Source organism: Salvelinus fontinalis, chromosome 8 (assembly GCF_029448725.1).
Source record: "Salvelinus fontinalis isolate EN_2023a chromosome 8, ASM2944872v1, whole genome shotgun sequence".
NCBI classification, from domain to species: domain Eukaryota; kingdom Metazoa; phylum Chordata; class Actinopteri; order Salmoniformes; family Salmonidae; genus Salvelinus; species Salvelinus fontinalis.
In genome coordinates, this window is record NC_074672.1 from 18834329 (window position 1) to 18956224 (window position 121896).

Below are 121896 nucleotides of genomic sequence, written 5' to 3' on the forward strand. Positions count from 1 at the left end.
TGGTCTTATTAGTATTGAGGACCAAGTGTGATTCGTCCCACCGCTCTACAAAGTAATTTAGGACCGGGCCATGGTGTTCCTCGTCATCATGCAACAGGCTGATCAAGGCAGTGTCATCAGCGAACTTAACGAGGTGTCTGTCAGGATGGGAACTAGTACAACTATTAGTGTACAAGATGTACAGGATTGGGGACAAAACACATCACTGAGGAGAGCCTGTGTTGGTGGTGCGTATGTCCGACACGTGGGGATTACAACAACACATTTACAGGACTTTGAGAATAATATTAATTGAAAGAGAAGATGTGAGAGGCTACACCGACACAGGTTTCACAACCGCAAAATTATAGAGACCTTCACCAACCAGGAATAGCCAGTGAACTAGGCTATCAGTTAGCATCCAAATGTAGACAATGCCGGAACACTATTGACCATGGGCTGGTAGATTAGACTTGCCGTCTTACAATTACTCAATGACTTCCATCACGTTACACACACAACACCACTTTCATAGGATTTGAATAATGTATCAGGGAAAATTACTTGTATGTTGTTGTTGCCTCAGTGGGATTCCGTTAGAATGGGATGAGTGGTTGGAGGATGGTTGTCCCAGTATCTTTTGTCAGTGGAGCTGAGGACAGCGGGCAAGAGTAGTTCACAGCCGAAGGAGCGATACCCACTTCTTCTCTCTCTCTATCCTTAGTAAAGTCTATTAGTTGCTTCCGTGCAATGAATCCTTCCTCTGATTTCAGATAGATAGATTGCGAACTCAGTTGGTCTTGAAGGCAATAAAGTTGGAAAAGTTGATCGGTGTTCGGTTGCCAAGCAGATGGGATCACTCAGTTCAACTTGGTGTGGCCGCACCGCAAAGAAACTTTATCTAATATCTGGCCGTACAGGGCATCACGGAACCCTGTTGGATCTAAGAATTCACCACATTTAGGTTCAGTGAGATAAATCTGAGATTTCACCGTAAGTGTTTACAGAATGTTCCTTCTGTACAAAACTTGTATAACAGTCCCGACGATGTAATATGAGCCTGTAGGTGCCAAACATAATTTTGGTAAAATCCATACATTTGATGTTACAGCAAAATACCATTATACCCATTTTAATGACATAGAAAAGTAGAAGGAAAATATCACTGTGTGATTCAAGTTTATATCAACATGTCATGAGTCCTACATTGTCTGGAAAACATGTTTAATGTCCTTTGCGCTATTGGTGACATTTTCTCTTTGTTATAAAGAGCAGGGGAAAAAAGTTCCTGACTTCTCTCCTCTTGGGATACACATCCCAAGTACTCAAAAACCTGGCTGGTCGTTTACTCAGTACCACATGCAGATCACAAGATGGTCTGCTGACTTGCCGAAGGTGTCTGTTTTCTGTTTGCTGACCCCCCTCAGGGTCATCTCAGAGTCGTAATAGGCGAAAGGAAGAGCAGTTTGTTTGTTCTCGTGATGGCTTGTAAAGGGTGACGCCATCACTAACAGAACTGTAAGTCTTGGCCTGGAATGTGGACTCACCCACAACCAAGGGTGCATGGTTACTTCCTGGGCTCTCGTTACAACATGATGCAACTTCATGGTCGCACCAAAAGAAACTAAGCACACTGTCATCTTGTGTCATTGCCTGACCTAAACTATGAATGGAGAGACACAAGTGACTGCAACCTATGACAGATAGGACATTTAGCTTTCAAATATCATTTAGACACAGTTTGGCACCTACAAGCAAATCATTGACACTTGAAATAGATCCAATGTTCATGAATCTCCCATGAACTACAAAGGACATCCTTTCAGTTATGTCATTCAGGGGGAAACTCTATCTTAAAAGCTTTAAAAGAGAGTGAATCCCTTAAGATAGCAAATATTATACTACAAGACCTACAGCAGATAGAGACAGAGTAGTTACCATACTGTAGACTGGGCATCAAATAACAAAAGGCTAGTTAGGTCTATTACTGCAAATTTTCAACTTTCATTTCTGAAGCTTGTTAAACAATGTTGTTTTGTTAGACTTCTTTGCGGCTTTTGACATTATCGATCATAGTCTACTGCTAGAAAAAACATGTGTTATGGCTTTACACCCCCTGCTATATTGTGGATAGTGAGTTACCTGTCTAACATAACACAGAGGGTGTTCTTTAATGAAAACCTCTCCAACATAATCTAGGTAGAATCAGGAATTCCCCAGGGCAGCTGTCTAGGCTCCTTACTTTTTTCAATCTTTACAAACGACATGCCACTGGCTTTGAGTAAATCCAGTGTGTCTATGTATGCAGATGACTCAACACTATACACATCAGCTAACATTTAACAAAGAGCTGCAGCTCGTTTCAGAATGGGTGGCAAGGAATAAGTGAGTCCTAAATATTTCAAAAACTAAAAGCATTGTATATGGGACAAATCATTCACTAAATCTCAACTAAATCTTGTATTAAATAATGTGGAAATTGAGCAAGTTGAGGTGACTAAACTGCTTGGAGTAACCCTGAATTGTAAACTATCATCGTGAAAACATATTGATACAACAGCAGCTAAGATGGGGAGAAGTCTGTCCATAATAAAGCACTTCTCTACCTTCTTAACAGCACTATCAACAAGGTAGATCCTACAGGCCCTAGTTTTGTCGCACCTGGACTATTGTTCAGTCGTGTGGTCAGGTGCCAAAAAAATAGCAATTGGCTCAATAAAGAGAAGCATGGCTGGCCATTGGATGTACACAGAGAGCTAACATTAATAATATTTATATTTTTCTATTTTATTTCACCTTTATTTAACCAGGTAGGCAAGTTGAGAACAAGTTGTCATTTACAATTGCGACCTGGCCAAGATAAAGCAAAGCAGTTCGACACATACAACAACACAGTTACACATGGAGTAAAACAAACATACAGTCAATAATACAGTAGAAAAATAGGTCTATATACAATGTGAGCAAATGAGGTGAGATAAGGGAGGTAAAGGCAAAAAAAAGGGCCATAGTGGCAAAGTAAATACAATATAGCAAGTAAAACACTGGAATGGTTGATTTGCAGTGGAAGAATGTGCAAAGTAGAAATAGAAATAATGGGGTGCAAAGGAGCAAAATAAATAAATACAGTAGGGGAAGAGGTAGTTGTTTGGGCTAAATTATAGATGGGCTATGTACAGGTGTAGTAATCTGTGAGCTGCTCTGAGATTAAAACTAGTGTGGGAGATAAGTGTTTCCAGTTTCAGAGATTTTTGTAGTTCATTCCAGTCATTGGCAGCAGAGAACTGGAAGCATGCATGTCAATCTCTCCTGGCTCAAAATGGAGGAGAAATTGACTTCATCACTACTTGTATTTGTGAGAGGTATTGATATATTGAATGCACCGAGCTGTCTGTTTGAACTACTGGCACACAGCTCGGACACCCATGCATACCCCACAAGACATGCCACCAGGGGTCTCTTCACAGCCCCCAAGTCCAGAACAGACTGATGCAGGCAGTAACATTTGATTTAAAAAACAGATAAAAATAGACCTTATGGACCAGCGGGGACTTTGAAGCAACACAAACATAGGCACAGACACATGCATACACACATACACGTACACATGGATTTTGTGTTGTAGATATGTGGTAGTGGATTAGGGGCCTGAGGGCACACACTTACTGTGTTGTGAAATCTGTTGTGAATGTATTGTAATAATTTTGCTGGACCCCAGGAACAGTTGCCTGCTGCCTGGCAGCACCTACTGAGGATCCATAATACATACAAATACAATCATGTTTTTAAAAGAGAGAATTCAAATTCAATTTTTAAAAGGAACTTACACCACACCTGTACATACTGGAGTGTGTTCTTCAGTTTTGGACTCTGTATAGCCTTCCTGGGACCCACCATGTTGTACTTGCAATGTCAAACCCAGTCTACACTGAGTCTACACTCCCAGCAGCTCTGCCTGATCATCGGCAGCTCTATCGGAGGGGTCTTCAAGAAAACGTGAGTGACTATTCAAACAGTTCTCTTATCCCTGTGTGAAGCATTTTATGGAGATCCAGCCCAGTGAATACATCTTAGATTATACAAGAGCCTATTTCTGCTCACACAGTAGTCATCTTGACAAGGATTTGAGCACAACTGTGCTAGTTGAATTCTCACAAGGAAATATTACTGTTATTTGAGATTGAAGCTCAGGGAATGCATCAGAAAATTTGGGAATTACCTCTGTAGCCTATTGTATTCATGGTGAGGCCCTAGTCAGCATACTTTGCATAATTCAATCATAGTGTTGGCTAATCGTGTTCAATGTTTGACCCATTCAAACCTTTAGTATGTGTGTGTATGTTATCTCTAGTAAGATAATACCGCCCCCCCCCCCCCCCCCCCCCCCCCCTCACAAAGGTTGTTTGTTCAGTGCCCTAGCTGCCCTGTTTTTGTCCTTGCTACTTATCTCTGTAATATTTTCCATCATCCCCCTTCTGCCATAATATGCTGCTGTTGGATATCGCCATGGCTGTGTCCGGTCTGGCTATGTGCATCATTGACACCAATGCCAAAATCCAGGTTGTCGCCATCTATCAGACGGACTCAGCTGTCTTTCGCCAGGTTAAAGAGGTAACTATGCCCAGTTCAGTTGAGTATTTTGAGTAAATGTTTTCCCCGTACATCACAATTTCTTGTTTTTGCAGGCCCTACACTTCTTCATTGGGTTTGGGGCGCTGGTGAGCCCTCTGATTGTGGATCCCTTCCTGTCCAGGACAGGCTGCAGGATGGGGAACATGACAGAGAATGTGATAGAGATCACGGACCACTTTAGGAACATACTGAATGGTCCTGTTCATGACCGATTGCCTTGTTCTGTTAAAACTATACAGCCTGCTCCATATTAGTGTATGTATAAAGCAATGGATTAATCTGTGGACTTCCACGTTCTATTCCCAGGGTGCATATGCAGGCTTTGTGTACACATACGCAGTGTCTCCGGTCCCCCATGTCTCTACCAAAGAAGACCGCGGGATACCTGGCTAGTACAAGCATTTCGCTACACCTGCAATAACATCTGCTAAACATGTGTATGTGACCAATAACATTAGATTTGATTTAGTATCTCATGGGCAGCCATCATTGCAGGATGTCTGGTGTCCATCCCTCTCACTGTGCGCTTCCAGCCCATTTGACTGCTCATGATCAATCTGGTAATGCAAATGATATATAGAACACTTTATTGATCACCAAGGGAAATGTATTAACATTAATTGAGGGATGTAATTAGAACTTCATTATATTTTCATTACAATACATTTTAATAATGGAACACGAGTCACTTTAATAATGTTTACATACTGCTTTACTAATCTCATATGTACAGTATATACTGTATTCTATTCTACTGTATTTTAGTCAATGCCACTTTGACATTGCTCAACCTAATATTTATATATTTCTTAATTCCATAGTTTTACTTTTAGATGTGTGTATTGTTGTGAATTGTTTTTTGATACTACTGCACTGTTGGAGCTATAAACACAAGCATTTTGCTACACCCGCAATAACATCTGTTAAATATGTGACCAATACATTTGATTTGACAATTTTTGCTACATACTTTATACTTTACATACTCTATTATTAAGAAAAGTATATATTTTTTTAATTAAAGGGAAACCTCGGGATTTGTCTCTACTTCCCTGTGACATACAAATTGGATACCCTTTTTATGTCTCTGCATCCAGTATGAAGGAAGTTAGAGGTAGTTTCGCAAACCAATGCTAACTAGCATTGGCACAATTACTGGAAGTCTATGGTATCTAGTAGCATGCTAGCAGTTACCATAGACTTCCAGTCATAAGGCTAGTTAGCTACCTCCTTCAAACTGCATGCAGAGACATAAAATTGTATTTACAAGTTAATCGGACTCTGGGGAATAAAGGGCATCATTGCCAAAATCCTGAAGTATCACTTTAAGTGTTAATATTTGTATTTATTATATCCCAGAGTTACCATCCACTACATCATCAAAATAGCACGTCTAATAAAGTGTCACTTGCCCACTAAAGCTCTGATTATAGTAGAGTTGTGGGGTTAAGATTGCTGACTTTCAACACTTGATGGTACACATATGTTGTGTTCCCTCAACATGAAATTACATTTACTGCTCAGTAATTGTATCCAATCAAATGAAATGCCAATTATGTCAATATCAACATCAAGATGGCCCTTCTTAATTCAATTGGGGACCGAATGTAGAAATGAAATAATATTATGACACAGCACGATTTATTTAGACATAGTATATTTTCTGTAAATAGATTTGGCTAAAAGAAAATATGCTGATTAATCCTGCAAATCAGATGTCTCTAATACTGAACGTTTATCAGATTAACACTTTTACACTCTAAATAGCAGTCAAAGTCTCTGTCACGTATCTTGATCCATACATTATTGATCAGATTAAATGAAAAACTGTACTGGCAGACAGTTTTTCATTTTCTCTCAGGATTAATGCCCATGAGTCAACCTCTAATTTATTTTCTCTCCGTCACCTCTCTTTTGTCTCGGTCTGTCGCATTGGCACACACCCCCCTCCTTGAAGCCTGCTGACATTTGGTATGCTGGCCACATCAACGTCAAAGTTACTGTAGCCGGCATAAACTACAGATAAATGTCTCAGGCCTCCTCTCCCTCCCCTCTCCTGAATAATGATATATAATGATGAGTGAGAATGTTACAGACGCACAAATATCATACCCCCAAGACATGCTAACTTCTCTCCATTACAATAACTGAGGAGGTTAGCATTTTTGGGGGAGTATGATATTTGTGCATCTGTAACTTTTTCACTCATCATTATTCACGATTCATTCAGGACTAATCGGTAATCATGGTAGCATCCACATTAATGTAGAAGTGTTAAGAAATATATTATTCTTATTTACAATAAAAGTGACTCCAAAATGACAAAACACATGATTTACCATTAATTTCTATTGGGCATAAAATAATCTGAAACGCAATCAAAACAAACAGCAAATGTATCCAACAAGTGTGTAGAGTCACAAGCTTAATGTAATCATTGCATGCTAGGAATATGGGACCAGAATACTACACTTTTGACTACTTTAAAATACATAAGTACATTTGTCCCAATACTTTTGGTCCCCTACAATGGGGGGACTATTTACAAAAAGTGCTGTAATTTCTAAAAGGTTAACCTGATATGGATGAAAATACCCTCAAATTAAAGATGACAGTCTGCACATTAACATCATAGTCATTGTATAATTTCAAATCCAAAGTGCTGGAGTACAGAGCCAAAACAACAACAAAAATGTGTCACTGTCCCAAAACTTTTGGAGCTCACTGCATCATCATACCAAGATCCTCTTTAAGACATACTGTTTGTTGATTTTTTTTGAAGAGCCATAATATTACAATTGTTCTTGACAAAGCTCACTTTTATATCAAAGGTATTTTTCAATAGTTCATATCTAGTGAACTCTAGTTTTAGTGGGATTCCATTTTGAAAGGGCTACACAATCTAAAGCTCTCCTCCTTACACTGATAAAACAAAATGGTGGAAGAGAAAAAAGTAAGGGTGACACATAACAGAGGATTAGTTTATGTGGAAGGGGAGATTTTGCAAAATGGATGTAAAACTAAACTAGATTGATGTGTCAAGTATTTACGCATATCATGCACAAAAGGCCTAAGCGTTTTAACAATGTCCATGCATGAACATATACATCTGTAATGTGCAGTAGCAGTGGAGATTCAATCCAAACAGCAGAAAACTCCATTAGCTGGCTGCATTTGTTGCCAGACACAGGGATAATAGGGGTGGTGCTGATTAGGATAAAACTAGCATTGTTGTTTACCTGGAAACTGTATATGTGGTCACACAACAGAAAAACAAACCAACATATGAGGCATCACAAACTACAGTCTAGGAAGTGTTTTTTACAGACATCTGGACAGAGATAAGTATATTGTGATTTATTCTCCTCTATTACAACATTTCTCTCCCTCTCTACCTCCACCCTTCCCTCTCCTGCCCTGCACTCAGCCATAGTGAGTAGAGCAGTGAAGCGCGTCTCAGTGAGACCTGGTGAACAGTAATGAACTGAGCCTATGCATCTATTTGAGGGAAAGCGAGAAGGAGAGAGAGAGTAGAGTGGGGGCCTGGAAGGTGGCGGCGGGGAGACTGAGTGAGGGCTTTTCTAGAAGCACTGATGCAGTACAAGCTGTGCAGGATGCAGGCAGACAGGGGGAGTAGAGGGGGGATGCAGAGCGAGGGGAAGTAGTTTCATTACTCCCCTCTAACCATTCTCCAACCTACTCTATTTTACTTGTTTTTTTCTCATCAGAATATCTACAGCGATGAACAAGTTGTCATGACATCATGTCCTAAACCTTTTTACTCATTAAATCTTTAACAATTCACTTTTATTCTCCCTCTGGTTTCTTCCACTTTATTTCTCTCTTGTTCTTACTTATAGAGTAGCTAATTTTCTATCCCCCTTCCCTTTACCCAGTTTTTTAAAAGCAGAGGGGAATGTGTTAACAGGGGAAGTGGATGGAGGGAGGAGGAGAAAGGAGAGATAGAGAGAGAATGTGGCTAAGAGCGGGGCACAGCGCCTGCCGTCTTCATCCCTGCACCGCAAGCGGCATTCTCCCTCTGCCAGTGATGAGGACTCTTAAAGAGGACAAAGAAGGAAGAAAGAAGGCCTGAACAATGAATAGTGAAAAAGCTCTCTGAGGAATGAGGATACCAGGATTTTCTGCATTGATTTGAGTCCCACTGCTTCTCTCAGACATGTTTCATTTGCCTGCTCTTTTCTTCCATGTCAATCCAGTACTTTTCTGTGCTGGGAGAAGATATCAAAGTTAATGTCAATGCCGGCAGTTACAATGTAACAGATGAAACAAAATGTACAACAAAAAAAAACTTCCAACCCAGAGGTTGATAAACAATGAATCTTTGGGAAGATTCAGCAGCCATCCGCCACCTGCAAAGATCAACTGGAGTGCCAGGGTTGAAAGGAAGGGGACTCACACAATAGATGCCCCCCTACAACCCTCTCTTTTATCCTCACCATCCAACACACATGGGCACACTGCCAACTCGGAATCTTAAGAACTCTCATTCAAAGAACCCCCCTTAAGAAGGGGATTTGTTAAAAGCCAGGACCCATTCTCTCTCCCAGTCCTTGTATTTGTCCCCTTTAATATCCCCATGAGACGAGCAATTTTTGCTTGATTATTCTCCGACACTGCAACTGGGATTTCTAAAATTGCCACTCCAGCAGCGTTTTGTCAGATTTATGAATTTGTAAGTATTGTCAGCCATTGATCCTGCAAAGCTCTCCCTCTTTCAGTTTTCATTCTGCTTTACTCCCTCTACCACTTTCTCCTCCAGCTCACACATTAACTCCTCCCCCCACTACCCATTGTCTCTCTATACAGTATCAGTGAAGGGATGCCATTCTCGCTCCAGCGTGGACACAGCCAGAGGAGGAGGAAATGGAGGTAAGTGAGAGATTTATTACATAGAATACATCTGTCCATCAGTAAACTGTAGGCTATGCCATTATTTTGTATTTTAACTGTACGTATAAACTAATTCTACATTCATTGGTAATTGTTTTCTGAATGAAATGCAGTTTCAAACAAGAGGATCTTACAGTTATTCTGCTGCTTACAAAATGCAGTGTTTGCCTGTGATAGTGACTGTGTAGGCTGACAGTAGTAGGTGCATGTGTATTGAATGAATAGTGGGTTGTAATGTGACTGGCTGGACATTTGGGTGCTGTCCTTTATTCCTGTGTAATGGGGGAAACAAGTAAATACCTCTGTGAGATGGTTTCGGTTTAAATCACAGAGTTTAAAACGCAACTGCAAATGGTGGAATGTATCATATCCTGAATTGTAATAGTGAAGGGCCCCATTAAATGCAACCCAGAACCTCTGCACTTAGAATGTCACTTTTTCTATGTTCTATTTTGTTTAGTCCATTACTCTATAGACAGATACACACCTGGTATGTGATTACAAGCACACAGACATACACATCTGGTGTGTGAGACAGTGTGACAATTACTCCAATTGGCTCCCAGTAGAGATTAAACGTTGTAGGATGTTTGGGATTAGTGCTAATCCTCCTCCCTGAGATTCACCTTATCTTCTGGCCAGTGTCTGACACACACAGCAAAACAGAGCAGAGGCCTTGCTAATTTATGCCAGGACATGCATCAGTAGGCTCCCTGGAGTTAAGGGATCTGGAGGACGGAGGGGGCCAGAGGGGCCTGTCAACTCAGGGTTTGAATTGGGTGTCTGGGGAAAGCAGACATTAGGGGTGTGAGAGCTCACTGACTTCCAATAAAGTGAGCAGGGAATATTCTCACCAATAATAGCCATCTAATGTCTGTGGGCCAAATTAAATGTTCACCCAGGCTGGCTGGGAGACTATTAGAACAGAATGATAATGAGATGGGACAGTGAGACAATGGCAGGCAAGATGGTAAGCTACTTGGCCAGAAGAACATTGTTATAGAATGTTAGGTGCTGTAGGGCCTTCATATCTAAATAATTAAATCCAGGAACATATGACAAGGAAAATCAAGCTCTGAATGTACTGTAGCCTTAGCTCTGTTGCATATTGGCCTGTACTCTGTACACTTCCTGTCTTAAGAGGGCCTGGCTGTTTTGCAACTATAATACAGCCATATACAACCCCCATATGGTTAAAGAACAAAACCGCTTGGCAGTCTATAATCGTCATACCTTTTTTGTGTTTTGTCTGAATAACTTGAGACTGGCTAACACATAAGCCCTACTCTGCAGTGGACAGTCACAGCCCTACAGGAAGCTTTGAGTTCAGAGAAGAAGAAAAAAAACTGTTTGCCTCAATGGGTCTTTTGTTATTTGAGTTGGAGACACAGCAAGCACCAGAAACCCTGAACACTGACTGACAAATACCTGGCCTCCCTGTGCCTCAAATGCCACTCGATACAATGTCAACAAATAATGCCTCTGTCCTCCTCAGTTGCCCATTTTCTTCTCTGAGCTAGACTAGATCATCCAGGATTTTTATGTTTTGTACTTTTTCCTCAGCAGAGATGGCCAGCTTGATTAACCCCCCAAAAAAGTGTACGGGGGAAAGTTTCTGACTGGTACAGACCAATAGAAACATGGGGAGAAGGGGAGAGTTAACAGTGATTTACGTATGCGTTTCAGTCAGAAGAGCTGCACAGAAGACATCGCACTAATGGTAAGTATAGTTGGCCCCTTTGTTAAATAATATGTTCGGATGTCTATCTCTATGTATTTTGGGTGTGTGGTATAGGGAATTGGTTTGTAAATGGAGAAAAATCCTTTCTATTGCATTGTTTTTTTTATTATTTTGGGTGCAAATATTTTCTCGTTGAATGGGGATATTGTTGTATTGGACGTATCCTGGAAGACCCAGTTAGGCTACCAGCTTTGATTGAACAAGACCAAGAGTCTCTGAAAATAGCATACAGTGCCTTACATACAGTGCACATTTTGTTTTGTTACAAGGTGGGATTAAAAAGGATTTCATTGTAATTTTTTTATCAATAATATACACAAAATACTCTGTAATGTCAGTGGAAGACAAATTATAACATTTGCAAAAGATATATAAAAAAAAATGTATTAAAAAAAAAAGTATTCAACCCCCTGAGTCAATACAAACTAAAATCACCTATGGCAGCGATTACAGCTGTGCGTCTTTCTGGGTAAGTATCAAAGAGCTTTGCACACCTGGAGTGTACAATATTTGCACATTCTTTTTTAAATTCTTCAAGCTCTGTCAAGTTGGTTGTTGATCATTGCTAAACAGCCATTTCCAATTCTTGCCATCTAAGTAGGCGACTCAGGAACATTCAATGTCATCTTGGTAAGCAACTCTTGTGTATATTTGGTCTTGTATTTTAGGTTATTGTCCTGCTGAAAGGTGAATTAGCTCTATTGCGTTTATTTTTATCCCCAAAATCTCCCTAGACTTTGCTGATGACAAGCATACCCATAACATGATGCAGCATGATGCATGCTCAAAAATATGAAGAGTGGTACTCAGTGATATGTTGTATTGGATTTGCCCCAAACATAATGCTTTGTATTCAGAACATAAAGTTAATTTATTTGCCACATTTTTTTCAGTTTGACTTTAGTGTCTTATTGTAAACAGGATGCATGTTTTGGAATATTTTTATTCTGTACAGGCTTCCTACTTTTCACTCTGTCATTTAGGTTAGTTTTGTGGAGTAACAACAATGTTGTTGATCCATCCTCAGTTTCCTCCTATCACAGCCATTAAACTCTGCAACTGTTTTAAAGTCACAATTGGCCTCATGGTGAAATCCCTGAGCGGTTTCCTTCCTCTATAGCAACTGAGGTAAGAAGGACACCTGTATCTTTGTAGTGACTGGGTGTATCGATACACCATCCAAGTGTACTTAATAACCACCATGCTCAAAGGAATATTGAATGTCTGCTTTTTTACTTTATTTACCCATCTACCAATAGGTGTTCTTAATTGCGAGGCATTGGAAAACCTCCCCTGGTCTTTGTGGTTGAATCTGGGTTTGAAATTCACTGCTCGACTGGGGGACCTTACAGATAATTGTATGTGTGGAGTACATGAGGTAGTAATTAAAAATCATGTTAAACACTATTATTGCACACCATTTTTACTCCTGAACTTATTTAGGCTTGCCATAACAAAGGGGTTGAATACTTATTGACTCATGACATTTCAGCTTTTCATTTTTTTATTAATTTGTAAAATTGTCTGAAAACATTATGGGATATTGTGTGTAGGCCAAAGACACAAAATCTCAATTTAATCCATGTTAAATTCAGTCTGTAACAACAAAATGCAGAAAAAGTCAAGGGGTGTGAATACTTTCTGAAGGCACTGTAACTGAAATGGGCAGAATTATGTTCATGCAACTAAAGCTTATCGTCCTGTTCCCAATCCCAAATACTGCCTCTATCTGTTTAAACAAAGATTTAGTTAATTTCCCAAATCTGCTTAGTTCTCTGTGTCTCAGTCATGAATGAATCAATGCTGAGGTCATTTTCTAATCCTTTGTCAGTGGTTCCAAAAGTCAGGAAGAGGCCTGACACTGAACAGAAAGGACTGTTTACGTAAACCTTCTTGTATTCACTGGTTCCCTTTAAACCACAAACCCCCTTTTGATTAACGTTGTACCCTTTCCCTTCAGACATTGACTGAAAGCAGTGTTTTTTTCCCATCAAAGATGTAATTACCCTTGGGAATTAAATGTTTTGGAGATAAGAGGATATTTTAGACTAAAGCATTGAACAGGGATCACTCCGTCAAAATCACAATTCTCATTTGTTCACTGAGGGATCAGTTGAAAAAGAAAACCATAATAAGACACTATCATTTAATTCCTCCGAGGCCCCAGTTGAATACTACCAGTTCAGTTCCTTTGGTTAATTATTCATGGGGATGTGAGTTTTAAATCCTGAGCACTGCCTCCCTGCAACCTGCCCTGATTATTCCTCTTATTTAGCTTCTGATATCAAAATCATAAGTGCCATACGGCATTGAACATATTGCTGCATATCATTTGGGAAGCTAATAAACAAAATAAGCACATTGGGACTATTTAGTAGTTTGATGTTTTCTATGATCCTTTAGCCACACCTGTGTTCTATGGCTTTCTATTCCTATGTGATTTCTCTCTGGTATGTCATGTAGGGTTTAAAGCCATTGGGTACAGAGTGGAAATGCAACAAGGGTACTGACTGTATCCTAAACATAGACCATGATGAAGGAATATCACTTTTCCCCGATCACTTGCAGATATTCATAGCCCCGTTTATTATTGTACTTTATTTATATCACAAAATAGTGTCTCAAAATCAACAACAGGCTCATCATCAATTAACTGAAAAGTGTAAATGTTTTGTCTGAAAATGAAACTAATCAGCTGTCCATCATTCAGGAACATACAGTGCTGTGAAAAAGTATTTGCCCCCTTCCTGATGTCTTATGTTTTTGCACATTTGTCACACTTTTAGTATTCGAACACAGCTATAGATTGCCACCTGTGCTAGTTATTTATCTAGCGTGCAGGGTTGGGTAGGTTACTTTCTAAATGTAATCCTTTACTAGTTACCTGTCAAATTTTCAGCAGTAACGTTTGGATCACTCAAACTCAGTAACGCAATCTGATTACTTTCAGTTACTTTTTGATTACTTTCCTGTTAAGTGGTTGCCATGAATTTCATATTAACTTACAAGCAGCCCGATGGCAAGTAAAATTCTGTATTTCATATTACAGTATAGTTCCTGTAATATAAATATGGTATCAAAGCAAGTACTGTGTAATGAGAAACAGTAGACCTACAGTACTGTGTTATACTGTAAAAAGTAAATGCTACCATAATCGGCATGAATTAATGACATTTATTGAGGAGAGGGTTTTGTATTTTACTGTAATTACAAGGGATTGGTGGAAGCAGGTTGGCTGCTTGGTAAAGTGTTTATAAATTACAGCATATTAATAAATATTTGGTGTTTTTATATCACTTGCACTTATAGAGGTCTCAACAAAGGCTTCCAAACTGGCAGCGACTACAGGGCAAAACAGACCAAAAGGACATGGCAAAATACTCAACCATTTAAGGTTTAAGACTTTCTGCCACTCCAATCTTTCCCCTAAACATTTTTAATTGATGGGGCACTATAACCACATAGGAGTTAAATTGGTACAGCATTCTCACTCACAGGTGCAACAAATGTAGCCTCTTACAACGCACACCTCAATATGTTAATGAGACAGAGACAACAATACCATGCACCCACTAGTGGGTACTAGAGGTCGACCGATTATGATTTTTCAATGCCGATACCGATTATTGGAGGACAAAAAAAGCCGATACCGATTAATCGGCCGATTTATTAAAAAAATAAAGTATATACACTGCTCAAAAAAATAAAGGGAACACTTAAACAACACAATGTAACTCCAAGTCAATCACACTTCTGTGAAATCAAACTGTCCATTTAGGAAGCAACACTGATTGACAATAAATTTCACATGCTGTTGTGCAAATGGAATAGACAAAAGGTGGAAATTATAGGCAATTAGCAAGACACCCCTAATAAAGGAGTGATTCTGCAGGTGGTGACCACAGACCACTTCTCAGTTCCTATGCTTCCTGGCTGATGTTTTGGTCACTTTTGAATGCTGGCGGTGCTCTCACTCTAGTGGTAGCATGAGACGAAGTCTACAACCCACACAAGTGGCTCAGGTAGTGCAGCTCATCCAGGATGGCACATCAATGCGAGCTGTGGCAAGAAGGTTTGCTCTGTCTGTCAGCGTAGTGTTCAGAGCATGGAGGCGCTACCAGGAGACAGGCCAGTACATCAGGAGACGTGGAGGAGGCCGTAGGAGGGCAACAACCCAGCAGCAGGACCGCTACCTCCGCCTTTGTGCAAGGAGGAGCACTACCAGAGCCCTGCAAAATGACCTCCAGCAGGCCACAAATGTGCATGTGTCAGCATATGGTCTCACAAGGGCTCTGAGGATCTCATCTCGGTACCTAATGGCAGTCAGGCTACCTCTGGCGAGCACATGGAGGCCTGTGCGGCCCCACAAAGAAGTGCCACCCCACACCATGACTGACCCACCGCCAAACCGGTCATGCTGGAGGATGTTGCAGGCAGCAGAACATTCTCCACGGCGTCTCCAGACTCTGTCACATGTGCTCAGTGTGAACCTGCTTTCATCTGTGAAGAGCACAGGGCGCCAGTGGCGAATTTGCCAATCTTGGTGTTCTCTGACAAATGCCAAACGTCCTGCACGGTGTTGGGCTGTAAGCACAACCCCCACCTGTGGACGTCGGGCCCTCACACCACCCTCATGGAGTCTGTTTCTGACCGTTTGAGCAGACACATGCACATTTGTGGCCTGCTGGAGGTCATTTTGCAGGGCTCTGGCAGTGCTCCTCCTGATCCTCCTTGCACAAAGGCGGAGGTAGCGGTCCTGCTGCTGGGTTGTTGCCCTCCTACGGCCTCCTCCACGTCTCCTGATGTACTGGCCTGTCTCCTGGTAGCGCCTCCATGCTCTGGACACTACGCTGACAGACACAGCAAACCTTCTTGCCACAGCTCGCATTGATGTGCCATCCTGGATGAGCTGCACTACTTGATCCACTTGTGTGGGTTGTAGACTCCGTCTCATGCTACCACTAGAGTGAAAGCACCGCCAGAATTCAAAAGTGACCAAAACATCAGCCAGGAAGCATAGGAACTGAGAAGTGGTCTGTGGTCACCACCTGCAGAACCACTCCTTTATTGGGGGTGTCTTGCTAATTGCCTATAATTTCCACCTGTTGTCTATTCCATTTGCACAACAGCATTTGAAATTTATTGTCAATCAGTGTTGCTTCCTAAATGGACAGTTTGATTTCACAGAAGCGTGATTGACTTGAAGTTACACTGTGTTGTTTAAGTGTTCCCTTTATTTTTTTGAGCAGTGTATATATATCATACACACATTTTTGTAATAATGACAATTGCAACAATACTGAATGAACAATGAACACTTTTATTTTAACTTAATATAATACAAAAATACACACACAGCTCTGAAGTGACAATGATACTGAAGTCTGCTTAGGAGACAAATACTCTCAACTGTTTGAATAAAAATAGAGTTTAAGATACCTGTGATGAATGTTGAAAACAAAAACTTTAATTTCTATATGCAGGAAATCCTATTTTAATAATGGGCATGGTAAGAATTGACAACCAAAGTGCGAGTCATAATTCCCATGACACCTAGCAAAATCTGAAAAGCGGTTCCTTCATTTATTCCATAGGATATTTTTTAGATTCACTTAAAATAAGGTCTGTGTTTCGTGTAGGCTTACATCACCGTGCCAATTTTATAACTGTGTAGATATCCATAGAACAAGGCAACTCTGATCAATATTGGCTAAATATAAGCGAAGATAAAAAAAAATGTGCTAGCAACTTACCTTAGCTTAATGCATTCCCTAACAGGCAGGCTCCTCGTGGAGTGCATTGTAATCAATGCAAGATTGGATCCCCCGAGCTGACAAGGTTAAAATTCTGTCGTTCCTAGGCCGTAATTGAAAATAAGAATGTGTTCTTAACTGACTTGCCTAGTTAAATAAAGATTAAATAAAGGTGTAAAAAAAAATATATATATATATATATATATATATATATATATATATATATATATATATATATATATATATATATAAAAATAATCGGTGCCCAAAAATACTGATTTCCGATTGTTATGAAAACTTGAAATCGCCCCAATTAAATCGGCCATTCCGATTAATCGGTCGACCTCTAGTGGGTACGGTACTGTATTCTGTGGGATGGAATTACAGCATCATTTAAAATGCAGCATTTTTCCCACAAAGCACAATTTACAGTATGCTACAGTTAAACTTTTCAGATTTAATTTATATATTCTTTTTTACTGTTGATAATACCTAAAATTACCGTGTAATTTACTGTTTTCCGTTAGTGAGGCATTAGAAGAACACAAAAAGGATCCAAGAAACACTTGTGCCTTTCAATGCTGAATTGAATGCCATTGAGAAAACAAAGGTGTCATGATTTATTTAATTTTGTTGCAAACATCCTTTCTTAATTTAGATGTAATCCAATAATTAATCATTTCGTTTTTAAATTTTTATTCTATAATCTGAATATAATATATTTGCTAGCAACGTAATTTTTTTTGGTAATCAGATTACATGTAACTGATTACATGTAGTCAGTCACTCCCCAGCCCTGCTAGTGTGCCAAAGAACACCTGCGTGTAAGCTAACTGGGCTGGAAGTGTAGTTCATCAACTGGAGGCACACACAGTGTATGGATCTGTGCGAAACTGCTACAGTATCTTTAATTATTTGAAAGATTATTTCTCGCTGACATGAATGATAAAGGGCATATCAGCATATGTTTCGAAAACCATTTTAGAAAGCGATGACTATTGACGTTTCTAAACGTTAAAACCCAGGGTCAGAATTGTAGTTTACACTGAGCCAAATGTGGGCGACTGTAATGGCTGAAGCCCCTAGTGTTTGACAGCTACAGAGTCATTTGCTCACCAAAGCATGTTCAAATGGTTTAAGCTTAGCTACTACTATACTTTACTGTACTATACTAAAATGTTGTATGTAGTGTTTAAATAATGGTTTCATTGTGTATGGGGCAGATCTTCTGGTAAATTAACTTAAACATTATTGATACTGTCCTGGGGTGACTGCCTAAAGTGAAGGGAGCACACAGGTGGCATGCAGCTGTTGTAGCCCCATATCAACTGATACCCTGAACTCTGCAAGGTCAACCCTGAACTCTGCAAGGTCAGCTATATAGTTGGCCTAGCTGACTGGACTGCAGGGAGGGGCCCATGGAGGGGGTGAGGTGCTGTCTTCCAGAACTGGGTTGCCAATGCCATGCCATCATTCAGTGTGGTTTCAGACTTTGCTCTAGCTTAATGTTTTACTGCACTACCCACTGACTAGACGGTTGTATTTCTATATTTACATTTGAGAATGTATTGCAGAGAAGGAGTGCCCACAGGCACATTAGAGTCATGCTGATCTCTTCTTCCCACACCTGTTTAAATACACTCACTGATCAGTTTTAGGTAGCCCACACAACTAGTACCTGGTCAGACCTCCCTTTGCCTGCAGAACAGCCTGAATTCTTCAGGGCATTTTACAAGGTGTCGGGAAACGTTCCACAGGGATGTTGGTCCATGCTGACACGATGCTTCACGCAGTTGCTGCAGATTGGACGGCGGTACATTCATGCTGTGAACAGCCCATTCTATCTCATCCCAAAGATGCTCTATTGGGTTGAGGTCTGGGGACTGACCAGGCCACTCAAGTAAACTGAACATGTCATGTTCCAGGCCATGGTTTTCCACTTCTCAATTGTCCAGTGTTGGTTGATCGCGTGTCAATTGGAGTTACTGCTTCTTGTTTTTAGCTGATCGGAGTGAAAGCCGGTGTAGTCGTCAGCTGCAATAGCCCATCCGTGACAAGGATCAACGAGTTGTGTGTTCCGAGGTGCCATTCTACACACCACTGTTGTACTATGCCGTTATTTGTCCGTTAGCTTGCACGATTCGTGCCATTCTCCTTCAATCTCTCTCATCAACGAGCTGTTTTCGCTCACAGGACTGCCGCTGACTGGATGTGTTTTGTTTGTGGCACCATTCTCGGTAGCCCTAGACACTGTCGTGCGTGAAAAGCCCAGGAGGGTGGCTATTTCTGAAATACTGGATTTGGTGCGCCTGGCACCGACGATGATACCACACTCAGTCGCTTAGGTCACTCGTTTTGCCCATCCTAACTAATTGAACAGTAACGGAATTCCTCGATGCCCGTCTGCCTACTTTATATAGCAACGGCCACGTGACTCACTGTAGGAGCGATCAATTTTTGTCAACGGGGTGGTGTACCTAATATACTGTGAGTGTATATGGGCTCTATTCTGCTCAAACACATACTTGATGCTTTCAAAGGCTGGACCTGATTTGTCTTTTTTTGCAACTTACAATACGCCAGCTAGCCTGTCAATGAATGTATATGAACACTGAATTATTTCCTGAATAAGGGCTAGCACCAAGCCTTATGTATAAGTCGGATTGTAGACAAAACAGATTGTCTTCTATAGGAGATGGAATTTGAAATGCTGTAAAACCAGCACTTTGTGCAACTTGTTCTTATATTGATTATTCATGTTTTGCTGTAGCAGCTAGCTTATTATCTTGATGTTTTGATCAGTATTCAATTGTCCTTATTTTCAGTACAGTAGTCATGATTGTGTCTAGCATTATAATCAACATAACTGTTTCCCTTTTCAGTTAGTCCTGCTCAGTGGTCTGAAATACATTTTTAAAAGATACTTCTCAGTTATGGTAAAAGTTGTGTCAAGGGATTTCCGTGAGTTTCATCATACCTGCTCATTTCCTGTCCCCACAGGAAGAATAAAATAAGGAAGATCCAGAGATGACTGACCCTTGTTGGTTTACGGAAGATGAACTTAAGGCCACACTGCTCAAATATGGAGTCAAAGCTGGAGCCATTGTAGGTGAGACTACTAAATACTACACATTAAAGCGGCAATCAGCAGTTGAAACAAAAAATCTAAAAAGCTGAGTGATGGGGCTGGAGAAATGTTATCACTCTCAAATTCATAGAGCGAGTTATGGATGCAAGGACTGACCATCCATAGTTTTAACCATGTGTTGATGCTATGCAATGTTTGTTTACATTTGCTTTGTTTACAAACATTGGAGTAAAACAAGCTTATTTTGGGTTCTGATGGGGTACGACAGTTTAACTAAAGTCATGAGGAATTTATAAGTTACATTCTTCAAGAATCAATGGGTATATATCATTAATTTATAAGTCCAAAAATGGATGTAGCTACTGATAATTGCCCCTTTTAATCTATGTATTTGATCTGTCTGTAATTGCTAATACAACCTATCCATATGGTACTTTGTACAATGTCTTTAGTTTGAAATGGATCTATGTGTGTGATAAATAGACCTGGTGGTGACTGTGAGAGGAAGCTACAAAGGCTACTAGAACCTGCCAAGACAGAACGGTGGCACAGGAGATGCAGACCAGTACTCTGATAGTGAAGAATAATCATTAAGATTTGTTACTGTTACAGACACAGATGTGGATTCTGTATGATAAAATGGATGACAAAACGGTGTCCTCAAACAAGGATGTGTTTACCTCCTATTCTGTTGGTCTTCCTTGTTCTGAAGAGAAGGAATATCAGCATGGTAATGAACAGGTGAGTGCGTTCATACTAGGATCTTATTTTGAGACCCTGATCAAAGAATAGTAAATATCCTATGCAGCCATGTCATTCTCCTCAACTAAGGAAAAAATGTTGCCTGCAGTGCCACCTTGTGACAGTAGTTAGGTATTTCTGTGCCTGGGTTCTAATGCAAACTGTGTCTCAATGTCAAAATAAGTTATATTTTAGGAGTGGTTCTCAGCTCGGTTACTCCTTACTTTTAACTTTTTATTTATGAATTATTCACAAATTCAACATTTAAAATGGGTGATGGAATTATTTCTGGAGTGTGATGCTTTTGTGTAATGGGATAATAATGATGCTACCCTGGCAGCGGGTTTGGAGAGCTCCGGGGCGCTATGAACTCAATCCCAAGAGGAATGCAGGGAATCATGGGAATGTGGCTGAGTCTTCCACAACAGCAGAGGGGGGGCACCCGGGGCATTTGCCCCCATCGCCTGTTACACCTGGGCATGGAGCTGGGCTGAGCAGAACATTCTCTCTGCTAGGACATACCATCTTGAAACGGCATATTATGCACTCTTCTCACACTCCAAAGCTGGTGAATATTTAGGGTTTTAAGGGACAACTTAAGGGATCAAGCAAGCTGTTGGAGCATATTTTTGGATGTCCTGTTATTGGGCTGTGGCTCTGAACAACTTGTAACTTTTAACCCATGCAGGTGCAGCCTCCGTCTGTATCTCTGGGAGGCGGTCGTGATGATTCCTCCTATTCCTCTTCTCAGAGCTTCAGCATTACTGAGATGGTAGAGGGAAGTTTGTTTTGATCTGTCAAGATTAGATTAAAACCAATCACATCAACCTAAATATCTAATCCCCACTAAAGTGATGACCAATGAGTGATATGCTGTATTTACGTTTCCTCTGGAATCACAGATTGAGAGTCAAAGCCCTCTCTCCAGTAGTAGAACACAGAAGGACAATGGGAGTAATATTCTGGGACCTTGGCCAAGGGCTCACCGGGTCAGTAGTACTCACAAACATTTCAGTAATCTTATCTGTGACAAGCTGTTGTTGGTGGTTACAGGGTGGATGTTGTTAGGTTCTAAATAAAGAAGAGTAAAAACTCACGGACAACTATGAAAAGCTCAAACCAAGTTTTCACCCAATGGGTCAGACAGCTGAACAGACAAAGACATATTCACACAAGCACTGGTATTTAAACCTTCCCCCTATACTGAGTCTCCTCCTTATACATATGGACAGCCAATACATCTCTGTTGCTAGACAGGACTTTAGTGATTCCTGTTCTTTCTCACTTCATCTGATCTGACCTCGGCCCAAATTCCTCACTCCTCCCCAACTCACGGCTGTCCTGTTGACTTGTACCAGATTGTGGCCTTTCTCCTTTCCATAGGATACCTGATGTCTAACAGTAACATGTTCTGACAATGTAAACGTTCTGCATTTCCCCTCTCTCTCCCTCAGTAACATAAACAAGGATATTTCATATTTCAACTTTAGAATTCAGAATCCATCATTGTGATTCACTGGGCTGTGGTTAACAGAGTGAGTAGAGGGAATGTGGAATATACTTTGAATTTGTTTTTTTTCTCACTTTTAGCAGGACATGGGGATGGTGGACAAGTATACCATGACTAACCGATCACCTTGTGTCACCCCAAAGACCTCCTTTTTCAAACAGCATAGCAAGGCACTTACATTAGCTTGTTTAGTTGTCTTTCAGATTCATTCCCATCTTTTCACTCTTTCAACAGTTCATACACTAGAGCTATGGTTTATATGCAGGTCTACACTGTATACTTTATTATCCTGTTAATGGTTTTACCATCACTGTGACTTTGATTGGGTTGTTCATGTATATAACCAAGCTAGTGCATTAATCAAAGTGTTCATTCATACCTAAAATAATGTTTTACTAAGAAAAGGTTTGGGGGAAATGTCTTGGTTCACTGTACTTTTACTTCAGGACTTTGAACCTTTTGCACAATAACCCCAAGTGGCTTTATGACTTTCCCCTAACCTTTTATCTCTTTGCCATTCCACCTGATCTGATTTAAGATGGTGAGGGACACTGGTAGTGTGGATGTTTCTCTTTCCTCTCGTCTGTTTGGGTCAGACGGTCTGATTTGTTTCTCTTCTTCAGGAGCCGGTCACAGATGTCCTGATGGAGATGTTCCTAGAGACAGAACCTATACGCACTGGCATTGTGTAAGTCCAGTTTCCATAAAACAACACTACACATACAGAAGCCACGACAATTAGGGAATAGTCACCATTTGTAAGGTAGCCATCTCTCAGGTTAAATAAGGCTATGTCCCAGAGACTTTTTGGTTACTGCTTACTGAGGCTACCATGATTCCATATTCTCATACTATTTGTCTACCTTTTTTATGTGGAAAATTGTACTCTTTCCTCCAGTGCCACCCGTCGGAGGCCTATCAAGGGTGCAGCAGTGCGACCAGTCCAGTTTAAATACCCAGACCTGCCTGCCAGTCCCATGACCCTACAGAGACAGGCATTGGAGCGCCGCCTGGTGCCTCTGTGGGCCCAGATCCTGGTCTTCCTCATCTTGACTTGCCTTCTCTACCTCATCTACTCTGCCATGGAGCACAGCTCGGACCATCCCTTTGTGGCCTTCCTGGACAACCTCAGTATGGGGACGGAGACTGAGGGACTGTCGCTCCAGGATGACCCTTAGGACTCATCTGTACACCCGCTCTAGGGAGGAGTAACTCCGCTGCTCTAGGTCTGTGTACTGATTCTCCACCCTTCTCTTAAAGGGAGACATCCTTTTATGCATGGATTTAATAATGGATAAAACTTAATCCAGCCAATGCTTATACCAATCCTAAACTTTCAAATCCATGATGAGAAGTAGTGCACACTTCGGGAAAAGGAAGGATACTCCACAAATTGGTTTACAGTTGTTGTGAGGAACTTCATTTGGTCACTGTAATTCGCCTTTACACTTTGGATGATGTCACTCTTAACCAAGCAAGGTAGCCATTATAACCTTGTTGGTTGGAAAATGTTCAGGTGAAACTACTGTTCAAATATATACAGTGATTAGGCCTAATTTAGAGAAATAATACCATTTTGAGATTTGTAACTTAAATGGAAGATTTTTTGTATTTAATTAAAAGTATGTATCAATGAGAAATTAATGGAGTTACAGCTACAATTTCCACATAGGTTCGGTTGGGGTTATCAAAGTCCAGTCTGTGTTAGAGCTCATCAAAGATGTGGTCAGGGACAGTATTCTCTTGTTTTAAAGGTTTGTAAATGTATTTTTTATTCAGTACAGTTTTTAGGCACTGAAATGTCAAACTAAAAAGCAATATTAAAAAATATATTTTGTGAATACTCATTACCTTTTCGAACTTATCAGTAATTTTTCAGTTTCTATTTTGGGTGTGAAATAGCTACTTTTAACAAAAAATGTCAGGGAATTCAGTGTTTTTTTCAAGAGTTGCTTTTGTGTTGTCTGAGTTATTTTGAATAAAGAGATGATTTGTTTCATTTGGACCTCTTCCCAAATGAATAACAAATGCTGTATGACATTTTGATTGAAACTGCATGCATGTGCATATTTAGTTGAACAGTCAGTATGCTGATTATCTGGTGACATATTTCCAGGGTCAGTGCTATCTTGGATCCTTGTGATGACCATACCCGAACTTTAACTCTTTCCATTTCAAATGTTAACTTAAAGGGTGGGTACCCTATTTCAATCCCAGCAGATGGCGCTCTAACGATCATTCATATATAAAAACGTCACGAGCAGCTGCATTAACACGCTGTGTGTGCGCACTGTCAAATAGTAAAAATGACTGAGCGCAGTGGAAAACTTAACATTATGAAGTTAGTCAAAATTGTGTCTTTCAGCTTATTATTAGTTGTTTTAGTATGTTTCGTTGCAGCCACTTTAAGGACTCTGACGTTTGACGTCAATTCAGGACTTCAACTTGCACACTGGGAGAAGACGAACAACATTGCGTCTGACATAAACCAGCACCAGCGAAAGGAGCTTCTTGCGAATTTCAGAGGTGAGATCCGGCCTAACTTCACCATCAAACCGAGCAGACTTGACAGCCTATGTTGTGTGAATAATCGCTATAACATGCATACTAAATTGGGTCAACGCCACCGGCTTTTTTTGTATGCAGAGGCAATCCAGATTCCCACGGTGTCAACAGCGAAGACGCAGCTCAACATCACCGCACTGGGCGAGTTTGACAGCCTCCTGAGGAAAGGTAACGTTGTTTAGGTCCCGGGAGTATACGATGATCCATTCCATAGGCAGACGATTACTGTAGGAAACAAGTTTTCACTGAGCACACAGTTACCAATTAGCATTTCGACACTGCTTTATGATACTCAAACAGAAATGCACCAGTTTACTCCACTAGAAATTATATCACGTGAAAACTGGATGTTGCGCGAGAATTGTTTGGCGCTGGTGCTATATATTATTTTGATAAACTGTTAAATATTTTGACATTTTCCTTTATGTGAATAACGTGTGTCAATGTTGTCTGATTTAAACGTGTGAGCTTACCCTGAATCAGTGGACCAGAGCGGTTGACTCTTCTGACCCCTTTTCGCGCTCCTGAAAATACTGCTTTCACATTCGTCAATTAGGGGAAGTGTTGTCTTGTCCAATCATAAACGATGTGGGTTTCAACTCCAAGCATACATGCTGTCTGACGTCTGGAAGTAGTTTTGTGAAGAAAAAAGCGCAGAAACCGCCTCAGAAGGTAAGCAACATTTACGTATCACTACAAAGATAAGGTTAATGACAAAATGTTGCTATCAAGCTTTCATGCTGACTTGACGCGATTGTAGATTTACGGCGAGGAGTTGGCTAACAAGCTGTTTGGCTAGATAGCTACAGGACCTAGCTAGCTAACATGTGGCTTTGCTTACTGTAGGGGAGGGTGGGGCGTTCTGTTTGGCTGGCAATGGTTATAGGTTTTCTCCACTCGCACCGTGCTCCCTGTCTCGATTTGGTGAAACAAATACTTTAATACATTCAAACCTCAGATTCTTAGTAACAATTTTATATGCAGCAGGTGACAATTTCTGTTTTTAGCAAGTCTGCTAGCAAGCTATTAGTTAGAGAAGAACGTTGCTTGTCACCTGTCGAGGGAGAGGTGCCCTCAGCAAGGACTGCCAGTAAACTACATATTTGTATGAAATTAAAGATGCTCATTCTGTTTTGGTTTGTTTGATATTAATAGGCCGGTATTCGTCCCATATTTGACAGATATATTGCTTTTTAGCCTAGTCATTAATGGAACTAAACAGTTGATCTAAATACATTTGACCATTCATGCTTATTGGTCTATGGGGTAATTTGCCTAATTTTGTGGAATTTAATTGGCGCTGTCGGACAGACGGTTGTATGAATTTGGGATCTATTGTCCCCTTCCTGTCGCAGTCTTTTTTTGGCTATTTATTTCTCGACAAGCTGACCAATAGAATAGGTAAACCTTTCTACTTTGGTAGATAGTAGATTGACAGGTTCGTAGGTGGTGCGTCCATAAGGCTTAAGTAAATTTAATTAAATTGCCCAAATTATATAGCCTAATTAGCCTGCTCTTGTTTAAACAGAAATAAATAAAATAATTCAAAATAGGTTACTAAAGCATGATTTGGCCACATAGGAACATTTAGCTTCCCCAAGCCTTAAAAAAAACAAGTTGTGGATTGTTGGAAGCAAAGGCAGCGTTCGCAGCAAATACCGTAGATGATTATTGAGTTGCGACTGTCTGTGGAAAGTAGAGGGGGCCCAGAGCAGGCATATCACAATATTTATCTATTTAATTGCGTGAAAACGTAGTTTTGAAAGCAAATGGTATTGCTGTAAAGAGAAGACAAAGACTCAAATCAGTCTTTTTTAGTTATATAAATCCTCAATTTAATTAAGCGAACAACCGTAGGCCTATAGCTTATCTTATTGTATCATTGTTGAGTCAGTGCAACTTAAGTTTGCTTTTGGACAATTTTCTCCTCCAGTTTAGATGGGAGTCATATTCTATTTGTCTCCCCTTCTCATAGGCCTATTGTATGGACAACGTCGATACTCATCAATGCATCCTCGGCTTGTATTTTCTGCTAAGATTAATTACCATAATCTAAATGTGATTTATTTCATTCTCAGCACTGTGGATGAACTCATCAGGTTATGCACCCAATGAATATTGGTCCGCAAAATGTCTCAACCTGTCTAGCCCCGGGTTTCGCTAGCGGAACTCCTCCCACATTCCACTGAAAAGGCAGAGCGCGAAATTCCAAAAATATTTGAGAAGTATTTAACTTTCACACATTAACAAGTCGAATACAGCAAATGAAAGATAAACATCTTGTGAATCCAGTCAACATGTCAGATTTAAAAAAAAATGTTTTACAGCGAAAACACCACGTATATTTATGTTAGCTCACCACCAAATACAAAAAAGCACAGACATTTCTTTCACAGCACAGGTAGCTTGCACAAAACCAACCAAACTAACCAAGAAACAACTTCATCAGATGACAGTCTTATAACATGTTATACAATAAATCTATGTTTTGTTCGAAAAATTTGCATATTTGAGGTATAAATCATAGTTTTACATCGCAGCTACCATCACAAATAGCACAGATGCAGCCAGAGTAATTATAGAGACCAACATGAAATACCTAAATACTCATCATAAAACATGAATGAAAAATACATGGTGTACAGCAAATGAAAGACAAACATCTTGTGAATCCAGCCAATATTTCAGATTCTTTAAGTGTTTTACAGCGAAAACACAATATAGCATTATATTAGCTTACTACAATAGCCAACCACACAACAGCATTGATTCAAGGCAACAGTAGCGATAGTGACAAAACCAGCAAAATATATTATATCACTAACCTTTATAAACTTCATCAGATGACAGTCCTATAACATCATATTACACAATACATATATGGTTTGTTCGAAAATGTGCATATTTAGAGCTGAAATCTGTGGTTATACATTGTGAAAACATAGCAACTATTTTCCAGAATCTCCGGATATATTTCTGACACTCACCTATTCTGACCAATAACTAATCAAACTTTACTAAAAAATACATCTTGTACAGGAAATGAGATACACTAGTTCTTAATGAATCGCCGTGTTAGAATTCTAAAAATAACTTTAGTATGACATACAGCTTACGTTATAGCGAGAGAGCGCCCAAAATCTGGGCGGAAACGAATAGTAAACATTTGACAGAAATATGAAATAACATCATAAATGGGTCCTACTTTTGTTGAGCTTCCATCAAAATCTTGCACAAGGGGTCCTTTGTCCAGAACAATCGTTGTTTGGTTTTAGAATGTCCTTTTTCCCTCTCGAATTAGCAACCAAAACTTGCCAAGTGGCGCGAAGCTGTCCATCGTCACCAAACGCAGAGAACGGAACACGCCAAAACTCCACAAAAAATTTCAATAATCTGATAAAACTATATTGAAAAAAACATACTTTACGATGATATTATCACATTCATCAAATAAAATCAAAGCCGGAGATATTAGCCGTCTATAAGGAAAGCTTTTCAGAAGCCAAAGCTGATGTCCTTCCCGCGTCTTCCTGAACAAAGGAAATTGGGGTCCTGTCATTCCAAGACCTCTCTTTTGACCATAGATATAGCTAGAATCCCCATTTCACCTCTCACTGCCTATTGACATCTAGTGGAAGGCGTATGAAGGGCATGTATAGTCATACATTTCAAGCAAATTGATAGGGAGGCCCTGGAACAGAGCCTCGATTTAAGATTTTTCACTTTCTGACAGGAAGTTTGCTGCAAAATGATTTCTGTTTTACTCAGATATAATTCAAACGGTTTTAGAAGCTTGAGAGTGTTTTCTATCCAATAGTAATAATAATATGCATATTGTACGAGCAAGAATAGAGTACGAGGCCGTTTAAATTGGGCACGATTTTTCCCCAAAGTGAAAATAGCGCCCTCTATCCTCAACAGGTTGGTCAAATGACCGGCCAAGGTAATGTGTGAGCCCATGATTATTATGCTCAGAGCTTAAACTCTTGACAGTCAACATTTTAACCATCAAATGTCATCTTTTTTTTTCTTTTTGTTAATAAAAAAAATAAATGTTCTGTTTGTCTTTTGTGCACACAGTTTATTGGTTGTCCTTTTTTTTTTGCATGTTCATTATGAACTAAGGAACTTAAGATATGCATCTAGTGTAATGACATCTGCCTGTATGGAATATTTTCTTTGCTGCTAATAAATGGGCCTAGAATCTGTTTGGAAAATGATTTGTTGTGCACACATTTAGAAACACTTACAATCTCACCTTTGCTAGAGTAGCTCAGGAAGGTTAGCTGCCACCACACACACACACACACTCCATGTAGTCTAGGGGAGGGGTAAAGGATTGGTGAGTCGAGCATAGGTGTGAGGAGTTTCTAATTGAAATTTCCCTGTTTGTAAGTCTATGGACTTTGGAATGCATTGAATTGTATGCATATATTGCTATGGTGTAGAAATAGTGTCAAATATTTTCTCAGGTAATCTAGTCTGAAGCACTCTGTTAGATCAGTGTCTCTAGCTCAGTTTTTAGAGCGGGGTGTGCAGAAGAAAAATTAGTGTCTAGTCGAATTACATAGGTGTTGCTGTTTTATAAGCACACTAAAACCCTAAAAGTATTACTTGTGGTTAGTTCAGTAGCATATGTGTGTGATTAATTGCATTAGTTGGTTAAAATAAATAACTCAGTTGGAAAAATGCTAATTTGTCAGATTTATTGTGAACATGAAATATGTGCATAAATTAACAGCTATTTTGGTGCAATTTTTGGCAAAGGCTTTGCCATTGACCTGTGCATTATCTCCTGTGACCTTTTTGACCCAAATTGGAATATCTCAGCAATGGTGAGGCTTTCAGTCATTAAAACCAAGTGCATTGTGCTTCTGGGATTATGTTGTATCATTTCAGTTCTAAAAGCAATGTTCATTTTACCCCCCTAACACTCAACACTAGGGGTTGCAAAAAGTAATTATATATACAGTACCAGTCAAAAGTTTGGGCACCTACTCATTTGAGGGCTTTTCTTTATTTTACTATTTTCTACATTGTAAAATAATAGTGAATACATCAAAACTATGAAATAACACATGGAATCATGTAGTAACCCAAGAATTGTTAAACAAATAAATGTATTTTATATTTGAGATTCTTAAAAGTAGGCACCCTTTGCCGTGACAGCTTTGCACACAAAGCTGTCAACCAGCTTCACATGGAATGCTTTTCCAACAGTCTTGAAGGAGTGCTGAGCACTTTTTTGGATGCTTTTCCTTCACTCTGCAGTCCAACTCATCCCAAACCATCTCAATTGGTTTGTCAGGTGATGGAGGCCAGGTCATCTGATGCAGCACTCCATCACTCTCCTTGGTCAAATAGCCCTTGCACAGCCTGGAGATGTGTTTGGGTCATTGTCCTGTTGAAAAACAAAGCGGAAACCAGATGGGATGGCGTATCGCTGCAGAATGCTGTGGGAGTCATGCTGGTTAAGTGTGCCTTGCTTTCTAAATAAAGCACCATCACACCACCTCCTCCATGCTTCACGGTGTCAACCACACATGCAGAGATAATCCATTCACCTACTCTGCGTCTCACAAAGACATGGCGGTTGGAATCCAAAATCTCAAATTTGGACTCCAGACCAAAGGACAGATTTCCACTGGTCTAATGAACATTGCACTTGTTTCTTGGCCCAAGCAAGTCTCTTCTTCTTATTGGAGTCCTTTTTAGTAGTGATTTCTTTGCAACAATTTGACCATGAAGGCCTGATTCACGCAGTCTCTTCTGAACAGTTGATGTCTTAAACTGTGTAGCATTTATTTGGGCTGCAATTTCTGAGGTTGGTATGAGAGCCAGTTTCATCATAGCGCTTGATGGTTTTTGTGACTGCACTTGAACTTTCAAAGTCTTTGACGTTTCCTGGATTGATTGACCTTCATGTCTTAAAGTAATGATGTACTGTCGTTTCTCTTTGCATTCTTGAGCTGTGCTTGCCATAATATGCACTTGGTCTTTTACCAAATAGTGTTATTTTCTGTATACCACCCCTACCTTGTCACAACACAACTGATTGGCTCAAATGCATTAAGGAGGAAAATAAATTCCACAAATGAACTTAACAAGGCACACCTGTTAATTGAAATGCATTCCAGGTGAAGCTGGTTGAGAGAATGCCAAGAGTGTGCAAAGCTGTCAAGGAAAGGGTGGCTACTTTGAAGAATCTAAAATATCAAAACTATGAAATGACACATGGAATCATATAGTAACCAAAAAAAGTGTTAAACAATAATACAAATTAAAATAATTTTTTAAAAAGCAAACCAGGTACAGCTTCTTTCTAGAGCTCCGACCTGAAGATCATTGACCTCGTTGTCTTGAAAGCACCATAAAACTCATGGTGCCCATCGCCAGCTCATAACTGTGTGAAGTTGGTTTCAGTGCTTTCGTCTGCATTAAAACCCAAATTTTGATCCAGGTTGAACATCATAGCCCCACACTAAAAGTAAGTGATGGTGAGTTGAGAAGACTGCCATAGCTCCAAATAAATAAAAAAATTAACATTGGCTGCTAATTACAGAATTTTTATTTTCCCATGGTTGGGGTCGTGGGCCAAAAAGGTTTGGGAACCACTGCCCTACACTAAACACATGTTTTCCCTCTTCCAGTTTTCCCTACAGTTTTCTCTTCCCACCTGGTCCAGCATGAGGTTGTGGCCAACTACAGCCACCTGTTCTGGGTGCCTGGCTCTGACCTGGCCCTGGTACCCTACATGCTGCTGGCCCACATAGATGTGGTGCCTGCTGATGAGAATGATGGATGGGAGGCCCCACCATTCTCTGCAAAGGAGATCGATGGATTCATCTATGGTAGAGGGACCATCGATAACAAGCAGTCTGTCATGGTGAGTTTTGACTGTAGGCAGAGGTTTATGGGACTTTGGTTTTCCAAGGACCAGAGTGTGGAGATTATTCTTTGATTTGTTTGCTATGATTTATGCCAGGGAAGGGCAGCTGGTGGCATGAAGGCGCTCTGGTCAATTTTGGGAACTCAGTTGGGGTCTCAATTTACTGTTGCGAGTTAGAAGTAGTAGAAAACACAAGGTGCAATTTTGAAATGTTGTGCATCAGCAGTTTCTCTTTTTATGTGAGTCACTGATAGTCAGTCAATTAGCCCATGTCAGCTACATTATTTTAGATAGCTGGCTGCAAAACTAACGTAGCAATCTAAACTTGTTATCATGGTCAGATTACCTGCTGGGGGGGGGGCCCTCCCATTTAATTTTGTTAGTCAGTCTCACCCAGATATATAAAAAACTGCAAACATTTCTCCACCCTACGGCAAAATGGGTAGAATTGCATGAAATGAGCTGTAAACAGAGAGAGAGAAATCCGCCCCATGGAAAAATTTGTAGAATTGCATGAAATTAGTTATAAAATTGCGAAATCTGTATTTGCAGCAAACTGCAACATTTTCTCTACACCCTGTGGCAAAATGTGTAGAATTCACTGAAATGAACTCTAAAATGTAAAAATTCTCTCTGCTGTCAAGTGGGGACACCCCCATCAAAGTTGACCATCCCCGATTTAGGCCAAGGGCCTGATTAACAATGTAGTTACTGTTTTTTCTCATCCAATAATACGATTTCACGTTGTCAGAATTTAAACAGCCTATTTTTTTCACTGTAGGGAATCCTCCAGGCACTGGAGTACCTGTTGATAAGAGGTTATTCTCCGCAAAGGGGATTCTTCATTGGTCTGGGTCATGATGAAGAGGTTTGTGAAGTTAGTAGAGGTATTTTATTTCAGAAACCGAAAGGGACAGAATTCAGAAGCATGATCTTCTCTTTGTACTGTAGGTGGGTGGCTTGCAGGGGGCCATGAACATAGTGAAGGTGCTGAAGAAGAAAGCGGTGCAGCTGGCGTTCATACTGGATGAGGGTCTGGCTGTGCTGGATGGAGTCATCAGTGGTCTGCAGGGGCCTGCTGCTCTGTAAGCATTCATTCATTAACTCTTCTCATATTTTAGGCTCTATAGCACTTTGTGACATCTGCTGATGTAAAAAGGCCTTTATAAAAATGCATTTTATTAAGTGCTACTTATAAGGTTTACGTCATAGATTGCACTCAGTTTATTAAAAGTGTGTGGGCCTGCCTGTGTGTATATGTGTCAGGATTGGGATCAGTGAGAAGGGACAAGCCACGGTGAGACTGAGTGTCTTCAAGGCCCCGGGTCACTCCTCCATGCCTCCCAGAGAGAGCAGCATCGGCATCCTGGCTGGAGCTGTCAAAAGGTGAGAGGCGATTTGGGAATCACACTCATCAGACTAGATGGGTCTTCTATGTATAGCCATTGCTTAACACCTACAGATACAGTTCAATGAAGGGGAATTCTACTTTTCTTGCTTGGTCAGCCATGAACATTATAGAGCCTGAGACAAATATTTTATAAGGCCCAAGGTTCAGGTTTTATTGTCACGCACATAAGTGTAGTGAAATGCCTTTCTTGCAAGCGCTATCCCAACAATGCAATAATCAATAGCCATAGTACTATAATGTAAAGTAGTACAAAAACGCACAAGAAATAGAAATAAGAACACGAGAAAGTAAGCTGTGTACACCTCTCAGTTGAGTATGAGTGAACTCCGTAAAGGGAGGTCATTTCTTAATCGGCTAGTTATACATTGTTTTAGGTCTGCATCATAGAGTATATTGTGTCATGTCATGTTGTGAACCTAAGCCCACATTCTCTAAGCACACGTGATCTGTTTTGTCAGGTTGGAGGACAACCCTATGCCCATATTGTTTGGTGAAGGCCCTGAGCGCAGGACCTTTGAACACTTAGCTCACAGGGTAATGCTGTGTTCCTAACCTCTGTCCTACATTGGCTTCAATTATCCTATGGGATATTCTGCGATATAGAGTGTAGTGTTTAATACTAGTCTTAACATAATTTTAAAATAAGTACATAGCTTTTTAAATTACTTTGAAATGTCTTTGTCTTACAGTTTGGACTCCCAATTAAGTTTGTCATGTCAAATATGTGGCTGTTCTCTCCACTTATTGGCAGGTAATTTCCCTCACCGAATTTCTCTGATTTGGTCCACCTTGATTATTTCAATTACATGCAGATTATACTTGATTGAGTTATAAAACCTAAATAACATTTGTTTATGTTAAAGAGTATTGGAAAGGAGTCCTGACACAAATGCTTTTTTGAGAACCACAACTGCAGTCACCATGTTCAACTCAGGTGTTAAGGTACAATATCTTGTCATAATAAATTATAGTGCATGAAGGTGTTTTGTTAAAGTGATGCTCCTGAGGTTTTCTATAGTTTCAGCAGTAGTTTGTCTTGAGAGCACTTTCAAAATGGGGTCCCTGAAATTGTCGTACTATGTCATACATTTCGTGTGATATGTTCTTTAAAAAATAAAAATAAATCTATCTTGTATATGTTCAGAATTTCAATTGTTTATGTTATATATTCCTGGACTGCATCTATTAAGCAAATACAATACTTGGATGTTTCTATTCTTCATAGGTGAATGTTCTTCCCTCCCTTGCTGAGGCCTATGTGAATCTGCGGATACATCCAGCACAGACCGTACAAGAGGTGGGGATTAGCATTTTACACATCTACATATATGGTTCAACTGCATGCTATATTCAAAATTCATGTTCTATTATACTGTAAAGCTAAAATCATAGGTCCATCTCACAAAACCGAGACACTGAATTTATAAACTATTTAGTCATCCTGGCAACTTTGAAGTACAGTTCAAGGAAACTGTCCCCAGTTTTCAAAATGTATAGTGTTTGTGTCTTCCTGTCAGGTTCTGGAGTTCATCCAATCCACAGTGGGAGATGAGAGAGTGAAGATGGAGCTGGTGAATGGCTTTGACCCACTGCCTGTCAGCTCGTATGATGAAACATCCTTTGGGTTCCAGACCATCAAGAAGACCCTGCTGGACCAGTTCCCACAAGTTACTGTTGCGCCTGGTAAGAAACGGAATAGAAGGGAGTGTGTGAAGAGGGAGTGGTATTTGTTTGATTTGCCCACTGTGATGTTGGGGAAAGGGGGGGATCCTGTTTTTGGTATGTGTTTTTCAGGTATCATGTTCACATTTTTATGACATAGTATTCAGCATACAAATCTATCATATTCCAACGTGCAGGTGTCTGCATCGGGAACACAGACAGCCGCCACTACACTGACCTGGCCAAGGACATCTATCGCTTTGCACCTACCTGGATCAGACCAGGGGACACCCAGAGGTATGACACATTGTAGCTGGAGCACTGGATATTCTGTAGAGAAGAGCTCTCTTTATCAGGTGTTGAACGTAGTCATAGTAACTGGATACGTACTGTACAACATACTGTATCTTTCAATGGCCTGTTGGGGTTAAAGAGATTGTTCCAACACTACCCTTTTGTTGACCGGGAGACTAAAACTCCAGTCTTATGATCTAGTCATGTGACACGATTGAACCATAAAATGTAAGTCAGCCCTACATGCACAGCGTCTTGACAAGAAAGGTTTAACAATGCCCTCTGTTTGCATTGAACAAACAAGATAAAGTCTCACCTTACTAACACTGTAGTTTGCTCGCTATCGTTCCACTGCTTATGCATTCTTTACATTTCCAGGTTCCATGGTATTAATGAGAGGATTTCTAAGAAGAACTACGAGGAACTGGTGGTCTTTTACTTCAATCTGATCCAGAACTGTGACATCAAGGAGCTCCCTTCTCCCCACAGTGCTGGCCATGAGCTCTAAAGCAGTAGGGTATTTGGGGGCCACTATTACATTCGTAATCTAGATAAATTAGTTTGTCAGATTCTATTTACCCCTTCAGGTTGGGTCCCTCCTTTATTTTGGATGAAGTACAGACATCTCTTGGTGATCCTAATATATATATATATAACAACAAACTACCAATGCTATAGTTTGAATGAAGACAGTCTGATTTGTATTATCAGTGAGTACATCAATTCAATGTTACTCAGACATCAAAAGGGGGCAAGCTCTCACGAGGAACTGACATGTAACATGGAGATTTTGATCTCTGTTGTAAAAAAAACTACTGGTGACGGTATTGCATTAGAGATGGAGTTTGATTTTTGTTATGGCCATAGAAACAGTTTAATGGGTATAAAAAGCTATGTAATCTGTTACTATTTTGTTATTGATCATTGACATGAAACATGAATTGGAGATCATTGTGATGGGTGAAGTGTATGCAGCGTGCATGTGAGAGCTGCTGGCCAAATTTCCTCCCTGTGGAATGGTTTCTAAACAAATATAAAGATATTATATAAATCATTTTCTTTTCAATGCACATTAATAGTATGAAACTTGAAATCGCTATATTTTGACTAAGCGGGATATCTTACTTTCTGATTTCTATGAGGTACTTGAGGGTTTTTTTGTGAATATTTAACACAGGTTAATAGAGGTGCAATACTTGATTTATCTGTTTGAGAACTGAAATTCTAAAAAATGTGTTGAAATACTGCTGGCCAATAAAGCTGAAGATATCGTAGATGTGGGCGAGTGGTGAACATAATGGTTAATAAACATGATTCACTGTGGTGATGGCCGTCTTTGTTTCCAGATGTGTCCAAATTGTTACAATGTACGGTCAGACATTATTTTAGAAGTGTTCAGACAGTCGGTCTAAATTCATTCCAAATCATTAACAAGGAGCCTTACAATATATATTTTTACCTATACCAAGGTTGTCAAACTCATTACATGGAGGGCCTAGTGTTTGATCCTTGGGTTTTTGTGTTTTCCTTTCAATTAAGACCTAGACAACCAGTTGAGGGCAGTGTTGCCAACTTAGTGACTTTGTTGCTATATTGAGTGTGTATTCAGACCCCTTTAGTTACACATTTAAAAATATCGACTAGCAACAAATCTAACAACTTTTTCTGGTGTTGGAGACTGACGTGAATGCACGTATCGTTCTTACTCTTCTTAACGAGCAGCGGGTGCTGCCTTGGCCCCACCCCTGTCCCAAAGCACTCACAGGCGGCCCAGTCCTCATGCAGCAGTACCTCCCAGCTGCAGACAGAGCAGGAGATGTTCACCTCTCCGCGAAGGAAGCCTTGTAACAGTTCCACCCAAAACAAGCTGCCATTTATGGTTAAAAAAATTGACTGCAAGAAAGGCTGAGGCCACCATGGCATTAGCTCTTGCTGAACACTGTTCCATGCTGGCATGTGATCACATTGGAAAAGCATGTTGAGCTGCTTTCTCAGACTCCACTGCTGCTACCCACTTCAAAATACGCAGGACAAAGTGCACAGTAATGATTAATGGTGTTCTAGCACCATACGTTCTGAAAAAGTTGGTTGCAGATGTGGGTGACTAGCGTTTCACCTTCCTCCTCGATGAGTCCACGGATGTAAATGTTTCTAAGTACCTGGGGGTTGTGATAAGGTACTTTAGTGACACCAAGCAGACAATTGTATCAACATTTCTGGTGCTTGTTGAGATGGAGCGAGATGCCAAACCTATAGCCCATGCTGTTGTGGCTTTCCTCGAGAAGTGTTGTCTTATAAAAGAGAAACTCCTGGGGATTAACAATGGGGTCCATAAAGTGCTGAAAGAGGAGTATGGCCTCAAATATCTGGTTCTTATTCGCTGTGTGTGCCACTCTGCAGCTTGCTGTAAGTCATGCTTCCAATGACACCATCTCCCATAGTGTGGAGTACTTGGTACGAGAGACTTATAACTGGTTTTCAGTGTCTCCAAAGCGCAGAGAGGCCTACAAGGCCATATATGAGACCATCAACTGTGGGGAGAAACCTTTACAGATAACCAAGGTGTGTGCCACACGTTGGCTCTCCATTGAACCTGCGGTTTCAGGCATTTTGGACCAGTGGGAGGAGCTTAGGCTGCATTCCGCAGTCACCAAGTCCAGTGAACACTGCTACATGGCTGAGGTTTTATACTCCATGTACAGTGATCCTCAAAACATATTGTATCTGACTTTTTTTAAGTCAGTGCTGGGTGGCCATCAAGGCTTTTGAGGGAGAGCAAGTAGATCCTCTTAAGCAACTTGACAGCTTGTTTAGCCTGATCAAGTCTGTGAGCAGCAGGGTGCTGAATCCACTGGCAAATGTTGATGTCCTCAAAGGGCCAATAGATGGATACATTAGTCCCAAACCGTACCTTGGTTACCTTTTTGAGTCAAAGGCAGCTGAGCTCCACCTTGCGCCTGACGATGAAAACAATGTCCGAAAGCGGTGTGTAGCCTTCACCATCTCCCTCACTAAGGAGTTGAGGGTGAGACTGCCGGACAACATCGAAGCATTGCAGTACATGTCAGTTTTCAATGTGGAGGAAACTCTAAAGCACAATAAGAGCCCTGGAGAAATAGAAAAAAAAGTCAAGCTCCTTGGCTACTCCCCTGCAGAGATAGACAAGATTGTCCAGCAACACTCGAATGCTGAAGTCGAGAGAGTATTCAGCCAGATGAGTGTGGTAAAAAGCAAACTTAGAAATCGGATGTCCTTGCAGACCCTTAACTCCATCCTGTACATTCGATATGGACTGAAGCTGTCTGGTGAGGCTTGCTATGAGCACCAGCTGCCTGATAATGTTTTGCAGCTTTTTGGCACATCAGCTGCTTACTCATTTAAGTCAGCTCCCTTAGTTGCTGAACCTGCCATAGAGAGCCTTGACCAAAATGAAGATGACCCACTCTTTCTGTGAGCTAGCACAGCCTGTGTGCGTGTGTGTGTGGAGGGGGGGTCTGGGGGGAAAAAACTATTAACCTGAATTAGGGCCAGACTAGCTACCATCATTTTCTCACATTGCCATTGACAGTTTTTCTATTGTCTCTTTTTGGTCCATTTAGATTGTTAATGTAGATTGTATACAAAAAAATGTATGGATAAAAATGTTCATGTTTTACTGTGACTTGTTGTAGGCTCCTAAGTGGGTCATAAGGTTAAAAACCAAACCAAATTAAGAAAAGAAAAAAAAAAAAGTAACTCTGCCAGTGTCTCTTTTGGGTCACTTTTGCCGGTCCCAAGCCCGGATAGAGGAGGAGGGTTGGAATTGTGACATAAAAAAAACAAGAATCGACAGAAGAAAGTTCATATGTAGTTCTAAACATATTTAGGGTGTTTTTTACTCACTTTTTGTCTCTCCCACGATGTTATTCCTCTCCTACAGCGTCAATTACATGTACATAGCCAATTATGCAAATTGGGCGACGACGTCATTTAGTGACTTCTAGCGACTTTTAGAACAGCCAATAGCTACTTTCCTTACTGAGGAGTTGGCAACACTGGGTGAGGGGAGTTCTTTACTAATTAGTGACCTTTTTCGCATAATTTCCGGTCACAACTTGTAGACTTGTTTACGTGCTGCTGTGCGGTTTGTTGCTAACCTTACTTTGCTACCTGCCAACTTTACGGTTGTAACTTTTTAATTACAGATTTTTATTTTTTCCCTCGCTCAACTTTTTTCATTAAACTTTTTCATCCCGGGCGCTTTATCTGGACGTGGTTTGTCAGGACCTCCACCAGCCGACTCAAAGTAGTAACATTAACATTATGCCTTATAATTGCAGTTGCTGTACTCATAATATACAGGAGAACGATCACCTTATGGCGAGGATAGCCGTGCTGCAAGCCCAGCTTTAGACAACATCATTAGGCAAGGGTAATTTCAGTGTAGGAAAGGATGAAACAGCGTCTGTGCCACCAATAAGTACAGTTAGTATAAATCCCCTCCCACGGTCCCCGGAGCCGGACAATTTTCTCATGGTTTCTGGAAAGAAATGCTGTAGGAATGCTCAACCGGTGTCGCTCATTCAACCGACAGAAACTTTCAACCGGTTCTCCCCATTAAGCAGAGAGTTAGAGTCCGTGTCTCTCCTCCCGTTACTGGGTCTGAGACGCTGAAGCCTCCCACCATTAGTTCTGACAAATTGAAAACCCTAGTCATTGGCGACTCCATTACCCGCAGTATTAGACTTAAAACAAATCATCCAGCAATCATACACTGTTTACCAGGGGGCAGGGCTACCAACGTTAAGGCTAATCTGAAGATGGGGCAGGCTAAGGCTGAAACTGGTGAGTGTAAAGTATAGGGATATTGTTATCCACGTCAGCACCAACAATGTTAGGATGAAACAGTCACCAAGCACAACATAGCTTCAGCGTGTAAATCAGCTAGAAAGATGTCGGCATTGAGTAATTATCTCTGGCCCCTCCCAGTTAGGGGGAGTGATGAGATCTACAGCAGTCTCACAACTCAATCGCTGGTCGCAAAAGATAGAATTTGTAGATAATTGGCCCTCTTTCTGGGACTCACCCACAAACAGGACCAAGCCTGGCCTGCTGAGGAGTCACGGACTCCATCCTAGCTGGAGGGGTGCTCTCATCTTATCTACAAACATAGACAGGACTCTAACTCCACAATGAGATAGGGTGAAGGCTGTTAGCCACCCTGCCAGTTTAGTGGAGTCTGCCACTATAACAGTCAGTGTAGTCAGCTCAGCTATCCCCATTGAGACCGTGTCTGTTCCTCGATCTAGGTTGGGCAAAACTAAACATGATGGTGTTCGCTTTAGCAATCTCACTGGAATAAACACCTCCATTCCTGTCATTATTGAAATAGATTGTGATATTTCAAAATAGGACTACTTAATGTTAGATCCCTCATTTCCAAGGCAGTTATAGTCAATGAACTAAGCACTGATCATAATCTTGATGTGATTGGCCTGACTGAAACATTGTTTAAACCTGATGAATTTACTGTGTTAAATGAGGCCTCTCCTCCTGGTTACATTAGTGACCATATCCTCCACTCATCCCGCAAAGGCGGAGGTGTTGCTAACATTTATGATAGCAAATTTCAATTTAAAGAAAAGAAAACGACTGCGTTTTCATCTTTTGAGCTTCTAGTCATGAAATCTATGCAGCCTACTCAATCACTTTTTATAGCTACTGTTTACAGGCCTCCTGGGCCTTATGCAGTGTTCCTCACTGAGTTCCCTGAATTCCTATCGGACCTTGTAGTCATGGCAGATAATATTCACATTTTTGGTGACTTTAATATTCACATGGAAAAGTCCACAGACCCATTCCAAAAGGCTTTCGGAGCCATTATCGACTCAGTGGGTTTTGTCCAACATGTCTCCGGACCTACTCACAGCCGCAGTCATACTCTGGACCTAGTTTTGTCCTGTTGAATAATGGACCACCATTTTATTACGTTTGCAATCGTACAAAAATCAGTTAACCAGCTAACCAAGGAACTCAATTCAACCTTGCATAATACCTTAGATGCAGTCACACCCCTAAAAACAAAACAAAAATGTAAAAAGAAACTAGCTCCCTGGTATACAGAAAATACCCGAGCCCTGAAGCAAGCTTCCAGAAAATTGGAACGAAAATGGCGCTACACCAAACTGTAAGTCTTCTGACTAGCTCTGACTAGCTTCTGACAGTACCGTGCAGTATCGAAGAGCCCTCACTGCTGCTCGATCATCCTATTTTTCCAACGTAATTGAGGAAAATAAGAAGAATCCAACATTTATTTTTGACACTCGCAAAGCTAACTAAAAAGCAGCATTTCCCAAGAGGATGGCTTTCACTTCAGCAGTGATAAATGCATGAACTTCTTTGAAGAAAAGATCATGATCATTAGAAAGCAAATTACGGACTCCTCTTTAAATCTGCGTATTTCTCCAAAGTTCAGTTGTCCTGAGTCTGCACAACACTGCAAGGACCTAGACTCGGTCGAGACCTTTAAGTCTTTATTGAAGACTCATCTCTTCAGTAGGTCCTATGATTGAGTGTAGTCTGGCCCAGGAGAGATACTCTGAATGATCCGCTATAAAAAGCAAACTGACATTTACTCCTAAGGTGCTGACCTGTTTCACCCTCTACAACCACTGTGATTATTATTATTTGACCCTGCTGGTCATCTATGAACATTTGAACATCTTGGCCATGTTCTGTTATAATCTTCAACTGGCACAGCCAGAAGAGGACTGGCCACCCCTCATAACCTGGTTCCTCTCTAGGTTTCTTCCTAGGTTCCGGCCTTTCTAGCAAGTTTTTCCTAGCCACGTGCTTCTACACCTGCATTGCTTGCTGTTTGGGGTTTTAGGCTGGGTTTCTGTACAGCACTTTGTGACATCAGCTGATGTAAGAAGGGCTATATAAATACATTTGATTGATTGAATTCATCAATCAAGTACAAGGGAGGAGCGAAAACCTGCAGACACCCTGTGGAATGAGTTTGACGCGTGACTTATACTAACTACATGGAAGTACTTTACAGTTGGGTTAACTGTGTAACAACAAACAAAAGTTTCAAACATTTCAAATGAAAGGAAGAGATTACAATCTCTTGGAATCGAGTCACAATAAGCAGCATCAATAACCTTTACATAAAAACATTACAAATACTTTATTTTTTTGTATTATTCCATTGTAATTGGAGTGGATATTTTATAATTTAAATCTAAACTAGCCTTGGTACCATGAAACTGAGGTAAACAGTATACAGTATATCAGTTACTCAGGCTAGAATGTGTACATTAACAGAAAACACCTATGCCGGGCTCATGTTATACAAATTCCAGTCACAGCACTTGCATTTCTCGTTGAAAACAAGGTTAGCGGCGCACTTCTGGAGGTAGGTGTGTCCACTGGCGCACTGGTAGAAGGCATTAAGATCTTCCTTGTTACAGTACAGGCCGTCAGCTTTCCCCCCACAGAAGCCACTGCCGGGCAGAGGAGTGGAGGTGGTGGAGGGTACACTGCTGGTGGTAGTTCCTGGCAGTGGTGGCGGACGTGTTGTGGAAGGAAGGGGTGGCGGACGTGTTGTGGAAGGAAGGGGTGGCAAATCTATAAAATACAGTTTGTTACTGACAAGCATGGAATGATACAATGTCATTGTTATACCAACCAAACCTCTTATGAGACATAAACCTCAGTGCTCTAGAAATGGCTGCGTACCTGAGGCCAGAAGATAACGCAGATGTCTGATCAGGGGATAGTTGCCTTGCCCACAGAACTGTCCAGCAAAGTCATCCAGATCCAGAGCCCAGATCATGGCCCCTCCAAACTTGTTGTCTTTTAGATAGCGTGCCTATAAAATGACCAAATATTTTATTTCCCAAAACCATATAGCCTTCTACCAATCACCATGTAATCAATAACAAAGATTTTATGGTTGAATTGAGCAATAGACATTCGATTGCTAGAATTTAGAGCAATCAACTGAAAGGAGATTCCTTTTGGCAGTGTATTAAGTAATATGATACCGTACCTTTATTTCAAAGCTTTCCCAGTTGTCATATCCCACCCACTCATTTCCTTTGGTGGCAAAGGGAACCATCTGATCCTCAATCAACTCAACAGTTGCTCCATTCAGGAAAGTACAGATCTGGTAGAAAAGAAAAATAAACATGTCATGAGTATGTTGGAAAACTGATCCTGACATAAAGAATACCTGTTGTTTTGAATTGGCCCTGAGTACAGTATACTGAAAGTGTGCATTGATGTATTGTGTTAATCAATTTTTTACATCCTAGTGTTTCACAATCTCCCGGGTTTCAAAAGATAGCATGTTAATGAACTCCACATTGGTAGAGTTGGGAGATCGCACCACCAGTGACAACTGTATTTGTAGTTTTGAACTTTGACCTCTCTCCCTGACCTCATAATAGGACCAGAAGCCGGCCTCGCGGGTATAGGGTCCAGCAGAGGCTGGTCCACTCGTTCTGGCTCCGACACCATTGTCTCCAGAGACAGTGCGGAATGTGCGCCCATAGGTGGCGAAACCCATCATCAGCTTCTCAACAGGGGTGCCCTGGTCCCTCCAGTACTTCATGGCAAAGTCCTTTGGAAAAGGAGAAAACATTCAACAACTATTTGACAAATAGTTCATGGTTTCTAAATGATTTATGGTTTCAAAAATAGTAAAATAAAAAAGATATTGTAAAGTTGTATTTTTTTAACTCACAACGTTGAAATACTTGTGCTCTCCTTCCTCTGCATCTGAAGCACCGCGGTAAAGGGGGCTGTTGTGGCGTGTGAATGGGTCCCAGGCTCCACCCATGTCATAGGACATCACATTGATTAAGTCCAAGTATCTGTTACACAGTCACACAAGGCAAAAGGTCACGAAATGTAACATGGAAAACACCAACTGGTAAATGATGAACCTTCACAATAATTATTACTATACCAATCACCTATGGTGAATGAAGGCCCTCTGTTTTAAACATTGAACTCACTTTGCAACCTCTGCAATTTCATAACCGTTATCAATGTTTCCCTTCCCAGCAGCCACTGCAGCTGTGACCAGCAGCCTTGGTCTGCTGGTGTCAGCGGCTTCCTTCTCAAATGCCTTGAGCAACTCCTGGACCCCAGAACCAAATGAGACAGTGTATTTTGTTAATGGTATGAAATAATAATATGACAACATTGTGCTGGATCAGTTAAAGTTGAACATAATTATTATGGTGCCCCATTAAATCTGTTACTCAGGATCCAAATATAATGCTTTCCAGATGTTTGATTATTACTACTGTGGCTGTGAATGTCAAACTGACCCTGCACAGCAGTGTAAACCTTTTCTTGTCCTCTGGAGGGCTCCCTCGTGCTCCAGGGTACTCCCAGTCCAGGTCCAGGCCATCAAAGCCGTACATTCTCAGGAAACTGATGGATGACTGGATGAACTTCTGGCGATTGGCAGGTGTTGATACCATGATGGTGAACCTGAAAGGTTATTCAGTGTCAGTAATCATAATACTTGTAATTGTTATTATTCATTGGAAAAGCATAATGACCAATAGATACTTAAGAACATGTTTATTTCTTTCAGTGAAATACATTGAAACATGTACAACTTAATCATGGCTATATGACAACAATACTCACTGGCTGGACCCAAAGTTCCATCCACCAACTGCCAACAGGGTCTTCAGTGCAGGATTTCTTTCCAAGACAAGAAAGATTCATCAACACCCAATTTCATTGCATTTAAAGAGATGTGAATATGTAATAATTTTTGTAAATGCACAAAGTGCTGATGGAGAACATAAGACATCATATAGCTCAGCAGCTAAACCTCACTGCTTCTTCAGCCCATTGAAGGACTGGTAGAGAACATCATCGTTCCACTCGTAGGTGACTAGCTCGTTGTTGTGGTTGATCATTGAGAAGGCATAGATCAGATGAGTGCAGAGGTTGGGGTCCACATTGGCCGGCAGATATTTCCCATTGCCTGGTCTGTACTGGGACCAGTTGGTGAAGTAGCACACCAGTTTGGTTGATGACACTGTTGAGGATTTAAAATACTAGCATCAGGCCCCCATCAGAATAAAGTGATAGACAGAGACGTTGACAGTGACTTTGTCTAGGATTGTATCAATTTCATATGCTATGTAGTGAGCAATGTTATTCAACAGTAAGTTATTTATTTTCTCCCTATGAATTTTACTTAACAATATCCTATTTTTGGTAGCTACAGTACAATGAAGTTGGGATAGATAGAGTAACGCTGTAAGAACTACAAAACTTACCCATTTGAAGACACATCAAAACAGACAGTCCTGAAACAAAAATTAAACATTTGTTCATTAGACTAATCAAACAAGCTTATTTGCTTCCAGTTAACAAAGTACCCTACACGACCAAAAGTATGTGGACACCTGCTTATCGAACATCTCATTCCAAAATCATGGGTGTTAATATGAAGTTGGTCCCCACTTTGCTGCTGTAACAGCCTCCACTCTTCTGAGCTTTCCACTAGATGTTGGAACATTGCTGCGTGGACTTGCTTCCATTCAGCCACAACAGCATTAGTGAGGTCCGGCAATAATGTTGGGCGATTAGGCCTGGCTCACAGTCGACTTTGCAATTCATCCCAAAGGTGTTCAATGGGGTGGTGGTCAGGGCTCTGTGCAGGCCAGTCAAGGTCTTCCACACCGATCTCAACAAACCATTTATGTATGGATCTCGCTTTGTGCACGGGGGCATTGTCATGCTGAAACAGGAAAGGACCTTCCCCTAACTGTTGCCACAAAGTTGGAAGCACAGAATCATCTAGAATGTAGTGTTAAAATGTCCCTACACTGGAACTAAAGGGCCTAGCCTGAACCATGAAATACAGCTCCAGACCTTTATTTCTCCTCCACCAAACTTTACAGTTGGCACTATACATTCGGGCAGGTAGCGTTCTCCTGGCAACCGCCAAACCCAGATTTGTCCGTCGGACTGCCAGATGGTGAAGCGTGATTCATCACTCCAGAGAACACATTTCCACTGCTCCAGAGTCCAATAGCTGTGAGCTTTACACCACTCCAGCCAATGCTTGGCATTGCGTATGGTGATCTTAAGCTTGTGTGCGGCTGCTCGGCCATGGAAGGCCATTTCATGAAGCTCCCGACAAACAGTTATTGTGCTGACGCTGCTTCCAGAGGCAGTTTTGAACCGAGAACAGACAGTTTTTACACGCTTCAGCACTCCGCGGTCCTGTTCTGTGAGCTTGTGTGGCCTACCATTTCGCGGCTGAGCCGTTGTTGCTCCTAGACATTTCCACTTCACAATAACAGCACTTACAGTTGACCGGGGCAGCTCTAGCTTTTCCTTGAGTAAAAGTAAAGATAACTTAATAGAAAATGACTCAAGTGAAAGTTACCCAGTAAAATCCTGCTTGAGTAAAAGTCAAAAAGTATTTGGTTTTAAATATACAGTACTTAAGTATCAAAACTAAAAGTATAAATAATTTCAAATTCCTTATTTTTTATTTATTTACGGATAGCCAGTGGCACGCTCCAACACTCAGACATAATTTACAAACAAAGCATTTGTGTTTAGTGAGTCCGTCAGATCAGAGGCAGTAGGTATGACCAGGGATTGTCTCTTTAGGTGCTTGAATTGGTCTATTTTCCTGTACTGCTAAGCATTCAAAATGTAACAAGTACTTTTTGGTGTCAGGGAAAATGTATGGAGTAGAAAGTACATTATATTCTTCAGGAATGTTGTGGAGTAAAAGTAAAAGTTGTCAAAAATATAAATAGTAAAGTATAACCCAAAAAATGACTTAAGTAGTGCTTTATCGTATTTTTACTTAAGTAATTTACACCACTGATAATGTATAACAATATTTCATTGCCAGAATTTGACTTACCAACGAGAAGTGTTAGTTGGGCCATGATGAGTTTGTAGTTACACGGCCTCTCCTTACAAAACCGAAGAGGCACCTGGAAAAGATAAGCATTTTCATTTTATAGAACAAACCATGATGGTTAGAATGTTGTGTGTGGCTAAGGTTGCCCAAGTACATCTGCACTGTCCAGCTTCAAGTTTAATGTGTTGCAATTATGTAACTGATGGTCGGGTGATAAAACTATAATGTAAAACTATAATGCAATAATAATGTTAGTAAAAACATATAGCACAAGTCCTACCTGGTCCTCAGTGAGACACTGGATCGGTGTCTGAAAGAGAATACATCTCACCTTTTATACCGTTCTGATACGCCTGGGCCAAAGGCTACATACCTGTATCAGGAAGTGGCAACCTGGGGGAGATTGTTTGCTCTTGATCTGGATTAATCAGTGTCATCGTTTATGTTAGTTTCATTTAAGGATATAACCTGTCTGAATTGTATGAGAGATATACCTATCTTTTTGGTCAGATAAACAACCATGGATGATTGATAATGAGGGTGAAATAAACCATCTCTATCCTCTGTATCAGCAACGTGGAATTGGAACATTCAGTCAGCAAATACATTTCAATATTCTTTAACTAGTTTAAGAGGTTTTAGTTTGAATATAAATATTCCACGCACTGGACCTATTGTAGTAGTTATCGTTCATTCAGTCACACATAATAGCTTTTGTTGGCCTTTCTCTTGGATATCTTTGATGTGAAGTTCATGCCATAAACAAAGAAAGAAAAAAAGTACAGAAAAGGCCCAAAATCTTAGTAGAACAAACATTATGCAAGCTCCAGGCCATTGCATGAGAGACACGACAAGATAAACTGTCATAAAAATGCTAGTATTGATTGGTTTTAAGATAAGATTACCTTTGCTTCTTTTGTTGAAACTGGGAAGGTTGGCCCTTGGTTTTACTAATTGAGATCACATAACACAGAACAATACAGCCAATGCAAAACATAGGGAGGGGGAGAATACTGTAAGTTCTGAGTAGTTTGTTAATGGGAGCAAGAGCTCAAGCTGCCCTGTGATTCAGGGCTGTAACAGAGGCCTTATCTCAGCCATAAAGAAGTGAGTTTTCACTGGGTTTTCATTCCCTTTAATATCCCGGGCACTTGTAAATTTCTCTAATCTTTATGTAACAATTTGTTTATTTAGTTCATAGAGGTCTGATTATGTTGTCACGGCATCATACGTGTTGCTACATGAATAAAGTGGTTGTAGTCTATTTAATATAGCCCAATCACTCCGGAGATTAGAAAAGGCCAGCAACATTGCTTACGTTTACATTTTATTTATTCAAATCTATACTGAACAAAAATATAAAACGCAACATGTAAAGTGTTGGTCCCATGCTTCCTGTGCTGAAATAAAAGATCCCAGAAAGTTTCCATATGCACAAAAAGCTTAGTTCTCTAAAATGTTGTGGGGGCCTGGCTCCCCAGTGGGTGGTCCTGGCTCCCCAGTGGGTGGGCCTGTGGGTGGGCCTGGCTCCCCAGTGGGTGGGCCTGGCGCCCCTGCCAAGTCATGTGAAATCCATAGATTAGGGCCTAATTAATTCATGTCAATTGACTGATTTCCTTATATGAACTGTTACTCAGTAAAATCATTGAAATTGTTGCATGTTGCATTTATATTTTTGTTCAGTATAGTAGCAAATTTGCCATACATGTTTGGCATGTCAACAACAAAAAATTGGCTAAAGCAGAAGCGGACTGACATCCAGGTTGATCATGTGTGAATGGTTGTAAGTGATCTTGAATGTCAGTCAGCTTCCTGTCTCTAAAGGTCAAGCAAACAGTCACACACAGTAGACTCCATACACAGAAGACTCCACAGACAGCAGACTCTCCAGACATGCTCATGTACTGACAACATTGCAACTCAATAATCCCTGACTGGGAGGTTTATTACAGTATGTTGTGTGCACCATTTAATTGAGAAAATTATGATACTGTACTGTACACACTTACTATGATGGAAATATGCTGCTGACTTAAGCATTACCTGTCTTTACAGTAACTTTCATGGTCGGAATATTATGATTATGACAGTGTGATATCATTATGGTACAACAATAAAAAAATCTTATGTTTGAAAATGTATTTTCTAATTAAGCTCCTAGGTGTAGTTAATTTGAAATGTTTAAATCCTGACAGCCTGATAACAGCACATTAGAACAGTGTTTTAATCCATTTGTGTATTCATTAGAGGACCATAAGTACAAAGTACATCTCTATCGGTTAATATTGTCAAAAATCACAAGGTACGTTAATGATTAGCAGAAAAGACAGAAATGACTGGATGCCATAAGAATGCACATTGTAGTTCTAGTAAGCAAAACATCATTCTTATTTTGTTTGTCATGCTAGTGTACAAAGTGCAAAAATTAGCCTTGTTCATAGCATTTAAAACCCATATTCTATAAACCATAGATCAACATAACAATTATACAATAAAGGTGCACAAGGGGAAATAAGGTAGGTACAGTATGGTCCCAGAGACATCAATTAGGGGTGTGTTTAGGTCTGTGTTTTAGACATTTTAAAAGCTAAAGATTAAATATGCCAATCTCTGAAGAATGTTGAAGCAGCCCACAGTCCTGAAAGGTATGTATACAATGCCAATGTGTCATCATACCAATTACATCAGCTAAGATTCACAGATCAATGTTGAGACAAAGCAACAGACAAACAAGTCAAGGGTACAGTGCCCTGAAGATGGTACTATGATTTACTGCCATCAGGTAGAGATAAAAAGATCAAATCTACTTATCAATCCTACCAGGCCTAAACCAGTGATTTAGCAAATAATCATTCATTAAGGTTTTTCTACCACTGTCATCATATAAATAGTTCCTCTACCAGGGGCCTGTTGCACAAAACTAGGATAAGGGATTAAGCCAGGATATCTTGGTGATCCTGGCTCAATTGATCCGTAATCCGGTTGCACTAAAGATGGATAGGGGGCAGGAGGATATGTTATGGTATAAATTACCATGGAGATTTATTCTGTGGAGCTAGCCTGCTCCAGACCAGGCTAAATTCCAGGATCTATTTAATCTCATCCCTAATATCAGTCAGCAGTCACCACAAATGGAAACCAATAGTTATTTCACTGCACTATACATTGTTATCACATATAACTAGACCCACTGTCATTATTTAAACGTTTGTGATCATTAATTTCAATGATTTAGGATAAAAAATAATTTTTAGATGATGTTGCTATCATTAGATAATTTACAGTTTCCCATAGACTATAAGGCTATATATAAAATGATAGAATATTAGGGCCACAGAGGGGAAAAAAACACAAGTAATAATATTGTAACCAGTTGTTTTAAAGGAGGACAGTTGTTAAAATGACAGATGTGGGGCATTTCGTGAAATTGTACTTCAGTATGGTTTCATAAACAAAGACATGCTGATGTGCCAGAATATTAAGTATCACATTGTCATAAGTATCAAAACAATATGTAGCTTTTCTGCAGAAAGAACCAGCCTCATAAATTTATGACTTTATCCTTTTTCTTCAGTGTGGCCCTAGTACTCTGTCATATAAACAAATACACATTCCATATGAATATAAAAACACAATGTGTAACATTATGTTCCTTTATTGAATAAGGACAAAACAAAGCAGGTAAACCATCAGCTCCTTTCGAAACTGAAGTCACAGTGACTCTACAAGATGGAAAGCACAGAATCCAAGCATATTATACAAAATGATACATACACATTCAAAGGTCTGTATATAACACACCCTGCATGTCTGCACACTAAAATAAATGCAGGACAAATCCATACACATCAACTGAACAGACAAATTAATGGATGCAGTAGCCTCCCTGCAGCCTTGTATTACACACAGTATACCGCACAAACATCATAAGAGGCCAAATTCGTAAAAAAAACGAACCCAAAAAAAAACAAATTCCTCTGCCACCGCAGGACATATTTAACCAAAATTGAAAGCACACATACTAACTAAAATAATTCAACACATATTGGTCCCTCAGCAGCCGACCACTGTCGTCATCAGGGAAGATTGCCGGATTGTCCCAGTCCATGGCTGGTGGCACTCTGGGGGCCCTCTCCTTCCTCAGGCAGGCCACATTGTGGAGGACAGCACAAGCCACAGTAATATCACATGCCCTAACAGGGCTGACCCTTAATTTGTGAAGGCAGTGAAAGCGTGCCTTCAGGAGGCCAAAGGTCATTTCAACTCTGGCCCTGGTCCTGGCATGGGCATGGTTGTAGGCCTGCTGTGCTTCCTGGGGGTCTGTGAAAGGTGTCAGGAGAAAAGGCTGGCAGCCATACCCCCTGTCTCCCAGCAACACACCAGAGAATTCACCTGTCAACACAAAATCTCATCATTACTACCTCATAAACACAGTGATATTCTTGACACAGCCATGATGGTTATAAATAGGGGTTGTGTGGCTTACCTTGTGATAGGCACTGATAGATTTCAGAGGCCCGAAAGATTCTGGAGTCATGGACTGAGCCAGGCCATTTTGCCACAACATTGCTGATCACACAGTCAGCATTGCAGACCATCTGAAATCATAAGATGAGGAATATTACACCAATCAATGCACATCACTGGCAATGCAGAGTGTTCGTCAATGGACAATATCAAAAAGTTATGTTCACCTGAACATTAATGCTGTGAAAGGATTTCCTATTCACAAAATCGGGCTCATGGGCACCTAAGGGGGCTTTTATCCTTATGTGTGTGCAGTCCACTGCACCAATGACATTGGGGAAACCTGTCACACAAAGTAATGAGTATCCTACTATGTGTTAACAGTTGTCCTGTAATTTGTAGATCCTCTTACCTGCAATCCTATAGAACTCCTCTTTGATGTCACAGAGTCTTCTGTGGCCAGGGAAGGAGATGAAGACATCTGCTAATGCTTTGATAGCCAGACACACACTCCTTATTGTGCTGCAAATTGTGGCCTTGTTCAGCTGTTCTGCATCCCCCACTGAGTACAGGAAGGCTCCACTAGCAAAAAAGCGCAAGGCCACACAAACCATTTGCTCCACACTCAGTGCATGGCTCCGTGCAGTGCGGTGCTTAATCCTGGGACCCAGTAGTCTGCATAGATACCTGATGCCATCTGCAGAAAACCTGTATCTTTCATATAGATGGTCATCAGGGAAGGCCAGTGGGTCCAACCGGTCCCTGAAGACCCTTTCTCGCCTGAAGGCTCTCCTCAGCACAAGTGCTTCTTCATCCACCACATCTCGCACGAATGGGCATGCCATTGTCAGAGCAGAAAGGAACACACAATTTTGGGCCTTCATATAGGCTAGTGGCCACACCTGGTGCTGGGGGGGTGGGCAAAAGAGGGCGATGCCTTATAACGATGACTTGGTTGTACTGATTGCTGGGAAAATAAAAAAAAACTTAGAAAGATGCCACCGTCCTGTGTGCTCACAATAAGAGCTCATATGTCATGGCTCACTTGACTTTACGAGAATATACCTAATTTTTATTTTGAGCTGTGTCATCTTCTTGGAGCTGGGGGAGGAAAGAAAAATAATGATTAATACATTTGTGTTACAGTTAGCATACAGTGTACATTGAAGGCATATCTCACCTCCCTCTCAAGTTTTTTTATTTCAAGGTCCAGTTTCCTAATTGTCCTCTTTTTTATTTCGGACTCCAGTGCAAGATTTTCCATCTTTTTCTTCTTGTACTGAATGTCTATGTCTGCCAGTTCTATTTGGCGCCGGAGGTGGTTGCCATACAACTTTCTGATAGCTTGTGAGCTCTGTGAACACAATACAATTAGCGCAGCTGGAATTTGGCAGGATGTGGTGTCCTTTTATTAATACGCACTATGTTGCCAGGCTGGTTTTCCCACTGTATAGCATCTGGGTCCTGTAAAAGAAATTAGATTTTTTGATTTTGATGAGGACTCCTCACCATTGTAGAGTAAATAGTACTTTCACAGTCTTAACATGATACCTCATGCCTTCTGGAATCCAGAGAGATGGTCTCCTCCTCATCATCGTCTCCATCATGTGCTGTTGCTGCTGCACTGGGGCCTTCACCCTATCACATTTAATCGGATTCATATTGAAGCTAGTAGACAAGACATGCCAGGCCTACAGTATGCCTTTGATGGAGTACTCACTGGATCAGCATCGTCTGGTGCTTGTGCTGGTGGCTCTAACAGGAACACAGTGCTGCCAGACACTGCAAGGCAATAGGTAAACCAAAGTCAGACAGTCCAAATTGATTCAATATGAATGTGGTTGTATCCCATGTAGAGATGGAAGGACATACCTTGAATGAAGCGGGTGGCATCTTGGGAGGAACCTATGCTCGTCTCTTTCCCCCCAGGGATCCCCTCTAAGACGGGCCTGCCTTTATTTAGCTCCAAGGCCATGTCCTCTGCTGGGGTAAGGTCAGCCTTTGGTGACCCACCACCCGTGCCTTGTCTGTGGGTATTCTTTTTCACTGCTAAAACAGTACAGACAATGTGTGAGCAGGCACCTTCTGGGTACAATATATGCTTGTGCTTTGTTAAATATTAGTCAGGGACCATACCATTCTGCAGAATGTTCTTGTATTTGATTTTGACCTGCTGCCATGTCCGTTTTGGCCCGTTCATGTTTAATCTACACACACACACACACACACACACACATTTAATGGAGTCACACTGCAAAAAATTACTTGGTATTTTTGTCTTGTTTTCAGTAAAAATATCAAAACATTTATCATAGCTTTATACAGTGTGATGGAGTTACTTTACACAATTTCACTCATATCTGCAGTGCATTTCAATTAAAAATTTAACCGTTTCATAATTACAGTACAACTGCATTTTTGGAGATGTGAATTAAATATTTGAATTGTAATTGTGATGTTTCAGCGGAGCGGTGACTGTGTAATTGTGCACTACTTACGCATTCAGGCGGTCTGCAATACTTTGCCACGCTTTTTCTCTTTGCTTTATCACTGTGGCGGTGTTGCCTTTCTTCTTAATTATATCTTTTACCTCCTCGTATGCCTCCATGAGGATTTGTGCTTCCGACGGGGAAAAGTACGCGGCTCTAGTTGCCATGGTAAATCAGTTAATCTGTGATCTGTGGCGGGGTCTATTTGAGTGAGCCGTGAGCGCGCACCTATCCAGGATTGGTTTCACCTGGCTTAATGAATCCGTGTCTGCTCATCCTGGCTTGGTCTTTGTGCAACCAATTAAGCCTGGACGCACATGTTTTGGCTTCATTGAGCTCAGCTGAGTCATTTATCCCGGATGTCTTAATTCTACTTTTGTGCAACAGGCCCCTGGTGTCACTGCTTTTATCAACATGATAAACGTATCAGTGTATTCCTCCATCCAGTCAATATCTCTCCAATAGTAGAAATATTACACACCCACATCAACATGTATGCACGTACGCACACACTTCCACATCAAAATGTATGCACGTACGCACACACTTCCACACCCACATCAACATGTATGCACGTACGCACACACTTCCACATCAACATGTATGCACGTACGCACACACTTCCACACCCACATGTATGCACGTACGCACACACTTCCACTTCCACATCAACATGTATGCACGTACGCACACACTTCCACACCCACATCAACATGTATGCACGTACGCACACACTTCCACATCAACATGTATGCACGTACGCACACACTTCCACACCCACATCAACATGTATGCACGTACGCACACACTTCCACATCAACATGTATGCACGTACGCACACACTTCCACACCCACATCAACATGTATGCACGTACGCACACACTTCCACACCCACATCAACATGTATGCACGTACGCACACACTTACACACCCACTTGAAAAACATGTACTTTCCACAACTTCATAAATACCACAGGCTGTAACCTTAATTTTCTTGTTAAAATGCTGTACCAACCAAGTGTCAATGCAGAGCATGAGAATAGAGGAACACAATCAGGCTCCAATCACATCATCTTGTGTGCCTGGAATTAAGAAAATATGGTGGATTTGCTTGGGAACACCTGTGTCCCCCAATTAGTGGGCAGTGGGCATTCAGGACTCAGTCAGTCTCGTATACAACTGTTTATAGAGGCGCTAGTTGAGCATTGCACCCATTCAGTGGCAAACTCCATCAATTTTTTTAGATGCATGCCAGCAAATCCACAACACTAAACAATACATTAATTGGACTATAACGGTGACAAACGGTGCCCACATAAAGCTGTCCCAACAGCAGAGTCCCAACACCTTACCACTGTTAAACCTGGTTATCAGCGGAGCCTTGTCTGGCAGTAAAACAGTTTATTTAGCCTAATTTACTGCCTTTAAAAAAAACATAGCTGATATGGCTGACTTGCTTAACAAATGTGGTTTCTACTGACAATTGAGATGTACAAAATATAGCATAAAGGGACGACGAGCGAATAAGAGGCAATCCGTAATTAAGACATTAATGAGCGAGCTAGGACAGACGTAGTCAATATAACTATTTGTTCAGCACTTTTGAAATGTACAGTGACAGAATTCAGAACATGGACTGTTCTTACAGTATTCTCCCTGTACACCAAATCAGAACCATAGGATAAATGAAAGGGGCATATAAGCAGACAATGAAAGCTCTTACATTTCTCTAAAATAGGCTACATGTGCACCAACAAGTCAGAACAGTAGGCTAAATTATGAGGGGAAATGCGACTAAATTATTAGGGTTAGAGGCACATGGGCTACTAACAGCTTACTACACAACATACACTTAATATTGCTTTCTTAGCTACAGTATACAGTATATTTGGAAAGTATTCAGACCCCTTGACTTATTCCACATTTTGTTACGTTACAGCCTTATTCTAAAGTGGATTAAATAAATAAAATACTCATTAATCTATACACCCCATAATGACAAAGTGAAAATGTTTTTAGAAATTTTAGCAAATGTATAAAAAATAAAAAAATTACAGAAATACCTTTTTTACCCAAGTATACAGACCCTTTGCTGTGAGACTCGAAATTGAGCTCAGGTGCATCCTGTTTCCATTGATCATCCTTGAGATGTTTCTACAACTTGATTTATTTCCACCTGTGGTAAATTAAATTGATTGGACATGATTTGGAAGGGCACACACCTGTCTACATCAGGTCCCACAGTTAACAGTGCATGTCAGAGCAAAAACTAAGCCTTGAGGTCGAAAGAATTGTCCATAGAGCTCCAAGACAGGATTGTATCAGGCACAGATCTGGGGGAAGGGTATGCAAACATTTCTGCTGCATTGAAAGTCCCCAAGAACACAGTTGACTCCAAGTTTGGAACCACCAAGACTTTTCCTAGAGCTCGCTGCCCGGCCAAACGAAGCAATCGGGGGAGAAGGGCCTTGGTCAGGTAGGTGACCAAGAACCTGATGGTCAATCTGACAGAGCTCCAGAGTTCCTCTGTGGAGATGGGAGAACCTTCCAGAAGGACAACCATCTCTGCATCACTCCACCAATCAGGTCTTTATGGTATAGTGGCCAGACGGAAGCCACTCCTCAGTAAAAGGCACATGACAGCTCGCTTGGAGTTTGCCAGAATGCACCGAAAGGCTCTCAGACCATGAGAAACAAGATTCTCTGGTCTGATGAAACCAAGATTGAACTCTATGGCCTGATTGCCAAGCATCACGTCGAGGAAAACTGGCACCATCCCTATGGTGAAGCACGGTGGTGGCAGCATCATGCTGTGGGAATGTTTTTCAGCGGCAGGGACTGGGAGACTAGTCAGGATCAAGGGAAAGATAAACGGAGCAAAGTATAAAGAGATCCTTGATGAAAATCTGCTCCAGAGTGCTTAGGACATCAGACTGGGGTGAAGGTTCACCTTCCAACAGGACAATGACACTAAGCACACAGCCAAGACAACTCAGGAGTGGCTTCGGGACAAGTCTCTGAATGTCCTTGAGTGGCCCAGCCAGAGCCCGGACTTGAACCCGATCGAACATCTCTGGAGTGACCTGAAAATAGCTGTGCAGCGACGCTCCCCATCCAACCTGAAAGAGCTTGAGAGGATCTGCAGAGAGGAATGGGAGAAACTCCTCAAATACAGGTATTCCAAGCTTGTAGCGTCATACCCAAGCAGACTCAAGGCTGTAATCGCTGCCAAGGTGCTTCAACAAAGTACTGAGTAAAGGGTTGAATACTTATGTAAATGTGATATATATATATTTTTTAATATACATTTGCAAAATTTTCTCAACTGTTTTTTGCTTTTTCATTATGGGGTATTGTGTGTAGATTGATGAGGGAAAAATATATTTAATACATTTTAGAATGAGACTGCAACGTAAAAATGTGGAAAAAGTCAAGGGGTCTGAATACTTTCTGAATGCACTGTACATATCTTCCTGGCATATTACATAATTTATGCAGTAACATACAATACATTTCTGGATTTCTGTGCTGTGGTCACTTGAACAGGAAGGTAGGCAGCGGGGTCCTTCGTGGGCAAATTTTGTCATCAAAATCTGGCATTCTCTGAATATATGGTGCTTTCAAGACAACTGGGAACTCAGAAAAAAACAAGGGCGATGCTGATCAACCTGAAGCTGATGTTACTGATCTTCAGGTTGGAGCTCTAGAAAGAGGTCCGAGTTCCCAACTTCGAAATCCGAGTTGCATGATCGTTGAAAACGTATTTTCCCAGTCTGAGCTATTTTTTTCAAAGTTTCCAGTTGTCTTGAACTCACTGAAGTCTGAGATTTCCCAGTTCCGAGTTTCAAGTTGTTTTAAAGCAGCAGAAGTCATGCTGGATTGACAGCATGACCAATGCTGAATGTTTATCCTTTTAAGCTGGGAAAAGAGACCCTTAAACCCAGACCTAGACCACACATCCACTCCACTGAATAGCAGGCTAGTGATTCTCTTCATATGACACGGATTGAAAATGATTTGCCAGTAGATTCTAGGATTGATTGATGATGATGATGACTACCAGCTTGCTAGCTAAGATTTTGACATGATCAGTCCAATCAAGGCTACTGTAGATATAACAAGAATTGACGTCATTTTAACTGTGGCCAATGACCTTGAGTCTTCTTGGATGGCCACTTCTAATGTAACTCTATAGCAGCACCAAAGGGGCTTGAATTTTCGAGCTCTACCTGTAGATTTTGCTGTGACGTAGTGTCCCAATGAGTGACAGAACACTGAGCCAATCACTGCGCAACTAGAGAACATTACCAACCCCCAAGCTTCTTATTTTCTGCTGGCTGCCCCACCACCACAGAAAGCACTGAGCTAGGCTGAAACACCTGCATTTTGGAGCTGCCTTACTCAAGAAGGCAAAAAAGAGACCATGTGTGTATGCAGCTTTATTAACTCAAATTTGTTTTATTTTACTTTGTTTGCAAACTAATGTGACACGTATTAATGCCAAAATAACATGCAAAACAGGCTCTGCCCCACCTGCCCTGAATGACAGGTCACCACAGCACTCATTGTAAGTCCTGTTTCCTTATGCAAATGAGTAGATGGGGCTCATGGGGGAGAGGGCCTCCTGGCTCTTACTCTCCCTAAACTCTGGGTCTCTGTCATCCCTCTTCTTGTGTCCAGTGTACTGGCCAATGAAGGAGCCGTCCTCGTTGAACTCAATCTCCCGTCCATCACCGTACTCCACCAGACTGTCGTCACTCTCCGTCCGTTTCATCATGGTGTCGACTGTCGCCTGACCCCTCCTGACTTTAGTCTCATCCTCCCTGGAAGAAAAGTGAAAATATTAGAGGCTGTGTTATGGCTCCCAGGTTTCACCACACAGTTCTAGACATTAAAACAGACTGACTGGTTGTAATACTTACCGTTGGGCAGAGTAGGGAATGGTGGTGACACAGCTTATCCTGAAACGTTCACAAATATTGTTTTTAATTTGTGTAGAGAGCTACATTGTTGAAGAACATTTCAATTAATTATCAGCGATTTTAGGATATTTTAATCAAGTCACTTAAACCATTAACTTGTTTCAACAGCGATAGCATGTTGAAATGCAGACTACCTAAACGTTTATTTTAGTTCCAATTTATTGGTTATAAATATAAAATACAGTCAATATATAAGTAAAATAATACAGTAGAAATGGTGAACATGGTGTAGACTTGCATTAGTGTTCATATTATCATACCTTTCCAGAGACCTTCAGTAGTCCAAAGGAAGAATGTGAAAACATTAGTAGTCAGAATAAAGAGATCAATTCTAAGGATTGGGGAGTTATCAGGAAAAATACATTGTTCTGAAATAACGACAACACTGAATGGTACAATATTGTTAGGAAATTGAATGATTTGTTTCCCTGTTGAGTATTATTACCACACCATATTACAGTATGGATGGGTCTTTCTATAAACTAGAGTAGCAGTGAGCAACTCTTGCAGTGTACAACTGTTTGGAGCTGTTACAAAGACATTCATGATTTTTATTTTCATGTGGATAAATTAAGATATAAGGGGGAACATAGATACATTCTATATAATTCATGATTTGAATCAAAACCTATGTTTAAACCGTTTTATTTGTGTTTGGGGTCTTCACAGATTTGGTTAAAATCGTGTGACATAAAACAATACCCTTCTTCCCTTATATTTATGATACGGTTTGTTGGTTTATCGTATACTAAGCATTTAACAATGGAATGACACATTGACCTTGATCCTGTGAAATTCCTGGACATTGTTTATTTTTTTTGGTATGGAGATCTCGGAAGTGTACTGTAACATCCTAACATTTCATATCTCCATATGTTGTGGTGTGAAAACAGTTTTCATCGGCACACATATTCAAAATAATGTATGTGATTGCAAAATACAATGTTTCAAACAGAAAGGGGTCAATAACATACGCACTATACACAAACATGGATTGAGTACTGTAGATATGTGGTAGTGGTGGAGTAGGGGCCTGAGGGCACACAGTGGGTTGTGAAATCTGTGACTGTATTGTATAAACTGCCTTAATTCTGCTGGACCCCAGGAATAGTAGCTGCTGTCTTGACAGCAAAATAAATACAAATACAAACTTTAATATGATGAATAAAACAAACATTTAAACTGTCATTAAGGTTCTTCAATAAGTACTCATAATAGTTGTTTGATGCCCGTTTGATGTCTAGCTGTTTAGTTACATGGGGACATTATCACGCAACATCAGCTGATTCAGGAATTTTCTGAATGACTGTCAAGTGATAAGAGCTTGTGTGAAACTGCACGTGATTTAACAACAGCCAAAGTGCGGGAATTAACTGTAGGATTTACAGAACATTTGATGTCTATGTTTTTAGCCTACTTCGTGGACAATGTACATTTTCCATGTACGTTTTGTTAGTTTGTTTTCCTAGGTAATAGAGAGAAATTGGGAACGTGAAAACTGCCTGTTTATTCGTAAAAAATGTATTTACAACAAATATTTGCATATAAAACAAAAAAAACAACTTGATATTTTGATGTTCAAATGTGTGTGGGGTTAAATATGAAAGGTCAAGTGCAGAGCCAACACTTCCTGTCCTAAGAGGTCACCCTTCTAACTCCATTCTATTAGGGTTAGGGTTAGGGTTATTGATTTATTAATAGCTGCCCATACCGTGCCACAGTGCCAAGATAAAGTAAGATTTCTTCATTTCTGCATAAGATTTAGTGTGTATTAACTTATGAACTGCTGTTACTGTAAATGGTTAGCTGACTGATATATCCTAGCTACCTAGCTAACCATTGGTAATCTTAAATGATGCTAAACAACCAACATTTACATTTTACATTTAAGTCATTTAGCAGACGCTCTTATCCAGAGCGACTTACAAATTGGTGCATTCACCAAAACAGTACCTATTGCTAGACTAGAGATATGCCCTAGCTATAGTTAGTCAGTGGTTGCACATCTAACTAGCTGAAATGAAGCAAGCGCGTGAATAGTAGGCATGTAAATATATCCTTTCACTGTTTACAGCAGGTCTCTAGCTACCCACACCTGTCTGATCAGCCTGATAGGGTGCCGTGGGTGTGTACAGCCTGTGTGCATAGGAATGGAATTTAACATCCAACCAATGCTTCAAGTGTCGTGCTGTAGATCCATCATCCACCCGAAGGGTTGTGGCGTCCTGTCCAAAAACTACCCCTAGCCTCTACCCCTAGACACTTGTGGAGATCTGAGAGGATTGGACAGGTGTAAGCAATACCGCCAAAATTCCTCCAAGCCTATCGAAGGGTAAGGTGGGGCTCTCACCATGTCTCCATCAATCCCTCTCAGATCTCCACATGTGTCTAGACTCTGGGCAGTAGGGGCTAGGGGTTATTTCTGGACAGGCCATGGGTATTATGGTAGCTCAGTCAGTCTGGCACTGTCAAAAAAATGTAATAACTGTCAAATGCTTGTTTCCTCTATCCTTGGGAGAATCTCAATAACATTTCCTTGATTTGTTGCATCCTCTCTCCTCATCTCCTTCTCAAAACCCATTGGACAAGAACGTCAGAGTTCCCTCCTCTCTCACCTTCTTATCTAATGGGTTTTAATGAGGCGGGGAGAGAGGACATGAGGAATGAAGGAAATGCAATTGAGATTCTCCCCCTGTTTCCTCCAATGCACTTTCAAGGAGAGGCAAGGAGTGGAGGAAACAAGGACAGAGGAAGCAAGAATGTGATGTCTAGTTTTCACCCACACCCACATACACACACACCTACACACACTGTCTTGTACAGCTAACCTTGTGGGGGGACACAATATTCCCTAACCCCTAAACCTAACCCTAACCTTATCCCAAAAACCTAACCCTAAACCTAACCCTAACCTTAACCCGAAAACCTAACCCTAAACCTAACCCTAAACCTAACCCTAGCTCCTAACCCAAACCCTTTACGTAATTCTAACCCTGAAACTAATTCTAACCTTAACCCTAAACCCCATAGAAATAGCATTTGACCTCATGGGGATTAACAAGGTCAAATGTTTGTTTGTTTACTATTCTTGAATAGTTAAACACGTTCACACACACACCTACCTTAAAGAGTTGACTAATTCTAATGATTTCGCCAATAATTTGAATGATTATTGGTTATTATTATAGTCAATTATTTTGTTGACAGAACACGTATTATATTATTAGAATGGCTTTAAATGATAGAGAGTTGACTAAAGCACAAACAGACCTGGCTACTAGGCATGACAAAGAAACATGCAGTGTCCATGTTTCATGTGACATTTTGAATGACATGTAGATGTTTTGTTGTTTCTAGGAGTTATGGTCTCATTGTGCCCATCTAGACTCGTATTACTGTAATTATACATGTGGAGGTGCAAGAAAATCATGTTTAAATGTATATCAAACCATTTCAAAATGTTGACCATGATGTCACACATTGGCCCATTTATTTATAGAAAGACCCGAATACATTTTCATATGACTGTAGATTACTGTTCATGTGGAAGGTTTTAGATACCATAGTTGGCTTGAAGGGAAACTGACACGATCAGCACTACCTCACAAAATGATTATACATGATGTACGTGGTTGACTTTGACCTACACAAATCCTGCATTAGCACTATTCATACTTATCTCAAGTCAAGGTTCTCAGTTGATTTTCAGCCAGTTCTTTTATATTGCCTACCGATAGTCAAATGATCCCTCCTGATCTTTATCATCCACTGGCTCCAATGTCACTTCTTTCTTGTCCCGTACTGAAAATAAAAAGTTCTGTCTTGTTACTCTGACCAAATATAATATAAGCACTGCATACTTAGGGTAAATATATCCTATCCATTAGCTAATTTAGCACAAGCTTTATGCTAGTAAATTAACTATAGTATTAGGTCTGTTGGATCTGTCTCTCCATCTAAGAATGTTGATCCTCTAATGGAGAAGTCTTGTGGACTATAGTATTGCTACAGTACCTCAGTATTTCCCCCCTCGGCTCCTCTTGATAAAGCAGACGACCAGCAGGATGAGCACGAAGAGGGCTACAGCACACATCACACCAATGACCCAGCCCTGAGTGGAGCGGTCCACCTGCTCCCGTGCATTAGCTGTATGTAAACACACACACACGATTAATTGTCATGATAAAATCTGTAGGTGTGTGAATGTTTAATGGCTTGTAATTGTGTGTTGTGGTTGACCTGTGGTGTTTTACCTTCAGTTGTATAATGGGGTGATTCCTCTGTGTACCACTCTCCGACCCCGAGTCTAGTCTGTGCTGCTATGGTGAATCTATAGCGGGTGTAGCGATCACATCGGCGCACAAATTCCTCAACACGCAATTCCTCCTCCCGGATTGCGTTCACTGTGGAGGGAGAGCACACCAGGGAGCCAAGAGAACTTGATTTAGAGACCCGTTTTACCTACTGTACCCACTTTGTTCACCTGACTGACGATGGGTAAGTCTTCCTACCTGTCTGATATTTCAGTATGTATCCGGCGATGATGCCATTGGGCTCTGCAGGAGTGTCCCAGTCCACCCAGATAGTGTCCAAATGTCTCTGCTGGATTCTGAAGAATCTTGGAGCAGAGGGTGTTAGAGACAAATACAATTACGTTTAATTTTATTTGTCACATGCTTTCTAAACCGGTGTAGACTAACAGTGAAATGCTTACTTACGGGCCCTTCATAACAACGTAGAGAGAAAAAAAGAGATATAATAAAAACATTATAACACAAGGAAGAAATACACAATGAGTAACAATAACTTTGCTATATACACAATGGGTAACAGTACAGAGTCAATTTGCAGGGATACAGGGTAATTGAGGAAGATACTGTATGTACATACAGTGTATTTGGAAAGTATTCAGACCCCTTGACTTTCTCCACATTTTGTTATGTTACAGCCTTATTCTAAAATTGATTAAATTGTTTTTTCCGTCATCAATCTACACACAATACCCCATAATGACAGAGCAAAAACGTGTTTTTATCAATTTTGGGAAATTAAAAAATATATAAAAAACAAATATAATTTACTTAAGTATTCAGATCCTTTACTCAGTACTTTGTTGAAGCAATTTTGCAGCGATTACAGCCTCGAGTCTTCTTGGGTATGACGCTACAAGCTTGGCACACCTGTATTTGGGGAGTTTCTCCCATTCTTCTCTGCAGATCCTCTTAAGCTCTGTCTGGATTGGATGGGGAGCGTCGCTGCACAGCCATTTTCAGGTCTCTCCAGAGATGTTCGATCGGGTTCAAGTCCGGGCTCTGGCTAGGCCACTCAAGGACATTGAGACTTGTCCCGAAGCCACTCCTGCATTGTCTTGACTGTTTGTTTAGGATCATTGTCCTGTTGGAAGGTGAACCTTCACCCCAGTCTGAGGTCCTGAGCACTCTGGAGCAGGTTTTCATCAAGGATCTCTCTGTACTTTGCTCCGTTCATCTTTCCCTCAATCCTGACTAGTATTACAGTCCCTGCTGCTGAAAAACATCCCAACAGCATGATGCTGCCACCACCGTGCTTCACAGTAGTGATGGTGCCAGGTTTCCTCCAGATGTGATGCTTGACATTCAGGCCAAAGAGTTCAATCTTGGTTTCATCAGACCAGAGAATCTTGTTTCTCATGGTCTGAGAGTCCTTTGGGCTGTCATTTGCTTTTTAATGAGGAGTGGCTTCCGTCTGGCCACTCTACCATAAAGGCCTGATTGGTGGAGTGCTGCAGAGATGGTTGTCCTTCTGGAAGGGCCACCCGTCTCCACAGAGGAACTCTGGAGAACTGTTTGAGTGGCCATTGGATGCTTGGTCACCTCCCTAACCAAGGCCCTTCTCCCCCGTTTGCTCAGTTTGGCCGGGCGGCCAGCTCTAGGAAGAGTCTTGGTGGTCCAAACTTCTTCCATTTCAGAATGATGGAGGCCAATGTGTTCTTGGGAACCTTACATTTACATTTACATTTTAGTCATTTAGCAGACGCTCTTATCCAGAGCGACTTACAGTAGAGTGCATACATTTTATTACATTTTACATACTGAGACAAGGATATCCTTAACGGCCAAACCCTCCCTAACCCGGACGACGCTATGCCAATTGCGCTATGCCAACCTTCAATGCTGCATACTTTTTTTGGTAACCTTCCTCATATCTGTGCCTCGACACAATCCTGTCTCGGAGCTTTACAATTCCTCCGACCTCATGGCTTAGTTTTTGCTTTTTGCGGCAGGTGCCTAGTGGTTAGAGCGTTGGGCCAGTTAAATAAAGGTAAAATAAACATGCACTGTCAACTGTGGGACCTTATATAGACAGGTGTGTGCGTTACCAAATCATATCCAATCAATTGAATTTACCACAGGTGGACTCCAATCAAGTTGTAGAAACATCTCAAGGATGATCAACGAGAACAGGATGCACCTGAGCTCAATTTCGAGTCTCATAGCAAAGGGTCTGAATACTTATGTAAATAAGGTATCTGTTTTAGTTCTTTTATACATTTGCAAAAAAATCTAAAAATCTGTTTTCATTTTGTCATTATGGGGTATTGTGTATAGATTGATCAGGAAAAATGGCTATTTAATCCATTTTAGAATAAGGCTGTAACGTAACAACATGTGGAAAAAGGGATGAGGTCTGAATACTTCCCGAATGCACTGTATACCTATAAAGTGACTAGGGAACAGCATAGATAATAAACAGTAACAGCAGTGTATGTGATGTGACTAGGCAACAGGATAGATAATAAACAGTAACAGCAGTGTATGTGATGTGACTAGGCAACAGGATAGATAATAAACAGTAACAACAGTGTATGTGATGTGACTAGGCAACAGGATAGATAATAAACAGTAACAGCAGTGTATGTGATGTGACTAGGCAACAGGATAGATAATAAACAGTAACAGCAGTGTATGTAATGTGACTAGGCAACAGGATAGATAATAAACAGTAACAACAGTGTATGTGATGTGTCAAAAGATTCAATGCAGATAGATAAAGAGTTTACCAATAGCTACCGGACTAAATATTAACACTATAAACACCTGTCCTTTCAGCCTATAAGTACCCTCTAGAGAACGTTCCCGAGCGTCTCTTAATCTGGGATATGTGGTACGGTAGCGTCCCACCTGGCCAACATCCAGTGAAAATGCCAAGTGCCAAATTCAAATAAATTACAATAAAAATGTAACTTTCATGAAATCACACATTCAATATACCAAATTAAAGCTACACTTGTTGTGAATCCAGCCAATGTGTCAGATTTAAAAAATGCTTTACCGCGAAAGCAAACAATGCTATTATCTGAGGATAGCACCCCAGCAAACAATCACAGACCATCATATTTCAATCCTCCCGGCGCGACACAAAATGCAGAAATAAAGATATAATTCATCCCTTACCTTTGACGAGCTTCTTCTGTTGGCACTCCAATATATCCCATAAACATCACAAATGGTCCTTTTGTTCGATTAATTCCGTCTATATATATCCAAAATGTCAATTTATTTGGTGTAACAGGGTTTTATTGGTGATTCCCCTTGCCACTTTATTGTTAAGCCAATGGGTTTTTGGTTTTAGTTTTGTCTTGCCGTCACCTACTCAACATGGCATCTTATTGGCTGGTTTGCGTAGCTTGCTTACGAGGGAGGATGTTTCAGTTAGAATCGTCCCAGTGAACAAGCACCAAACCAGCGGTAAGTTGTTGGTTGCAAAGCACTGTACATCAAAAGTGATTTTTATACTTCCAAGTGATGATTTAAGTGTACAATTTATATACATTTGTTTGTAAATGTTATTCGAACATCACACATAAGATGCAGTGTTTTTTGGAGAATATTGGTTGTGCATTTTGGTTGTAAAGAATTCCCGCCAGTACTAGCTAGCAACTTACTGTGTCTGGTGGGGGGGGTTCATATATTTTGTACAGTGCGTGAGTGCAGAGTTGGATGGTGAGCCATGCATTGCATGACGTGCAATTTTGTGCTGTTCCTACCAGGTACATTGTTAAAGATATTATATTGTATATTGTAATTGTATTATTTTGGTAACTACATGGCCCAGTGAACAAGCACCAAACCAGCGAATAAATCTCCATGACTGGTGCAACACTTTGGAATTCGTGTCGAGGATGGTTGTACACAACGCAAGAAGAGTACTGTTACATTGGCGTGTTTGATCCAGAAAAACACCGGTTCCAACTCGCTCAACATGACTACAAAAGTTACCTCTAAGCTTTGTCCAAACATTTCAAACTACTTTTTCAAACTACTGTAATACAACTTTAGGTATTTTTTAAAGTAAATAATCGATAAAATTGAAGACGGGATGATCTGTGTTCAATACCGGAGGAAAACAATGTGTAGCATGCTGTCACGTTCCTGACCTGTTTTCTCTTGTTTTGTATGTGTTTATTGGTCAGGGCGTGAGTTTTGGGTGGGCAGTCTATGTTTTCTATTTCTATGTTGGGTTTTTGTGTTCGGCCTGGTATGATTCTCAATCAGAGACAGGTGTGTATCGTTTGTCTCTGATTGAGAGTCATACTAAGGCAGCCAGGGTTTCACTGGTGTTTTGTGGGTGTTTGTTCCTGTGTCAGTGTTTGGGCCACACAGGACTGTTGCAGGTTAGTCACGTTTGTTGTTTTGTTAATTTGTAGTGTTTGTTAAATCATGAATACTTACCAATCCGCATCTTGGTCTGATCCATGCTCCTCCTCGTCTGAGGAGGAGAACGACTACGACAACCATTACAGAAACACCCACCAAACCAGGACCAAGCGGATTGGAGAAGGACGGCAAGAACAAAAGCAATGGAGAAAAGAGGAATGGACTTGGGAGGAGATCCTAGACGGTAAAGGACCCTGGGCAGAGCCAGTGGAGTGTCGCCGCCCCAAAGCGGAGCTGGAGGCAGCGAAAGCGGAGAGGAGATTTTATGAGGCTAAAGCAAGGCAGAGCGGCTGGAAGCCCGAGAGGCACACCCAAAAATTTCTTGGGGGGAGGCTAAAGGGGAGTGTGGCGAAGCCGGGTTGGTTACCTGAGCCAACTCCCTGGGCTTACCGTGGAGTGAGAGGGCGTCGTACTGGTCAGACACCGTGTTATGCGGTAAAGCGCACGGTGTCCCCAGTACGCGTGCTTAGCCCAGTGCGGGCTATTCCACCTTGCCGCACTGGGAGGGCTAGGTTGGGCATCGAGCCGGATGTCATGAAGCCGGCCCAACGTATCTGGCCTCCAGTACGTCTCCTCGGGCCGGCGTGCATGGCACCAGCCTTACAGGTGGTGTCCCCGGTTCGCCTGCAGAGCCCAGTGCGGGTTATTCCACCTCGCCGCACTGGCAGGGCTACGGGGACCATTCAACCTGGTAAGGTTGGGGAGGCTTGGTGCTCAAGAGCGCGTGTCCTCCTTCACGGTCCGGTATATCCGGCGCCACCTTCCCACCCCAGCTCAGTACCACCAGGGCCTACTCCACGCACCAGGCTTCCAGTGCGTTTCCAGAGCCCTGTTCCTCCTCCACGCACTCTCCCTGTGGTGCATGTCTCCAGCCCAGTGCCTCCAGTTCCGGCACCACGCACCAGGCCTACTGTGCGCCTCAGCAGGTCAGAGTCGGCCGTCTGCTCAACGCCGCCTGCGCTGCTTGCCTGCTCAGCGCTGCCCGAACTGTCTGCCTTCCCAGCGCTGTCTGAACTGCCTGCCTGCCCTGCGTGGTCTGAACTGTCTGCCTGCCCAGCGCTGCCCGTCTGTCCCGAGCCTTCAGAGCCGTCCAGCCAGGACCAGCCAGAGCCGTCCAGCCAGGACCAGCCAGAGCCGTCCAGCCAGGACCAGCCAGAGCCGTCCAGCCAGGACCAGCCAGAGCCGTCCAGCCAGGACCAGCCAGAGCCGTCCAGCCAGGACCTGCCAGAGCCGTCCAGCCAGGACCAGCCAGAGCCGTCCAGCCAGGACCAGCCAGAGCCGTCCAGCCAGGACCAGCCAGAGTCCCTCAGCCAGGACCTGCCAGAGTCCCTCAGCCAGGACCTGCCAGAGTCCCTCAGCCAGGACCTGCCAGAGTCCCTCAGCCAGGACCTGCCAGAGTCCCTCAGCCCGGAGCTGCTGCCCCTTATTCCGGAGCTGCTGCCCCTTATTCCGGAGCTGCTGCCCCTTATCCCGATGCTGCCCTTCATTTAGGTGGGTTTAGTTGGAGGGTGGTCATTGGGAGGGGGATACGGAAGCGGGGAGTGACTATGGTGGGGTGGGGACCTCGCCCAGAGCCTGAGCCACCACCGTGGTCAGATGCCCACCCAGACCCTCCCCTAGACTTTGTGCTGGTGCGCCCGGAGTTCGCACCTTAAGGGGGGGGTTATGTCACGTTCCTGACCTGTTTTCTCTTGTTTTGTATGTGTTTATTGGTCAGGGCGTGAGTTTTGGTTGGGCAGTCTATGTTTTCTATTTCTATGTTGGGTTTTTGTGTTCGGCCTGGTATGATTCTCAATCAGAGACAGGTGTGTATCGTTTGTCTCTGATTGAGAGTCATACTAAGGCAGCCAGGGTTTCACTGGTGTTTTGTGGGTGTTTGTTCCTGTGTCAGTGTTTGGGCCACACAGGACTGTTGCAGGTTAGTCACGTTTGTTGTTTTGTTAATTTGTAGTGTTTGTTGGTTTGCCATTAAATCATGAATACTTACCAATCCGCATCTTGGTCTGATCCATGCTCCTCCTCGTCTGAGGAGGAGAACGACTACGACAACCATTACAGAAACACCCACCAAACCAGGACCAAGCGGATTGGAGAAGGACGGCAAGAACAAAAGCAATGGAGAAAAGAGGAATGGACTTGGGAGGAGATCCTAGACGGTAAAGGACCCTGGGCAGAGCCAGTGGAGTGTCGCCGCCCCAAAGCGGAGCTGGAGGCAGCGAAAGCGGAGAGGAGATTTTATGAGGCTAAAGCAAGGCAGAGTGGCTGGAAGCCCGAGAGGCTCACCCAAAAATTTCTTGGGGGGGGGCTAAAGGGGAGTGTGGCGAAGCCGGGTTGGTTACCTGAGCCAACTCCCTGGGCTTACCGTGGAGTGAGAGGGCGTCGTACTGGTCAGACACCGTGTTATGCGGTAAAGCGCACGGTGTCCCCAGTACGCGTGCTTAGCCCAGTGCGGGCTATTCCACCTTGCCGCACTGGGAGGGCTAGGTTGGGCATCGAGCCGGATGTCATGAAGCCGGCCCAACGTATCTGGCCTCCAGTACGTCTCCTCGGGCCGGCGTGCATGGCACCAGCCTTACAGGTGGTGTCCCCGGTTCGCCTGCAGAGCCCAGTGCGGGTTATTCCACCTCGCCGCACTGGCAGGGCTACGGGGACCATTCAACCTGGTAAGGTTGGGGAGGCTTGGTGCTCAAGAGCGCGTGTCCTCCTTCACGGTCCGGTATATCCGGCGCCACCTTCCCACCCCAGCTCAGTACCACCAGGGCCTACTCCACGCACCAGGCTTCCAGTGCGTTTCCAGAGCCCTGTTCCTCCTCCACGCACTCTCCCTGTGGTGCATGTCTCCAGCCCAGTGCCTCCAGTTCCGGCACCACGCACCAGGCCTACTGTGCGCCTCAGCAGGTCAGAGTCGGCCGTCTGCTCAACGCCGCCTGCGCTGCTTGCCTGCTCAGCGCTGCCCGAACTGTCTGCCTTCCCAGCGCTGTCTGAACTGCCTGCCTGCCCAGCGTGGTCTGAACTGTCTGCCTGCCCAGCGCTGCCCGTCTGTCCCGAGCCTTCAGAGCCGTCCAGCCAGGATCAGCCAGAGCCGTCCAGCCAGGACCAGCCAGAGCCGTCCAGCCAGGACCAGCCAGAGCCGTCCAGCCAGGACCAGCCAGAGCCGTCCAGCCAGGACCAGCCAGAGCCGTCCAGCCAGGACCTGCCAGAGCCGTCCAGCCAGGACCAGCCAGAGCCGTCCAGCCAGGACCAGCCAGAGCCGTCCAGCCAGGACCAGCCAGAGTCCCTCAGCCAGGACCAGCCAGAGTCCCTCAGCCAGGACCTGCCAGAGTCCCTCAGCCAGGACCTGCCAGAGTCCCTCAGCCAGGACCTGCCAGAGTCCCTCAGCCAGGACCTGCCAGAGTCCCTCAGCCCGGAGCTGCTGCCCCTTATTCCGGAGCTGCTGCCCCTTATTCCGGAGCTGCTGCCCCTTATCCCGATGCTGCCCCTTCATTTAGGTGGGTTTAGTTGGAGGGTGGTCATTGGGAGGGGGATACGGAAGCGGGGAGTGACTATGGTGGGGTGGGGACCTCGCCCAGAGCCTGAGCCACCACCGTGGTCAGATGCCCACCCAGACCCTCCCCTAGACTTTGTGCTGGTGCGCCCGGAGTTCGCACCTTAAGGGGGGGGGTTATGTCACGTTCCTGACCTGTTTTCTCTTGTTTTGTATGTGTTTATTGGTCAGGGCGTGAGTTTTGGTTGGGCAGTCTATGTTTTCTATTTCTATGTTGGGTTTTTGTGTTCGGCCTGGTATGATTCTCAATCAGAGACAGGTGTGTATCGTTTGTCTCTGATTGAGAGTCATACTAAGGCAGCCAGGGTTTCACTGGTGTTTTGTGGGTGTTTGTTCCTGTGTCAGTGTTTGGGCCACACAGGACTGTTGCAGGTTAGTCACGTTTGTTGTTTTGTTAATTTGTAGTGTTTGTTGGTTTGCCATTAAATCATGAATACTTACCAATCCGCATCTTGGTCCGATCCATGCTCCTCCTCGTCTGAGGAGGAGAACGACTACGACAACCATTACACATGCTTTCTGGTCACACGCCAGAAAGCAGTACACTACACTTCACTCGAGCCTCATTCTGAACATGGCTACTTCTTCATTTCTCAAAGGAAAAACCTCAACCAATTTCTAAAGACTGTTGACATCCAGTGGAAGCGATAGGAACTGCAGGAAGGATTCCCAATGAAAACCCATTGAAAAGAGAGTGACCTCAAAAAAATAAAAAATCTGAATGGTTTGTCCTCGGAGTTTTGACAGCCAAATAAGTTATGTTATAGTCAGAGACATGATTCAACCAGTTTTAGAAACTTCAGAGTGTTTTCTATCCAAATCTACTAATAATGTGCATATATTAGCAACTGGGCCTGGGTAGCAGGGAGTTTACTCTGGGCACGCTTTTCATCCAAACGTGAAAATGCTGCCCCCTATCCCTAAGAAGTTATTAAAAGCATATGCATATCAAGGTGCGCAAACATAAGCACCAACGCTTGATAAATAGTACATAAACTATTGTAAAGGATTAATTGCATGAAGAAATATATCAATTTAAAAAATAACAACAAAAGTTATTTGTTTAGATAGAGTTAAGGATATGTTTTGTAGGACTATATCCTGTTTTTGTTTTCCTTATGATAAAAACATAGCAAAGTACTCCATTTGATCAGCTTTATTTGTAGATTAGTTTAGTAATAGAGTTATAGTAATTAATATAGTCCAGTTACAGATTCTTTTGACAAAGTAGAAACGAAAAAGATCAAATTAATATAACCAGCCAGGTCACAGGTGAAATTATTTGCCGTATTCCTAAACAAAAGCACCAGTGCATAAACAATTGTAAAGGATTAATTGCATTAAAAATAAATGTACAAATATATTCATGACAATAAATAAAAACAGTAATTTGTTGATTGTATCGGACACTGTATTGTTCCCTTATACCCGTGCCTTCACGCATGAATCAATCTCTTCTTCTCTTTATGCTTGGGGTCCACAGTCAGGACACAGCTTCGGGGCTTTGTGTGAGCAAGCCCCACAAACAAATCGGTTGCATTGCACGCAGCTTTCATGGGCCTTGTTTCATGTGCACCTGCCACAGTGTCTTTCTGAAGCGGTTGCATGGCATGGTCTCTCGGAAAAAGTCCACTCCCTACCTATCAGACCAAAAATGACCACATCCATGGTCTTGCCGCCATATGCAATTAAGAGTGCAATACATGCTTTGAGTTCATCCATAGACATGTCCCACGCCACGTATTGTTTATTTTTCTGTGTGCATGCGCAACAGTACAATCTCTGATGTGCTGCAACATCTGCATGTCACATAAACTCATCACTCTTTTCTACTCAAACCATGCCATCCCTCCCAGACTCCTCCTGTCTCAGGGTGGCGGTTGGGATCACGGTCTCAGTTGGCTCTCTTCTGTTTTTTCTGCGGGGAGGCTCAGGTATCGGAGGCGGAGGCTCGAAGTCAACATTAGAATCAGATGAAGACTTCATTAGCAACGTCGATTTCAAACTGAATAGCTGATCCCTCATCTGACTCCAACTCACTTACAGTACATTCTGCAGCATTTGCAATGCTGTCAGGGTATGCGTCCATTTGTTTCGTTCGGCTTGCCATTGTGAACTACAAACATTGTATATTGTACTCAGTGTCTGATTTCACTCTCTGAGGGGAAATTATATAACATTTTCCAGTCTTTCACAATGAAATAATTAGACCATCCACAACGCCCACAATTCTTCAATATCATTACACTATTGTTCTAAATTCAATCATCCTATTCACCCTCATCATTCAGTTCAATCAAATTCAATCACCCTCTTCACCCTCCTCATCATTCAGTTCATTGAAGTCACATGCACCATTATCAGTTTGCATCTGGTTTCTATTGCCCATTCATCCATTGACAACATCATATTTAAATAAACACATAGCATGTTTTCATTTCCCTTATAATAAATTAGGTTAGTAATAGAGTTACAGTAAATAACCCATTCGTTAACAGCTTCTTTTAACAAAGTAAAATGTAAAAGAGAATGGTATCAAACCGCAAGGCACATGGTCAAATTATGTGCTGCTAATAATCAGGCATAACAAACTCATAATTACACTATTGCCTTTCACATGAAATCATCCTTTTCACCCTCGTCATTCAGTCAGGCCTTATTTAAATTCAATTGTAAAGTACGGTGCACAATTATCGTCCATTCACCCATTTGTCATTAATTCAGAGAGGCGAGAAAGACGCATTAGCACCTGGTTTGGTACCAACGTCCTACAGCACATTGTCTTGGAGGGTTACGTTGGGAATAGGTGTGAAAAAACAGGTAAAAAGTCTCAATACTTTTCTGTTTGTGATTTCAGAACGCTGACAAATGAGTAGTGTAAAATACAAACATTTAGGAAAAGTCAGGGAAGGATCAGTCTCATGGCTTAGGGGTAGAAGCTGTTAAGGGTCCTGTTGGTTCCAAACTTGGTACATTTGTACCGTTTGTCGTGCGGTAGCAGAGAACAGTCTATGACTTGAGTGGCTGAAGTCTTTGACAATTTTAGGGCCTTACTCTGACACTGCCTGGTATAGAGGTCCTGGGTAGTAGGGAGCTCGGCCCAGTACTGTACGGCCCAGTACATGTACTGGGCCGTACACACTGCCATCTGTAGCGTCTTGCGGTCGGATGCAGCCAGTCAAGATGCTCTCAATGGTGCAGCTGTAGAACTTTGAGGATCTGAGGGCCCATGCCAAATCTTTTCAGCCTCCTGAGGGGCAAGAGGCATTGTCGTTCCCTCTTCACAAATGTGTTGGTGTCTGTGGATCATGATCATTCCTTAGTGATGTGGACACAGATACATGAAGCTTTCAATCTGCTCCACTACAGCCCTGTCGATGTGTATGGGGGCGTGCTCGGGCCCTGATCAGGCCTACCCCCGTTGTGTCATCTGCAAACTTAATGATGGTGTTGGAGTCATGTGTGGCCACGCAGTCATGGGTGAACAGGGAGTACAGGAGGGGACTAAGCACTCACCCATTAGGGGCCCTCTTACTGAGGGTCAGTGTGGTGAATGTGTTGTTGCCTACCCTCACTACCTAGGGGTGGCCCGTCAGGAAGTCCAGGATCCAGTTGCAGAGGGAGGTGTTTAATTGCAGGGTCCTTAGCTTAGTGATGAGCTTGGAGGGCACAATTGTGTAGAACGCTGAACTGTAGTCAATGAACAGCATTCTCACATATGTGTTCCTTTTGTCCATGTGGGAAAGGGCAGTGTGGAGTGCAAAAGAGATTGCGTCATCTGTGGATCTATTGGGGCGGTATGCGAATTGGAGTGGGTCCAGAGTGTCTGGGATGACAGTGTTGATGTAAGCCATGACCAGCCTTTCAAAGAATTTCATGGCTATAGACGTGAGTGCTATGGGGCGATAGTCATTTAGACAGGTTCTTGGGCACAGAGACTATGGTGGTCTGCTTGAAACATGTAGGTATTACAGACTGAGTCAGGAAGAGGTCGAACATTTCAGTGAAGACACTTGCCAGGTGTCAGCCCATGCTCAGAGTACCTGTCCTGGCAATCCGTCTGGCCCTGCAGCCTTGTGAATGTTAACCTGTTTAAAGGACCCTCACATCGGCTACTGAGAGCATGATCACACAGTCGTCCAGAACAGCTGGTGCTCTCATGGTTCAGTGTTGCTAGTCTCAAAGCGAGCATAGAAGGTATTTAGCTCATCTGGTAGGCTTGTGTCACTGGACAGCTCGCGACTGTGTTTCCCTTTGTAATCCATCATAGTTTGCAAGCCTTGCCACATCCGACAAGCATCAGAGCCGGTGTTGTAGGTTTCAATCTTGGTCCTGTATAGATGGTTTGCCTGTTTGATAGTTTGTCGGAGGGCATAGCAGGATTTCTTATAAGCGTCCTTCGATTGTCCGGGTTTTGGGCTTGGTCCGGGATAATCAATATGTATTTTGCCTCTGACTCATTGAAGTCCAAATTAAGGTTAGTGATAGCTGTAATTTTCAGTCAAAATAATACTCAAAATAACAAAATTGGTCAGGAGCCCGTAAAACAACCCCTATTTCCTCCAGTGCCATTATATCACTGTAGTATGGAAGAGAACAGGTGAGTGACATAGATCAAAGGTCAAGTCTGAGAATAAACAAAGGAAAATACATGATTAGGAAAAGAGCTGACAGAAAAAGTGGCACATCTAATACAGCATCACAATGTTTTTCCTTACTTCCCTCTGGGGTGGAGAACTCTATGGTGTTACTGGGATGTCCCTCGTATCGGTTGTTGGCCACCACTATGCACATTTTGTAGTTGCTGCAAGGGATGAGTCCTGGCAGGACACCAGAGAGACGCAGCCCGTGGGCTGGAAAGGCTTTAGACTTCATGGCCCTGCTCACACTCAGGCACCTCAGCTGGCTACTGTCTCGCCAGAAGTACACCTGGGATAGAGGGACACAGCACATGCGTTCATTTGTATGTTTGTTCCCTCGTTCAGTTCCTCAGTCCCTCATTTGTTAATTCATTCAGCCGATGTGTGAAGAGCTTTCCATCCACTGCTTTCCTAATGTATACCAAACGTAGCCTGGATCTCATAACAGTTTGTTACACTTGGAATTGAAAACCTGAAACTAAACAAGCCTCTTATTCCCAGTAGTCTGACCTTGTATTCCTTCAGTTCACCCATGATGCTGCTGCGAGCCACAGGGTCCCAGTGCACGGTGACCTTGGTGGCCTCTAACCTGGACACACGCAGTTTGACAGGGGCAGCAGTGGGACCTGGGAGACACCAAGAGGAAGTTGCAATTCACTATGGTGTGGCTGACTGCCAGGTGTCAAGTAGGGATGGTCTATATTTACCCGTAAATGGGTATAAAAAGGGTCTCTGTGTGTCTGCAGGAAGGGATTGTGTGGTGATACTCACGGTCTTCTCCAGAGTAGCCTATGATGACAGGAGACTCTGGGCCCAGCCCAAAGTCATTGACAGCTTGGACCTTTATCTCGTATGGTGTGAAAATGTCTGTGTCGTAGATATAGTATTTACACCACCAAGTGGTAGCGTTTTTCCACTCCTCCCTTGAATCCCTCCGTTTCCACTACACCAAGTACTTTAGGTGGGGCCCATTCCACTCTCTGTTGTTCATTGCCTTTTCCCCATATCAGACAAGGAAGTTCAATTCAATTTTTTTTAAATAAATACACTACCGTTCAAAAGTTTGGGGTCACTTAGAAATGTCCTTGTTTTTGAATGAAAAGCAATTTTTTTGTCCAATAAAATAACATAAAATTGATCATAAATACAGTGTAGACATTGTTAATGTTGTAAATGACTATTGTAGCTGGAAACGTCTGATTTTTAATGGAATATCTACATAGACGTACAGAGGCCCATTATCAGCTACCATCACTTCTGTGTTCCAATGGCACGTTGTGTTAGCTAATCCAAGTTTATCATTTTAAAAGGCCAATTGATCATTAGAAAACCCGTTTGCAATTATGTTAGCACAGCTGAAAACTGTTGTTCTGATTAAAGAAGCAATAAAACTGGCCTTCTTTAGACTAGTTGAGTATCTGGAGCATCAGCATATGTGGGTTCGATTACAGGCTCAAAATGGCCAGAAACAAAGGACTTTCTTCTGAAACTCGTCAGTCTATTCTTGATCTGAGAAATGAAGGCTACTCCATGCGAGAAATGCCATTGGAACACAGAAGTGATGGTTGCTGATAATGGGCCTCTGTACGTCTATGTAGATATTCAATTACAATTCAGCCGTTTCCAGCTACAATAGTAATTTACAACATTAACAATGTCTACACTGTATCTCTGATCAATTTGATGTTATTTTAATGGACAAAAAATGTGCTTTTCTTTCAAAAACAAGGACATTTCTAAGTGACCCCAAACTTTTGAACGGTAGTGTATATTTGAATGTATCACCTCCCAGCTGATCTCCATGTTGTTTCTCCATGTGCCCACTCCTTTGATGTTTTTAGGGATGGTGTCTGGGGCTGAGAAGCATAGCAAGTATACAAATTATTTTGAAAGCTCTTTGTCCAATGGTTTGAATATGAAAGGTAATTGTTGTCAGCTGTATTCCTGTCAATACAATTATTGAAGACAGTAGATATCCCTTATTCATAACACATCATCACACGCATCAAGCATGAAATACTCACGCGCTCCACCAGTCTGGAAGTTGGGGGACGATCGGCTGGGTTTACTCATTCCAATATCATTGATAGCAATGACCCTAAACTCATAGATAATGAATGGTCACAGTTGCAGAATGACAGAGTTGAGGTTTCCAGGGTATGTGGAAAGGTTTCTCCAGTTGTAAGGGAACCAGACGTCATCGTCATACTACACCAGGTATTCTGGAGGAAAAGCCCAGAAAGAAACACTGATTACTTCAGTTGATTTTGGTTAACTCTGACCATTTCAAAGAAACTCTGGTGCACATGTGGCATGACATCAGGACTATGTTTACTCTGGGTGTTCTGCTCCTGAGGTGTAGAGTGTAAGGCAGAGTTGTTACTTTTGATAGGGCTGTGATTGCTTTCTCCAGGGGTCCAGGAAAGCCTAACACTGCGCTCGAAGGAGTCCGACAACTTCAAGTTTGTAGGAGGGTCTGGATGATCTGGGAGGAAGGGAAGGAAACTGTTGTGGCAAAATCCAAATATATACAGCATCCACATGCTGTCTATCTACTACTATCACACAATACAATGTAATTAACATTAATTAACATTCCATAACATGTAATATCCATATATTTATATATTCTTAATTCCATTCCTTTACTTAGATTTGTGTGTATTGGGTATATGTTGTGAAATTGTTAGATATTACTCGTTAGATATTGCTGCACTGTCGGAACTAGAAGCACAAGCATTTCGCTACACCCGCGATAACATCTGCTAAACACGTGTATGCGACCAATAAAATTGGATTTGATTTGATTTTGAGAGGAAGGAAACCTCTCAGGGATTTCACCATGAGGCAAACGTTGACTTTAAAACACTTGCAGAGTTTAATGGCTGTGATAGGAGGAAACTGAGGATGGATCAACAACATTGTAGTTACTCCACAATACTAACCTGATTGACAGAGTGAAAAGAAGGAAGCCTTTACAGAATAATTTTTTTCCAAAACATGCATCTTGTTTGCAGCAAGTCACAAATGAATACTACAAAGTGTTTTGTTTGAGTCTAATCCAATACAACAAATTACTGAGTATCACTCTCCATATTTTCGAGCATAGTGGCAGCTGCATCAGGTTATTGGTATGCTTTTAATTAATAAAGACTGGGGAGTTTTTCAGGATAAAAAACTTTTACAGAATGGAGCTAGGCATAGTCAAAATCCTAGAGGCAAACCTAGTTCAGCCTGCTTTCCACCAGACACTGGGAGATTAATTCACCTTTCAGCAGGACAATAACCTAAAACACAAGGCCAAATCTACACTGGAGTTGCTTACCAAGACGACATTGAATGTTCCTGAGTGACATAGTTACAGTTTTGACTTAAATTGTCTTGAAAATGTATGGCAAGATGGCTGTCTTGCAATGATCAACAAACAACTTGACAGAGCTTTAAGAATTCTGTTCAATCCAGGTGTGCAAAGCTCTTAGAGACTTACCCAGACAGACTCACAGCTTTAAATCGCTGCCAATGGTGAGTCTAACATGCATTGACTCAGAGGTGTGAATACTTATGTAAATGTATATTTCTCTATTTCATTTTCAATACATTTGCAAACATTTCTAAAAACATGTTTCACTTTGCCATTATAGGGCATTGTGTGTATATTTGAGTGAGATTTGTATTTAATGCAATACATTTCGAAATCAGGCTGTAAAACAACAAAACGTGGAATAAGTCAAGGGATATGAATCGTTTCTGAAAGCACTGTATGTTTACTAAGCGTCACGTTAGAGTCCTACCCATCACCACCAGGCCGGCGGAGACAGTGGTCTTGTCTATCTCAGTCTTGATGATGCAGGTATAGTTGCCTTCGTCTCGTCTGTTGACGTTTGTGATGACCAGAGTTGAATCATCCAGTGACAGCCTGTGGACACAATGCTGATGACATTAGGAAGTCATCTTGACAAATTCAGTTGAACAATTCACCATTTAGCCTTTAGTTATACTCATATATAGATGAAAACTCTGTTAGTTTGAAGTTAGCTATAACCATAACTAGGACGTTAGGGTGGCAACAGAAACCCTATGGTTTCAATGGTTACAAGGACGAGTAGTCATATTCAGGCCCACCTCCAGCCTATGATGAGGAACTGTTTGTTCTTCATCCAGGTGGTGGTGACGGTGACTGTGGGGTCCTGTTCGGCCTTACACTCCAACCGGACATCAGTCCCCCAGAGGACTCTCATATTATCTGGCCGTTTGAGGATTTTGGTGGACTCTGGAGAAACAGAGGATACGGATCATGAGAACACCTGCAATGTACAGTGTAGATTGAACCACGTGAAAAAGCGGTACAGTTAGGCTATTATTGGGTATTCACCTTTGACCTCTAATTTGACCTGGTTTTCGTCTCGTCCGGCGACGTTGCTGACAATACACAGGTATGTCCCCTGGTCGTCCATACGGGTGCCTCTGATCTGCAGGGTCCCGTTGCTGTGTACTTTAAAGCGATTTCCCTCTAGATTTCCAAGTCCATACTAAGACCTGTGCAAAAAGAGGTAGGCAGTTACACACATGCATGCACACACACACCTGAGAGAAGAGCATCATAAACATGTTCTCACCAGCGCAGATCGGGCACGGGCGAGCCAAAATAGCGTCAGTCTAGCCAGGCGCGGCTGCCCTCAATGACCTTCACCAGGGCAGTCCTGGGCCTGAGGATACGTGGTGTTGCATCTACAGAAACAGAACATATGACCGTACCAATGCTTCCATGATGATCTACTGTAATTTCTGTTAACGTTTATACGTATTTCAATAAACAGAGAGGATTATGGTTATTTTCTGCAAATGAATATGGTATCTTACGCAGTACACTGATGTAGGCATTGGCAAACAGGTAGCCATACTGGTTGGAGGCATTGCATTGGTAAACACCAGTGTTCGCCACAGTGACTGAGTGGAAGGTAATTGTATCACCTGACACCTGCCTGTTTGGGACCAGAGTGGCATCTGGAACAAGTATATAGTACAGTAAGTAAGTAAAATACTGTGTCCTTGCAGTTATAGAACAGTTTGTTACTTTACTATACAGTCTTTTCAGTTAAGTGACAAAAACAGAGGATTTTATACATAAAACGTGTAATTGAGCAATTGAGTGTAATCTCCTGCAGTCATTTGCAACAGTGCACTTGGATTCTTAGGGTAGGTGGCTGTGCTTATCTTCGATTGAATCTCCGTTGATAAACCAGCTGATACTGGCCCGAGGGATGCTATCAGAGCGGCACACTAAACGTGCATTCTCCTCTGGGGCCAGAACTAGGTTACCGGGTTTCTCCAACCAGAATGGAGCCGCTGTTAAATACACAGCTCAGGTCAGCATTTTAGAAAATAAAATAAATCTAAGCTACATCAGTGAATATTTGCTATATGAGTGGTTCATAGAAAGTGTTACCAAATGAGCTATTTCCTCCCATTGTAAATCAAACAGTAGCTATGTTTCCATTAACTTGTCCAGTGATTTTTTTGTCAATATTTAGAAAGTTTGCATAGAAAATAGATGTGTCAATTGCCGCCTTGGGTGCTTTTCCATTTCACTAACCTAACATAGCAGGCACAAAAGAAATGCCTGAAACTACATCCCTTACATACTGGTCTTGACAAGAAGAATAAAAAACTGTCGGCAGAGGTTCTCCTCTGCACTATTCAACCAATCCAGTAAAAGTAGAGGAGGAGTTAAGATAGAGTGTCACTATGTTAACGTCCGAAAGAAGATGTCGTGTCACATGATCTCTTTCCCTTTCCCCTGAAAACCGGAACATCTGGTTGTTGGGGACTCGGCAGAGACATCACGTGCCACGCGTATCTTCAAAATGATTCGGCAACCATTTTTTTTTTAAACACAGTTTCCATCATCATTTGTCGCACTAAAGAAAGTTTGACAAAAGAAAAATCCATCCCTATTGAACTGAACTGTTTTAGATCTTTATAAAATGTCTCCAATATCTGCCGTTTCCATAACACGTTGCAAATATTTGTTTTGCTACATTGCTTTGGCTGAATAAGACTGGGCCTGCCTAGTGAAATGTAAAGATTATGTGAAAGATCAATGGGAGAGTTAATGTAACGCTCGTCTTCCTCCTAGTCTGAGGAGGAGCAAGGATCAGACCAAAGCGCAGCGTGGTTTGAATACATATTTTAATTATAGCAACGAAGACGAAAAAACACTTGACAAAATACAAAACAATAAACGACGTGAACAAACGAACGAAAACAGTACCGTGTGGCGAACAAACACAGACACGGCAACAATCACCCACAAACAAACAGTGAAAACAGCCTACCTTAATATGGTTCCCAATCAGAGACAATGACAAACACCTGCCTCTGATTGAGAACCATATTAGGCCAAACGAACAAACCTAAACATAGAAACAAATAACATAGACTGCCCACCCCAACTCACGCCCTGACCATACTAAATAAATACAAAACAAGGGAAATAAGGTCAGGAACGTGACAGTGAATATCGTAAAAATATCCCTGTATCTGTGTGTTGGTGTGATGGAGAATACAGTGCCCTCCACTAATATAGGCACCCTTACTTGAGCAAAACTGGCTGTGAATATTCTTTCTTCATTGTTCATGCTCTTTGTCTTTCATTCAAAATATTCACAAATATCTAAACTTTAATTGAAGTAAAATAATTGAAAGAAAATGTTTATTCTTATCATCCCAAAAATATTTTTCTCAAATATAAGTGTACCATAATTAATGGCACCCCTTCATTCAATACTTTGTGCAACCTCTCTTTGCCAAGATAACATCTCTGAGTCTTCTCCTATAATCAGTAATGAGGTTGGAGAACACATGGCAAGGGATCTGAGACCATTCCTCCATAAAGAATCTCTCCAGATCCTTCAGATTCCGAGGTCCACGCTTGTGGACTCTCCTCTTCAGCTCATCCCACAGGTTTTCTATGGGGTTTAGGTCAGGGGACTGGGATGGCCATGGCAAAACCTTGATTCTGTGGTCAGTGAACCATTTTTGTATTGATTTTGAGGTGTGCTTTGGATCATTGTCCTGCTGGAAGATCCAACCACAGCCCAGTTTCAGCTTCCTAGCAGAGACAGTCAGGCTTTGATTTAATATCTGCTGGTACTTGATGGAGTCCATGATACAATGTATCCTAACAAGTTGCCCAGGGCCTTTGGAAGAAAAACAGCCCCACAACATCAAAGATCACAGTGGGGATGAGGTACTTTTCTGCATTGCTATCTTTCTGTCTACGCCAAACCCACCTCTGGTGTTTGTTTCCAAAAGCTATATTTTGGTCTCATCTGACCATAGAACCCGGTCCCTTTGAAAGTTCCACTAACGTTTGGCAAACTGTAGGCGCTTGAGTTTGTTGTTTGACGACAGCAAAGGCTTTTTTATGGCAACCCTCCCAAACAACTTGCGATTATGTAGGTGGTGTCTGATCGTAATCTTGGAGACTTTCTGACCAAGACCCAACTAACGTCTTCAATTCTCCAGCTGTGGTTCTTGGAGATTTTTTGGACACTCAAACCATCCTCCTCACTGTGTGTGGGGTTAATATAGGCACACATCCTCTTCCAGGCCAATTGTTAACATCTCCAGTTGCTTTAAACTTCTTAATTATTGCCCTGATAGTAGAAATGGGCATTTTCGACCATTGAGCTATTTTCTTATAGCAATTTTCTGATTTGTGCAGGTCAACAACCTTTTTGTCGCACATCATTAATGTATTTTCGGGTCTTTCCCATAATGATAGATGACTATGGGAACTTGGCCTATGTGTCACCTCCAGTGGCGACCCGTCATTCAGGGCAGGTATTGGTCACATACACATGGTTAGCAGATGTTAATGTGAGTATAGCGAAATGCTTGTGCTTCTAGTTCCGACAGTGCCATAATATCTAACAAGTAATCTAACAATTCCCCAACAAATACCTAATACACAAAAATCTAAAGGGATGGAATAAGAATATGTACATATACTGTATATGGATGAGTGATGGCCGAGCGTCATAGGCAAGATGCAATAGATGGTATAAGATGCAGTATGTACATATGAGATGAGTAATGTAAGATATGAAACATTATTAAAGTGACTAGTGAGTCTATGTAGGCAGCAGCCTCTCTGAGTTAGTGATGGCTGTTTAGGAGTCTGATGGCCTTGAGCTGTTTTTCAGTCTCTCGGTCCCTGCTTTGATGCACCTATACTGACCTCGCCTTCTGTATAGTAGTGGGGTGAACAGGCAGTTGCTCGGGTGGTTGTTGTCCTTGATGATCTTTTTGGCTTCCAAAATGCAGGTGTTTCAGCCTAGCTCAGTGCTTTCTGTGGGGGTGGGGCAGCCAGCGGAAAATACGAAGCGTAGGGGTTGGTAATGTTCTCTAGTTGCACCATGATTAGCTCAGTGTTCTGTTACTCGTGGGGACAGTAAGTCACCACCAAGTCTTAGGGTAGACCTCAAAAATTCAAGCCCCTTTGGTGCTGCCATAGAGTTACATTAGAAGTGACCATCCAACAAGGCTCAAGGTCATTGGCCACAGATAAAATGACATCAAATCATGTTATATCTACAGTAGCTTTGATTGGACTGATCATGTCAACATCATACTTTCAAAGTGTTAGCTAGCAGTCATCATCATGAATCAAGTCAACAATCTGCTGGCAAATCCTTTTTAATCCTTGTCATATGAAGAGAAATTATGAAGAGAAATTATAGATAAAAGGTATCGGTGCTCATCGGCCATTGGACATAAACATTACACAACAAGTTGGAAATCGCAAATTCAACAATGAGTGGTTTGGAAGGAATCAGTGACAATGGCTAACTGCAAGCATTGCAAAGCAATCACTAGCCTGCTATTCAGTGGAGTGGTTGTGTGGTCCCAAATCTGGGATTAAGAGTCTCTTTTCCAAGTTTAAAATTATAAACATTCAACATTGGCCATGGTGTCAATGAAGCATGATTTGTGCAACACTCAAAACAACTGTTAAATCGGAACTGCAAAAACTTGACTTCAGTGAGTTCAAGACAACGAGTAATTCCGGAAAAAAACGAGCTCCGACTGCGAAATACGTTTTGAACTGTCATTTTACCTTGTTTTTTCAGAGTTCCCAGTTGTCTTGAAAGCACCATAAATCCAGAGAATGCCAGACTTTGATGACTAAATTTGCCCATGAAGGATCGCCGTGCCACTTCCTGGTCAAGTGAGCACAGCACAACAAGTAAGAAAATGTCTTGTATGCTGCTGCATAAATTATGTAATATGCCAGGGAGATATGTATACTGTAGCCATGAAAGTAATACTAAGTGTATGTTGTGTAGTAAGATGTTAGTAGCCCATGTGCCGCACCCTAATAATTTAGTCTATTTACCCCTCTTAATTAGCCTAATGTTCTGACTTGGTGGTGCACATCATTTGGTCTATAACCTGTTTTAGAGGAATGTTTATTTATTTATTTTTCACCTTTATTTAACCAGGTAGGCTGGCTGAGAACAAGTTCTCATTTGCAACTGCGACCTGGCCAAGATAAAGCAAAGCAGTTCGACACATACAACAGCACAGAGTTACACATGGAACAAACAAACATACAATCAATAATACAGTAGAAAAATCTATATACAGCATGTGCAAATGAGGTAGGATAAGAGAGGTAAGGCAATAAATAGGCCGTGGTGGCAAAGTAATTACAATATAGCAATTAAACACTGGAATGGTAGAATGTGCAGAAGATGAATGTGCAAGTAGAGATACTGGGGTGCAAAGGAGCAAGATAAATGAATAAATACAGTATGGGGATGAGGTAGATTGGATGGGCTATTTACAGATGAGCTATGTACAGGTGCAGTGATCTGTGAGCTGCTCTGACAGCTGGTAATGTAATCATTTAATTTTGTAAGAGCTTTCATTGTCTACTTATATTTCCCCTTAATTTATCCTACGGTTCTGACTTGGTGAACAGGGAGAATACTATAAGAACAGTCCATGTTCTGAATTCTGTCACTGTACATTTCAAAAGTGCTAAACAAATAGTTATATTGACTACGTCCGTCCTAGCTCGCTCATTAATGTCTTAATCGAAATTACCGATTGCCTCTTATCCGCTTGTCATCCCCTTATGCCATAGTTTGTAAATCTCAATGGTCATTAGAAACCACATTTGTTTAAACAAGTCAGCCATATCAGCTATGTTTTTTTAAAAGGCAGTAAATGAAGATGAATGAACTGTTTCGCTGCCAGACAAGGCTCTGCTGATAGCCAGGTGTAGCAGTGGTAAGATGTTGGGACAGCTTTATGTAGGCCCTAACAGTTTGTGGGCACTGTTTGTCACCGTTATAGTGCTATTAATGTATTGTTTAGTGTTGTGGCTTTGCTGGCGTACATCCCACTTTATTATTTATTTTGCCCCACCAAGATTTACATGCTAAAATTACCACTGGTTACCACATATTTATACCTGAGTGAAACAGGAAGTCATGGCTTACCACTTAAGTGTTCCTAATCACTCAGGTGAACATAAAAACGGAAAATATGAATGGGAATATATTTTTGTCCGATTTTACTCATAAGAATTTCTAGGGGTGCCAATAATTCTGGCACACATGATTCGGAGAAAAATATTTATTTCACATACATTTTTTTCAAAAATTTTACTTCAATTAAAATGTTGATTTTTGTGAACATTATCCAAGAGGATAAACAACAAAGACATTTTTTTCACAGCCCATTTTGCTCATACCAAGAGCGCCAATAGTGGAGGGCACTGTAGGTATGAAGATGTTGTCTGACCTTTGATCTGGACAGCAATGGTGTGTTCCAGGTATCCAATCTTGTTAGTAGCTGTGCAGGTGTATTCACCAGCGTCCTCAAACGAGGCCTTGGGGATCTGCAACAACTTGTTGTAGTTCTTCACCTTAATGTTGGTTGTGTCCAGTTCATCTCCATCTTTGGTCCATGTGATGACAGGGGTTGGACTATGGTCAAATATGGTAAAAAGAAATAGGTCAATTCAGGGTGATTTTCGAGGGTTCTTATAAAAGTTAACAGCCTGAGCAAAAAAACATACATAGTGGCGAAGCTACAAATTTCATAAAGCGATTTATTACTGTGGCTTGTGAAAGCAGACACACTAAATATTGTCCAAATTATTTCAGACTTTTATTATTATTCTTTGGAATGCTACTCCTCTTAAACCATTTAAGCTAGAAACGCCATTCACTTTCAAATGTGTAGACAGGTTTGGAATAGTTTGCTTCCATACAACCTTTTGATATCTTTTATAATTTTTAAACTATAAAACGTTTTGTCTTTTTTTGTCCTCCATACACTTTCATTGGATTTCCTCAACATTCTAAAGGGCTCATTGTGACATCATGACTTCCAACATTCTATTCTATTCACTGTAAACAAGGTAACTTTCTGACACAAAATCAGCTACTTTGATCACTTTCCAAACCATTTAGTCAAAAAGTTAGAGAGTATGAAATCTTTGTCTACTTCTCTGCTATTTAAATCTGAAATCAGAACACTTTTTCCAATACCACAAAAATACTTTTAAAGAGCCAAAGCAAGAAACACAATTTTACTTCATGTAAAATGACCATCTAGTTTAATTTGAAACCTGACACTACATTCACATACAGTACACTGGGTAACAGTAATACAATGACTAACCCCAATGGTAACATTTGATAAACACTCGATGAACATTCATGTTTGTGATTGAGAGGATCACTCACACTCCAGCAGTGATGCACTCGAAGAGCAGCTTCTCCCCCTGCAGGACAGTCTGGGAGCTGGACCTTCCGGCCGGAGACAAGAAGTTGGGGGCGGCCTCAGACACCATGCGCACTGAGGGAACACACCTGATGATTTAATTATCCAGGAGTGAAGACTTTTCCCACTGTCAAATATCATGACAGCAGGGACTACTGCTGTGGATTGACTATTAGGATCACACTGGGAGCAAATGCAATGTTTTTGCTATTTTCCCTCCACAATACTGTCTGATCTTTATTTCAAGACATGTCAATGTAATAGAAGAATGCTCTAGAATGTTATATCGTGTTAAGATGAGGAGATTGTTCATTTCTGATTGTATATATATATTTAAAAAAATTAACAACAAAAGCAGAGCAGTTAGATCAGAGGAGAACGGTAAATAATTTTAGGTGATAGTCTGAAATAAACAATGTGGAATCTGTAAGTATGCGGAACAATACAACTTAAATCATATAGCAGTGAGCCAAAGGGGGAGGAGCAACTGTTTAATGAGGTAGGTAAGCTAGTACGTGGTAGTAAATAAAATGGTGGGACCCTTGTGTCACATACTGTTGATGCATGTTATGCAATAACCAATACTAACTTGTAAGGACTCTGACGGTAATAGGCATCTTCTGCTGGATAATATTTTTGTAGGGGAAGCGTGCATTGCAGCAGTAGTCGGTGGCAGAGTCATTGACATAGACATGAGAGAAGTAGAGATCTCCATTCACCCCCATAGACACTCTACGGTCCTGTTTGATACGTAGCATGACTGGGGGTCTACCAGATGAACCTGAAATTGAATATTAAGTTATGTATGCATTTCCTGGTAAGGTCATCTTGAGTCAATATGTTTGGGATAAGTATCAGAATACAAAAATAAGTTTAAAGAAAGAAGCTAATCAGTTCAGAAAGAGAGACAGGTGGTTGTCATTAGTTATAAAATATAACATTTCATTCCTGGGGTGGCAGGTAGCCTAGTGGTTAGAGTGTTGGGCCAGTAACCGAAAGGTTGCTAGATTGAATCCCCGAGCTGACATGGTAAAAATGTGTTGTTCTGCCTCTGAACAAGGCAGTTAACCCACTGTTCCTAGGCCGTCATTGTAAATAAGAATTTGTTATTAACTGACTTGCCTAGTTAAATAAACAAAAATCCTAGACACAATGTACTACTGAGTTGAGAAAAGGAGGTAGACCTACTCACACTTGCCCATCCAGTAGATCTCAGGTTTGGGAGGGCCTGAAGGAGGGCTGCAGTCCAGGAGCAGAGGGAGACCAACACGTACTGTTACTGGCTCCAACACCTCTCTGGGCCACAGAGTGGCTTCTGACATGGGGATTTTTTTTTATATTGGGTTAAGAGGATGATGTAACATACGTTTAACACAGGGAGCAGAATCTTGCTGGGGCATGGACTTATCTTAACGTTAGAACAATTTTTGAGGTCTGAAAACGGCTGACAGAATTGGACTTGAGTGATTTGTCCCTTTAGGCTTTGCTTGGTTCTGCCACAAATGTTTAGCATTATAACGGTTTGAGGCACTGGCTTTTCTAATGTACTCTGTGACAATGGATTCAAAAGCCTGAATGGAGGGCAGCTTACTAGAGATGTGTAGGTTGATCTTGTGTAAGTATGCAGTGCCATACTCGTTGGTGGCAACACACTGGTACGCCCCTTCATAGGCCCCTGGGTCAGTCCAGGCATAGATGTCCAGCGTCCCCGAACGTCTCCTCATTGAGGCCTGAGGGTCCTTTGCCACGTTGAAGTACTTCCCATTACGCCTCCATGAGAAACTTAGGGATAAAGGCAAGTCTTTTGGATCAGGTAATTAAAAGTGTTCTGCTACAGCTGCTCACAAATTGTACATGGTTTTGACCTATAAAGAAAGTGTTTTGGATGTGTCAGTTCTTACATTGGGTGGGGGGTGCCTTTGGCTTCACACTCCACAACCATGTTCTCTCTGGGATCCACGACATGTTCCTTCAACGACTGTTTTATAATGGTGGGGGGCTGTCTGACTGTAGGTGGAAAAGTCAAAATTAAAGACCTGATTAGGATTGTACATTAATTGAGATACTGTATTTAAGCAATAAGGCATGAGGTGGTTTGGTACAGTGCAATCGGAAAGTATTCAGACCCCCTTGACTTTTTTGATTTTGTTACGTTACAGCCTTATTTTAAAATGGATTCAATTGTTTTTTCCTTATCCATCTACACACAATACCCAATAATGACAAAACAAAACAGGTTTTTAGAAATATTTGCAAATTCATTAAAAAAGTGAAATTTTCACATTTACATAAGTATTTAGACCCATTACTCAGTACTTTGTTGAAGCACCTTTGGCAACGATTACAGCCTTGAGTCTTCTTGGGTATGATGCTACAAGCTTGGCACACCTGTTTTTGGGGAGTTTCTCCCATTCTTCTCTGCAGATCTTATCAAACTCTGTCAGGTTGGATGGGGAGTGTCGCTGCACAGCTATTTTCAGGTCTCTCCAGAGATGCTCGATCGGGTTCAAGTCCGGGCTCTGGCTGGGCCACTCAAGGACATTCAGAGACTTGTCCCGAAGCCATTCATGAGTTGTCTTGGCTATGTGCTTAGAGTCGTTGTCCTGTTGGAAGGTGAACCTTCGCCCCAGTCTGAGTTCCTGAGCGCTCTGGAGCAGGTTTTCATCAAGGATCTCTCTGTACTTTGCTCTGTTCATCTTTCCCTCGATCCTGACTAGTCTCCCTGTCCCTGCCGCTGAAAAACATTCCCACAGCATGATGTTGCCACCACCATGCTTCACAGTAGGGATGGCGCCAGGTTTCCTCCAGACGTGATGCTTGGCAATCAGGCCAAAGAGTTCAATCTTGGTTTTAACAGACCAGAGCATCTTGTTTCTCATGGTCTGAGAGTCCTTTAGGTGCCTTTGGCAAATTCCAAGCGGGCTGTCATGCGCATTTTACTGGGGAGTGGCTTCCGTCTGTCCGCTCTATCATAAAGGCCTGATTGGTGGAGTGCTGCAGAGATGGTTGCCCATCTGGAAGGTTCTCCCATCTCCATAAAGGATTTCTGGAGCTCTGTCAGAGTGACCATCGGGTTCTTGGTCACCTCCCTGGCCAAGGCCCTTCTTTCCCGATTGCTCAGTTTGGCCAGGCGGCCACCTCTAAGACGGGTCTTGGTGGCTCCAAATTTCTTTCATTTAAGAATGATGGAGGCCACTGTTTTCTTGGGGACCTCCAATGCCGCATAAATGTTTGGTACCTTTCCCCAGATCTGTGCCTCGACACAATCCTGTCTTCGAGCCCTAAGGACAATTCCTTCGACCTCATGGCTTTGTTTTTGCTCTGACATGCACTGTCAACTATGGGACCTTATATAGACAGGTGTGTGCCTTTCCAAATCATGTCCAATCAATTTAATTTACCACAGGTGGACTCCAATCAAGTTTTAGAAACATCTGGTGATGGAAGATTCTATGTTTGTGCTTTTCTAATAACCAATTTCTATGTTCATGCAAGTGACTGATTGAGCGTGCCTGGGAGGAATCCTCACTATCAGTGAGCAATTTGGCAGAATGCCCAGGACCTTGTTCTGAGAACGAAAAGGATATCTCAGTTTCAAGGTCTCAGCTTGGAGAGAAGAAGCCTCGTGAGGTATTGGTCTGTCACATGCATGAACCAGACGTTAATGATTCATTATTTATGAATGATGAATAAGGTAAATCATGCAAATATAACTTGTCTGTGTAAACAGTATACAGTATAAGAGAACTAACGGGACTACCCCGGTGGAGCTCACTTCAGACCGGTACTTAATGCATTTAAGTTTGACTCTGACCTCTCCAGCATGCTGTTAATAAACAATGATTCATTTAAGATTGACTTTGAGTGTCCCTGTGTAGAATTTCCATGACAATCTCAATGATGGTCAATGGAAACTGGATGCACCGGAGCTCAATTTCATTTACATTTTAGTCATTTAGCAGACGCTCTCATCCAGAGCGACTTACAGTAGAGTGCATACATTTTATTACATTTTTACATACTGAGACAAGGTTATCCCTACCGGCCAAACCCGGACAACGCTATGCCAATTGTGCGTCGCCCCACGGACCTCCCGGTTGCGGCCGGCTGCGACAGAGACTGGGCGCGAACTCAGCCCAGCCTGGGCACGAACCCAGAGACTCTGGTGGCGCAGCTAGCACTGCGATGCAGTGCCCTAGACCACTGCGCCAACCGGGAGGTATATAATTTCAAGTCTGAATATTTATGTAAATAAGTTTTGCAAAAAAAATCTAAAATCCTGTTTTCGCGTTGTCATTTTGGGGTATTGTGTGTAGATTGATGAGGATTGTTTTTATGTAATACCTTTTAGAATAAGGCTGTAACGTAATAAAATGTGAAAAAATTCAAGGGGTTTGAATACTTTCCGAATGCACTGTATATGGACAACAAACCACTTCTAAGGGCTGTTCTTAGCACGACGCAACGCAGAGTGCCTGGACACAGCCCTTAGCCATGGTATATTGGCCACATACCACAAACCCCTGAGGTGCCTTATTACTATTATAAACTAGATACCAACATAATGAAAACAGTAAATAGTCATTTTTTGTCATACCCGTGGTATACGGTCTGATATACAGTACCACGGCTTTCAGCCAATCATCATTCAGGGCTCAAATCACCCAGTTTCTAATTGACATTGGCCATATACCACACCCCCTCGTGCGTTATTGCTTAAATATACAGCACTGTACACTGTTACTGTATATCACCATCTAGCAGGGCCACAATAGGTTGTGTTGACTTACTTTCCAGTGGGACATCGATGGCAGTCAGCCGTTGCCATAACAGCAGTAATAGAGTTGATCTGACCAGCGTCCTCATCTCTACAGTGAATGGCCTCCAGAGATCCTGTTGAACTGCTAGATGCCCTTATCTATAAACTGTTTTATAAGTGACCGATTAAGCATTTCAACAGTTTCATGAAATAAAATAAAATATTGTGAAATTTATAGGACCAATTGTTTTCTAAGACAATATTTTCCAGCACAAAGCAACCAAATAAAATGAAATAATATTTAGTTTCCAAACAGCAATATTTCATTTCTGTCCCACTCAACAGTCAGCACTGGCACATTCTCCAAGAGTCTCTTTGTTGCACAATAGATCCACCTACTAACACATGGCCAGGACTCAACTCCAGTCTCAAGCCATTCTGAAAAACCAGCCTCCACAGGACTACATTATAAAGCTCTTGTTAGTCGCTGTATAGATTTATTTGAATCCCAAAGAAATACACACGTTGTTATCATGTAATGTCACTACTATTTTACTGTTAATTTCTAAATATACACAAAATAAAGCGTAGCAAAACAGATCATTGATCAGATTCATTGATCAACTCATCAACAACCATTATCAAAACTTTTCCTCCTCTCGTTAGCTCATTACATCTGCGTTACCTTTCACAAGTACAATCCTTCAAGTGAAATCGCATCAGGGTTCCCTCTTCCCAATCATCTACAAGACTTTCCAATGCATTGAGTTTCTCCACAATTCCAATGTCCAGTTAGTGCAGTAAACGGATAAAATCCTTGGCGCTCAATCAGTCAATTCCATTTTCTTGGTCAATCGAACAGCAGGATTCTGGAGAGACAGAGCATAGTGGACAGACTTCTGTCTGTGCCATGGCCATTCTGCCCACCCATCTCAAGAATGAGCTCCCTACACCTCCCTCACCACCCATCTCTCTCTCTCTCTGCCTCTCTCTCTGCTTCTCTCTCTCTGTCTCTCTCTCATGTATTAGCATAGACATGACATCAGTCAAAACATGGCATGGTATCAAGAACAAAAATAAAACTAGCTGAAATGAGTCTCTTACTTCTTGTCATTGTTGCTAGCTATCTGGCCATCTAGAATCACAGCACACACACTTCTGCCCCACTGAAGTGCGTGCATAGTTTCGTGACTATAATCAATTACCCTCTGTGTCGGTGGCACTGCAAATTATGGTGTCTAAACATGCAGACAAACAAACTTCCTTTTGTGCGATAAAGACTTGTTTGCACTCCGGCCATCTTCCTACTATTTTCTCCTTCCAATATGTAGCTAACCAGCATTTTCTACTCCCATTCTGGACCACTCTGATACAGTACACCCAAGCAAGATAAAAAATTCAGACTGACATCCTCAAAAAGGGGAAAGGTCAAAGCCATTCAGCCGAGGACCCTTCAGGCAAACTAAATGCTTTCTTTTCTAGAAACAGGACAGGACCCTTGAAGAGGCCTCTGTCTTTGTGGGAAACAAAAGCCATCTCAAGCCTCTCCACATAGTTCTGATCTGTGTAGGTGCCAAGGAATCCAGACACAGCACTAAAGCATGAATATACAACATACTGCACTCTATGCTAGAATGGACAATCACAAATGGCAAGGGTGACATGAAAACCAATAAATTATAGCTGCTTGTTTGTGCAAAAGACGCTAAAGGGTTTTAAATGATCTTTTGCTAAGGGGGCTTGGAGTTACAGATCACAATCAGCTCTGACGATGACCTTGACATAAACCATTGAGGTTTTCGCAGTGACAGAGATATAACAATGTCACGGGGATGAGAACAGAACTTGAGTATGGCTCAGCCTCGTGCTCGTCTTTCCCACCACATCATTGTGATTGAACAGAAGTTGAGGACCCTCAAAAAGGAAACAAAAGTGAAAAATGTTCAGCTACTTGGCTCTTGGCATGGATTTTTTCTTCGTATTTGACTTGAGCAGGGTTTCAGTCTGACCAGTGCCATGCACCAGATTGCACGGTGTGAAGGGCTCGAGAGACGCACAGCTCCGTGAGAACAACAAGGTCTCTATGTCCTGTGGGTCCCCTTTGGCATGTGTGGCCAGGGCTTGGCTAGGAGCAGATGGCATGTGGGAGGATTTCTCCATCTCTACACAAGCTGCCTGTTCAGGAATGGAGACAGAGACAACCCATCACTCAATACACAGCGTCATCAGCAGTAAGTAGGGGTTGGGAGGAGAGAAATTCCACTTAAGAGGGACCGCTCTATTCTTCTCATCATTCTCATTTGGACTCTGTAACAGTGCTTAGAAATCATTAACTTATGTTATATTACAAATTACTGTATCTCTTCATTGCCGTATTAAATGCATAATCAATTACTGCTTTTAACTGCCAGTATCAATGACTCTCAGCACTGCACATTTACATAACTGGAGGTTGAGGTCTGGCTGAATATTGGACCATTCCAAGTGCCATGAAAATCGGTTTAAGTATAAATTATAAAGAGCATGTAATGTTTTCATTTGAAGTACAAATCTTCAAATCAAAAGCAAATATCTCTGCAAATGAGGAGTACAGCTCCCTTGAGAAAAAGACCATTGGCAAAACTCTGACAGCACGCCAACAGCTTAGACCTACACGGAGAATCGTGGGAACTAAACTAAACACAGTATTCACTCGTTTGTCTGATACAAAAGTGCTGATTCAGTGGAAGATGGACCCACCCTCTTCTCCAAAGTGGATGAGATCATTTAAAGCTTGACCCTGCCTATGACTATAAGAGGTCTCAGTCAGATACAAACAGTTGTCATGGTGTGTTCATCAGAGAATAAGATCTTTACATCATGTCCATGTAGGACATGCCAATAGCCTTTCATGTATCTACTGGTCAAGTAAAGACATTCCATGAGAAAAACATGACTTTTTCTTCAAGCTATAAATTGTTTCTTTACAAGGTACAACAAAAGCCTAAACAATAGTGTTGTACTGAGCTCATTAAGGCATGGTCCACATTCTTCAAAATAGGGTATTACATTAGTTAGTTACCAATGAGCAGCGGAACATTTTACAGGTTTCATCAAGATTTCTTGCATTCAAAATAATCAGATGAAATTCAAGGAAATAAAACAAAGTTACCTGCGGTATTTCCTGTCATCTCTTTCCTTTAGACAGATTTAGTTCTTACATTGAACAGCCCTTATCCTCCATCGGTTTCTCAGTGGACTCTGATCTTCTCTGGTCTAATGTGTGTGTGTTATCAGGAAAAACTGGCATTCTTTCCAACAACATGCAGGACACGTGTCAATATTTCATGAGGACTTCAGAGGTTAAAATCAGGTCAAACTCTGTTCTGGTCCCACGACTTGTCAACTGGGCACCATCTAATGTCCTTTGTGTAATGTGGATACAACAAACATAACGTCATCTCCATCCATAGTGACAGATCAGCTGTCACCATCAGCTGAAAAGAGCCAAAATGTCTTCATAACATGTCATTTCTTAATACAGCAATCAGTCAAAATGGGGAAGAGGACTATCATATGGCATAGATCGAAGATGATTTGATGTCTAAAGTAATTACATTTATTTTGTTAACTGTGCTTTTGTTGAGTGAAAGGCTGGGGGTTACTGAACTTGTGTCTTCTCTCTGGCTGGCACATACACACTCATTCTCTCTGTAACAAAGTGTGTCCTTTATACTGACTGACCAGGGAGAGTACAGCCTCTAGACGCAGGCAGGCTGCCATTAACCTCTCAAACTCCAGCAGTACAAATTCAATACCACACATGACAAGTTGCTTTTTAATTGCTCAATTGTTACATCACCAACTCCAATCCAAGTCTGGGTGGGGAATTACTGGGTCTGAGAAGATAGATATGTTATTACTTGAATGTAAAGGCCTCAGCTGAGCACATCATGAGGGCAGATATTTCACAATTATGCGAGGGACAAGTTTGCTGTACACTCCAGAGCTTTTAAGAGGATGAGGCATTTTACAAAACACAGCATATAATTTTTCCATAATAATGTGTTTTAAATAATATATAAATAGATTTAACATTTACAAAAATGTTATAATAATATGAGATAACACATATCACTAGCAGCTACACGAATTCCCTCAGTGCAAACATCTTCAATATACGGTCAGTGCTAGACCTGGGTTCAAATACATGTCATTTAAATACTTATTTTCTGTGTATTTGAGTATTTTCAAATAACGTGGCCGGAATCAACTACTTCTACTGGAATTATTTTTCAAATGATTCCATATAAATAGCCTTCTGCTTGAAAGTATTTTCAAATACCTCAGTTAAATGAATGGGAGTGTATTTGAGTATTTTCAAATACTTTCCAAGTGTATTTCCAAATAAATTTTAATATTCAACTACTTGTCTTAAATTTGTTTTTCCAAAAAATGAAATACTTACTTCCACATGTCTTTAAAAGTAATTGAAATACCCTAAATAGTGTTAGAACCCAGATCTGGAAGTGCAAATACACTTAACAATATTCCAGCCATTGGATTCACAGTAAATCTTACTCCATAAAGGAGTGCATCCTCATTCATACCAATACATATACAGTACTGAATATATATAAATTACTATGCAGTTTTGATTTTGCATACATAAATGCATGACAGACAGAGCCCTTTGCATGGATTAACAGAGATCCAACAATGTATTTCTTCATTTTGGTGTTCATATATAGAAACACGAACTTACACAGTCATTTAAACAGAAAGGTGTATGTGTGCATTTGGGAGGAAGGAAGAGTTTGCTCCAACGTTTTCAAAATAAAAACAGGGTATAAAACTACAGGCACTGAGTAATAAAACCTAACCTGTGACCTAGGACCCTCAAACCCAGCTCTGCTGCATCTCCCAGGCTCTCTCACTGACCCAGTCCTTGGTGTGGCTCAGAGCAGTGCGCTCCTGCCCCAGCACCTTACACAGCCTGGCCATCTTGGGCTTGTTCCTGTCCAGGTAGACCTGGGTGTCAGCCTGCAGCTGCTCCATGGCCCTGATGCTGCTCTCATCCAGGGATACCTCGGCACTCAGCATGGGGTTGAACCTGAAGTAGACGTCTGGGGCCAGCAAGTCGTCCAGGAGGGTGTGGACCCCCTCTGTGTCGGTGGCACTGCAAATCAGGTGGTTGATCTTGGCACGCAGGCTGGTGGAGGTGCCCGGGCTCCGCTTAGCATTGTCATAGCGACCGGTGCCGAGCGACAGGACACACTGGTAAGGCTGGTTGGGCCACAGGAGACGGCTCTCGTGGACGGCGAGGGCACAAGGGTTGTTTAGAATGAGGCCACCATCCTACAAAGGGACAGACATTTTGATTCAGGATTTGTTGGTACACAATGCAATGCATTTCATTGTACATGGGGCATCTCACTCTGAATTAAAAAACATTACAGTTTTGCACATATCTTTCCTATCAAGGGTCCTGAATTCCACACCCCTCTCAAACAACAGAAAGCGTACGGGCATTAGCTTGCTTTTATAGATGATTTCACCTCTATTAAACCACAGTCTCAGTCAACATAGGCTATCAGAAACAGGGAGAAGAAGCCAATAAAGTCTTACCTGATGGATGTCACTGTGTAAGGGGAATTCCTGGAAGTATCCCGGGGCGGCGGACGACGCTCTCACCGCCTGCCACATCTGGTACCCAGACCCCCCTGCGTAGCGGCTGAGACGGCCTGGGCTGTGGTTGTAGTTCCTGAAGATAAAGGCCTTGGGACTGGTCCCCCAGTTCACCACGGCGCTCACGGCTGACACCTGAACAACCATTTACAAAAACACCATGGTCAATTTTCACCATATAAATGTAAGAATGGGTAACACATAAAAGGGCAGAGTGAATAGTGACATTACCTTGGGGCTCAACTCATCCCTGGCTGTTTTAATCAGAACTTGGTCGCCCATCTTCTCTCTGTAGAAGGTCCAATGAAATACAAACAGTACACAGATGAGAGCAGAACCATGGTTTGACATTTTAAGAATTCAGGAATTCTTCATTATGATTCAAGCATGGTTGACTGAACAGTCAAAACTGCCACACCTCAGTATCATCTCCCAGGTCTCGGTGCTGTAGTAGGAGTGACTCCAGCCCATCTTCATTGTGCCCACCAAGGGGTTCTGACGGAACACATCCGAGCCAAAACGACGGTACATATCTGCACACTCCTCTAGAGAGAAACGGGCCAGGCCAAGCATGAAGGCCAACACTGCCCCTGCCACACAAAAGAAGGACAAACAGACAGGAAAAGACAAATCAGTTGCATGACAATGGTTAAATGATTCAAGCTCAGGTGTTGTTTGGGAGTCCTAGATGTGTAGGTGAGTCAGGGTTTTTCTTACCTGTGCTCACTCCACAGATGTAGTCAAACAGCTGGTGAACCTGCTTGCCTGTTTCCGCTTCCAGCTGCTTGAGGACCTGCAGTGGCACCACCCCTCTGCAAAGAGACAGGGGAGAAAACAGAAAAGTGATTCAAGAGAAAAATGTTTTAACTACCATTTAATAAAAAGTGCTTGTATGCCTTTATAACAGTTACAGTTGACTGTAATACTTCAGTAGTTTAACCATGGGGAGAAGGATCAGTACCTTGTTCCACCACCATCGATTGAGAGCACTCGGATTCCACGACCTTTGACTGGATCCACATAGCCAATCAGAGCCAAGGTTTCCCTAATGACACACTGAAGTTCCTGGTCTTCTCTATGGCTGCGCCGTTGTCTTAAGAGCTGAACAGCAGCTTTCTCCTGGAATGAAAGACATATTATTTAATTGGAGATGATTGAAGTAGTACATGACTAATGAAAAAAATCCCAACATAGGCATCATCATCTATAATCTTCTTGAATTATGGTTCTCTGGGTATTGAGGGGGGTGGGGGGACATGGATTGTCTCTGCAACTTCACTATGTTATTATCAGTAGCATTTCATTATTAGTATTCAAGTTATTATTAGGTCTAAATATTAGTCTAGTATACAATGTCAGATTGGAGAGGAATTCTGAGAAAAATAATCCAGATTACGATTTTGACGCACTAAGACATTCACACCAAGTCTGATGTGTTTTTCCATCCGCTTTTCCGAACAATTCGTATTACGTCACCAGTGCTGGTGCGGTCATTCTCTGTGGCAAAATGTTGTTCAAAGTGGCTAGAGAGGACACAGTAATGAGCGAAAAATCATATACTACTGGAAAAATAATATGCTACTGAAAATATTAAGATATAGGCTACGCATCCTATACAGTTTGATGATTCATGAAAGGAGCTTGGCTACGTTTCATTCAGTTGCACCACATTTCATAAGAAAGGAAACGCAAAACTGGCACCTGTTGTTATTCTTCGCACAAATGTCACCACTGCAACAAGACAGTTAATTTTCTGATTAAAGAGATGAAGGACTATTTTAGGAACATTTCTGAATGGACATAAAGAATTTGTGAACTCATACACGCACACCAACCCACCGACCTAAAAGAATCCATCAATCAACGGACAGCATCTCACTCAGACACATAAGCAAATAACAATTGTCCTTTCCCAAAAACGTATTAAAAAAAGGATTAAAAAGGAGTTCTGTAGAATTTAAAAAAAATTGTCTACATTATAGGATGATACTTAATCAATGTAGTCTATATTATAAATTGACGAGGAAAGTTTTAAGGGGGAGATAGAGGCATCTGTGATATAGGATATGAAGATGAAATTGACAACCATTAGAAAATAGAAGAACATGCAGGCAACCTCTCCATAGCTGGCCCTAATGCTTAATGAGCAGCCTGTCCATAGCCTAAAGATCAGCCTGTCCATAGCCTAATTATCAGCCCGTCCATAGCCTAAAGATCAGCCTGTCCATAGCCTAAAGATCAGCCTGTCCATAGCCTAAAGATCAGCCTGTCCATAGCCTAAAGATCAGCCTGTCCATAGCCTAAAGATCAGCCTGTCCATAGCCTAATTATCAGCCTGTCCATAGCCTAAAGATCAGCCTGTCCATAGCCTAAAGATCAGCCTGTCCATAGCCTAAAGATCAGCCTGTCCATAGCCTAAAGATCAGCCTGTCCATAGCCTAATGATCAGCCTGTGTAACGGGTGACGCTCTCCTCATCCTCAGATGAGGTGAGGAGAGAAGGATCTTCAGACCAAAACGCAGGCTCAGGGAAATAAGCCATCTTTATTAAACACGATGGCAAAACACGAAACGAAACAAACACTTTCCAAACTACAAAATAACAAAACGACGTTGACGAGACCTGAACATAAACTTACATACCTGTACGTAAGTTTATGTTTAGTTAACAGACGACATCGAAACGAAAACAACAAACGCTACAGTCCCATGTGGTACGAACAGACATACGGACACAGGAGACAATCACCCACAAACAAACAGTGAGAATGCCCTACCTAAATATGACTCTTAATTAGAGGCAAACGCAAACCACCTGCCTCTAATCAAGAGCCATACCAGGCAAACCGAAACCAACATAGAAACAGATAACATAGAATGCCCACCCAACCTCACGTCCTGACCAACTAACACACAAAAACTAACATAAATAGGTCAGGAACGTGACAGTACCCCCCCCACAAGGTGCGAACTCCGGACGCACCAGCACAAAGTCTAGGGGAGGGTCTGGGTGGGCATCTAACCACGGTGGTGGCTCAGGCTCCGGGCGCGGTTCCCACCCCACCATAATCCATCCTAGCCCCCTCCCTTCAAGAATGTCCACCCTCTTACTTCCCCCACAAAATCCTCCTAATAACATATCTAATAATGACAATACCGGGACAGAGAGATAAACCAAGACAGAGGGATAGATAAGACTATAGAGGTAGATAAAGATAGAGAGGGAGATCAGGATAGAGGGGCAACTCCGGACTGAAAGGCAGCTCCGGACAGAGAGACAGCTCTGGACTGATGGGCAGTTCTGGGTATCTAGCCTTTTCAGGCTGAAGGGCAGCTCATGGCTGACTGACGACTCTCGATGCTCATGGCTGGCTGACGGCTCTCGACGCTCATGGCAGGCTGACGGCTCTCGATGCTCATGGCTGGCTGACGGCTCTCGACGCTCATGGCAGGCTGACGGCTCTCGACGCTCATGGCAGGCTGACGGCTCTCGACGCTCATGGCAGGCTGGCGGCTCTCGACGCTCATGGCAGGCTGACGGCTCTCGACGCTCATGGCAGGCTGACGGCTCTCGACGCTCATGGCGCTCTGACGGCTCTGGCTGCTCATGGCTCGCTGGCGGCTCTGGCTGCTCATGGCTCGCTGGCGGCTCTGGCAGATCCTGTCTGGTTGGCGGCTCTGGCAGATCCTGTCTGGTTGGCGGCTCTGGCAGATCCTGTCTGGTTGGCGGCTCTGGCAGATCCTGTCTGGTTGGCGGCTCTGGCAGATCCTGTCTGGTTGGCGGCTCTGGCAGATCCTGTCTGGTTGGCGGCTCTGGCAGATCCTGTCTGGTTGGCGGCTCTGGCAGATCCTGTCTGGTTGGCGGCTCTGGCAGATCCTGTCTGGTTGGCGGCTCTGGCAGATCCTGTCTGGTTGGCGGCTCTGGCAGATCCTGTCTGGTTGGCGGCTCTGGCAGATCCTGTCTGGTTGGCGGCTCTGGCAGATCCTGTCTGGTTGGCGGCTCTGGCAGATCCTGTCTGGTTGGCGGCTCTGGCAGATCCTGTCTGGTTGGCGGCTCTGGCAGATCCTGTCTGGTTGGCGGCTCTGGCAGATCCTGTCTGGCTGGCGGCTCTGGCAGATCCTGTCTGGTTGGCGGCTCTGGCAGATCCTGTCTGGTTGGCGGCTCTAGCGGCTCCTGTCTGGCTGACGGCTCTAGCGGCTCCTGTCTGGCAGACGGGCGGCTTTGCAGGCTCATGGCAGACGGGCGGCTTTGCAGGCTCATGGCAGACGGGCGGCTTTGCAGGCTCCTGGCAGACGGATGGCTCAGACGGCGCTGGGGAGACGGATGGCTCAGATGGCGCTGGGGAGACGGATGGCTCAGATGGCGCTGGGGAGACGGATGGCTCAGATGGCGCTGGGGAGACGGATGGCTCAGATGGCGCTGGGGAGACGGATGGCTCTGGCCGGATATGGCGCACTGTAGACCTGGTGCGTGGTGCCGGAATTGGAGGCACCGTGCTAATGACAAGCACCTTCCTACTAGTGCGGGGAGCAGGGACAGGGCACACTATATTCTCAAAGCCTACTCTATCCCTGATGCGTGGTACCGGCACTGGTGACACCGGGCTGAGGACAAGCACATCAGGATTAGTAGGGGGAGAAGATACAGTGGGTTCAGGGCTCTGGAGACGCACTGGTAGCTTAGTGCGTGGGGCCGGAACTGGAGGCACCGGGCTAGATACAAGCACTACAGGGAGAGTGCGTGGAGGAGGAACAGGGCTCAGGATACGCACTGGTAGCCTAGTGCGTAGTGTATACACTGTAGGTACTAGGCTGGGGCGGGGAGGTGGTGCCGGAAATACCGGACCGTGGAGGCGTACTGGCACTCTTGAGCATTGAGCTTGCCCAACCTTACCTGGTTGAATACTCCCGGTTGCCCGACCAGTGCGGGGAGGTGGAATAACCCGCACCGGGCTATGTAGGCGAACCGGGGAAACCATGCGTAAGGCAGGTGCCAAGTATGCCGGCCCGAGGAGACGCACTGGAGACCAGACGCGTTGAGCCGGCCTCATGACACCTGGCTCAATACTCAATCTAGCCCTACCAGTGCGGGGAGGTGGAATAACCCGCACTGGGCTATGCACTCGTACAGGAGACACCGTGCGCTCTACTGCGTAACACGGCGCCTGCCCGTACTCCCGCTCTCCACGGTAAGCCTGGGAAGTGGGCGCAGGTCTCCTACCTGCCCTTGGCCCACTATCTCCTAGCCCCCCCCCAAGAAATTTTTGGGAATTACTCACGGGCTTTTTTGGCTTCCGTGCCAGACGCGTTCCCTCATAGCTCCGGTTCCTCTCCCCGGTAGCCTCTGCTCTCCTCAGTGCCTCCACCTGTTCCCACGGCTTTTCGGGCTTCCAGCCACGTCTCCTTGCTGCCTCCTCAAACCACCGCTCCTGGGCTTTAGCTGCCTCCCTCTCTTCCTGTGAACGGCGATTTTCTTCTGCCTTAGCCCAGGGACCTTCTCCATTCATTATCTGTTCCCATGTCCAGAAATCCTTTCTCTCCTGTCCCTTACTCCGTTTCGTTTTCCTTTGCCGCTTGGTCTTAGCTTGTTGGTGGGTGATTCTGTAACGGGTGACGCTCTCCTCATCCTCAGATGAGGTGAGGAGAGAAGGATCTTCAGACCAAAACGCAGGCTCAGGGAAATAAGCCATCTTTATTAAACACGATGATGGCAAAACACGAAACGAAACAAACACTTTCCAAACTACAAAATAACAAAACGACGTTGACGAGACCTGAACATAAACTTACATAACTAAACATAAACTTACGTACAGGTAACAGACGACATCGAAACGAAAACGAAACAAACAAACGCTACAGTCCCATGTGGTACGAACAGACATACGGACACAGGAGACAATCACCCACAAACAAACAGTGAGAATGCCCTACCTAAATATGACTCTTAATTAGAGGCAAACGCAAACCACCTGCCTCTAATCAAGAGCCATACCAGGCAAACCGAAACCAACATAGAAACAGATAACATAGAATGCCCACCCAACCTCACGTCCTGACCAACTAACACACAAAAACTAACATAAATAGGTCAGGAACGTGACAGCCTGTCCATAGCCTAAAGATCAGCCTGTCCATAGCCTAATTATCAGCCTGTCCATAGCCTAATTATCAGCCCGTCCATAGCCTAAAGATCAGCCTGTCCATAGCCTAAAGATCAGCCTGTCCATAGCCTAATTATCAGCCTGTCCATAGCCTAATTATCAGCCCGTCCATAGCCTAAAGATCAGCCTGTCCACAGCCTAATGATCAGCCTGTCCATAGCCTAAAGATCAGCCTGTCCATAGCCTAATGATCAGCCTGTCCATAGCCTAAAGATCAGTCTGTCCATAGCCTAATGATCAGCCTGTCCATAGCCTAAAGATCAGTCTGTCCATAGCCTAATGATCAGCCTGTCCATAGCCTAATGATGAGCCTGTCCATAGCCTAATGATGAGCCTGTCCACAGCCTAATGATGAGCCTGTCCACAGTCTAATGATGAGCCTGTCCACAGCCTAATGATGAGCCTGTCCACAGTCTAATGATGAGCCTGTCCATAGCCTAAAGATCAGTCTGTCCATAGCCTAATGATGAGCCTGTCCACAGTCTAATGATGAGCCTGTCCATAGCCTAATGATGAGCCTGTCCACAGCCTAATGATCAGCCTGTCCACAGTCTAATGATGAATAGTCAGACACATCCAACAGGTTTTAAAAGAAAACCGATTTATTTATTTACTAGCAAGCAATGAAAACGTGAATTGTATAAAAGAGCATCAAACGACAGTTGGAAAGAGGAGGAGATGTAGACAAAGTTAGCAAAACTATTGCTTATAATCATTTCTAAACACTCCCGCTATTAGATAACTTTGATTTCATATAGATAAACTTTAATAAAAATGAATCAAAAATTAATGTAGACTTATTTAAATGGGTTTACTGGTTATTTTATTTTTTCTTCATCCATAACTGTAAGTTACATGGTTATCAATTACCGTCACAACCCTATGCAAACTCTTAAAGTACCTGGTCTTGTAAAGACATTCACTGAGGTACAAACCTGCCAGACCACTGCTTTGCATCCTGGGTGTCGGATGAGGTGTGTGTTGAGCTCATCGACAACTTCGGTGATGGCCTCAGGAGAGAAGGCCTGTTGTAGACTGAACACCAAAGCACGGGTCATCTCCTCTGCTTGTCTCCTGCCCATCACCTGAGGAAGGAATGATCACATTGAGAGCTAAAGGAGGATATGATCCCTGTTAGTTTTAAATTCAATCAGGTAAAATGTGGTAATATCAATATTTCAGTATCTGGTTCATCTAAAAGCAGAAGCAAGCACACAGATAATTTGCATTTCCTGGTTGTGTTGAAGGTGACTCACCATTCTTCTAAGTGTGGCCTCACTGAGCATAGAGGCAGGCTGGGCCTGGTTGCTCTGAGCCCAGGAGCCCCCCAGATACCCCCCCAGGAGGCTGGGGATGGCACTACTGGGATTGAGAAGGCACTCCATGAAGGATACAGCAGGCTGTGGTTTCGGGACCCTTACGGATCCATACTCCATCTCCCATTCTCCCCTGCGTTCCTCGATGGGACCTCTTTCTAATTCCTCCTCCTCCACGGCATCATAGCTGCCTTTGAAATAGCTGTTGACGTAATTAGCCATGTATGCATAGTTCTCACCGAAACTGGTTGTGATGTTACTGATGTGGAAAAGGGATTTGGGACGGATGGGTGGATCTTCCTGCTTTAGCCCTGTGGGTGATTGTTCATGTCTGTAAGTAGAAGATTTAGAACACTGCTGTTGATACGTCCTGCTGTTTGGCATGTGGTCCGCAACCAGATGTTCTGTTTGAGGTGGTGGTAGTTCAGTTTCGTCTGTAACCGTTTTGGCTCCAAAGTATCTGTTGACGTGCTGGGCAAAGTGAAGGTAGCCCTCTGCCTCTCCCTCCCAGTTGTTGGAGATATCAGCACTTTCAATGGCTGGTTTCTGAATGGCTGTGGTCTGAGCTACAGCTGCACTAGTCTTTAAATGAGCCGCTTCAGTTTCCTTTACACTTTCAATGTAACTGATTTTTATTGTTTTCCTCCTCCTCATCCTCCTGGTCGACACTCTGCTTGAAGCCAGATCCTCCAGAGTTTCTTCCAGAGTTGAACCTAGGACGTCTTGTGCCAAACCTTTGGTGAACACTGACTTTAGGTGTTCATGTGATGAGTTTATGTGATGAGCAACATAACTGTAACTTTCTCCAAACCTGGTGGCAATGGAACTGATGTGAAATAACTGCAGTCCACCATATCGCAGGGGGGCGGAGCTTGTCTCTGTCTGGCTGTCTGACGTCTCAAGATCGTTTTCATTTTCCAAAGGCTGCTGTGTTGTTGTCTCACTGTCCTCCGATGCTCTTCTCTCCCTGGCTACCCTGTTACTTTGACTACGCCTCTGTGGCCTGCTGCCCAGATTCTCCTGAGTTGTGACGACAAACCCCACATTCCCAGCAACAGAGGACAGCTGGGTCACATCCTTTCTCTTGAAGTAAATATTGATGTGTCTGGAGAGGCGATTAAACGAATCACCCAGACAAAGCATGCTCAACTGAAAGGGTGTCTGGCTGTCCTCCTGAAGGCTGTCCTCCTGAAGGACCCCGATGGGGGCCTCAGCCTTCAACACATCCCTACTAGAGGTTGAGTAGACACGGGCCGCCTGGGAGTATATCATCCCTCTGGTACCACCCCCAAGGAGGTACTCAGCGGTCAAGCTCATGTGCTTGAACCTCAAGCTCTTAGGGGCTCCTTTCCTGGCAAAGCTGGGAGGCAGGGGAGAGGAAGGCAAGGAGCAGCTACGGAAGTCCAAGGCTAGGGGTGTCTTGGCCAGGTGAGGGAAGGTTCTAAGGATGGTTATGAGGTACCTGAGCTTGCAGAACAGTCTTAACGTCCTCCCTCCCAGGTGACTCACACACAGGTTTATGTTGCGGAACCGACCCATCTTTAGCTTGGATGTAGCCGGCTGGAGACAAAGACAACCAACGGTGGGCTAGGAGCTGGGCCTGTATTGGCTTAGGCTTAGATATCAGAATCATTTGGTCCCTGTAAATCACAAGAGGGAGAGGTAAGTAGGTGCTCCCACCAAAACTGGGATAACTCTAGTTTTAACTATGCTTTCTGGAAAGAAACTATTTTCCCAGGGGAACAAAAAGTTACTTTTGAGGTGACTACAACTATTTGAATAACAGATCCCAAAAAAGTACTACTTCTGTAAACTATTTGAATACAGATCTCAGAAAGCAACAATTTTTTTAAAATGATTTGAATACAGATCTCAGAGAGTAGCTACTTCTGTAAACTATTTGAATACAGATTTCAGAGAGTAGCTACTTCTGTAAACTATTTGAATACAGATCTCAGAGAGTAGCTACTTCTGTAAACTATTTGAATACAGATCTCAGAGAGTAGCTACTTCTGTAAACTATTTGAATACAGATCTCAGAGAGTAGCTACTTCTGTAAACTATTTGAATACAGATCTCAGAGAGTAGCTACTTCTGTAAACTATTTGAATACAGATCTCAGAGAGTAGCTACTTCTGTAAACTATTTGAATACAGATCTCAGAAAGCAACTACTTTTTAAAATGATTTGAATACAGATCTCAGGAAGTGATTGCTTTTCTGAAACTATTGGGTTGTCTGCCTTCAACTAATGGCAGGGCTGTATGTGGAACTGCATGTTGAAGATTGAAATATAATGAATAGAGGACACAATATTCTATACTATTCCAATCTGACAGATATATTTGAAGAGTTTCGTTACACAAATCTATACTTCAGTATTTTTTGTGTGTGTAAAATATTACTGTTCTCAGATTCTTAATTTATAGATTTTAGATATATTAAAATGAGTTTTGTTGCAAAACGTTATATATCCACTGTTTGGCTGAAATGGAATGTTCGTACCATGTACATTTGACTTTGATATGTGATTGTCTCACCTAACTATTTTAAGAGCATCTGCTAAATGACTAAAATGTCAATGTAAATATTTTACATACAGATCTCACATTACTGCAGTGATTCATTTTTGTATTTAAAAAATATTGATGTCAAAAATGTATTATTTGTACAGTTCATTATTTAAAAAAATAGGTATTTGTCACATTTGACTGTGTAAAACCTCCTAGCAGTACTACATATTTCTCTGAGAGTGAGGCAGATGGCGTTTTGCAACCATCAAGTGATAGATTTCAAACAAATTCATGTCTGTCATTGAACAAATCCATTCTATCTCTTTCAGTTCTTTAAACAATAAAATAAATAAAAGCTAAATCACCAAAATTTCAGATTTTTTTTTTTTTGATCTACACAATACATTTCTATCTGAACATTTTGTAAATGTCCATTCTCCCGAATGTATTTTGTACAGATAACTGTTCTTGTTTCAAACACCATATTTAAAGGGATAGTTTACTCAGCATACAAACTAACATGATTTTCAACCTACCTTGTATTTGATTCAAGAAAAGCAGTTTTGGGATATTGAGTTTCCTTTCGACACTTAATAGCCATATTGTTACAGTTAGCATTCTCTACAAGACATAACATTCAAAAGTTATTGTGCCTGTAATAAAACTGTAATTATTTTTTGGAGCAACAGTTTATTAGCATTTTGTTACATAATATTTTGGTAATAGCATTTGAATTGCCTAGCAATGAGCTGAGAGTTTGACTGTTCCTTATTCCATGTATGTAATAACTCCATTATTATGCAATTATAAAGACATTTCCAAAGTCCTATGAAACAGGAAAGTTCCAAAGTTACTATACATGTTCAACATCACTTGAATGATCTACCTTTAATAAAAGGGATGTCTGTCTTTCTTTATCTGATACAGTATAGTAGTAGTAGTAGTAGAGTAGTAGTACATAGATTAAAACAATTCCTTCAGAAAAAATATTTTGGAACATCACTTGAATGCTATTACACCAAGTATGGCTGATGTCAAGTGTTACTGTATTATCTTATGTCTCACTCATTATGAAAATATATTTACATCATGTATTTAATTCTAGACTATACACTATATTAAGATTAATACCTAAGAGCCCTCCAAACCATGTTCTTATGATCATATTTTTACACTAATTCAACTGTTGTAGTTTTTGGTTCTTCATCAAATATTTGTCAGCCTTCAAATAAATATTTGTTGTTTTTAAATAACTTCCATATGTTCAAATACCTTCAAATATTATTTGTTTTTCTGCAACCTGTATTTGAATATCAAAAGAAAATAGTTGCCTTTTAGTTGAAACTATAGAAACTATATTTGACAACCTAAACTACAAAATATAACTATTTTCTGCCCAGCAGGTCTGTTTCCCACAAACAATCAGGAGTGGCTGGCTGACTATTCTAAACAGATCAAAATCCATCTCAATCTGAGCTGGAAACAATGCCAAATGTCTGTGTTGAGGTGGAGCCTTTACTTGTAAACAAGCTAAAGAACACAACGTTTGGAAGACAACTATCTACCATTCAAATAATTAGGTCAACATAGTCTTACCTTATATGACAACAGAGGCATGAGGTCAAAAAACATTCTGTCCTGCAACCATGTGCCCTCATCAGTATGGCATATCAATGTCCCTACAATACGGTAGCTGGCAAGGAGAGGTATATCTTAACCTGCCACAATAACAACTAGTGGGGAGGGGGGTTATTTTGATACACTGTGTGTGTGTGTGGTCCTGGTCACATTTTATAAACACCTCTGACAAAATAGACATGCTGTCCCACTCTTCCTTCGTAACTGTAACATGACACCAATATCAATCTAGAAAGAGAGGGAATACTGGGACATGTATTAATAAAACACTTCCTACTGAGTCAACCCAGGAAAGAACTTAGCGGAGGTATCCCTTTAACATGACAGAAATCTGAGAAGCAGAGAGCATAGTTTTTACCTCATTGCTACCTCATTGCGCCCTCATTTCTATGGTAAAACAGAAAACAAGCTATGACTGTGTCTCTATATGTAGCCGTGTCCCTCCTAAATGCAACGTAGTTGTGGTGCATAAAAAAGGAGCACAATTTAATTGAAAATAGCAATTTGCTATAGTATATTGAACATCAAGAAATACTGTCAACTTGCACCAAGGAAGGTCAAATGCACAGATTTGTCCAGTCAGGTACTGCATGGTTAGACAATGTTCACTATAACCTTGAGACAACATACAGTAGATTCTGATAAATATGAGGCAGGTAAAGATTAAACATTTACCTGGGGCAACTCTTCTCCTGTTATCCTCCGCTTGCTTCCTTTAATGTTTTGCTCTCTATCCTGAAACAGTTTCTTATTAGATGTCCTGCAGGGCAACTCTTCAAAAGAACCAACACTGTTTCTGTTTTGATGCTTAATCTCATCCTACCTTCCTGTAGGGTCTGTATACTATTGGCTGGTCTGAGCAGAGGGTTGGGCATAGCAGCCCTCTGACTGACCAATCCTCTTTAAGACCGCAGATCCCTCTGCTTAAGGTCACCTGCTGTTACCACTGACTGACTACAGGCTGTGAAGTACATGGAGTAGATGTCTAAATAAAGAGAAGGGGCGATAGGGATTTCAGAGTGAGTTGAAAGTCACAACTTCCATTCTAGCCAGTACATATTTTAGACAGATGTGGGTGTCAAGTGATGTTTTGTTACGCCTCTCAGAACTAACATAATATTGACAGTATGCAGAGCTTCTCAGACTGAAAAACGTACAGTGTATAGTTCCTATTTCACTAGCATTGTTAAAATTTACATTCCAAATATTTGCTATGTACAGTGCATTCAGAAAGTATTCAGACCCTTGCTATGAGACTCAAAACTGAGCTCAGATGCATCTTGTATCCATTGATCAGCCTTGAGATATTTCTACAACTTGATTGGAATCCACCTGTGGCAGATTTAATTGATTGGAAATTATTAGGAAAGGCACACACACCTGGCTATATGAGGTTCCAAAGTTGACAGTGCATGTCAGAGCAAAAACCAAGCCATGAGGTCGAAGGAATTGTCGTTAGAGCTCCGAGACAGGATTGTGTGAAGTCATAAATCTGGGGAACCACCAGGACCTGGCCGCCCGGCCAAACTGAGCAATCGTGGAGAAGGGCCTTTGTCAGGGAGGTGACCAAGAACCCAATGGTCACTCTGAAAGAGTTCCAGAGTTCCTCTGTGGAGATGGTTGTCCTTCTGGAAGGTTCTCCCATCTCTGCAGCACTCCACCAATCAGGCCTTTATGGTAGAGTGGCCAGACGGAAGCCACTCCTCAGTAAAAGGCAAATGACAGCCCAAAGGACTCTCAGGCCATGAGTAAAGATGATCTGGTCTGATGAAACCAAGATTGAACTCTTTGGCCTGAATGTCAAGCGTCACATCTGGCAGAAAACCAGGCACCGCTCATCACCTGGCCAATAGTGATGAAGCATGGTGGTGGCAGCATCAGGCTGTGGGGATATTTTTCAGTGGCAGGGACTGTGAGATCAGGAGTGTCTTTGGGACAAGTCTCTGAATGTCCTTGAGTGGCCCAGCCAGAGCCCGGACTTGAACCCGATCTAACATCTCTGGAGAGACCTGAAAATAGCTGTGCAGCGACGCTCCCCATCCAACCTGACAGAGCTTGAGAGGATCTGCAGAGAGGAATGGAACAAACTCCCCAAATACAGGTGTGCCAAGCGTGTAGTGTTACGCCCAATAAGACTTGAGGCTGTAATCGCAGCCAAAGGTGCTTCAACAAAGTACTGAATAAAGGGTCTGAATACTTGTGTAAATGTGATATTTCATTTTTTTTTTTTTTTTTTTTTTACTTCTATAAACCTGTCTTTGCTTAGTCATTTGGGGATATTGTGTGTAGATTGATGAGGGAAAAACCAATTTAATCAATTTTAGAATAACGTAACAAAATAAGGAAAAAGTCAAGGGGTCTGAATACTTTCCGAATGCACTGTAAATTTGCATTAGCCTGATCTGTAAAGCAATATAGGTCAACAAGTGCATAGGCAAGAGCCCAACTCATATATATCCCAATATATATATCTACAACCAACCTAAAATAACCTTGTCACATACTGGGTCCATGTTTAGTAAACAACATAGAACATCACTAAGTATCTCAAAGTTTGTCAGGCACATGATGCACAGAGACTCCTTGAGCACTCTGAAAATCAGAAAGATATTGTTGAGGCATCAAAGTTAACTTTATCTTGAGTTATTTTCTCAGGACGATCCTCAACATCATTTTGGGAGGATTTTCAACAATATTTACTTTTGAATGACCATTAGGTAGTGAATGACTAAGAAATATACAAACTAACATACAATATTATACCATCTCTGTAACTGTATTATTCATCCTTTGTGTCAAACAACCTAATGAAAAAACATGCCAACTTGAAAATGGTTGATGATCATAGCAAATTATTTATTCATGGCTGATTTGCAAACAATACATTTAAATGTACTGGGACCTATTCAATAGCCTTGTCTCAGATAAGGATGCCATCTAGTGATAGCTTTAAGTAGTTATGCCTGAAGATTTCAGATGGAAAGAATGTCTGTATGGCAAAAAGAGATGAGGCTAGAAGGGCATTTATATAGTGTACATTTCCTGCATGTGTTCCAGCAAAAGGAGTGCAAGCTCTATTACTAAGTTTCAGTCAGTGGTGGAACTCAGTGCCCAAGTGCACCTGATATAAAGAGGAAATAGAGTTTATATTGACTGTAATGAGGTGCTGTCTCCTCTGTTTACGGGTTAGTTTTTATAATTTTAGTTTTTAACCTCCATGTCAAGGTTCTTTCTTCACACAGCGTCCTGTAGTACAGTCTTCCCGTCCGGTCCATTTCAGGCGGTTTTTAGCAAAGATTGCATAGGCTTTGTCCATGACGGGTCTAACGAGAGGCCATGACATGAAGCGGCCCAGCCAGCCTAAACCAACAGCACTGTACATGACTGTAAAGGCTGGAACTCCACGGTGAACCTGGGGGGAGGTGAGAGGAGAGGAAGTGGCAGATTTAGTGAAAGAAGAGATACATACTGTGGGTGTTACTAACTAAACTGAACAAAAATATGAACGCAACATATAAAGAGTTGGTCCCATGTTTCATGAGCAGAAATAAAAGATCCCAGACATTTTCCATATGCACAAAAAGCTTGTTGCTCTCAAATTTTGTGCACAAATTTGTTTACATCCCTATTAGTAAGCATTTCTCCTTTGCCAACCTAACAGGTGGGGAATATCAAGCTGATTAAACAGCATGATCATTACACAAGTGCTCCTTGTGCTGGGGACAATAAAAGGCCACTAATGTGCAGTTTTGTCACACAACACAATATCACAGATGTCTCAAGTTGAGGGAGCATGCAATTGGCATGCTGCCTGCAGGATTGTCCACCAGAGCTATTGCCACAGAATTGAATGTTAATTTCTCTACCACAGGTATTCCAAAACCGTCAAGAGTACCCAAAATTATAATATGATTCACATTTTAAAATTTATATATTTTTTAAATTACATTTTCAAACAGTCCATTTATATTTTCCAACGGGGCTATACATTTCAGTGAGTTTTTTCCCCCCCTCGCCTGAGTAGCCTCGTTTCACTGCCAAAAATAAAATTAAACCATCTAGTGTTCAGCGAAATAACAACACAATGTCAAATACAGGTAGCCTAGTCAAATAATTAACATCCAATCACATTAACCGCTACTCTCTCGCGGGAAATCCACAAACGGTCCGTATGTAGCCAAACGTAGCTGCTGCTCATGTTGGTATCTGTACTGGTGGGGCAAAAGCCATGACAGGGAGACATAGTGGAGTGGTAATGCGCGTGCAAGCAGTTGCTCCCGACGCCACTTGGTACACTGCAGCATCCACCGAGAGGCTTTTGCTGCCAAGGAATGCCTGACAGCTTGAAAGACATCTTGGAAGCTACAGTGAAAATGGTTAACTTTGTTAAAGCAAGGCCCCTGAACTCTCGTGTATTTTCTGCATTACGCAATGATATGGGCAGCGACCATCTAACGCTTTTACCACATACAGAAGTGCGCTGGTTATCAAGGGGCAAAGTATTGACACATTTTTTTTAATTGAGAGAAGAGCTTAAAGTTCTCTTTACTGACCATAATTTTCACTTGACTGACCGCATGACGACGAGAGACTGGCCTATCTGGGTGATGTTTTTTCTCTTCTGAATGATCTGAATCTAGAATTACAGGGATTTTCCGGAAATATATTCAAAGTGCGGGACGAAATTGAGGCTATGATTAAGAAGTTGGAGCTTTTCTCTCTCTGTATTAACAAGGACAATACACAGGTCTTTCCATCATAGTATGATTTTTTGTGCGCAAATGAACTCAAGCTTACTGACCATGTCAAATGTGATATAGCGAAGCACCTAAGTCAGTTGGGTGTGCAATTACGCAGGTACTTTCCCGAAACGGATAACACAAACAACTGGATTTGTTATCCCTTTTCATGCCCTGCCTCCAATCCACTTACCGATATCTGACCAAGAGAGCCTCATCGAAATTGCCACAAGCGGTTCTGTGAATAATTCAATTCAATTGAAGCCACTGCCAGATTTCTGGATAGGGCTGCGCTATCCTGCCTCGGCAAATCGAGCTGTTAAGACAGTTATGCCCTTTGCAACCACGTACCTATGTGAGAGTGGATTCTCGGCCCTCACTAGCATGAAAACGAAATACAGGCACAGACTGTGTGTGGAAAAATATGTGACTGAGACTCTCTCCAATACAACCCAACATTGCAGAGTTATGTGCATCCTTTCAAGCACACCCTTCTCATTAACCTGTGGTGAGTTATTCACAATTTTCAATTAACAAATAAGGTTTTATATGTAAGATGGTTAAATAAAGAGCAAAATTATTTATTATTATGATATTTTTATTTGTGCCCTGGTCTGTGCCCTGGTTTATAAGAGCTCTTTGTCACTTCCCACGAGCCGGGTTGTGACAAAAACTCACACTCATCCTTATGTTTAATAAATATATCGTATAGTGTGGGTGTGGTAGGCTTACAATAATGGCAAAAAACAACATTTGAGAGTGTGCTGACTGGTGCTAGAGGAGGTACGCAGCTGGAGGTTGAATGTTTGAAGGGGTACGGGCCTATAAAAAGTTTGGGAACCACTGCTTTACCATAAGCCGCCTCCAACATCGTTTTAGAGAATTTGGCGGAACGTCCAACCGGCCTCACAACCACAGACCTCCACATCCGGTTTCTTCACCTGTCTGATCGTCTGAGACCAGCCACCCAGACAGCTGATGAAACTTTGGGTTTGCACAACTAGGGCTGTGGCGGTCATGAAATTTTGTCAGCCGGTGATTGTCAAGCAAATAACTGCTGGTCTCATGGCAATTGACAGTTAATTAACAAACACATTTAGCATCTCCTGGCTTCCACACACAGCCTACAAGCCACTGATGCAGACCTTTGGAACATCTACATTTTAAAAAGTCTAATAAATAAATTGAAATTAGCCTACACCATCACAATAAATCCATTATTTATTTTAGACAGGTCTAAAATGTAGTCTATTTCAGATGAACAGAATAGCATACTCTAAGTTGTCCTCAAGTTAGACCCTGATCTGGCTATGCCATATGGCTGTGGGCTAACTAGTTCATTTAGCAGACAAGATTTGCTTTATTTAAAATATATATACATATATATAGTATGAAGAACACAATTGAACATAGCTGAATAAAATAGAAAGACTTTCTCCAAACGATTTGAGGGACTGCGGACATGCGGCTATTCTGTGTTGAGCGGTTAACAAAGAAACAGGTCCTCCTATATGCTTAATTTATTAGTAGAGTTATTTATGCAACTTTAATTGTAATACAAATGTTGGGCTATATGTTTTGATATTTAATACATTCTAAGGCTGCATGATATGACTAATGATGATTTGAAAAAAGCTGCATGAAAAGCATGAGCTCTGCTTAGTTTTTTTTTGCGCAGGTTGCACACACTTAATCAGTCTCTCATTCACAATTAAACAAGCACTTTAATTTCTTGGCGGCATCCCCTTTGTGTGACCGTAATGCACCCTAAAATAATCCATGCCTTTGCGGTCAGTGTCCGTTGTGCCCTTGGGCTGAAAATCCCCCATAGTATCCCCCATAATACAAAAGTTGGCCTATTGTAGAAGAAATACACCACATGGAGCGTATGACCTTTGCTTTAAGAACTCAACAGGAGAGAGGTCAGGAATACTGGGAAAAATGGGTTTTGTACTTGGAAAAGGTCTAATTCAAAGATGCCAATGTAACTAATATGATGATGAAGGTATGACGTGCACTGTAACTGCCAGATCTTTTTTGTTATTTTATTTTACTTTATTTGTACTTTCTTTGTGTTCCTACAATAAAAACAAAGTATAAAAAATTAAATAAAAATTTGGCCTATTCCATTCTGAGCAAGAAATAAATATTCCAAGCATAGTCTGGGACAGTTGTGGGATGAGATAAAAAAAAAAATAATACAACCACTAGAATCAAAAAACTCTTTAAAAGCAATGAGCAATGATCAGGCTCTATCACATCCGGCCGTGATTGGGAGTCCCATAGGGCGGCATATTTTTTAAATAAGTAATACAAATGTGTACAAATTATATTTTAAAAGTTATGCAACGTTTAGCTAAAATGTTGATAGCCTAATGGTTTATTTCTTCACATTATAAATCACAGCAATCCGCACACGGCAGTAGGTTATAAAAGCAAATGTTCCTAAATGCAATCAATTAGCAAGAAAACAATCTCAAGTGACCTCAAATGCGATTATGTACGTAATGATTTTATTATAAAGGTGCATTTTTTTATGGTGAAAATGATCTTCCCCAAACTTGCAACTCAAGCCAGTTATGCATGCCAGCTAGGCGCTACACCTGTTGCAAAGCGGATTAATGTGCTTCATTTTTAGAAGTTATTTAGCCACTTTAGTTGTGATACAAACCTTATCAAAACATATAGGCCTATAGGCTAAGCTACATAAGGTGTGTGACTATGCTTTGAAAAAGTCACACACAAGCTGGTTATCATTCACAAATGATAGGCTAATATTGTCACCCATCAGACTATTTTTGATTTAATCTTGTCTTCACATATACAAAACAATATAAGTGTGAAATTTGTTTGGATTTAAAATGGACCACTATCATGCACCTGTCTCCAAACAAGGGCAGGGGGAGATCATGTTATCTATGCACTTAAATAGCAAATGGAGGACGCTTTTCTAATTTTCATGCCAGCCAGATAGGCTATACTCCTGTTATAAAGAGAATCAATGTGCTTAATATTAGGAAAGTTAAGAAATAAATACAGTAGGCCTAGCCTATAGAAAGCTGATGGGATCATCCTATTTTAATAGAGACCATCAAAACGCTGTTTTCTCACGCAATTGCATAGCCTATAGAAATGTTGCGCAACATGAACTCATTAGCTCTCATGAAGTGTTTGATTAGATTTTCGATTACATTTGCATTGATGTCAGAGTGATTAGAGGGACAATAGAGTGCTGAGTACCAGGCAGTTAGCAAGTTTGGTATGCTACTAATGCCCTTCAGCAGCATCAGAGCTTGGAGAAGCCTAATAACGGTGACTAAACAGTCACGTGGAATTTGACTGCCCTCATGACCGCCGGTAATACAGTCACTGTAACACGGTCACTGTAACAGCCCTATGCTCAACCAAATAATTTCTGAACAAACTGTCAGAAACCGTCTCAGGGAAGCTCATATGCGCACTCGTCATCCTCACCAGGATTTTGACCTGACTGCAGTTTGGCGTCGTAACAGACTTCAGTGGACAAATGATCACCTTCGATGACCACTGGCACTCTGGAGAAAAGTCCTCTTCATGGATGAATCCCAGTTTCCTGTATCCGGCAGATGGCGTCGTGTGGCCGAGCGGTTTGCTAATGTCAACATTGTGAACAGAGTGCCCCATGGTGGTGGTGGGGTTCTGATATGGGCAGGTATAAGCTAAGTACAACGAGCACAATCACATTTTATTGATGGCAATTTGAATGCAGTGAGCTTCCGTGACAAGATCCTGAGGCCCATTGTCGTGCCATTCATCCACTGCCATCACCTCATGTTTCAGCATGATAATGCACGACTCCGTGTCGCAAGGATCTGTACACAATTCCTGGAAGCAGAAAATGTCCCAGTTCTTCCATGGCCTGCATACTCACCAGACATGTCACCCATTGAGCATGTTTGAGATGCTCTGGATCGACGTGTTTGACAGTGTGTTCCAGTTCCCGCCAATATCCAGCAACTTTGCACAGCTATTGAAGAGGAGTGGAACAACATTCCACAGGCCACAATCAACAGCCTGATCCACTCTATGTGAAGGAGATGTGTTGTGCTGCATGAGACAAATGGTGGTCACACCAGATACTGCCTGGTTTTCTGATCCACGTCCCTACCTTTTTTTGTTGTTGAGGTATCTTTCATTTATATTTTTGTTCAGCAAACAAAAGACTGACAACATAGCCATTCTTGCCATGCATATTTGAAGTGTCGTTCCAACTCAAGCGGTTTACCTTGTTATTCTCATCAATCACGTGCATCTCGTCCATGGCCATCTCATAGCTGATTCCCCCATACTTCTCTTCATTGAAGCATTGCAGGGAGATGTCCACAAAGTCGACTTTCCCTGGTCGGTTTCTCTGCAGATACTGCAGGAATTGGATCTCTTTAACACATATGGGGCATTCTCCATCATATAGCACCTGTGATTGAGTGGAACGGAGGAAAAACAGTTTCTGTATTTCATTGACAGTTGATCTCCAGCTACCTATTAGCTCAAAATGTTTCTAAAGTCTTGTTGTCTGTCTTATTGTAGCATATGCATTGAATATTTTGTCGACATTAATCTTGTTTTGGAGCCCAGGATATGCAACATGAGTTATCTTACCCTGACAGCAGCAGGGTCCGTTGAATAGGTCCGATGGCTGCAGAGAGGTCGTGTCAAACCAATCACAGACCTTGAACTCACACTACTGGATATTCTAGCCAACAATGTCCTCACAGTAGACAGCATTCTGTGGCAGCCACCGCACTAACAGAAGCAACAGTCTGGACCCCGGAATATAAAATCAGGAAATATAAAGTATTAATGATAGCTGTGATTATTGCTTGTGCTTAATTAAATTAAAACCATACTTTTCAACTTCTGTTTCCAAACATAGTGAGTTTGTAGAACAAATACATTGACCAAAACCTATCCCTAAATGTACAAAAACAAATATTTGGAATTACCGGATTACTGGCTAGGTGAAAAAAATTATATATGAGTGGTTTAGCTAGCTAACGTTATTTGCTTTTGCTAGATAGATACCGTAGCTAGCTACAGTATGTCACTTAACAAACTGTAGAGATTTAATTAGACTGGCTACCAGGTTAGCTAGTCATTCTAGCAAAGTCAATAGACAATAAACCTTAACTACACAAAGTATGCGATCAGGTCTTACCAAACAGCAGAGGATGGTCCAATTCAGGCAAGCTGTGATTCTCAATAACACTGGCAGACACTAAAATCCAAACGTTACACAACTGCAATGTAGCTAGTTCAAAATGATAGCATTGTTGATAGTTTAGCTAATGGTACTTAGTTTCAGCATTGCTATAGGGAAGCTAACGTTTTTCATGGCAGGTAAGAGTAGGCTCATGTAATTGTTTCTTAGCTAATTAAGATAAAATAACAACGAAGGAAGTATATTTGGACAGCTGCTGGCTAACGACTAGCTAACAACAACATTTTAGCATGTTTGATAACAAACGTGGTCGCAGGTCATTCTGGGATCTGTAGTCCCGATGTTGGCCAATGACGTGACTTGAGGGAACGCCAATTGTCTACTATAGTCATTGGCCTCACCTCAGCTAACGGAATGTCTTATACCCGAGCAATCTACACAGAAAACGGTGACACCAAATAGTAACTATGCTCTTCCTCTCTGGTGATACACCCCCTGAAACGTCTGCCGGCTAGTTGTGTTATTCAACAAACCTGCTTTTTTCGCCATCGAGCCAATCTGCTGGTAGCAACAGTCGTAATGGGATATTGAAAGGGAACATTTCTGACATTATGGGGAAATTATCTAACTAAATGTGTGACAGTTCACTTGACACAAGACTGAAATCAAACATTACACAATTGATAAAATGTGCATTTTACATTTACTGTAACTTTCACAGCATTTGTCAATAACCAAGTCTACGTTGTACAATCAGTAACATAATAAGAATATTAATTGACATTTTGGGATAGGTGCAACATAAGAAAAACGATAACAAGGGTTTGAGTGAGAGGTCTGTTGTCTCCAAGTGGCCATACACATCTCAAAACTGTGCACAGTTCCTAAGTAATTTCCATGCACTTTTCTGACAAGGAAAAAGCCTTCAACAATCAGTGTTTTTTTTATAGCTCACCTAGCTTTGCGGTTGAGGAACTGAAGCAAGCACACTAGTTTTTTGTTTGGAACACAGCCCTGCATCCCCACTATCACACAATAAGCATTGTTGTTGTTTATACAACGGGTGGGTCTAATCCTGAATGCTGACTGGTTAAAACTGCATTCAAGTCGGTGTCTATTCCACAAGTACCACTGGCTAAATCTATGACATTAAAATGCCTATTTACACTGTTCCATCTGACTTCGCAATCCACTGTCTCATTAGCCCAGCCACACAATTTAATAACTTGATCTCCACTATAAAAAGCATCTAGACATTATCTCACATTTCTTTTAGACCAACATTTAGTTTTCAACAGCGGAGATTTATATAAACCTTGATGTCTGTCTCGCCGACATTTGCAACATTGTTTCAATATTCAGATCTCCAGCTGTCCCATAGTAATGAACGTGTCGGGAGTCGGGGTGAGACAGACAGACAGGCAGGCAGCGTTTCTCAGCCAGTCAAAATGGATATATACAAAGAAATAACGAAACAAAGTGCAGCTAGTTTGCGGTCTTTCCAGCTTCATTTTGAAGGGATTGTGTTAGCTGTGTTGTTGGCTAGCTCCTCAAAACAACAGTGTCCTGACGAGTGAGCACATTTTCTATGCCAGGCGAAGTCGCTCATCATTAGCTCATTGTTATGGATGTATCTAAATAAATGTCACTAGAAAACAGCTTTAAACAAATGCAAATGCAGATACTTTGCTGTTATTCTGGCGTGGTTATTCTAGCAAGCAAGGGATAAGAACATTGCCAGCCAGTATGTCAATGGAACATTTAGAACGAAGGACTGGGTCGCGTCCATAGATACAGAACAAAAAGACTTAGCAACTGGGTCGCGTCTCTGGCAACCAAACCGATAGAACAAACAACCAGATGGCTTGAGTAGCAACCCTAGACTTGTGGAAGGATGAAATAGTATGAATAAATTCATCAACATAACGTTAATGAAAATATTTCAATCATTATTTGAATATGTTGGTAACTTTTTGTATAAAAGTAATAATTTCCCCGAAGCCGGTGTTTGCAGGATATATTGACATGGTTTGCAACACCCATTCCAATATATCCTCGAAACACCGGCTTCTCTGGCATTATCACTTAATTAAGTAATCCAAAAACGTTCCATTATAAATCACAATCTGGGTCAGGTGGTATCATTTGAAAGCTTATACTGTTGCCAACATGGCTATCTAAATGATAAAATATGATCTTACACT

The 121896-nt window shown here is 41.9% G+C and overlaps 4 protein-coding genes and 1 pseudogene across 6 annotated transcripts; 2 read left to right on the top strand and 3 right to left on the bottom strand.

Annotated features, from left to right (window-relative positions):
* Positions 1-8585: 8585 nt before the first annotated feature.
* Positions 8586-24202, top strand: LOC129860807 (uncharacterized). Of its 2 annotated transcripts, XM_055931587.1 has the most exons (10): positions 8586-9304; positions 9439-9501; positions 11209-11242; positions 20017-20121; positions 20717-20845; positions 21186-21413; positions 21534-21617; positions 21748-21834; positions 22979-23043; positions 23254-24202. In XM_055931587.1, the coding sequence occupies exons 4-10, from the start codon at positions 20044-20046 to the stop codon at positions 23531-23533; spliced, it is 951 nt and encodes a 316-aa protein (XP_055787562.1). In that variant the 5' UTR covers positions 8586-9304; positions 9439-9501; positions 11209-11242; positions 20017-20043; the 3' UTR covers positions 23534-24202. The 2 variants fall into 2 exon arrangements, with proteins under 2 accessions (XP_055787562.1, XP_055787563.1); XM_055931588.1 differs by lacking the exons at positions 8586-9304; positions 9439-9501; positions 11209-11242 and having other exon boundaries at positions 20032-20125.
* Positions 24203-24483: 281 nt separating this feature from the next.
* Positions 24484-36499, top strand: LOC129860804 (N-fatty-acyl-amino acid synthase/hydrolase PM20D1.2-like). Its single transcript, XM_055931581.1, has 13 exons — positions 24484-24881; positions 25002-25088; positions 31571-31806; positions 32591-32677; positions 32761-32894; positions 33076-33195; positions 33679-33754; positions 33910-33971; positions 34084-34162; positions 34446-34517; positions 34738-34903; positions 35080-35179; positions 35555-36499. The coding sequence occupies exons 1-13, from the start codon at positions 24662-24664 to the stop codon at positions 35682-35684; spliced, it is 1569 nt and encodes a 522-aa protein (XP_055787556.1). The 5' UTR covers positions 24484-24661; the 3' UTR covers positions 35685-36499.
* Positions 36500-42317: 5818 nt separating this feature from the next.
* LOC129860805 (acidic mammalian chitinase-like) lies at positions 42318-47341 on the bottom strand. 2 transcript variants are annotated; one of them, XM_055931583.1, is made up of 11 exons: positions 47082-47341; positions 45472-45501; positions 45023-45227; positions 44828-44884; positions 44500-44665; positions 44182-44306; positions 43908-44037; positions 43602-43784; positions 43212-43328; positions 42899-43031; positions 42318-42787 (listed from the first exon to the last, which is right to left on the bottom strand). In XM_055931583.1, exons 1-11 carry the CDS (start codon positions 47104-47106, stop codon positions 42492-42494), a joined length of 1467 nt encoding a protein of 488 aa, XP_055787558.1. In that variant the 5' UTR covers positions 47107-47341; the 3' UTR covers positions 42318-42491. The 2 variants fall into 2 exon arrangements, with proteins under 2 accessions (XP_055787558.1, XP_055787557.1); XM_055931582.1 differs by lacking the exon at positions 47082-47341 and having other exon boundaries at positions 45472-45529.
* Positions 47342-50699: 3358 nt separating this feature from the next.
* LOC129860815 (neurofascin-like) lies at positions 50700-95950 on the bottom strand (annotated as a pseudogene).
* A 311-nt stretch (positions 95951-96261) lies between these two features.
* On the bottom strand, positions 96262-120198 carry LOC129860801 (calcium-independent phospholipase A2-gamma-like). Its single transcript, XM_055931572.1, has 12 exons — positions 119690-120198; positions 119134-119294; positions 118760-118948; positions 110432-113168; positions 105547-107246; positions 105226-105375; positions 99089-99246; positions 98845-98939; positions 98546-98717; positions 98359-98416; positions 98068-98262; positions 96262-97797 (listed from the first exon to the last, which is right to left on the bottom strand). The coding sequence occupies exons 5-12, from the start codon at positions 107143-107145 to the stop codon at positions 97339-97341; spliced, it is 2886 nt and encodes a 961-aa protein (XP_055787547.1). The 5' UTR covers positions 107146-107246; positions 110432-113168; positions 118760-118948; positions 119134-119294; positions 119690-120198; the 3' UTR covers positions 96262-97338.
* Between the last annotated feature and the right edge of the window lie 1698 nt (positions 120199-121896).

Coding starts and splice junctions, on each gene's coding strand:
- LOC129860807 (XM_055931587.1), top strand. CDS start 20,044: ATGACTGACCCTTGTTGGTTTACGGAAGATGAACTTAAGGCCACACTG. Junction 21,835..22,978: donor CTTGGCCAAGGGCTCACCGG/GTCAGTAGTACT, acceptor TCTCTTCTTCAG/GAGCCGGTCACAGATGTCCT. Junction 23,044..23,253: donor CCTATACGCACTGGCATTGT/GTAAGTCCAGTT, acceptor TCTTTCCTCCAG/TGCCACCCGTCGGAGGCCTA.
- LOC129860804 (XM_055931581.1), top strand. CDS start 24,662: ATGACTGAGCGCAGTGGAAAACTTAACATTATGAAGTTAGTCAAAATT. Junction 25,089..31,570: donor TGACAGCCTCCTGAGGAAAG/GTAACGTTGTTT, acceptor TCCCTCTTCCAG/TTTTCCCTACAGTTTTCTCT. Junction 32,895..33,075: donor CTGCAGGGGCCTGCTGCTCT/GTAAGCATTCAT, acceptor TATATGTGTCAG/GATTGGGATCAGTGAGAAGG.
- LOC129860805 (XM_055931582.1), bottom strand. CDS start 45,529: ATGAACAAATGTTTAATTTTTGTTTCAGGACTGTCTGTTTTGATGTGT. Junction 44,666..44,827: donor TGGAACTTTGGGTCCAGCCA/GTGAGTATTGTT, acceptor ATAACCTTTCAG/GTTCACCATCATGGTATCAA. Junction 43,032..43,211: donor GGGAAAGCTTTGAAATAAAG/GTACGGTATCAT, acceptor GTCATTTTATAG/GCACGCTATCTAAAAGACAA.
- LOC129860801 (XM_055931572.1), bottom strand. CDS start 107,145: ATGGGTCGGTTCCGCAACATAAACCTGTGTGTGAGTCACCTGGGAGGG. Junction 98,940..99,088: donor ATCGATGGTGGTGGAACAAG/GTACTGATCCTT, acceptor GTCTCTTTGCAG/AGGGGTGGTGCCACTGCAGG. Junction 98,263..98,358: donor GGGATGAGTTGAGCCCCAAG/GTAATGTCACTA, acceptor ATGGTTGTTCAG/GTGTCAGCCGTGAGCGCCGT.